This window comes from Salvelinus alpinus, chromosome 9 (genome assembly GCF_045679555.1).
Source record: "Salvelinus alpinus chromosome 9, SLU_Salpinus.1, whole genome shotgun sequence".
Classification (NCBI taxonomy): domain Eukaryota; kingdom Metazoa; phylum Chordata; class Actinopteri; order Salmoniformes; family Salmonidae; genus Salvelinus; species Salvelinus alpinus.
This window is the reverse complement of record NC_092094.1, coordinates 52,712,692-52,856,870: the sequence shown is the minus strand read 5'-3', so window position 1 is coordinate 52,856,870 and position 144,179 is coordinate 52,712,692. Positions and strand designations below refer to the sequence as shown.

Genomic DNA, 144,179 nt, shown 5'->3' with positions numbered 1-144,179 from the left:
GGGGGGGTCTGCCTTAATCGACATCCACGTCATCGGCGCCCAGGGAACAGTGGGTTAACTGCCTTGCTCAGGGGCAGAATGACAGATTTTTACCTTGTAAGCTCTGGGATTCGATCCAGCAACCTTCTGGTTACTGGCCCAACGCTCTAACCACTAACATGGAGTTACCAACAGTGTTTAAATCACATAATGTCCTCATAAATACCAGGTAAATACAAACTTGAAACAGGACAGTCAAATAAAATGCTATAATTTGAGCACAATGGAATAAGAGGTGGCTATGGAACTATTCTTGTTGCCATGAGACCAGCCTCATAGGGATAGCAGTAGAAATCTGTATCCATAACAGAGTTAATGTGTGTCCATCCATACAAGAGGATGGTACAGAGGAGGAAATTGCAAAGGGGTGGGAGGTAATGATTTAGATAATACCGTGGTATAGGAGGGATAGATTAGCCTTCAGGGCGTAAAAATGCTAAACAGGCAAATGGACCCAAAGATTCCTGCCCTTTAGATCCTCTCCTTTTGAAGTGAAAGTTAAATTAATTCAAGCCTAATGGATTCAGGTTACTGTCGGGTAAAAGATACAATCTGGGATTTGTTCAGGCCATATGAATGACCAAAAATGCCTGCAAATATCTCAGATTGCACCTTTAACCCAATGCAGGTGAAATGGAGACGGTGAAATTGAAACCAGGTTAGCTACTGCACAATATACAAGCTGTCATTTTAAATCCTTTATTGTTTGTGTCTTGAGAGTTAAGGGAATTATTTTAAGAAACACAGAAAACAAAAACTGATCAATACTAATAATATCGCATAAAAACACATCAATTGAATCTTTTTTTTATGAATCATATAAAACCAGGACCGTGTGGAAATGAAAGAACGGGAATAACTAGAGTCTGATGAACGAATCAGAAAAATTTACAGAGAAAATATAAATCAAAACGTCTATGTTGGATCTAAAAAATAAAAAAAAGTATAGTCAATACAATGCATGCAGACATCAGATAATATAACTATTTTGGAACAGTCTACAAAGATCATAAATATATTACAGTCTTTGACACCACAATCCATCCATAGCCTTGCAAATGCATCGTTATTCACATGCATTTAAAGAGGATATCTATCGCCAATGTTTTCCAGCTGTTCATATTAATATTCATTCAAATCAAAAACTATCTTATTGCACAAGCCCATAATTCATCATTCATGGGGGGAGCTTGACAATGCTAGCTATGACCTAGGAGCAATATGCAGATTGCCATGTCACGTCTTACGTTCAGTGCAACCGTAGAAATCATTTTTAAATTAGATTTTTCTTTTCCATCTTATCAGTGTGGCCACAGCCTTCGAATTCTCCGCATCATTTTGGTCCTCTTGTGATAAATGGATGGCATTTGATTGGTCTGATGCAAAACATTTACATATTACAACTTCAAGGAACACATTTTTACAAAAAGTATTTACATTAGGTAGGATAACCAGCTCAAAAAAAAAAAAAAATGGCAGAAATGTGTTTTTTTGGTTGCTATCGTCTGTCAAAAATCTAAAATTGCCCTTTGATAACTTATGGAAGCCATATAACTGCTCTCCTATGCAGTGACATGACAGATTCATAGTATTAAAACGCTTTGTTCTCAAACACTCAATCTTCAGGTAAGTGCCAAAATAAAGGAAACACCAACATAAAGTGTCTTAATAGGGCATTGGGCCACTACGAGCCACCAGAACAGCTTCAATGTGCCTTGGCATAGATTCTACAAGTGTATGGATCTCTAATAAAAATTAATAATGGAGCGAATTGAAGGGATGTGATACCATTCCTACACAAGAAATTCCATCATTTGGTGTTTTGTTGATGGTGGTGGAAAACACTGTCTCAGGTGCTACTCCAGAATCTCACATATGTTTTAATTTGGTTGAGATCTGGTGACTGACACACACACCCTTTAAACACCCTGTGCTCCTTTGAGACCCCTCTTTCAAAGTCACTGAGATCTCTTCTTCTAGCCATGGTAGCCAAAATAATTGGCATTATTAAGCAATTGGGCAGTTTTATACATGATCCTAAGCATGTTTGGATGTTCATAGCTTAACTCAGTAACCACACCTGTGTGGAAGCACCTGCTTTCAATATAATTTGTATCCCTCATTTACTCAAGTGTTTCCTTTATTTCGGCAGTTACCTGTATATGTCTGTCAACGTCTGTACTTTATTTCTTTAATGTAGAAAACTTTGAGTTTCCACATATTTACCTCAGCAAACAATAATACAGCTTTGACCCTGAAAGTGCCTTTTAAAAATGGGAAAACGAAATCATATTAAGTTGAGCTGTGTATCATAAGGGTTATAACAACATTAGTAGCACATACAATATGAAAATATGCCTGGTTCCAGATCTGTTGTGCCGTCTAGCCAACTGCTATGATCGTGTTTGTCAAGACAGCACAAACATCTCTGGGATCAGGCTAGAATTGATCTGCCTTAATCTGGCAGCATCATCAACTTGCTAACCCCCTATTTTCTATGTCACTTCATAATATTAGTCAATTAGTAATAAATGCATTACATTGACGTCACAACTCACAGTGCATTAATGAAAGGACAGACATCACAATCAGAGCAAATTGAGTTATAGAACACCACATACTGTAGGAGTATTACTGCACTTGTAGATACCCTTAGCAAAAAAATATAAACTAAAATTGCATTGAACTGTTTTGGGATTTGAATATCACTCAATGTCACAAGATTACAGAATAAGAGTCTCTCCCCAGCTTTTTATACATGCTTTCTATTTTTTTGTTAAGTCTGCTACTTATTTGGAAAAACTGCATTTAGTAAAAACATGGCTAATAAATCATAATGCATTCACAACTAGTCAACCAACACCATCAATTTGTCAACAAAGTGAAATTCATTTGGTATACCTTCCTTTTTCAAAAAATACAAGTCAATCTTATAAATCCTATAGTCACACGACGGGTCTTTCCCTGGTTAAGAAGCCCAACGAAATAAAACACAAACAAAAACTCCCGCAAAACACATCTCTTCCGGAGCACTGCAGAATCAAGAAAATGGCTAAGCGATAAGACTACACGAGGGTGTTCGATAATACTACTACGCACTTCAGTGTCTCTGGATGGTCAGGTGACAATTCTCAGTTGGAAAAACATCTCAGCCAAGTTAGCTACTACTGTATTGTACATCACTAGCGATGGGTCTCAGGTTCAGTCTTCTGTGCCCATATTCATAAAGCGTCTCACAGTAGCAGTGCTGATCTAGGATCAGTTTTGCCTTTAAATAATAATTATTAATAAGAGGGGGAACCGGATCCTAGATCAGCAATCCTAGTGTAAAACTCTGAATAAGGCCCTGATCTAGGAAGGACAGGTTCAGAGTCCATGTAGTTCCGGCTGACACAGCAGTAGTCTGTGCGCTCGACGTACAAATTGACCTTCAGCACCCAACCTAGGCTCAGATTACCCCTACCTAATCCTACCCGTAACCATTAGGTGGGCTAATCTGACCCTAGATCAGTGGTTAGGGTCCATTTTGTACCTTCTCCAGTCGGGGCAGGGTTGTGGTGGTGGCGTGGTGTTTTGCTGCCCTCTACGGGTGTGAGCAAGGCAGTGCAGGTGTGGCTCAGGAGGTTTTGGAAAGGAGGAGAAAGAGGAGGAGGGGCAGGGAAAGAGGAGGAGATTTGGGCGGGGACGGGGCTACTCATCGCAGCCCAACAGCTCCATTCGTAAGGTGATGCGCTCGTGCCACGCCCACGGCAGGATGCGGACCAATCGGGCATAGAAGGGAGGCTCGAACACATTCTTTTTGTGGACGTTGTTGTCGCTGTTACCCGGGAAGATCTGGAAGTTGGGGAGCCAAATCACAAGCACAGAACTGATGAGTGCTAGTTAGATGTTCAGTGTCTCTTGCCCTATCATACAATATAAAGGTCATCATTAAATCTATGACATCTTGACTTTGCGTTTCATCCGCTGAATCAATAACACCTATATTTAATATCAACAAAGTAATTCAACTTGGTCTATTATTCGTAGGCAGGCACACATTCATGCTTGGCTCCCTTTAAATGGATGTTCCACTCAAAATACATACGGTAGGGGAATCAACTCCACTTAAGGTTAGTATAAAAACCATGTTGTATTTTGGGTGGAAAACCCCTTTAAGAACACCCTAAGAGAACACACTACCTTGGAGGGACAGATTTGGCCACCTACCTTGTCTGTGCTGGCGACGTCGTCCTTGACTATGCTCCAGGACTGGCCGTCGTCGCTGTAGGCCACCTTGAAGGCAGAAACAAACTGGACTGCCCCAAAGTCCTTGGCCCCCTGGGTAATGATGCCTGTGATCCTCTTGGGGGACTCCAGGTCCACCTGTTACAGAAGGAGGAATTGTCAGAACAAGCAGGGTTCAGTGCCAGACTCTGGTCTAGTGGCAACGCTGCCGACTCCAGGCTACAAAGCCTCCTGGAGACGGGGGTTTGAGCCCTCTGTGTCTCTGCCACTTTCTCATCTGTGCCCTTATTTGTCTGTATCCCCCACTACATCTCCCCACCACACTGTTCTACCATGAAAAATAAGAATATTGTGTCATCGGAACATCTTAGGCTTACGCAGATAAACTGAGTTCAAAACAAATTGTCAGTAATTTGTCAGTAAAGTAAACTTTCAGTGAGAATCTTCCAGAACTTTCACCAGCACCAACTCTAACCTACAGTTGAAGTCGGAAGTTTACATACACCTTAGCCAAATGGTAGCATTGCCTTTAAAATGTTTAACTTCTATGGGACTGGGGGGCAGTATTGAGTAGCTTGGATAAAAAGGTGCCCAGAGTAAACTGCCTGCTACTCAGGCCTAAAAGCTAGAATATGCATATAATTAGTAGATTTGAATAGAAAACCCTGAAGTTTCTAAAACTGTTTGAATGATGTCTGAGTATAACAGAACTCATATGGCAGGCAAGAACCTGAGAAAAAATCCAACCAGGAAGTGGGAAATCTGAGGTTTGTAGTTTTTCAAGTCATTGCCTATCAAATATACAGTGTCTATGGGGTCATATTATACTTCCTAAGGCTTCCACTAGATGTCAACAGTCTTTAGTACCTTGTATGAGGGGGGAATGAGAGCTGTTTGAGTCAGGGGTCTGGCAGAGTGCCATGAGCTCAGTCTCGCGCGCTCTCGTGAGTTAGCTGCGTTCCATTGCATTTCTACAGACAAAGGAATTCTCCGGTTGAAACATTATTGAAGATTTATGATAAAACATCCTAAATATTGATTCTATACTTCGTTTGACATGTTTCTACGAACTGTAATATGACTTTGTCTGAACTTTCGCCTGGACTTGCCCGCGCCTCCTGAGTTTGGATTTGTGTACTAAACGCGCAAACAAAAAGGAGGTATTTGGACTTATTCGAACAAAACAAACATTTATTGTGGAACTGGGATTCCTGGGAGTGCATTCTGATGAAGATCATCAAAAGTAAGTGAATATTTATAATGCTATTTCTGACTTCTGTTGACTCCACAACATGGCGGGTATGGCTTGTTTTTGTGTCTGAGCGCCGTACTCAGATTATTGCATGGTGTGCTTTTTCCGTAAAGTTTTTTTGAAATCTGACATAGCGATTGCATTAAGGAGAAGTGGATCTAAAATTCCATGCATAACACTTGTATCATTTAGCAATGTTTATTATGAGTATTTCTGTAAATTGATGTGGCTCTCTGCAAAAATCACCGGATGTTTTGGAACTACTGAACATAACGCGCCAATGTAAACTGAGATTTTTGGACATAAATATGAACTGTATCGAACAAAACATACATATATTGTGTAACATGAAGTCATATGAGTGTCATCTGATGAAGATCAAAGGTTAGTGATTAATTTTATCTCTATTTCTGCTTTTTGTGACTCTTCTCTTTGGCTGGAAAAATGGCTGTGTTTCTGTGACTAGGTGCTGACCTAACATAATCGTTTGGTGTGCTTTCGTCGTAAAGCCTTTTTGAAATCGGAGACTGTGGCTGGATTTACAACAAGTTTATCTTTAAAATGGTGTAAAATACTTGTATGTTTGAGGAATTTTAATTATGTGATTTCTGTTGTTTTGAATTTGGCGGCCTGCAATTTCACTGGCTGTTGGCGAGGTGGGACGCTACCGTCCCGAATATCCCAGAGAGGTTAACTTGGGTCAAACGTTTTGGGTAGCCTTCCACAAGCTTCCCACAATAAGTTGGGTGAATTTTGGCCCATTCCTCCTGACAGAGCTGGTGTAACTGAGTCAGGTTTGTAGCCCTCCTTGCTCGCACACACTTTATCAGTTCTGCCCACCAATTTTCTATAGGATTGAGGTCAGGGCTTTGTGATGGCCACTCCAATACCTTGACTTTGTTGTCCTTAAGCCATTTTACCACAACTTTGGAAGTATGCTTGGGGTTATCGCCCATTTGGAAGACCCATTTGCGACCAAGCTTTAACTTCCTGACTGATGTCTTGAGATGTTGCTTCAATATATCCACATAATCTTCCTCTTCATGATGTCATCTATTTTGTGAAGTGCACCAGTCCCTCCTGCAGCAAAGCACCCCCACAACAGGATGCTGCCACGGTTGGTATGGTGGTCTTCGGCTTGCAAGCCTCCCCCTTTTTCCTCCAAACATAACGATGGTCATTATGGCCAAACATTTCTATTTTTGTTTCATCAGACCAGAGGAGATTTGTCCAAAAAAGTACGATCTTTGTCCCCATGTGTAGTTGTAAACTGTAGTCTGGCTTTTGTATGGCGGTTTTGGAGCAGTGGCTTCTTCCTTGCTGAGCGGCCTTTCAGGTTATGTCGGTATAGGACTCGTTTTACTGTGGATATAGATACTTTTGTACCTGTTTCCTCCAGCATTTTCACAAGGTCCTTTGCTGTTGTTCTGGGATTAATACTTTTCGCACCAAAGCACGTTCATCTCTAGGAGACAGAACGCATCTCCTTCCTGAGCGGTATGACGGCTGCGTGGTCCTATGGTGTTTATAATTGCGCACTATTGTTTGTACAGATGAGCGTGGTACCTTCAGGCGATTGGGAATTGCTCCCAAGGATGAACCAGACTTGTGGAGGTCTCCAATTTTCTTTCTGAGGTCTTGGCTGATTTCTTTTGATTTTCCCATGAGGTCAAGCAAAGAGGCACTGAGTTTGAAGGTAGGCCTTGAAATACATCCACAGGTACACCTCCAATTGACTCAAATGTTGTCAATTAGCCTATCAGAAGCTTCTAAAGCCATGACATCATTTTCTGGAATTTTCCAAGCTGTTTAACTTCTCTAGGGTAGGGGGCAGCATTCGGAATTTTGGATGAAATGCATGCCCAAATTAAACGGCCTGTTTCTCGGGCCCAGAAGATATGATATGCATTTCACTGGTAGATTTGGATAGAAAACACTCTAAAGTTTCCAAAACTGTTAAAATAGTGTCTGAGTTTAACAGAACTGATTCGGCAGGCGAAAACCTGAGAAAAATCCATTCAGGAAGTAGTTTTTTTGGGGGGGTGTTTGTAGTTTTCTATTCAATGCCATTACAGTATCCCTTGACTTAGGACTCGACTTGCAGTTTCTATGCCTTCCACTAGATGTCAACAGTCTTTAGAAAGTGTTTCAGTCTTGTATTCTGAAAAATGAGGAAGTAAGAGCAGTCTGAATGAGTGGACCCTAAAGTTTCACGGAGCTTTTTCTTGCGCACAACCGAGAGAGTGCGTTTCTTGTTTACATTTTATATTGACGACGTTATTGTCCGGTTGAAATAGTATCGAATATTTAGGCTAAAAACAACCTGAGGTTTGAATATAAACATCGTTTGACATGTTTCTATGAACTTTACAGATACAATTTGGATTTTTTTGTCTTCCTGTTTTGACTGCGTTTGAGCCTGTGGATTAATGAAGAAAACGCAGAGGTTTTTGGGTATAAAGAGACTTTATCGAACAAGAGGAACATTTATTGAGTAAATGAATGTCTGCTGAGTGCAACCATATGAATATCATCAAAGGTAAGGGATTAATTTTATCTCTATTTCTAAATTGTGTAACTGTTCTATCTGGCTGGCTACTGTTTGTAATGATTTGTCTTGTGGGCTATGTTCTCATAATCGTAATGTATGCTTTCGCCGTAAAGCATTTTTAAAATCTGACACCGTGGTTGGATTCACAAGAAGTTAATCTTTAAACCTATGTAAAATATGTTTTGTTTTCTGAATTTTTATAATGAGTATTTCTGTATTTGAATTTGGCGTCCAGCAGTTTCACTGGCTGTTGAAGAGGTGGGACGCTACCGTCTCACGTGCCCAAGAGAGGTTAAAAGGCACAGTCAACTTAGTGTATGTAAACTTCTGACCCACTGGAATTGTGATACAGTGAATTTTAAGTGAAATAATCTGTCTGTAAACAATTGCTGGAAAAATGACTTGTGTCATGTCATGCACAAAGTAGATGTCCTAACCGACTTGCCAGAACTACAGTTTGTTAAAACAAGAAATTTGTGGAGTGGTTGAAAAATGAGATTTAATGACTCCAACTTAAGTGTATGTAAACTTCCGACTTCAACTGTATCTCCCTCAGCTATAGTGACCAAGTGACCAACACCACATCACTTCCTACAGTTCCCTCAAACTCCTGCAGTTACCTGCAGCCACTCGGAGCGGTTGGTGGTGGCCGCCGTCCAGGCGTTGGTCTTGCCCTGCTTGTCCAGCCGGGCGTAGTGGGACTGCCAGGTGAACGCCTCAATTCCCCAGGTGCGGTGGACACTGGAGGCCGAGATCTGGCGGTCGGAGAGCAGGCGCGACTTCATGCCCATGGGCTCGGAGCAACCTGCCGTGTTTGAATACACTGAAGTGAGACGACCGGGAGGGAAAGAGAGAAAGAAGTATGATAGACAAGGGACAGACAGAGAAGCAAGGCCCAAGCCAGCCAGTCAGTGAGCAGCACAGTGAAAGCACATGGATGATAGCCATTGATGACCAGAGTTGTGGGTAGGTGGAGTGAGTAGTGACAGCCTGTAGTCATGCGGTACAGATCAGGGTTTCCGTTAGCCAGTAATAGCCGGCTAATTGTCCGGGAAAATGATCTCATTGCAAAATAAGGATTTTTATCCTATTCATTGATGAAAATACATTTGACCGGTCATGCTTATCGGTCTATAAGTTAATTTGCATAATTTTGTGGAATTAAATTGGCGCTTGTATATTCGTTATGCATCTTAGCATACAGAGAGCCTTTGCGCGGAAAATCTGTCAGATAGCACGAGAGCTGCTACAGCTCCTTAAAAAGCTCTTTCATTGCTGCTTGACGAAACATGGTGTGCTTTTATAAGCCCATCCATTGTACAACAATTCTAAATGCAATCCTGTGTTAAAAACAGTCGATGGCCACGGTTAAAAAAAGCTACTATTTTTATTTCCCAACTGGTAATTGATGCGCGCTACCCGTTTGCCATTCAAATGCATAGGCAACAGAAGACAGGCTTCATCAGCGTGTCACACACCACTTTGCTATGAGCTGGAGGCAGTATGCATTTTGAAAACATATTTAAATTGTTCGAAACCTGAACGTTTTACTAAATATTACGAGGCAGGTCTTACCTTGCTTCAAAGTAGCAAGCCAAAAACCGACCATATCAATGGAGGCAATTATTTTATAGACTTCCTTCCATATGCCATTGAAACCAGTAGCCTATTTCTCTTATGTCCTATTGGTTTTAAATAAATGTTTTCATTGTCCAGTAGCCAAAGGCACAATCCTAGTCATATTAGCATCTTTAGAGCTCCCCGCTTTCAACATTTCTAATAGATACTTTCATGTCACATGAAACTACTCGCATGTGCGATGCACTTTTGACAAATGGTGTTTTCCTGCTAATTGTATTATGGAACGAACATTCACGAGTAGCCTACTTTTTGACACATTTTTATTTAACCTTTATTTAACTAGGCAAGTCAGTTAAGAACAAATTCTTATCTACAATGACGGCCTACTTCCTTGTGCGCATTGCTGCTGCGCTTATAATGTGAATAAATAATATAGTTTATCATCAACATGTTAAGCTAAAAGTTCTGATCTGTTGCATCAGACTCATGCTTTAAAAATACAATGTATGTAGCCAGTCCCACAACTGTCTGAAAGTCTGTTTTGAATAGGATATTTCTTTCTTGACAAGCTGACCAATAAAACAGGTAACATTTTCTACTATGAGGGATAGTAAATTGACATAGGCTTGTGATTTTGCTGTTCGTTACTCGTCTTGTTGACTGAGGAAAAGTAAACCGGGACAGTTATTCTAACGTCTTCATAGTGTGCATCGGAATTCAGTAATGAAGCACTTTGTTGCATCCTAGAATTTGCATGTTCCGTTAAGATGAATTACCATAGTCGAAATGGGATTTCTGTCATTCTGAACACTGTGGGTAGAACCTCTAAATCAGGTTATACACCCAATACATATGGATCCGGTAAATTTCTCAAATGTCCGTTCAATGAAAACCCTGGTTCAGCTATACAGCCATAGGGAATAGAGTTCAGCCAACTTATCTTCCATGATGGCGCAAAATGCTCTGCGGAGATGACATAAAAACGTGTATTCCAAGTATGGAAACAGAGTGCAACTGCATGCAGAATGAGAACGCAATTGCCTTGGGGTTTTTGGTGGCAAGATGGCAGCCGTTTCAAATGATACATCTCAACTCAAACGGAGTTGGCCGAAGTACGTTCATCTACGGCTCTAACGATAACGGTGGAGAAAGAGCGAGAGCGATGGACGCCGCAGCATGCTTGTAGTTGGGCTGAGCGTCGTTGAGTAGTACTGTGTGTAGAACATGCGAGCCTACAGTAGTACTAGCATGCGTGTCAGGTGCCCAAGCGTGTCACTTGTGTGCCATGCAGTTTGTATTGCAGGATGCTTTGTGTAACATGCATGTGTCATGCAAAGGTCATGCAAAGGTGCCATGCAAAGACCATAACCAAGCACAAACTGGCATAGCATGCTCTGACAGAGTCACAGATGGACATTGTGGACCACTTTTAAAAACACACACACACACAGATCAGTTTCCCTTGATTAAATTAAACAAAGCCAGTGTGTTGGCGAGAACTCATGGCATCATTATAAAGCAAATAGAAAGTACAGAAACTTTGTACAGAAAGTTGTTACACCAGAGAAAACATTAAGGCACCACCAAAATATCCATATAGTTATGCTGGCATGGAAACAATGCTGTGATGATGAATGTGACTTGCATATTATTCTTTTGTTACAATCCCAACAAATTTGATTAATTTACATGATAGGTCTCATTGCCAATATTTACACTGCAAAAAATGTCCATATGGTTTTGAAAAGTAATTTTTCTATCGTTAGCCCCCCCCCGCCCCCCCTCAGTAACACTACTGAAACACTTTCAGTCAGACCTAAACCAAAAACCTTCTGGTAAAACCAAAAACATTCTGTATGATGTAACCATCTGACACACACTGAAAAGCAAACCCCATTCAGTTTGTTGACGTTGTTATCAGTGTGTGTGTGTGTGTGTGTGTGTGTGTGTGTGTGTGTGTGTGTGTGTGTGTGTGTGTGAGCGTGCGTGCAAGTAGACATGTGTTTGTGTGTATGTGCGTTTACCATTGAGCTCACAGCCCACCAGTTCCATGCGCAGGGTGCAGGCCTTGCGACAGACCACGGGGATGATGCGGAAGTACTGGCCGATGATGGGAGGGTCAAACAGGTTGGTCTTGGTGCTGTCGTTGTCCACGTTCCCCACAAACACCTGGAGAAATAGAAGAAATTAAGAAAAGAATAAAAAATGTTACGAAATAATGACTTGAGTGAGTGATGTCAAAATGCATTACTTGAATTTCACCGGAGCTTTACAAAACAGGCCCCATGTGAATCAAACAGTAAACAGTATACTTCACCACCCCCAACCAATCAATGTCTTTCATTCATTTCCATGGAAATGGCACACTATTCCCAAAATAGAACACAAAGAAAAGCACACTACACAGTGACGAGGGTGCAAATTCTACAACAGCCATCGTGATAGTATGTCTGTGTGTACATCTGAGAGGGTGTGTGTGCGTGTGTGTGTGTGTGTGCCTGTGCGTGTTCACTCACATTGTCCTTCTTCTGCCCATCCAGGCGGTACACGGTGTAGGTCCTCCCGTCCAAACTCGACGCCACTTTGAAGGCCTTGATGAACTCTGCTGACCCCATGCGGCTGGCGCCCTGTGTCACGATGCCTGTGAAACGCATCTTCCTCTGCATGTTTATCTGCACAAATGACAACACACATTGTTTCGAATTTATTGCCATATAATAGTGGACATTTAAAAAAAGATTGGTCCTGTAGTCATAGACCTTTCACTGCACATGGAGGGGAATGACAAAAAATGTGGTTACAAGGTCCATGCCAACAACACCAATCAAATGTATTTATAATGCCCTTCTTACATCAGCTGATTTCAAAGTGCTATACAGAAACCCAGCCTAAAACCCCAAACAGCAAGCAATGCAGGTTTAGAAGCACGGCATTGCATCCATGCAATGAGCAGAGTCTCCGAGAATCAAACATTTAAAATTGTGTCAGAATTAAAGCATCTACTTGTTGCCCGTCTTTCATCTGCAATGATATGAAATAACCAGACAGGGGAATGTTATTGCCTCGTAGGTAGCAACAATATATTGCTTTCACCTATCCCCATGATGATGTTTTCAGATCAGTGCAGATTAGGGAGTGGAAGCCACTTTACTATGGAGACGACCCTAATCTACTCTAGAAAGGCTGTGGTCATTAGGAACACCAGAATTATTTTGCTATACAAAAAAAAAAAAAAAGCCTCTTATTAGACAAGTCCATGTAGTCTCTCCTGGTTTCAGTCAGTTTTCTTCCATTTGGTGCCTAAGGAACACGAGCCAGACATTGGTGTTGGAGCCAGCCTGTCGTACTGTACTGACCTCTATCCAGGGGTTCCTATCATGGGAGGCAGAGGTCCAGGCGTTTACCAGGCCTTTATTGTGCAGACGGGCCAGCTCGGGCCCCCAGCGCTGCAGGCCCAGGATGCCGTAGTGCACCGACGAGGCCGAGATCTGAGACTCTGCAATGCCTCCGCCCTCCATGCCCAACAGAGAGATACAGCCTGAGGGACAGACAGACAGACAGACAGACAGACAGACAGAGGTCACAAAAACACAAACAAGGCAGACAGAGACAGACAGACACAGAACCTAGCGGTTGAGGGAATGAAGCAATGAAGAAGAATCTAGCAGGTCAAATCTGTGGTGAAGTTAGTCTGGTTTATTATTTCACATTAGTACACATACATGCCCCACAAATCTATGGACTTTTTTGACAACAGCCAACAGTTTGACATCAAAACATTATCATATATAGATAGATAGATAGATCTATGTAAAAAAATATATACATAAAAAGGAAAAGGAATTTTCATGCTGAAAACCTCATAATAAACACCAATGGTATTCACTAAATGTATGGTTTATATTTAGGATAATGTTTTACAGCTTTGTCATTGTAGTTTTTATTTTAAAATCATCTTAATTCATTATTTAATATATTTGAAAGGCCACACACAGGGCCAGAGATTATTACAGACACCTGTGATAATCTGAAGTACCCAAAAGGGTCACTAGTTGTTTTATGATAGATTACATAACATCCTTCAAAGTTACCAAATGATGTTAGTTTACTGGTAAACTTAGAAGTTTCCAGTAATATACCGTCCCATTGCATCCCTAGCTAGGACTGTCTGTGAGTGGTCTGAGGGGGGAGGGGAAAACTGAAGACTAGCTGTTATTGGCAGAGAGGTTTGGAACGATCTTTCTTATTGGTCTATTAACTAATTTACTGCCTGGTGATGTCACCAGGAAGGCTAAAACACCATCCCACCAAAACAGACTGAAATTTCAAACAGCTCTTATACTAAAAAGGACATTATCACAATTTTCACAATTCCACAGTATTAGTTTAACCTCATAGTGTAAATATATATATACAACACAGGAAATCACATTTTTGACTGCACTGGGCCTTTAACTTGGTTACATTATGTTTTTCTTTATCACATTCAGCCTAATGTATTTTATTGCACTTAACAATATCATGGGGGACTAAGGCTAATAGAGAGACAGTGTGTGTGAGTGTCTGTGTGTGCGTGTGTGTGTGTGCGTGTGTGTATGTGTGTGTGACTGGTGCTCACGCAGTTGGCAGTGCTTGCCCACGTAGGGGGACGGACAGCGGCAGTTGAAGTCTCCATTTAGGTCCCTGCAGGAGCCACCGTTCTTGCACGGCTGGCCGGCACAGTCATTCACATCTGTTGAGAGAAATGATGACCATTATCAGTCACTGGCATACAATCAACAGAACAGAACAATGATTAATAAGATGATATGGACAGGGGTGATCGGATCCTAAAAAAAAAATCAGCCCTCCTACTCTTGAGATGCTTTTTTGAGCACAGGCCCCAAACTGAATCGGAAATATGTACATATTTAAACTGGATGATTAACTGACGGTTTCACACGGTTTTCAGAGTAAGTCATTTTTTGACTTCCTCCTAAAGTTTTTCCCCCCCCTTCATCTACATTCAGCATTTGACTATGTGCAAATGAGCTCTGATAAAGCTATTAGTAAACAGCAGCAACGCAATGGCTCAGATGAGCTGCTGTGTGGCACAATTATCTGAAACTCTTTGACCTACCCCTAGATGGCGCACATTTCAATGGTGTACACTGGACATGCGTTGTTGTTTTTTTTAGAGAGGGTGCTTGGCAACTGGCAGCGCTTTCAGAGGACAGCAAGCATCAGAACAAACTTTTTAATCTTTTGCCCACAAGATTTGAAGGCATGACTAAACTTCCTTTGAACACTGCCCTAGATTGACTGTTTACTGTTTACCATATTTTTGTAGAATATGACCCAAATCTCACTTGTTGTCAGTGAAAAGTGTGATTAGTGTGATTCTGTGCTCAGGGCCAGGCAGGCAGTCAGTCGCCCACTAGGGAGGAACCAATGATGAATATAAACCCGGCACCCTCTTCCTAAAGCCCACAGGGCATCCTGCTCTGAGATTATGTTACTTCTCAAGAGACACACTCACAAAGTCACAAACACACAAAATACAGAATACTAGTACACACACAGTCTCATAACTAGGGCCTAGAGTTTTTCCAAGCCAGGAAGCATCAGGACAAACTCAAAGCCCTGGTCGTAACACACACACACACACACACACACTCAGCAGGAATGAGTCAAAAGCCAAAGCACCTTGGACTTAAGCTCAATCCGAGATTTGCACGACTATAGCTGCTGTTTCTAAAAAGCTGAAAGCTCCTTCAAGCCCTCTTACTGTCTCAAGGTATTTTCGTGTGGTGTAGGCCTATTCCTATACTGTTACGGAGGAGCATATGGCTTAGCAGTATTTAAGGGCGACACCATATTCTCTCTTGACAGACTTCACACCTTAGCAAGAGGACATGGAGACACCTGTAATTTTCATCATAGGTACACTTCAACTATGACAGACAAAATGAGAAGGAAAAAAATCCAGAAAATCACATTGTAGGATTTTTAATGAATTTATTTGCAAATTATGGTGGAAAATAAGTATTTGGTCAATAACAAAAGTTTCTCAATACTTTGTTATATACCCTTTGTTGGCAATGACAGAGGTCAAACGTTTTCTGTAAGTCTTCACAAGGTTTTCACACACTGTTGCTGGTATTTTGGCCCATTCCTCCATGCAGATCTCCTCTAGAGTAGTGATGTTTTGTGGGCAACACGGACTTTCAACTCCCTTCAATGATTTTCTATGGGGTTGAGATCTGGAGACTGGCTAGGCCACTCCAGGACCTTGAAATGCTTCTTACGAAGCCACTCCTTCGTTGCCCTTGCGGTGTGTTTGGGATCATTGTCATGCTGAAAGACCCAGCCACGTTTCATCTTCAATGCCCTTGCTGATGGAAGGAGGTTTTCACTCAAAATCTCACAATACATGGCCCCATTTATTCTTTCCTTTACACGGATCAGTCGTTCTGGTCCCTTTGCAGAAAAACAGCCCCAAAGCATGATGTCAGTCTTCCCAGCCTGGTGCAGGTCTACAATTTTGTTTCTGGTGTCCTTTGACAGCTCTTTGGTCTTGGCCATAGTGGAGTTTGGAGTGTGACTGTTTGAGGTTGTGGACAGGTGTCTTTTATACTGATAACAAGTTCAAACAGGTGCCATTAATACAGGTAACGAGTGGAGGACAGAGGAGCCTCTTAAAGAAGAAGTTACAGGTCTGTGAGAGCCAGAAATCCTGCTTGTTTGTAGGTGACCAAATACTTATTTTCCACCATAATTTGCAAATAAATTCATTAAAAATCCTACAATGTGATTTTCTGGATTTTTTTTCTTCTCATTTTGTCTGTCATAGTTGAAGTGTACCTATGATGAAAATTACAGGCCTCTCTCATCTTTTTAAGTGGGAGAACTTGCACAATTGGTGGCTGACTAAATACTGTTTTGCCCCACTATATATATATGTTAAAAAAATTAACACGCATGCATACACAAACCTACAGAAATTGACAGACACCCTATTTTTCTTTCTGCGTGACACCCTAGGTGACAGACGCTCTCTATTTGCGTCAGCTATGGCCTCTCTGCATCAAGAGGAATTGGCACATCGTAGACCAGTGGTATTCAAAGTCGGGGTTGCGACGAGGAACTGCAGTGGGGTTAAAAAAAAGATTATTGTATTGGACAACATACGCTGAGTGTACAAAACATTAGGAATACCTGCTCTTTCCATTACAGACTGACCAGGCGAAAGCTATGATCCGTTATTGATGTCACTTGTTAAAGCCACTTCAATCAGTGTCGATAAAGGGGAAGAGACAGGTTAAAGAAGGATTTTTAAGCCTGGAGACAATTGAGACATGGATTGTGTATGTGTGCCATTCAGAGCGTGAATGTGCAAGACAAAATATTTAACGGGGTATGGTAGTAGGTGCCAGGCGAACCGGTTTGAGTGTGTCAAGAACTGCAATGCTGCTGGGTTTTTCACGCTCAACAGTTTTCCATGTGTATCAAGAATGGCCCACCACCCAAAGGAGATCCAGCCAACTTGCCATCTTTGGGAAGCATTGAAGTCAACATGGGTCAGCATCCCTGTGGAATGCTTTCAACACCTTCTAGAGTCCATGCTCGATAAATTGTGGCTGTTGAGGGCAAAAGGGGGTCAACTCAATATTACGAAAGATAATTTGAAAAATACAATTTTATGAAGTAAATGCATTTATTGGAATTGAAAGTTATTGGTTGATGTAAAAATCGAAACGTAACAATTTTAAGGTTGTGTCATTCGATTTGGGGTGAGGCCGCGAGAAATTCTTGGCAAAGAAATGGGGTGCCCAGAAATAAATAAAAAGGTAATAATAATGGGTTCCCCACTGAAAAAGTTTGAATACCACTACCGTAGACCTTGCGGCTGGTTACCTCAAAAGCCATACAGACGCTGTAATCTGCCATACTTAGAGAGAGGGGGAGTGAGGTAGAAAAGGTGGCCTGAGGAGGAGGAAGGAGGGAGGACAATAGCCCTGGGACACTAACCATCCTGGGACATCTGGTGCTCCAGAATGACGTGGTGTGTGAAGGAGGTTGGAGGCCAAGGACCAACAGGTCACAGGAGGCCAAGGGCCAACGGGTCACAGGAGGCCAAGGGCCAACGGGTCACAGCAGGACACGGAGAGAGTTGTTTTTGTCTCAGTCATAAATGTAGTTCAAAATGATACACAGCAAAAATATATGGCAAGAACTTATTTTATCAATAAAACCCCATACTGTAACTCTCTCATATGTCCTGGTATGGATTTCAGCTAACAGTGTGCCAATTGTATAGATAGATGTTTGGCCCCAGTATAGACATATGAAAAGATTGAGGCTATCGAGTGGACGAGCGCACACAGGATCATCAATACTCAGGCTTTGTTTGTGCACGAAGCAAAAACCAATACAGATCTAATTGTCATTGTTTGTAACGTGACCCAGATAGATCAATGCAGAGCAATGTCATCTGGCAGCGTTGCATGTGACAGAGTACACAACACAGCCTGAGCATCTGAGCTAGTAGGCAGCGCTAGCGGCATGAGGTGTACACAGAGGCGTCATGCCCATAGGGGGCACGTGCCCCCTCAGATTTGTCCTGTTAAAAATAATAAGCATCATATTTTTTGGTTTCATTTTTTGCTGTAATAATACTAGCCACCTAGCAATTTTATGAAGTTGGCTTTAACTAGCCCAAACACACTAGGTTCCCAATCTCATAAATAGCTACCAAGAAGCCTATCAGGCTATCAGTCAAGTTAGAGTAGCTAGCTTGTCTAACTATCTTAGCTGGCATGCCTGCTGGCAAGGTTGGTAGACTAAGAAAAGCAAGCAATTACTAAATGTACTGAATAAGACTCACATTCCTTTCAATCTTTTACCCAGATTTAGGTAGAGAAGATTTGGTTTCTTTAACAAAATAGCCACCAGTCAGGAGGATATAGCAGAAAAACATTTATATATAATTAAATATAATAATTATGGCTATAGATTGCAGGAAAAACCTGTTTCAGGTGTTTGAAAAATGCCAATTCGCCAACTTTCCAACAGGGGCCTAGCCCCATTCTGGGCCACTCCCCAGTCATCCTTACGTACTTTATGCCCCCTCTGATGTTGGGATGCATGACACCCCTGAGTGTACCGTACGGCTTCCTCATACAGTATGTTTGCCTTCTGATCCATTGACGTGGATGTGATCCATTGCCTCGTGCCCACTGATGGTTAAACTAGCAGTGCCTCCATACCTCTTTAAAAAGGGGCAATCTTTGATTTTTTAAACTTTTAAATTCATGATAAAGCCATTGATTCTTGAAGAATGTAACTTAGAAAATGCCTCATGAGCTGAGTTCAAATGTGAGAGTGGTCACATTTCTCCAGCCCCACCCCTCAGCTGTTTACCGAAACAAATGACAGGGTGGTAGTTTTGTTATATTTCCAATCCCAGATTTCCCCTTTAAGGAATCCAGGTCAGAAAAGTCCCTGGCATGGGACACAGCGACAAACACCGGAAGAATTATAACTGAATCCTTGTAATGTTGTATCATGTAATATTTGTTCATGTGTAAATTAATCCCATAAGGGATTGGCTGCCAATCCTATAGATCTCCATTTTTATGGAACAGTCTGCCTACCCATGTGAGAGACGCAGACTCGGTCTCAACCTTTAAGTCTTTACTGAAGACTTATCTCTTCAGTAGGTCATATGATTGAGTGTAGTCTGGCCCAGGAGTGTGAAGGTGAACGGAAAGGCTCTGGAGCAACGAACCGCCCTTGCTGTCTCTGCCAGGCCGGTTCCCCTCTCTCCACTGGGATTCTCTGCCTCTAACCCTGTTACAGGGGCTGAGTCACTGGCTTGCTGGTGCTCTTTCATGCCGTCCCTAGGAGGGGTGCGTCACTTGAGTGGGTTGAGTTACTGACGTGATCTTCCTGTCTGGGTTGGCGCCCCCCCTTGGTTTGTGCTGTGGTGGAGACCTTTGTGGGTTATACTCGGCCTTGTCTCAGGATTGTAAGTTGGTGGTTGAGGATTTCCCTCTAGTGGTGCGGGGGCTGTGCTTTGGCAAAGTGGGTGGGGTTATATCCTTCCTGTTTGGCCCTGTCCGGGGGTTTCTTCGGATGGGGCCACAGTGTCTCCTGACCGCTCCTGTCTCAGCCTCCAGTATTTATGCTGCAGTAGTTTATGTGTCGGGGGGCTAGGGTCAGTTGGTTACCTGGAGTACTTCTCCTGTCTTATCCAGTGTCCTGTGTGAATTTAAGTATGCTCTCTCTAATTCTCTCGTTCTCTCTTTCTCTCTGAGAACCTGAGCCCTAGGACCATACGCCAGGACTACCGGGCATGATGACACCTTGCTGTCCCCAGTCCGCCTGGCCTTGCTGCTATTCCAGTTTCAACTGTTCTGCCTGCGGTTATGGAACCCCTACCTGTCCCAGACCTGCTGTTTTCAACTCTTAATGATCGGCTATGAAAAGCCAACTGAGATTTATTCCTGATTATTATTTGACCATGCTTGTCATTTATGAACATTTTGAAAATCTTGGCGCTCTCTAATTTTCTCCTTCTCTCTTTCTTTCTCTCGGAGGACCTGAGCCCTAGGACCATACGTCGGGACTACCGGCCGTGGTGACTCCTTGCTGTCCCCAGTCCGCCTGGCCTTGCTGCTATTCCAGTTTCAACTGTTCTGCCTGCGGTTATGGAACCCCTACCTGTCCCAGACCTGCTGTTTTCAACTCTTAATGATCGGCTATGAAAAGCCAACTGAGATTTATTCCTGATTATTATTTGACCATGCTTGTCATTTATGAACATTTTGAAAATCTTGGCTCTCTCTAATTTTCTCCTTCTCTCTTTCTTTCTCTCGGAGGACCTGGGCCCTAGGACCATGCGTCGGGACTGCCGCCCGTGGTGACTCCTTGCTGTCCCCAGTCCGCCTGGCCTTGCTGCTATTCCAGTTTCAGCTGTTCTGCCTGCGGTTATGGAACCGCCACCTGTCCCAGACCTGTTGTTTTTCAACTCTTGATGATCGGCTATGAAAAGCCAACTGAAAATTATTCATGATTATTATTTGACCATGCTTGTCACTTATGAACATTTTTGAACATCTTGGCATAGTTCTGTTATAATCTCCACCCGGCACAGCCAGAAGAGGACTGGCCACCCCTCATAGCCTGGTTCCTCTCTAGGTTTCTTCCTAGGTTTTGGCCTTTCTAGGGAGTTTTTCCTAGCCACCGTGCTTCTACACCTGCATTACTAGCTGTTTGGGGTTTTAGGCTGGGTGTCTGTACAGCACTTCAAGATATTAGCTGATGTACGAAGGGCTATATAAAATAAAATTGATTGATTAGCGATTTGACACCCCCAAAATTTACGAAATAATTTCATTTATTTCGGAAGGGTACAACTCGGGGTGCCCCCAACGGCAATATGGTGCCAGGTTTAGCCACAGAGCTGCTAAATTAAGTGTATGATAAAATTGTAATTTGCTCATTGAAAACCTTTTGGGGACTAGCAGCAGTCCATAGAGATCCTCTAAAATGTCCAAGGATATCCCTGGTTCCAGACTTTGCCAGACCTTGGTGTGGGACCATGTATTATGTGTTGGTTCTTAATGAATATGCTGAGATTTGACAGTAGAGTTTTGTAGTCACAGATTTCCTATAATTAAGGGTTCTATGCTTATTTTTATATGTAATTCTATGATTGTAGTATTGTAGGTGGTCTGGCTATAGACAATACTGTGCGACAGAACGCTACAAGATTATAGCAACAGAAACATAAATTGGGTTGATTAGCGCAACGGACCTGAGCTCATTACAGTCTGGTGTTCTATCACCAATTTAGTAAAAATGACCTCCCCTCCTCAAACGCTACCAGAAACTACTGTAAACAGAGCAGAGCGTGACCAGTTGAGTCACAAAAACAGTCACACAAAAGTGCACACACCCACGTAAACAGAAATGGATATACACACACACACTAATCCCCAGGGGGTGCAGAGCTCAATCTGGCCACTTTGGACTAGCCACATCCTGGGTGTGGTTGAAGCACCTCTTAAAACCAGAAATCTGCCTGCCTGCCACACACACGCTTACAAACACAGACACACACGTGCACTTACACACAACCCTAATTACAGACACACACACACACACACACTAATCTGTTGACAAACACCTCAAAATAACCAACACAGAATAAAACAGAGGTCATCACCAGTTTAACATTTAAGCTCTCAGAGGCCATTTCAGCAGTGCCATTTCAGTCGTCGGAGCCTATTTAGGAGCTGACACTAAAGTGAGTAAACAGCATTGGACATGGCTTTCAGCATTAGACACTGCCTTCCCATTGAGGCTTTCAGGCCAATTTCACACAGCTGGTAGAAGTGCTGGTGTCAGACGTGAGTGGAGGCTGTGACATTGTCGGGGCAGACTTAACTCACTTTTCCGCCTCTTCCCATTTTACCCCGGCAACAGGGAGTGGGAGTGCTGCGCTCGGGACCACTTTGTTGGCTGGATGAGCATGAGAGCCCGATTTGTGTGTGTGTGTGTTTGCCAAGTATGTGTGTGTGTGAGCTCGCCAATTGTATCTGTGTGTGTGTGTATGGTAGCTCGCCAAGTGTGTATGTGTGCCAGTGTGTTTTAGCGTGCAGGTGAGGACGCCAACCTAGCTTCAGCTACTACTGTACGCCTCCGCGTTGGCTGCTTTCTAAGAGTCACCTTGACTGAGCCTACTGTACTTCGCCCTGTTCCCACCACACACTTTGACCACAGTTTGCAGGAGCTTGCTGAGGATGCGCTTCGCTCACACACACACACCCTCCCTCTCCCCAATACACACACACACACACACACTAAATACAGAGCAATAAAAATGTTCCAACAGGCATCAGGAATTCTAAACGAATAGGTAAGTTGGGAGACAGAAAGAATAGGCCAAGTACATGAACAGCACTTAGGGACCTCATGTACTTCTGCTGTCAAATGAATAATCTTTACAGTCCTCCCCACGACATTATTTAATTAGCGTAAAAGCTAGCTGGCGCTTAAGCATTTATTTTCTGGGAAGTGGGTGATGTACTATGGAGTCAGTGCTTGGCCAAGCACACATAGATAAGCATGGCAGTGAACTTTTAAAGTCATGTTAAATGATTTATGGCATAATATATATATATATATATATATACAGTGGGGAGAACAAGTATTTGATACACTGCCGATTTTGCAGGTTTTCCTACTTACAAAGCATGTAGAGGTCTGTCATTTTTATCATAGGTACACTTCAACTGTGAGAGACGGAATCTAAAACAAAAATCCAGAAAATCACATTGTATGATTTTTAAGTAATTAATTTGCATTTTATTGCATGACATAAGTATTTGATCACCTACCAACCAGTAAGAATTCCGGCTCTCACAGACCTGTTAGTTTTTCTTTAAGAAGCCCTCCTGTTCTCCACTCATTACCTGTATTAACTGCACCTGTTTGAACTCGTTACCTGTATAAAAGACACCTGTCCACACACTCAATCAAACAGACTCCAACCTCTCCACAATGGCCAAGACCAGAGAGCTGTGTAAGGACATCAGGGAAAAATTGTAGACCTGTACAAGGCTGGGATGGGCTACAGGACAATAGCCAAGCAGCTTGGTGAGAAGGCAACAACTGTTGGCACAATTATTAGAAAATGGAAGAAGTTCAAGATGACGGTCAATCACCCTCGGTCTGGGGCTCCATGCAAGATCTCACCTCGTGGGGCATCAATGATCATGAGGAATGTGAGGGATCAGCCCAGAACTACACGGCAGGACCTGGTCAATGACCTGAAGAGAGCTGGGACCACAGTCTCAAAGAAAACCATTAGTAACACACTACGCCGTCATGGATTAAAATCCTGCAGCGCACGCAAGGTCCCCCTGCTCAAGCCAGCGCATGTCCAGGCCCGTCTGAAGTTTGCCAATGACCATCTGGATGATCCAGAGGAGGAATGGGAGAAGGTCATGTGGTCTGATGAGACAAAAATAGAGCTTTTTGCTCTAAACTCCACTCGCCGTGTTTGGAGGAATAGAAGGATGAGTACAACCCCAAGAACACCATCCCAACCGTGAAGCATGGAGGTGGAAACATCATTCTTTGGGGATGCTTTTCTGCAAAGGGGACAGGACGACTGCACCGTATTGAGGGGAGGATGGATGGGGCCATGTATCGCGAGATCTTGACCAACAACCTCCTTCCCTCAGTAAGAGCATTGAAGATGGGTCGTGGCTGGGTCTTTCAGCATGACAACGACCCGAAACACACAGCCAGGGCAACTAAGGAGTGGCTCCGTAAGAAGCATCTCAAGGTCCTGGAGTGGCCTAGCCAGTCTCCAGACCTGAACCCAATAGAAAATCTTTGGAGGGAGCCGAAAGTCCGTATTGCCCAGCGACAGCCCCGAAACCTGAAGGATCTGGAGAAGGTCTGTATGGAGGAGTGGGCCAAAATCCCTGCTGCAGTGTGTGCAAACCTGGTCAAGAACTACAGGAAACGTATGATCTCTGTAATTGCAAACTAAGGTTTCTGTACCAAATATTCAGTTCTGCTTTTCTGATGTATCAAATACTTATGTCATGCAATAAAATGCAAATTAATTACTTAAAAATCATACAATGTGATTTTCTGGATTTTTGTTTTAGATTCCGTCTCTCACAGTTGAAGTGTACCTATGATAAAAATTACAGACCTCTACATGCTTTGTAAGTAGGTAAACCTGCAAAATTGTCAGTGTATCAAATACTTGTTCTCCCCACTGTATATATACACACACACACATATACAGTTGAATTCGGGAGTTTACATACACCTTAGCCAATTACATTTAAACTTAGTTTCACAATTCCTGACATTTTATCCTAATTCCCTGTCATAGGTCAGTTAGGATCACCACTTTATTTTAAGAATGTGAAATGTCAGAATAATAGTAGACAGAATTATTTATTTCAGATTTGATCTCTTCATCACATTCCCAGTGGGTCAGAAGTTTACATACACTCAATTAGTATTTGGTAGCATTGCCTTTAAATTGTTTAACTTGGGTCAAACATTTTGGGTAGCCTTCCACAAGCTTCCCACAATAAGTTGGGTGAATTTTGGCCCATTCCTCCTGACAGAGCTGGTGTAACTGAGTCAGGTTTGTAGCCCCCCTTGCTCGCACACACTTTTTCAGTTCTGCCCACAAATTTTCTATAGGATTGAGGTCAGGGCTTTGTGATGGCCACTCGAATACCTTGACTTTGTTGTCCTTAAGCCATTTTGCCACAACTTTGGAAGTATGCTTGTGGTCATTGTCCATTTGGAAGACCCATTTGCGACCAAGCTTTAACTTCCTGACTGATGTCTTGAGATGTTTCTTCAATATATCCACATAATTTTCCTTCCTCATGATGCCATCTATATTGTGAAGTGCACCAGTCCCTCCTGCAGCAAAGCACCCCCACAACATGATGCTGCCACCCCCGTGCTTCACGGTTGGTATGGTGTTCATCGGCTTGCAAGCCTCTCCCTTTTTCCTCCAAACATAACAATGGTCATTATGGCCAAACAGTTCCATTTTTGTTTCATCAGACCAGAGGACATTTCTCCAAAAAGTATGATCTTTGCAGTTGTAAACCGTAGTCTAGCTTTTTTTAATGGCGGTTTTGGAGCAGTGGCTTCTTCCTTGCTAAGCGGCCTTTCAGGTTATGTCGATATAGGACTCGTTTTATTGTGGATATAGATACTTTTGTACCCGTTTCCTCCAGCATTTTCACAAGGTCCTTTGCTGTTGTTCTGGGATTGATACTTTTCGCACCAAAGCACGTTCATCTCTAGGATACAGAACGTGTCTCCTTCCTGAGCGGTATGACGGCTGCGTGGTCCCATGGTGTTTATACTTGCGTACTATTGTTTGTACAGATGAACGTGGTACCTTCAGGCGTTTGGGAATTGCTCCCAAGGATGAACCAGGCTTGTGGAGGTCAACTATTTTTTTTCTGAGGTCTTGGCTGATTTCTTTTGATGTTCCCATGATGTCAAGCAAAGAGGCACTGAGTTTGAAGGTAGGCCTTGAAATACATCCACAGGTACACCTCCAATTGACTCAAATGTTGTCAATTAGCCTATCAGAAGCTTCTAAAGCCATGACATCATTTTATGGAATTTTTCAAGCTGTTTAAAAGGCACAGTCAACTTAGTGTATGTAAACTTCTGACCAACTGGAATTGTGATACAGTGAATTATAAGTGAAATAATCTGTCTGTAAACAATTGTTGGAAAAATGACTTGTGTCATGCACAAAGTAGATGTCCTAACCGACTTGCCAAAACGAGTTTTAATGACTCCAACCTAAGTGCATGTAAACTTCTGACTTCAACTGTATATATATATATATATATACACACACACAGTTGAAGTCAGAAGTTTACATACACTTAGGTTGGAGTCATTAAAACTCGTTTTGGCAAGTCGGTTAGGACATCTACTTTGTGCATGACACAAGAAATTGTGTCACTTCCTTTCAAACTAAAATTAGATTTTTGCATATTTTCAGTTGCTCCATTTTTCTTATTCTGTTAGATAGCAGCACACGGTCACCATCTGTCTCTTATGTGCAGCGCTTTAGGCTGCTCGGGGCCAAGCACATTCTGCCAGTTGGGAGTTGAACCTTGCCATATCCGGAGAGACGCTCCTGTAAGGACAACAGCTGCGTGAGTTGAAAAACTCACTCACTGCCTCCTGGGCCTCTGTACCATGTCAGAATAACTGGTTTTATTGTATCAAATACTGCATTTACACAGGCAGCCCAATTCTGATCTTTTGTCAAATTAGTGGCAAAAGAGCTGATCTGATTGGTCAAAGACCAATTGGTGGAAAAAGATCAGAATTAAACACAGCCTTGTTTCTCTATGTCTAATCGATTACAACAACACCTCCAACCTCTGTACCTCATTGTTTCCATCACAGGGGCTCAGTTCTTGTGATTGCACCACAATGAGGTGGTCAAAGTGGGGGTCAGTTTGAGTGTGTTGAGATATCCGTTTGAATCCACTTTTTAAATCAAGTTTGATATGATTCAAATTGGATATGAATCCACAGTTCTGCCTAGATAACAATACAACATTTACATCTTCATGCAAAGTCAATAAATCCAAGCATATTACGTTAGCATTTTCAAATGAATATTGGCAGCTATGCGCTTCCATACTAAACAGCTTGTCTAATAGATTCTATGTGAATGTAAACTGGGCAGCTTGTAGATGTGGAGTGGCTCTCATAAATGAATATTGGCAGCCATATGCTTCCATACTAAAACAGCTTGTCTAATAGATTCTATGTGAATGTAAACTGGGCAACTTGTGGAGTGGCTCTTACTATTCTGGCAGTGGACTCCGTCAAAGCCATCTTGGCACTTGCAGATGTACTCGCTGAAGACGTCCCCTCGGCGTGACTGACCAGTCACCTCACAGATGGCATCGTTCTTGCAGGGGTTGGGGTTGCAGGGCCCTGGGAAGTAAATATAACTTATTATTAACCCTTATTGTACCAGGTAGGCTGACCGTGATCAAATTCTCTTTTTACAGCAATGACCTAGGGCAGAGTTGCAAGGGAGGGGGAGAGGGAATGATCGTATTAGGATTGGAAATACAGTGTAGTAAATCTTCCTCTAACACTGTCTATGTAAAATCTGTCGGTGTATAACACCTTGATGAAGCCTCTGAAAACACCCAATGAAGACTTCCTATAAGCATTCATAACAGCTTGGGATTTTATTAGGATTCCCATTAACTGACCTCATAACGAAAGCAAGTCTTCCTGGGATCCGACACATAACGAAAAAAATACATTACAGACAAAAATACTTTACAATTTACATAGAGAAATGATTAACATGTATGAATTACAGACAGTTGAAATACCTGAGAGGTAACATTTAATAATTATATTCAGGGATCAGTATTTGTCCAGTCATGTTTGATCTCATTAGATGTATATATTTTTTTTAAGTGTTTTCTTGAATGTGAATTTACTTTTTGCTTGGGAAATATGAGTTGGTATAACTGGCTTACATATAACTTTACAAATGAATGACTATCCTTGATACTCAATTCAAAGACCTATAATGCAGATATGAATACTGTTCTTTCTCCGTACCAGCCTCTGTGTCGTTGCAGGTGTCACCGGTGTATCCGTCGGGGCAGATACAGATGAAGGGGGCTCCGGCCCCGGTCACACAGATCCCTCCGTTACTGCAGACATTTACCTCACAGTAGTCACCTGGGGGAGAGAGGAACAGTGAGCATTATTGAAGTCAAAAGACCTCTTTCTCAAGGGAGAAAGGCGATTGTTTATTTAAACAATGTATACAGGTCGGCATTGACACAATGTTTTCCCATAGTGAACAATGTTTCTAGCCTTCCTACAAAGTTAATAAATTAACCTTAATTAGGTCAAAAGATCCTAACGTATTGGGAAAACAAATATAATACATACATTTGCCTGTTACACATTGTGACGATTTCACATTCATAAATGTTTTAGCGTAGCAATATGGCCAGTTGGCTTTCCCTGAGGGGGGAGAGAGAGAGAGAGAGGGAGGGTCTGATAGTTTGGCATTTCCTGTCTGTGGTGACACAGAGTGATTGAGATAACACACTGACACCACACCGTATACTCGCACTTATCCAGAGCGACTCACAGGAGCAACTAGGGTTAAGTGCCTTACTCAAGGGCACATCAGAATGTATCTAATCGGCTTGGGGATTTGAACCAGCGACCTTTCGGTTACTGGTCCAACGCTGTTAACGGATAGCCTACCTGCCACCCGTATTAGGCCAAGGGATGATACAGCACTGACTGTCATGAGTGGCTTGGCTGCGCTGGCCTAGCCTGCTGACACGGCAATACTAGACACAGACACTGGATGTTTCCAGTCACTAGTGTCTCTGGCTCCACTGTTGTCAGTTAGCCCACAGCATGTCAAGCTTTAGACATGATGCCCACAGGAGGGAATCAGACCCTGCATCCCAATAATCTTTACTTTCTCCTGAAGTGTGTTCTTGTACACTGCTCTCCCACAAGTGTAAAACCATTGGATTGGAGTAGAAATGGGCGACAGGGAGTTTCCACCATATTTCTCATTGAGGAAATACAGAGTACTAGGGTAAAAAGGAAGCAATGAGGGGAAATCTGTGTTTAAAACAAAATGTTGATTGTAGATTAGACAACAGGGAAAAGTGCAGTCTCCAATATAGACAGTGATAATTCAGAAGGAACTTTGACAGTAAGTGGGGAACACTAGATTGCTATGAACTATTGCTTAAGACACTGTAGACTTGGCTCTTTCCTAAATGGACACTAACCATTTGGATAATGTTCAAGGAAGTTGAGGTAAAACATAGACAATCTGTATATAGGCCATCCAATTGCTAATTATTGGTTCAACATAAAGTGAAAAAAAGCTCATGTTCACAATTATACAGTTAGTGCCCTAAACAGACTCTTCCAGACTGCTGCCTCATATTTAGTTCACAGACGCCCACCTCAAACATAGGTTGGAAAGTCGTAGTAGAAGAGTGTTTGGAAAACTACTGTAAACTCCTGGAGGCTGTCATTTTGCTGAGGTTATAGTTCTTCTCAGCGGTCCTAGAGAGCCTGGCCTCCCACAAGGCCATGGTGAAAATGGCACATTCATGAGAGACTCCAAACTTCCTGTGTCTCAGTCTTTCCCCCTTCTATATTTCTCTGGCATCAAAACACACCAGAACCTCTGTGCAAAGTTTATCCAAGTTGAACACGGCTCAAAGACGTGCCCGTGGAGCTCATGTCTTCATATCCTGTTTTGGGAACAGACTAAATGTGGTTTCAGTACAGTAGCTCCCCTTTAAGTGAAGAGACATTGGCCCTGTTCAAATACTTTAAAGTCCACACATCCTTCCTCATTCTCTAGAGGTCATCACAGATCATAAGTGTTTGATTTCGATAAGATAAAGAAAATCTGCCACCTAATTGCTTTCCCCAATCTAACAAATTCAGATGTGAGGAAAGGATGCATTTCAAAGTATTCAAAAAGAGGGTCATCGTCCAAGACCTTTTGGTCTTCCTCAGTCGGATCTTCATTTTTAGGTAGGGGAATTACAAATGCCATCCATCTTCTTCTTCACAATGTACTGTCTCTATTTGGCAAGAACCTCCTAATAGAAATAGATACTGGACAGATGTGAGTGCGTGATACATTTGCACCAACATCCTTTTTCGAAATGTAGCCTAAAGCCAAGTCATCAACATGCATTTCCCAGGGATATCAGTGTTACAGTGGTGTCATGGCCTTGATGGTGTTTTGACTCTCAGTCTCTGGAGAGTTGCAACATGGCAAAGCCTTGGCTGGCAGCACCCACACAACCTTATCTAAATGTTTCTGTCTGTTTATCTTCAGGAAGGAATAAAAGCCTCCCTCTTCCTACAAAAGCTCCTTCAGAAAAACCTTGATAGCTAAGCAAAATGTAGGCCTAGTCCATGTTGAAAGAATGACCTTCTGAACAATGACCTAACTGGGTCGTGTTGGTACACAAAATTTGTGCTGATAGTACCTTGCCGTTTCACAGAGTTTTCTTTTATATGGTGCCTACTGAGAACGGCCCTGGTTTTACAAGCTGATCTGTGGATCATGTGCTACTTACAGGGTTTGTGAGGAAATTCAATTAGGGACACAATTATTGTCAAATGGTTAAGGCTTAGAAATGGTGGTCTAACCACAATGACTCCCTAGAAATTCCCTTTACCTCATGTAGTAACCAAAAAAAGTGTTAAACAAATCAAAATATATTTTAAATTTGAGATTCTTCAAAGTAGCAATCCTTTTCCTTGATGACAGCTTCGCAAACTCTTGGCATTCTTTCAACCAGCTTCATGAGATAGTTACCTGGAATGCATTTCAGTTAACAGGTGTGCCTTGTTAAAAGTTAATTTGTGGAATTTCTTCCCTTCTTAATGCGTTTGAGCCAATCAGTTGTGTTGTGACAAGGTAGGGGTGGTATACAGAAGATAGCCCTAATTGGTAAAAACCCACGTCCATTTTATGGCTAGAACAGCTCAAATAAGCAAAAGAGAAACAGTCTTTCAATTTTCGCCTAAAATGACATACCCAAAGCTAATAGCTGCCTGTAGCTCAGGCCCTGAAGCAAGGATATGCATTTTATTGGTACCATTAGAAAGGAAACACTTTGAAGTTTGTGGAAATGTGAAAGGAATGTAGGAGAATATAACACATTAGATGTGGTATAAGATTTTTTTTTTGGCACCATCATCTTTGAAATGCAAGAGAAAGGCCATAATGTATTATTCCAGCCAAGGTGCAATTTAGATTTTGGCCACTAGAGATGGCAGCAGTGTATGTGCAATGTTTTAGTCTGATCCAATGAACCATTGCATTTCTGTTCAAAATGTTGTATCATGACTGCCCAAATGTGCCTAATTTGTTCATTAATAAATGTTCATGTTCAAAACTGTACACTCTCCTCAAACAATAGCACAGTATTATTTCCCTGTATTAGCTACTGTAAATTGGACAGTGCCGTTAGATTAACAAGATTTTAAGCTTTCTGCCAATATCTGTGACAATACAGAGGCGGATGCAAGATGCAAGCAACGATGGTTTAATGAATACAGTTTACAGCAGCAACAGGACAGACAGACTGTACTCAGACGGAATCCGACCCAGGGACTAGGGCGCATCTTCCGATGATAGCGTGCTGAGAAATCCAGGGGAGTGTGTCCGGATGGGTAGGAAGGAGCACAGAAGATAATCCACACAAGGGCGGCGAGAGAATGAGCACGGACACACGACACAACCTCAGGGAAGTAACAACAATCTGACAACAAGAAACACTGGTTACAGAACATATAAAGGGAAGATAAGTGATTCCAGCTGGCGCAGACAATCAGGCCGAGATTGGGAACCACGCCCACACAAACACGAGAGAGAGAGAGAGAGAGAGAGAGAGAGAGAGAGAGAGAGAGAGAAAAAGAGAAAGAGAGAGGGAGGCAGTGGATTCATGAACCGTGACAATATCAGATATGTCTATGTCCTGGGAAATGTTCTTGTTACTTACTAATTCTAACCACATTAGCCTATGTTAGCTTAACCGTCCCGCAGGGGACCCACCAATCCTGAAGAAGTTTTAAGACATAAAAGGTCAGTCAATCCGGAAAATCTCAAGAACTTTTAAAGTTTCTTCAAGGGCCGTTGCAAAAACCATCAAGCGCTATGATGAAACTGGCTCTCATGAGGACCACCACAGGAAAGGAAGACCCTGACTTACCTCTACTGCTGAGGATAAGTTCATTAGAGTTACCAGCCTCAGAAATTGCAGCCCAAATGAATGCTTCAAAGAGTTCTAGCAACAGACACATCTCAACATTGACTGTTCAGAGGAGACTACGTGAAATCAGGCCTCCATGGTCGAATTGCTGCAAAGAAACCACTACTAAAAAACACCAATAAGAAGAAGACACTTGCTTTGATCAAGAAACACCAGCAATGGACATTAGACCGGTGGAAATCTGATCTGTCCATTGGTCTGAGGAGTCCAAATCTGAGATTGTTAATTTTAGGACACCTTTTCGGTATATACATTTTTTGTTTTTAATTATTTGATAAAATATAGAATTTGGCCTTCAGTACTATAGTCCATAGAAATGCACTGAATTACACATTCATAAAATAAATCGTAAGTTATAAGATTAAGTGACTGTCCTATATCTAGGAGTTAAGAATGCTCAGGAAATATTTTTGATTTTTAAGGACACATATTTAACCCCTTATTTTTGTTGTCACAAAACTACCTCTATACTTCGATTCATTTGTACGGGTTACATTCAGACACGTTTTGTGGGGGTCGTGGAGCGAGCTGGAGAACACCATTGTGTTCGTGAGAGTCTCCCCTTTCCAAAAATAGGTGATATAAGTTTGTAGCCCAAACGGTTCGGACACTACAGACAGAAGTTGGCACATCAGTGTTACCGACATCAGACGAGTCCCGTGGGGCTTGTGGAGGTCGTAGAACAACAACAACAAAAAAACGGAGAAAGCACTGTGTTCGTGGGAGTCATCTTTCCATGAAGTGGTCATATTCTTTTTGTAGGCCAAACCGTTAGAACGCTACAGACGTTTTTGTGAGAAGACTGATTTTCAGGATGTCTCATGGTCAGACAAACACCACTGTAGCTCAGTCACCTTCAATCGCAGATGGGGAAGGACGACATTGGTGGATGTGGTGGATTGAGACACAGTCCATGCAAAAAAACATCTCTGTAACTTAAACTGACGGATTGTGATGGGGATTTTTTAAATGATCTTACATAGATTGACGCACGGATGCACCAATAGACTCTTAATTAATAAGCTCTGTAACTTTTCAAGAAGAAAATACATTTTTCCCATTAACATTATTAAAACGGCTACATTTTTCTTAACTTTTATTTTCTCCTCTAAGTAAGCAACTCTTCACAAACACAACTGATTCTGTATTGTGAAACAGCCCAAGACCAATTTCAAATGCATTACTTTGTTCAGCTAAAGTCACCCAACCAACATAAAATGATAATAGGGAAGTGGTTTATTAGTTTCTATAGGACTTGGGGTCAACAAATTTCCGTGATAACCTGTGGCTTTTCGTTATAGCTAAAGTTTCACTTTAATTTATTGAGAAATGACAGTTTCATTTTTCTGACTCATTGGCAGTAGGTTATGGAATTGGAATTTCAGTATACTTCCTGAATCGACTGAAATTAAATGGTATTGACCCCAACCCTTATAGTCAGTATTGAAAGAAGATGGAGACAGAGCATAGGGTGGAGTTTAGAAGGGCATTGCTGAATCCTTGGCAGCAGTGGGATTATTAACATGTTTGATCAGCTGAACTGTTTGATCAGCCTCTCTCAACAGCTGAAGTGTTGAGTTCGGGAAGGAAGGAAGTCTCTGAGGAGACTAAAGCTAAAGACCCTTTATCATACTCATTGATTACATTTCATCTCTGTGAGTGTAAAAAAAAAAATATATATATTTAGCACATGTATTGGCCAATGAGGAAAAGTTAATAGTAGTTGAATAAACATGCCCTGATAAAAGTGTCTGCAGTGGGGGTTTTAAAGGGATACTGTGAGATTTAAGTTGTTTTTCTACTTACCCAGAGTCAGACAAACTCATGGATACCATATTTATGTCATCTGAGTGAAGAAAAACACAGTATACCAAGATACTTTGTTGACATTTTTATAACAGCTTAGAAATTGGTGACCTCTCTCTGTTCACATAACACCAACAGGATCCCATGGCTGCCACCAAATGTGACACTATTATGAACCAACCAGAGAGTCATTCAGCTCAGTGTGGCTGCCAGGGTTGGCGCACAGGACATTGTGTTATAATGAACTCTGGTGAGTAACAGCCCAGGTCTTTCCCATGTACCAGGTCCCTGCTGGTCCAAATACCAGACAAAGGCTGTGGCGTCCCAAATGGCACCCTATTCCCAACATAGTGCACTCATTTCAACAAGAGCACTACGAACCATGTTAAAAGTGCACTATATAGAGAATAGGGTGCCATTTGGTACGAAACCAAAAAATACCCTGAGCCACAGCCACATGACTCTAATCAAGAAGTACACAGGTTGAGACAAAGAGAGTGGATTTGAGTTCACTGAGGGATCAGCAGCTCGGGATTTAAGGCAGGCAGAAACACTCCCGACTCACATTAACTCTATAATGAGGGGTGTGAGTTAGCAAGGCTAGGTATTTGGTGTTTTATTAGGATCCCCATTAGCTGTTGCAAAAGGAGCAGCTACTCCTTCCTAGGGTCCATACAAAATATGACATAATACAGAACATTAATAGACAACAACAGCTCAAGGATAGAACAAATTGAAAAATGCCACCCATAGCCTACATATCAATACTGTATATACAGTGGGGAGAACAAGTATTTGATACACTGCCGATTTTGCAGGTTTTCCTACTTACAAAGCATGTAGAGGTCTGTCATTTTTATCATAGGTACACTTCAACTGTGAGAGACGGAATCTAAAACAAAAATCCAGAAAATCACATTGTATGATTTTTAAGTAATTAATTTGCATTTTATTGCATGACATAAGTATTTGATCACCTACCAACCAGTAAGAATTCCGGCTCTCACAGACCTGTTAGTTTTTCTTTAAGAAGCCCTCCTGTTCTCCACTCATTACCTGTATTAACTGCACCTGTTTGAACTCGTTACCTGTATAAAAGACACCTGTCCACACACTCAATCAAACAGACTCCAACCTCTCCACAATGGCCAAGACCAGAGAGCTGTGTAAGGACATCAGGGATAAATTGTAGACCTGTACAAGGCTGGGATGGGCTACAGGACAATAGCCAAGCAGCTTGGTGAGAAGGCAACAACTGTTGGCACAATTATTAGAAAATGGAAGAAGTTCAAGATGACGGTCAATCACCCTCGGTCTGGGGCTCCATGCAAGATCTCACCTCGTGGGGCATCAATGATCATGAGGAATGTGAGGGATCAGCCCAGAACTACACGGCAGGACCTGGTCAATGACCTGAAGAGAGCTGGGACCACAGTCTCAAAGAAAACCATTAGTAACACACTACGCCGTCATGGATTAAAATCCTGCAGCGCACGCAAGGTCCCCCTGCTCAAGCCAGCGCATGTCCAGGCCCGTCTGAAGTTTGCCAATGATCATCTGGATGATCCAGAGGAGGAATGGGAGAAGGTCATGTGGTCTGATGAGACAAAAATAGAGCTTTTTGCTCTAAACTCCACTCGCCGTGTTTGGAGGAATAGAAGGATGAGTACAACCCCAAGAACACCATCCCAACCGTGAAGCATGGAGGTGGAAACATCATTCTTTGGGGATGCTTTTCTGCAAAGGGGACAGGACGACTGCACCGTATTGAAGGGAGGATGGATGGGGCCATGTATCGCGAGATCTTGACCAACAACCTCCTTCCCTCAGTAAGAGCATTGAAGATGGGTCGTGGCTGGGTCTTCCAGCATGACAACGACCCGAAACACACAGCCAGGGCAACTAAGGAGTGGCTCTGTAAGAAGCATTTCAAGGTCCTGGAGTGGCCTAGCCAGTCTCCAGACCTGAACCCAATAGAAAATCTTTGGAGGGAGCTGAAAGTCCGTATTGCCCAGCGACAGCCCCGAAACCTGAAGGATCTGGAGAAGGTCTGTATGGAGGAGTGGGCCAAAATCCCTGCTGCAGTGTGTGCAAACCTGGTCAAGAACTACAGGAAACGTATGATCTCTGTAATTGCAAACTAAGGTTTCTGTACCAAATATTCAGTTCTGCTTTTCTGATGTATCAAATACTTATGTCATGCAATAAAATGCAAATTAATTAATTAAAAATCATACAATGTGATTTTCTGGATTTTTGTTTTAGATTCCTTCTCTCACAGTTGAAGTGTACCTATGATAAAAATTACAGACCTCTACATGCTTTGTAAGTAGGAAAACCTGCAAAATTGTCAGTGTATCAAATACTTGTTCTCCCCACTGTACACACAAAATATTGAGGTCAAATAGGGGAAAGGTGCCGTGAGGTGTTGCTTTATGTTATTTTTAAACCAGGTTTGATGTTCATTTGAGCAATATGAGATGGAAGGGAGTTCCATGCAATAATGGCTCTGCATAATACTATACGCTTTCTTGAATTTGTTATGGATTTGGGGACTGTGAAAAGACCCCTGGTGGCATATCTGTGGCAGTAAGTGACTATGCAAACAATTTGGGATTTAACACAATGTTTCTTATGAAAATAAGAAGTGATGCAGTCAGTCTCTCTTCAACTCTTAGCTGAGAGAGACTGGCATGTTTAGTTTTTATATTATCCCTCTGATTACAATGAAGAGCAAGACGTGCTGCTCTGTTCTGAGCCAGCTGCAGCTTAACTAGGTCTTTTACTTTGCAGCACTTATCTTGATTATTGTCCAGTCATGTTTAAGACAAAACTAGAGCCTGCAGGACTTCGGAGTTTGGTGTCAAAAAAGCAAGACATCTATTATGGACAGACCTCTCTCCATGTTTTAACCATGACAGTTTACAATCTAAGGTAACACCAAGTAATTTAGTCTCCTCAACTTGTTCAACAGCCACACCACTCATTACCAGATTCAGCTGAAATCTAGAACTTAGGGAATGATTTGTACCATATACAGTGCGCTTAGATTTAGAGATGTTCAGGACCAGTTTATTACTGGCCACCCATTCCAAAAGGGACTGCAACTCCTTGTTAAAGGTTTCAGTGACTTCACTAGCTGTGGTTGAATCATCAGCATACAGTGCATTCAGAAAGTATTCAGACCCCTTGACTTTTTCCACATTTTGTTACGTTACAGCATTATTCTAAAATGGATTACATTTTTTTTTTCATCAATCAACACACAATACCTCATTATGACAAACCAAAAACAGGTTTTTAGAAATGTTTGCAAATGTATTAAAAATAAAAAAGCTGAAATATCATATTTACATAAGTATTCAGACCCTTTACTCAGTACTCCCACTTCTCCCCTCTGACGTTCGACGTCACCGGTTTACTAACCACCATTCCTGGCAACGATCATTACACGCACCTAGCTCCATCATGAGGCACACCTGGACTCCATTACCTCACTCATTACCTCCCCTTTATCTGGCACTCCCTTAGGTTCATTCCCCAGGCAATATTGACAATGTGTTTCATGTCCGTACGCATCTCTTGTATTGGTCCATGTTCCGTTTATTATTAAAAACTCACCACCTGCACTTGCTTCCCGACTCCCAGCGTCTCCGACACAGAATACTGCCTCAACAAATGGAAGCAGCAGGAAATCAGGACATCTCCCAGACGGTTGATGAACAGGGATACCTACTTCGTCAACACCATGACCAGCTGGTGCAACTGGGGAAGGCTATGGAAGAGGTTCTTCGAGGTCTTCAATGTCTCAAACATACCCGAGAGGCGTTGCCTTCAACTAGCGGAGAATACTCTGCCACCAGTCGACACAGCGAGCCAGAACACAAGTCCATTCAGCAGTCCACTCAGGTCAGCGATGCCCGTCTGTCCCTCCCGGATAAATATGATGGAACCCCATCTAAATGCTGTGGCTTCCTACTCCAGTGCTCCCTCTCTTTTGCGCACCAGATGGGAGCCCCACCACTGAAAAGGTCCAAGGTTGACACGGTTATTTCTCTGCTGACTGGGCGGGCATTGGAGTGGGCTACGGCTGTCTGAGAGAGAGTAGAGGAGGAGCTGGTTTAGTAAGAGAGGTTCATGGACTGTAGCAGCATCCAGCGGACTGAAGCAGGTTCTAACGGATGGAATGAGCCGGCGCTCCGTACGCTATTCAGAAGAGGACTGCGCGAGGAAGTCCAGACGGAACTGGCATGTCGAGATGACAACCTCTCCTTGGATGCACTCATCGCGATGGCCATCTGGATAACCTACTTCGGGAGCATCGGTACCCTCATCGCTTCTCTCCCTCCCTCAGTGACCACTCTGTATCAGAGCCTGAACCCATGGAGGTAGGGGTCACAAGACTCCCCGCGGCTGAACGACGTAGACGGAAACAGCTGGGGCTCCTTTCCTAAGGAGGGGTCCAGCAGTGTCCGGTACGTTCTACCTCGGAATCCACGAGAGCAGAGGGACGGTCACGTGATCTTCCACCTCCTGGAACAGGTGTATCTCATCTGCATAATTTTCTTCCAGACCCTTTTTTAGTGTTGATAACACTAGCTGGCTGTCCCTCATGTACTGTTTCTACAGCGCTAGTGGATTTCAGTGCTGCGGGGAACTTTATTGACCAGACTCTTGAATCCTCCCTCAACATCACCTCATACCCGCTCTCCTCTCAGTTTCTGGTTCAAGCCCTGGATAATCGACCACTAGGATCGGGAACCATTACACACACACACATCACCACTCATAAGGAAAACATTCCTTTCTTCTTAATTAGTGCTCCAGTTTGCAAGATCATCCTCTGCCTCCCATGGCTCCAACGCCATAACCCCACCATCTCATGGTCGAGGATGAAAATCATGGACTGGGCTCCCAAATGCCAGAGAACCTGCCTTCCCACAGTCGTATCCCCTGTGGACTGGGACGTACAGTGCCTTGCAAAAGTATTCACCCCCCTTGGTGTTTTTCCTATTTTGTTGCATTACAACCTGTAATTTAAATGGATATTTATTTGGATTTTATGTAATGGACATACACAAAATTGTCCAAATTGGTGAAGTGAAATGAAAAAATATATCTTGTTTAAAAAAAAGAAAGTTAAACGGAAAAGTGGTGTGTGCATATGTATTCACCCTTTGCTATAATGCCCCTAAATAAGATCTGGTGCAACCAATTACCTTCAGAAGTCACATAATTAGTTAAATAAAGTCACCTGTGTGCAATCTAAGTGTCACATGATCTCTTTTTTTTTTTTATCTCAGTATATATACACACCTGTTCTGAAAAGGCCCCAGAGTCTGCAACACCACTAAGCAAGGGGCACCACCAAGCAAGTGGCACCATGAAGACCAAGGAGCTCTCCAAACAGGTCAGGGACAAAGTTGTGGAGAAGTACAGATCAGGGTTGGGTTATAAAAAAATATCCCAAACGTTGAACATCCCACGGAGCACCATTAAATCCATTATTAAACAAATGGAAAGAATATGGCACCACAACAAACCTGCCAAGAGAGGGCCGCCCACTAAAACTCACGGACCAGGCAAGGAGGGCATTAATCAGAGAGGCAACAAAGAGACCAAAGATAACCCTGAAGGAGCTGCAAAGCTCCACAGCAGAGATTGGAGTATCTGTCCATAGGACCACTTTAAGCCGTGCACTCCACAGAGCTGGGCTTTATTGAAGAGTGGACAGAGAAAAAGCCATCTGTGGCATGACTTAAATATTGTTGTACACCAGCGGAACCCATCCAACTTGAAGGAACTGGAGCAGTTTTCCCTTGAAAAATGGGCAAAAATCCCAGTGGCTAGATGTGCCAAGCTTATAGATACATACCCCAAGAGACTTGCAGCTGTAATTTCTGCAAAGGGTGGCTCTACAAAGTATTGACTTTAGGGGGATGAATAGCTATGCACGCTCAACTTTTCAGTTGTCATTTCTTGTTTGTTTCACAAAAAAAAATATTTTGCATCTTCAAAGTGGTCGGCATGTTGTGTAAATCAAATGATACAAACCCCCAAAAATCCATTTTAATTCAAGGTTGTAAGGAAACAAAATAGGAAAAACGCCAAGGGGGTGAATACTTTCACAAGGCACTGTTTATTTGGACATTCGCCAGGCTCTGGAGAGGGAACCCGCACCCACTACCTGTCCACCTGAGCACATCTACATTCTCACGGGGATAAGGCTTTTGACCTGGGCATACACGGCTGTCGTCGCTGGACACCCTGGGATCACCTGTACTATTCAATCTCTCTCCGAGAAGTATTGGTGGCCCACCTAGGCACAGGACGTTATTCATTACGTCAACTCCTGTGTGCCCAAACTAAGTCCCACCAGCACGCTCCAGCAGGGAAGCTCTTTCCCCTTATCGTGCCTCAGCATCCCTGGGCTCGTCTGTCCATTGACTGTTACCGATCTCCCCTCTGACGGTTTCATCACCATTCTGGTGGTTGTGGACAGATTTTCAAAATCATGCCGGTTTATTCCGTTCTCTGGTCTCCCAACAACTCTCCAGGTGGCTGAGGCACTGTTCCAGCAGGTCTTCTGGTACTATGGCCTTCCGGAGGACAACGTCTACTGTCACATCTACTCCCTCTCCTCCGGCGTTCGAAGTCGCCGTTTTACTAACCACCGGTCCTGGCAACCATCACCACACGCACCTGCGCTTCATCATGAGGCACACCTGGACTCCATTACCTCTCTTTTATCTGGCACTCCCTTAGTCAATACTGTCCGTATGCTACTTGTATTGTTCCCTTTATTATTAAACTCACCACCTGCACTTGCTTCCCGACTCCCAGCTTCTCCGTTACACGCTACAAGCTTGTACACCTCTATTTGGGGAGGTTCTCCCATTCTTCTCTGCAGATCCTCTCAAGCTCTGTCAGGTTGGATGGGGAGTGTCGCTGCGCAGCTATTTTCAGGTCTCTCCAGAGATGTTCGATTGGGTTCAGGTCCGGGCTCTGGCTGGGCCACTCAAAGACATTCACAGACTTGTCTTGAAGCCACTCCTGCTTTCTCTTGGCTGTGTGCTTAGGGTCATTGTCCTGTTGAAAGGTAAACCTTCGTACCATTCTGAGGTCCTGAGTGCTCTGGAGCAGATTTGCATCAAGAATCTCTGTACTTTGCACCATTCATCTTTCCCTCGACCCTGACTAGTCTCCCAATCCCTGCCGCTGAAAAACATCCCCACAGCATGATGCTGCCATCACCATGCTCCACCATAGGGACGGTGCCAGGTTTCCTCCAGATGTGACACGTGGCATTCAGGCTAAAGAGTTCAATCTTGGTTTCATCAGACCAGAGAATCTTGTTTCTCATGGTCAGTGTCCTTTAGGTGACTTTTGGCAACTCCAAGCTGGCGGTTACAGTATGTGGCTTTTACTGAGGAGTGGCTTCCGTCTGGCCACTCTACCATAAAGGTCTGATTGGTGGAGTGCTGCAGAGATGGTTGTCCTTCTGGAAGGTTCTCCCATCTTTACAGAGGAACTCTGGAGCTCTGTCAGAATGACGATCGGATTCTTGATCACCTCCCTGACCAATGTCCTTCTCCCCCGATTGCTCAGTTTGGCCGGGCGGCCAGCTCTAGAAAGAGTCGGTGGTTCCAAACTTCTTCCATTTAAGAATGATGGAGGCCACTGTGTTCTTGGGGACCTTCAATGCTGCAGACATTTTTTGGTACCCTTCCCCAGATCTGTGCCTAGACACAATCCTGTCTCAGAGCTCTATGGACAATTACTTCAACCTCATGGCTTGGTTTTTGGTCTGACATGCACTGTCAACTGTGGGACCTTATATAGACAGGTGTGTCTTTCCAAATCATGTCCAATCAATTGAATTTACCACAGGTGGACTCCAATCAAGTTGTAGAAACATCTTAAGGATGACCAATGGAAACAGGATGCACCTGAGCTCAATTTCGAGTCTCATAGCAAAGTGTCTGAATACTTGTGTAATTAAGGCATGTTTTTTATTTTTTTATACATTTGCAAAAATGTCAAAAACTTTTCGCTTTGTCATTATGGGGTATTGTGTGTAGATTGATGAGAAACATTTTAAATGTAATCCATTTTAGAATACGGCTTTAACGTTACAATGTGGAAAATGTCAAAGGGTCTAAATACTTCCCGAATGCCCTGTATATAATGCTGTATAGACTGTCTGAGGTTTGTGTTCAAGAGTCACTCCAGATTAATCTGCTGCTGAGAGGATCACGCTCACATGCTAACTACACCAGTCACGCGTGTGCATCTGCCATCGCAAGCATTTTGATTTTCACCATCCATGCAAGATGAAATCATGACATGCAGGTTAAAATACCATATTTCACTGGTCATGCATAAGATCCTCTTTTTAGCTGGTTCTTTGAAGAATTTTGACCTGGACGAAATTGTGTGTTTATATACTCTGACGCTTAATCCACAGATAAAAAGGGAAACCTAGTTAGTCATCTTTAAATCAATCTCTCCTTGTTTTGTCTTTAAAACATCCACGTGGGTTTGTAGCTTCCTGATATCCAATAAGGAGGGGACTTGCAGCGCGTGGCACATTTCAAATAGAACTAAGTTATATTTTAGCGCTTGGCTACTCAGACGCTCATTCACATGCGCAAGAGGTGTAGGTGAAATGATTGAATATCATGTATATGTACATTTATTTTTCAATGCTCGTGCACACAACATGGCCAGTGAGGTTTGCATGTCAGGCTGCTTGGGCCAACAGACACTAACAGGGGTGATCGCATTAGAAAGGCAGGTGGAAAACAAAAACAGACTGACTGGAGACATTGGCGTCATTTCAAAAAGACCTGGGACTGTTTATGCGAGCCAGGTTCCCTACAAACTCCCCAGAGTGGTCCATTTGAGGACACTTAGAAGGCCGGGAGAGGAGGGCAGGAGAAGGTTGTGGTCACGCTGTTGCAATAGAATTACCAGGCTTAACTCGCTACGAACAGAATGCACCTAGACATAAGTGGGCAGTCTTCTAATCGAATTGATGCGCAAGAACATCCACTGCAGACAAAGTTTATTCTTGCTGTGCGTGTATGTTCAATGACAAAATGTGCAGTTAGTGCATTAGTAAGCACATCATGCTATGCAACCAAGGGCAAAATCATGTCTCCTATAAAAAGTCAGTCGAGAACACTCAAGTTATCATCAAGCATGACATGAAGCTAAATCAGGGGTATAAACAAAATTATAAACTGGCTGGTTCAAGCCCTGAATGCTGTTTGGCTGACAGCCGTGGTATATCAGACCGTATACCACGGGTATGACAAAATATTTATTTTTACTTATCTATATATTGGTAACCAATTTATAATAGCAATAAGGCACCTCAGGGGTTTGTGGTATATGGCCAATATACCACGGCTAAGGGCTGTATCCAGGCACTCCGTCGCGAGTAAGAACAGTCTTAGCCGTGGTATATTGACCCTATGGAAAAAGTCTGGTTTGTTTGAAAATGAGATTACAAAACCAAAAGTGCACTGATTTAAGAGCACACTATTCGTGTTGTATATCTTATGTGTACATACACTCCCTTCTGTGAAGGGAGTAGTACATAGCATTGTATGAGATCTTCAGTTTCTTGGCAATTTCTCGCATGGAATAGCCTTCATTTCTCAGAACAAGAATAGACTGACGAGTTTCAGAAGAAAGGTCTTTGTTTCTTTACAATTTGAGTCTGTAATTGAACCCACAAATGCTGATGCTCCAGATACTCAACTAGTCTAAAGAAAGCCAGTTTGATTGCTTCTTTAAATCAGCACAACAGTTTTCAGCTGTGCTAACATAATTGCAAAAGGGTTTTCTAATGACCAATTAGCCTTTTAAAATTACAAACTTGAATTAGCTAACACAACGTGCCATTGGACCACAGGAGTGATGGTTGCTGATAATGGGCCTCTGTATGCCTATGTAGATATTCCATAAAGAATCTGCCGTTTCCAGCTACAATAGTCATTTACAACACTAACAATGTCTACACTGTATTTCTGATCAATTTGATGTTACTTTAATGGCCCCAAAAATTTGCTTTTCTTTCAAAAACAAGGACATTTCTAAGTGAACCCAAACTTTTGAACAGTAGTGTACGTGTGTGTGTTTGCGTGTGTGAGTACATGACCTGCTGTCATACGGCAACAAATAGGAACCGGGGACACTTCAGGGTCGTAGTCATTAGGCGCCAAAGAAGAAGAAAACATTTTGAAACGGTGGGACTATACCTGAAAGAAACACTTATTTTTGTTGCTACATTGTGTCCTAATGAATACAACCCTGATGTGTGACAAGAGTCCAATTCATTCCTATGTGTGTGCGACATAGATTTCTTAGAGGCCTTGCCAGGCCTAACATGAGTATTACCGTAAGCCTAGGGATGCTACAGCTGCAGGTGAGATTTAAGTAATCTGCAGACACTTCTCTGAGCCATCTGCTATCCAAAAATAAACAACTTATATAAATACACATAAAAAGCTATTATCAGACATAGGCTAACTCACGTAGCCTAGAGTACTGTAGCTTCTATGAACTTCATGTTATTGGCATAGCCTTATCGCCAAGTCTGAATGACTACCATTTCTACTTGTTACACTTCAGATGGTGTATAAATCACTGTTCCGAAACTGCTCTAATCAAGTGAGTCGCTTTGCTGGCCATAAAAGGATGCTGCGAAGTTTGAATTGAGTTTGGCTGCATGTATCAGATCACAGGATGGCATTTAAAATATTTAACACAACAGATTGGAAAGTGGGACGAACGACACCGAGGCCCAAATTGGAATGTTCCATTTTGCAAAGAAAGATTGATTAGCCGGTCGCTATTAAAAATGGATACGAGGCCCTCGGAAAGAGTTGACATTAAACGTGAAGTCATCAGAACAAAAATGAGACGGGTCCCCAAAGGCAGGACCCTACTGGCACTGCAGATGGCAAAGGCTACGGCAGGCTGCAGCTTTTTGAATGGTTCATAGGACACACGTGTGCACACACACACTCATACACACACACACACACACACACACAAGTTGAGCATTTGGCCCTGCATCCAGCTATATTTAGCCCTGGTTCTCTCAGCTGCCCCGTGTGGTCTTGTTGTGAGAAAAAGTAAGCCTCAGCATGACACAAATCATGGCTTTGCACATCCCTTACCACAACACTGACCAGCGACTTGACCCAGCACAAAGCTTGACCCAGCTAACAATTCTAGGGAGAGAGAATGTTTTTTGTAATGTTACCCTGATGTTTGAGTGTCCAGTTTTTCGTTAGTTAGGGGAACATTTTGTGCATGTTAACAAAAATCTCCTGAGAACCTATTTAGCATGTTTAAGCGTTAGGAGAACATTCCCTTAATGTCGAACAGAACTTGAAAAATTTATTTAGGGAGATCACCGGAACAAGCTGGGAACTAGACAAAAACCTCCATGGGGCTATGCCAGAACGCCCTGCTTTAAACAGTTCCCATGAAACGTGTCTAGAACATTCATATCTAATTCATATCTAATATTCTGAGAACATGGCAGTTTCTGTTTAAATTTGGCATGATGTTGATGCAATATTCTTCTAACCCCCAGAAACTGGACTATTCTTGCAACGTTCCAATGAAACCATACAACTGACCCAAACCATACTGTGCGGGCTCGGATATTTTATTTTCACATTATCCTTTCTAGCAACTACTGTGGATGTACAGTATAACCAGGCCAGCCAAGTACAGTTCTGATAGTGTAAATCTGCATTAGTTACAGCATTGAATCTTACTCTGAGCCTTCCCAATCGAACCTACCCCTAACAAAACCTGCATTAGTTCCCAGAACCTTCAGCTCTTCCCTAGCTTTGTAAACATGTTGTGTGACACTGCTAGGGATGGATGCAGACCCAAACAGTGGCTCTTCCTTGCCTCCCTGTCTCTCTCACTGGTGCAGCAGGGCTGCTGGTGGTATAGTAACATGGAGAGGGTTAAGTGTGGAAAGTATAGGGACAATGCATGGCTGGAGCAAGTATTTCCCAGACTTCTTGGCTAAATTCTGTCTGTGGCATGCATGGCCTTCGCCGGCCACATCCAGAGAAGTGACTCAATACTTTTGTCCTATAGCCCAACCGACCGCAAGATGGCAGTATTATTAATTTTACGTTGTTTGTCATCTGACATTGCTCGTCCATATACTTATATATTCTTAATTCCATTCCTTTACATTAGATTGTGTGTATTGTTAGTGGCCATTAGCTGCCCAAAATAACAGTATTCCATTCATTTACGCAGTTCAGATTTATTTCGATTTTAGGTAGTAATCAATCGATATCCAATTGTAAACTTGTTGGAAGTGAGGCAGCTTTAGTCATCTTCCATCCTTTTTGAGCTGCATCCTATTTCTTGCTACGCCCTGCCACTTGTCTTCACACCCCTCAAAAATGTAAAATCATTGGATAGGTGTAGATGAAATGTCTACCAATACGGTTACACCAATCCATTGCTTTTAAATCTTTGTGGGGGTGTGAACGAGTGCACAGGCTAGAAGAGGTGAGAATTGGGATTGGGCTCCTGTCATCCTATAGTAGCCTAGCGCACACACAGTCTTCCCGCTGTCTCAGTCAACAATCTTTAACAGCTGACTCAGGTAAATAGCGATGTGGCTATTAGTTGTCATTACTAAGTAGTTGTCATTACTATGAGAAATGGTGCCAGTACGCTCTGAATTACCAGCAAATCAATGATTATTTTACGAGTGGTCCCAACGATGGTCAACAAAATGAGGAATCCAATCCAGTCACCTCATCATGAAGAGATCATCTTCAACTAGGAGCAAGCAAGGTAAGCAAGCTAGGTAGGTACACAGCTTCATTAGCTTAACCGCTAGGCTGCCTGCCCTTCAAGCAGAGCAAGAAGGCCCATTGCCCTAACACAGCGTGTACACATGTTGCTCCAGAGCCAGTGATGTTCTTCCTTCAGACAAACATCCATAAATAATGTGCTCATTTGCACAATATCTTTAGTTCACATTCGCTTGTTAATTTCCAAACTCACCAAGTAGCTACTACCTACACTCATAACTTTATGAGCTGGATTGCCTGTCTCTGCAATTAGTTTGTTGTTTGCGGTCATTAGCCTATTTAGCTAGCATCCTCTATGGAAATTCGCTAGTATTTGTGCTAATTTTGTTAGCATTCTGGTAATAGACACCAATGGGCTTTTTTAGCGGCCCCTTGTGTACTAAAACGGTAATAGGGAGAGGTTGAAAATGTCAGAAAGACACTTGCCAGCTGTTCAGCGCATGCTCTGCATACGTGTCCTGGTAATCCGTCTGTCCCTACGGCCTTGCGAATGTTAACCTGTTTAAAAAGGTCTTACTTACATCGGTTAAGGCGAGTGTGGTCACAGTCATCTGGAACAGCTGGTGCTCTCATGCATGGTTCAGTGTTGCTTGCGTCGAAGGAAGCACAGAAGGCATTTAGCTAGTCTGGTAGGATTGCGTCACTGGGCAGCTCGTGGCTGGCTTTCCCTTTGTAATCTGTGCCGGTTTGCAAGCCCTGCCACATCTGATGAGTGTCAGCGCTGGCATATTAGGATTCGATCTTAGTCCTGTATTGATAATATGCCTGTTTTATTGCTCGTCGGAGGTCGTAGTGTGATTTCTTGTAAACGGCCGGATTAGTATCCCACTCCTTGAAAGCAGCAGCTCTAGATTTTAGCTCAGTACGGATGTTGCCTGTAATTCACGGCTTCTGGTTGGGATATGTACAGTCAGTTGGGATATGTACGTACGGTCACTGATGTGGTAAACTTCTTAATGCCATCGGATGAATCCTGGAACATATTCCAGTCTGTGCTAGCGAAAATAGTCTTGTAGCTTACCATCTGCTTCATCAGACCACTTCTATATTGAGCACGTGCGTCACTGGTACTTCCTGTTTTGAGTTTTTGCTTGTAAGCAGGAATCAGGATAGAGTTATGATCAGAATTCCCAAATGGAGGGCAAGGGAGAGCTTTGTATGCATCTCTGTGTGTGGAGTAAAGGTGATCTAGAGTGTGTGTGTGTGTGTGTGTGAAACATTTGGGTCTTCATGACAATTTACTTTCTTGTGGACCCAAATAAATAAGACTGATAAAGCACGTGAAACATGTTGTTTTCTTCCCTTCGGGGTAAGTTGGTGAAGAGTAGGCTCATGGATCTGGTGACCAGTTTTGGAACCAAGGTGGTTTTCACCATGGAGCACTCAGCTAAAGTGTGTGTGTGAGTGTGTCATTGACAGTCTCTCCCTCAGACACACAAACACAGAGAGAAAGACAGGACATCTAATGATCACAATCAATTAGCTAAAATTATGGAGTTGTCAGTAAACTTTTATGAATGATGATCTAAGGAGTTTGCGTTAGAGATCACTTTGTGTTTGTCAGAGAGAGAGAGAGAGAGAGAGAGAGAGAGAGACACGGTCAAATTCATTCATATCAATTAAATCCTTCCTGCCCACTGCCATTGGGGTCTTTTGTACACTAGTACTGTCTATTTTACTACATATTTATGTTTTGTGTGATTGTCTTGTATTGTTGTGAGTATTTGTATTGTTTTTACTATTCTTGTATGACAAACTAATTTCATCTCATCTCTCAGCAGATGAGATTGTTCCACCTGGCCATGGAAATGTCAGCAACTCGTTCCAGTACCTTTTCCTGCAAGCTGAAGTTCAATTATTGTCATTATTTTGGTCCTTATTTCTGCGATCTTTCCTGCCATCCAGGGTTGTCTATTAGTGTTGTTTTTTAAGGATTTGTTGTTTACTGTTCATAATCACACTGAAATGTAAAATTATCCAATTTAAATGTATTTGTATATTATTGTTCAGTGTAATAATTAGTTATAGTAATGGTTATTTAATACAAACACCAGCAGTTGCAGTGAGTGTTGGTGTTTCGCTCATGCCTCTCAATGCAGTTAGAATGAAACGGAATAGAATCTTTGAATGTGGTTCTCACTTCTTACTTTTTGACTGAAGCACACTTTCAAAGCGCATAACTTGGGTTCTGGTAAAGATAGCTCAGTGATTTATACAGATCTGGATTGGGGACAGTGTGTAGTTTGAAGAAGAAACAAATGCCACCATGTAAATGGTTTTCCCATACGTCCTTTCTATTCATCCACGCATGTCCTGGATGCAAAGTACTTTCTATTCATCCTAGATGCAAAGAAAACAGAGTGCCAACGGCATAAAGATGGGACATGGGCAAACATAGTGGGGACTACTGTGAGGAGCACTTTGAACACAATGCCCTTAGGTGTTAGTTATTTCATGCAGAGGTTTTTATACCTACTTATGCCTAATCCGAAGAAATCCAAAGAAATGCTTATGTTATCTTTATACCTATATTGACAATTAGCCTAGTTGGTTGATATGGAAATGCTTTTTTAAGCACTGTTGCTACAGAGGGAGTGAATAAAATTAGATTAGCCACGTCAATCACACTTAACCAAGCACTAGATAACAACAACTGTGTTCAAAACTGTCCATTGCATAATGTTAAATTAAATACTAAACAACAAAAATGTACATACATACACACATATATATATATATATAAATAAATTCCATGCAGCAATGTATTCCCACTCAAGGACCCCTCCAAATTCCAAAAACAGGAATGGGGTGTTACTTTGGGAAACTGAATTGGTAGTGCCACTTATGCCAGCCTTGGAATGTCCCGCTTATACCCACACACTGTACAAAAAAAAAATATCAATTGCGTAGAGAAAAGGACACAGCGTTCCAATGTGTGTGTGTATATATATATATACTCGCATGACACCACTGCTCAATATCCACCTCGGACCGACACACGGTGTGCTCAGCGCATTATAAAGGCTTAAACTAGGTTAACTGTAAACAAAACAAAAACAACTTACCATTCACTGTGGAAATGGCACCAACCAGAAAACAAACTACAAAGAGTGGAATGGAGAACGCGAAACGAATTTGGGTCTTCATTGTGGCTTCTTTCACTCTCTCTTTGAACTCTTGGGACAAAAACACAGCTGCTCCGTGTGGTGTTGCTGCGTTGGTTGGTGAGATTGAAAGATAGGCGGTGTCAGAGTGAGAGCGCGTGTATCTCTGCTTCCATCCAATTAAATTCTGTTTTATAATTGTAAGCCCTCCCTGGGGGTGTGATTTGAAAAACGGTTTAAAGGAAATATAGCACCGTGAAAAGGGGTGGGGTGTAACTGTCAGAGTAGTGATGCGTTATAGATACATAATTATGTATCCTATAAAAACTGTTCAGTTTGGAAGTAAGGTATGATAAAAAAAAACTGTTCAGTTAGGAAGTAAGGTATGATCAACTGCCATTTTTCTTTTTTACCAGCCAGCGATTTGGTGGAATGATATGTCCCTTCACACATTATAATGGCATAGCATGGAACGGAACAGACAGTGGTGGAAAAAGTACTCAAATGTCATACTTGAGTAAAGGTAAAGGCTCCTTAATTGAAATGACTCACGTAAAAGTGAGTCACCCAGTAAAATACTACTTGAGTAAAAGTTTAAAACTAAGTATTTAAGTAAACTTAAGTATCAAAAGTAAATGTAATTGGTCAAATATACGTAAGCATCAAATGTAAAAGTATTTTAAAAAATCAAATTCATTATATTAAGCAAACCTGAGGGCACCATTGTCTTGCTTATTTCATTTGTTGCTAGCTAGGGGCACACTCCAAAAATTACAATGAAGCATTTGTGTTAATTTAGCCCACCAGATCAGAGGCAGCAGGGATAACCAGGGATGTTCTCTTGATAAGTGTGTGAATTGGACCCCTTTGCTGTCCTGCTAAACATTTGAAAAGTACTTTTGGGTGTCTCGGAAAACTTATGGAGTTAAAAGTACATCATTTTCTTTAGGAATGGAGTGAAGTAAAAGTAAATGTTGTCAACAAAATCAATAGTAAAGTAAAGTACAGATACCCCCAAAAAATACAAAGTAGTACTTCAAAGTAGATTTATTTAGTTACTTTACACCACTGGGAACAGAACATAATGAAATGGATGGAACAGAAGAGATCAGATCAAATCATAACAGGACAGAATAATATAGAAAGAAATAGAATAGAATAGAAATAGATACTTGATTGTCCATTTGGTTAGAACTGAATAAATCTTGAGTGCCAATCAATTAATTATGGAAAGGTGAAAACATTGTCATTATAAAAAATAAACAATGTTTATGTAATGCTCTTCGAATGTGTTTTGTATCTGATAAGCCAGGTGTGGTTGCAAACCAACTTTTGATTAAAATGTGGCTTATAGGCCTCCCGAGTGGGGCAGTGGTCTAAGGCACTAGCTGTGCCACTAGAGATTCTGGGTTTGAATCCAGGCTCTGTTGCAGCCGGCCCCAACCGGAAGGCCCATGGGGCGGCGCACAATTGGCCCAGCGTCGTCGGGGTTAGGGGAGGGTTTGGCCGGCAGGGATATCCTTGTCTCATCGCGCACTAGCGACTCCTGTGGCGGGATGGGCACAGTGCACGCTGACACGGTAGCCAAGTGTACGGTGTTTCCTCTGACACATTGGTGTGGCTGGCTTCCAGGTTGGATGGGCATTGTGTAAAGAAGCAGTGCAGCTTGGTTGGGTTGTGTTTCGGGGGACGCATGGCTCTCAACCTTTGTCTGTACGGGAGTTGCAGCGATGAGACAAGACTGTAACTACTACCAATTGGATACCATGAAATTGGGGAGAAAAAAGGGGTGAAAATACAAAACAACAAAAAAAGTGGCTTATAACATTGCCTCCATATAGACATGGACCATGGCATCATTCCTACACCACAATATTGTTGAAAGACCATGTTGTTTTCCAAGATTTAGTCTGACAGCTGCAACAGATGTTTATTTTGCAGAATCTGTGGATCATTTTTTAAATCTCTTGTGAGGGAGTGCTAGAGAAGTCAACTGCTGGGTATGCAGAAATTGTCATTTGGTGGTGGTGGGTCTAACTAACTACTCTACACACACACACACATACACATACACACTATAAGACTGAATGTGGGTGTTATTCGGGCTGAGATCCATCCCTGGTGTCAGAGGTGATTTGTGTGTTGATAGAGTAAGTGGGTGTAAGTAAACGGAACTCAATATGTTCTCTCTCTGTTCTCATTATTCTTTTGTGTGTGCACATTATTAACAGTAAATGTAACATTTTGAGATCCAATCTTTACTAGAAAACATGTTTGAGATACGTAACCCAGCCAGCACATAACGTTCTGAGACTTATATGTTTCTTAAAGCTTGGGATAGTGTGATTGTCCTATGGTTATTTTGCATACAACCTTCCCACAACGTTCTGGGAATTGTGCAAGCTACCCAGGTAGCACATAACACTCTGACAACCATATTCTTCTCAGGTTGGAATTTCAGTACTTCAGCATAACGTTTTCTGCAGGTTTCCTCATGGTTCTATTTAAAATCATTTTCTCAGAACATTCAGAGAACATAATTATTTTTTTTACCTTTATTTAACTAGGCAAGTCAGTTAAGAACAATTCTTTTTTTCATTGACGGCCTAGGAACAGTGGGTTAACTGCCTTGTTCAGGGGCAGAAAACAGATTTTTACTTTGTTAGCTCGGTGATTCAATCTTGCAACCTTTCGGTTACTAGTCCAACGCTCTAACCACTAGGCTACCTGTCACCCCAGGGGTAAGCAAATGGGTAATGATTAATGGGTAAGCAAATTAATTTCCTATCTGTGCTTGGAGTTCCATACAGTTAACCCAAACTAAGATAGCAGTGTTATTAAAAGTCTTATTAAAACATATTCTCAGAACGTTATTTAATTACCTTCAAATAACCTATCATTTTCATTCTCAGAACATTAATAAAACTTCCCAGGAAACATTCAGGGAACCATAGTAAAACGTTCTCAGAACCTCCATGCAACCTAAAAATGAACTTTCCAAGAACAGGCTAAATTTTCCCTTCTCAGAACATTTAAAAAACATTCTGTTTTACCGGTCAAGAAACTTATGGCTTTGTTCCCAGAACCAATGGGAAACCAAAAATGTACTTTCTCACAACTTCCAAGGAACTAAATGTCCATACCAGCTGTAGGACTCTCTGATATACTCATTCTAAAAAATAACCAATGGTAATAACCAATAACCCACCATTTCTATTAATAGAATTGCTAAGTACATTTTGATTGACTGACACATACATTACATTCCCTGACACCACATTGACTGACATCACCATTTACTGTAACCTAGTAACTGGTAGAGTTCTGATCTAAAAATAGATTTCTCAAAACATTACCATTGTGGAAGGGATTTGGTGCATTTTCCAGTACAGTGCTCTCCAGTAAAGCTCTTTGAAGACCTCTTATAATAACTTCAAACATGTATTCCTGATCTCTCCTATAGTAGGCCTATGATATGAACGCTCCATATGCTCCTCAATAGCATAAGATTAGCATTCGTTCAGGGAGAGGGTCAGCATGTTTACTGCATGGGGAATCTGTAATGACTCCTGTTTCTAACTGATACCGAGACACAACAGAGGTTTTCAGATGTAATTTTCAGATGAGAAACACATACATTTTTACATTTACATTTGACATTTTACAGATGTAAGATCTTAATTTGATCCCTCTTTTGTTGCTGAGAATTTTCCTGTAAAGCAAAAAATATCCATTCATTATAATTCACATAATAATTCACATTTCCTGTTGCTGCAGGATTATGTTCCTTCTGTAGCAAACATAATAATTCACATTTCCTGTTGCTGCAGGATTATGTTCCTTCTGTAGCAAACATAATAATTCACATTTCTTGTTGCTACAGGATTATGTTCCTTCTGTAGGAACCTCGGGAGGGCCAAGAGAACAGAGGTGTCTGGTTATATATCTGTCATAGCTTACTGGATATATTGTTATACTGAAGTTCACTACTGACACAATCTATTCTACTCTATTCTATTCTGATCTGTTCTATTATATTATATCTGAGCTGTAAAAGATAGGCTATCCGTTGTGTATCAGTAACAGTTAAATAGCCTATTTTTCCAGCCTATTATTCAGTGAGAGGGGTCCACAGTTTGAATGCATGAGAACCACACCAAGGTATTTCCTACCCTGTGAATAAGCCATGTGGCTTTGAAACCTTGTCAAAAGTCATTATCGTATGGACAGAACCATAGAAAGTGAACGGGTAGCGATTTCATGGCACATTGTTGTATAGTCGGCTTGGATAAGTCAATCAGTCAACTTCAAACAAATAGTCAGGTATGGTGTGAGTCATCACATACGTTTTCTATGATGTTCACCTCTTGTCTAAAGGGGCTTTTCCTCATGACTTACCTCTCCAGTATCAGGCCTCTCCAAGGGGCTTAATCAGAAACGGACTGGCCATAGGGCGGTTCTGGCAAATGCCAGATTGACTGGTTCATCTTTAGCCCAGAGGGCTGGTCTAAAGTTGGTAGTAATTTTAGTGCAGAATTGCCATTATTTAGCTAATAATGGTGGTCTCAAGGGAAGAGAATTGTGGGAGCCTTGAGGCCAAAATCAGGGTGGTGTGTTAGAAATTCCCAGGAGGATTTCTCTCCCCAGTCTGTCCCTGGGTTTAATTGGTTCATTTAAAAAAAAATCTATGATAATCACTGATTTCTTGGTCCAGATTATTATTGGTGGGTTAAATGAATGAGATGTGAATCTTTATTGTAATGTTTGAGTTAATAATCCTGAGTCAATATTGGAAATTTCGGATACATTTTTCATTTGATTTCAATGTACTCAAAAACAGTATAGTTATTGCTCATGTCAATAGGCTTTGTATTGTATTTCCTGTATTTCCTATATGGGTGAAACCTTTAGTCTTTTTCAGACCCCTGATGTGTGCAGAGAATGAATAATAATTTGTCTTGCAATATTTCACACATTTTGTATTCATTATACAAATATTTAAAAATTAAGATACAGCTTTTCTTAATATTAAGGCAATTTCTAACTTTATGTACTTTTATTTGGTGCAGCAAATTGCCCTCATTCTCATAAGCAGTGGTTGAATTATCACATTGAGTGAATAGTCTACTTTAGTAAATGCCAATGTCGCCTCCCAGTGGCCAAATTGTATTGATTAGAAACGATCAACTTCACTGATAACAACCTGATACTAAAATGAAAATAATCCATTCATCAAACCCTGAGATTCCCTGAGATTCAGTGCAAATAAATGTCACTAGAACACAGTTTAAACAAATTCAAATGCAGCTAATTTGCTGTTATTCTGGCTGCACTGTTTGACGTGACTGTAAATTAGCCGTAATTGGCTAGCTACAGTAGCAAGCAAGGGATAAGAACGTTGCCAGCCAGTATGGAAATGGAACATTTAGAACGAACGACTGGGAACAGAACAAAAAGACTTAAGGGACTGGGTCACGTCTCTGGCAACCGAACCGAAAGAACGAACGATCAGCCGGCTTGGGTAACAACCTTAGATTTGTGTCGGACTATACTGTACATTCAGAAAGTATTCAAACCCCTTGACTTTTTCCACATTTTGTTATGTTACAGCATTACTCTAAAATTGATTACACTACTTTTTTTCCGCATCAATCTACACACAGTACCCCATAATGACAAAGCGACAACAGGTTGTTAATTGTTTTTGCAAATGTATAAAATAAAAAAAAATGAAATACCTTATTTACATACAGTACCAGTCAATTGTTTGGACACACCTACTCATTCAAGTGTTTTAATTTATTTTGACTATTTTCTACATTGTAGAATAATAGTGAAGACATCAAAACTATGAAATAACACATATGGAATCATGCAGTAACCAAAAAAGTGTTAAACATATTTTAGATTCTTCAAAGTAGCCACCCTTTTCCTTGATGAGAGCTTTGCACACGCTTGATATTCTCTCAACCAGCTTCACCTGGAATACTTTTCCAACAGTCTTGAAGGAGTTCCCACATATGCTTAGCACCTTAGCACCCGCTTTTCCTTCACTCTGCAGCCCAACTCATCCCAAATCATCTCAATTGGGTTGAGGTGGGGTGATTGTGGAGGCCAGGTCATCTGATGCAGCACTCCATCACTCTCCTTTTTGGTCAAATAGCCCTTACACAGCCTGGATGTGGGTTGGGTCATTGTCCTGTTGAAAAACAAATGATAGTCCCACTAAGCGCAAACCAGATGGGATGGCATATCGCTGCAGAATGCTGTGGTAGCCATGCTGGTTTAGTGTGTCTTGAATTCTAAATAAATCACAGACAGGGTCAGCAGCACCCTCACACCATCACACTTGCTCCTCCATGCTTCACGTGGGAACCACACATGCGGAGATCATCCGTTCACCTACTCTGCATCTCACAAAGACTTGACGGTCGGAGCCAAAAAACTCCGATTTGGACTCATCAGACCAAAGGACATATTTCCACTGGTCTAATATCCATTGCTCGTGTTTCTTGGCCCAAGCAAGTCTCTTCTTATTATTGGTGTCCTTTAGTAGTGGTTTCTTTGCAACAATTCAACCATGGTGGCATGATTTATGCAGTCTCCTCTGAACAGTCAATGTTGAGATGTGTCTGTTACTTGAATTCTGTGAAGCATTTATTTGGGGTGAAATGTCTGAGGCTGGTAACTCTAATGAACTTGTCCTCTGCAGCAGAGGTAACTCTGGGTCTTCCTTTCATGTGGCGGTTCTCATGGGAGCCAGTTTCATCATAGCGATTGATGGTTTTTGCGACTGCACTTTAAGAAACTTTCAAAGTTCTTGAAATGTTCCATATTGAATGACCTTCATGTCTTAAAGTAATGATGGATGTTTATCTTTGCTTATTTGACATATTCTTGCCATAATATGGACTTGGTCTTTTACCAAATAGCGTTATCTTCTGTATACCACCCCTACCTTGTTACAACACAACTGATTGTGTTGTAAAAAATGCCACAAAGATATTTCTACAACTTGATTGGAGACCACCTGTGGTAAAATCAATTTTTGGACATGATTTGGAAAGGCACACACCTGTCTATATAAGATCCCACAGTTGACAGTGCATGTCAGAGCAAAAACCAAGCCCTGAGGTTGAAGTAATTGTCTGTAGAGCGCAGAGACAGGATTTTGTTAAGTTACAGATCTGGGGAAGGGCACCAAAACATTTCTGCAGCATTGAAGGTCCCCAAGAACACAGTGGCCTCCATTATTATTAAATGGAAGAAGTTTGGAACCACCAAGACTCTTTCTAGAGCTGGCTGCCCGGCCAAACTGAGCAATCGGGGGAGAAGGACCTTTGTCAGGGAGGTGACCAAGAACCCGATGGTCACTCTGACAGAGCTCCAGAGTTCCTCTGTTGCGATGGGAGAACCGTCCAGAAGGACAAACATCTCTGCAGCACTCCACCAATCAGGCCTTTATTGTAGAGTGGTCAGACGGAAGCCACTCCTCAGTAAAAGGCACATGACAGCCAGCTTGGAGTTTGCCAAAAGGCACATAAAAGATTCTGACCCTGAGAATCAAGGTTCTCTGATCTGACGAAACCAAGATTGAACTCTTTAGCCTGAATGCCAAGAGTCATGTCTGGAGGAAACATGGCACCATACCTACGGTGAAGCATGGTGGTGGCAGCATCATGCTGTGGGGATGTTTTTCAGCAGCAGGGACTGGGAAACTAGTCAGGATCGAGGGAAAGATGAACGGAGCAAAGTACAGAGAGATCCTTGATGAAAACCTGCTGCGGTGAAGGTTCACCTTCCAACAGGACAACGACTCTAAGCACACAGCAAAGACAATGCAGGAGTGGCTTTGGGACTTTTCTCTGAATGTCCTTGAGTGTCCAGCTAGAGCCCGGACTTGAACCTGATCGAACATCTCTGGAGAGACCCGAAAATAGCTGTACAGCGATGCTCCAAATCCAACCTGACGGAGGTGGAGAGGATCTGCAGAGAAGAATGGGAGAAACTCCCCAAATACAGGTGTGCCAAGCGTGTAGCGTCATACCCAAGAAGACTGTAATAGCTGCCAAAGGTGCTTCGAGAAAGTACTGAGTAAAGGGTCTGAATACTTATGTAAATATCAGTTGTTGTTTTTTTATACATTTGCAAAAATGTCCCACTTTTTTTTTTTGCTTTGTCATTATGGGGTATTGTGTGTAGATTGATGAGGGGAAATGTTTTTGTCCATTTTAGAATAATGTAACAAAATGTGGAAAAAGTCAAGGTCTGAATACTTTACGAATGCACTGTATCTCATGGAAGAATGAAATAGTATGAATACATTCATCAAAATAACCTTGTTTATGAAAATATGTCAATCATTATTTGAATATGTTGGTAACCCCTTGTATAAAAGTGATAATGCCCTTGAAGCCGGTATTTGGAGGACATATTGACACGGTTTGCCGGCCCTCTACAAAACAACAACCGTGCCAATATATCCTCCAAACACCGGCTTCTCTGGTGTTATCGCTTAAGTGGTATTTTTATTTAACCTATATTTAAGTCAGTTTAGAACATTCTTACAATGACAGCCTACCCCGACCAAACCCTAATGACGCTAGGTCAATTGTGCACCGCCCTATTGGACTCCCAATCACGGCCAGTTGTGATACAGCCTGGAATTGAACCAGGGTCTGTAGTGACACCTCTAGCACTTAGATGCAGTGCCTTAGACTGCTGCGTCACTCAGGAGCTTGTGACATTTTTTTGTGAAATTGTAAGTGCTGTATACAAGTAGCGCAACATGAAAGATTAAATGGTTATTATATATATCCATTGTAAAATCATGATTTACAACACTACAAATACTTCTCAGGAAGTACTGACAATATGGAAAACATTGAAGGGGACTACAGTAAAATATAATATGCATCTCAAATAATAATCCAACTGGGCGTAACAAAATACTTTTTATGTATACTTATCAATGACCACCTTTTTATAGATGGTGAATACCATAGGTATCATGTTATTAGCGAAAAATGTAGTTCTATAAGTGCACAGGGCATTAGCCCGTGACGTGAAAACGGTGAGTGCCCTTCTCAAATCGAACAGGAATATGCGCAGCTCGGTCATATTGTTAACAAGGCAGCATTGTGTATCGTTCAGAAGCATACAGCTCTTTTCCATAAAATACATGTTCAAACAAGTTTCATTGGCAAGGCAAATAAAGCGCTGTGCTAGTAAAACACAGAATACTACTCATTACTCCACGTGCTCAAGCCACTTTGCTTTTGTTTTGAGCCGACTTCGCCGTCGCCCAAAACTGGGCACCGAAATTACCCAACATGTGACGTAGCCGTAACTGAGCTCCAATAAAAATAGCTATATGTAAATCATCTCTTCTTCAGTAGGAAGTCAGGCTGCAGTTGCTAGGTGCTCGCGTATTTCAACTCTGTTCAGCTGTAGTAAACAGTCCGTGGCTACACCGAACAGCTGTTCAATGTGCACAGAGAGCAAAACAGCTTGTATACATTAATGTAAGGACACTGATTCGGACGATAGCTCGGAAATATCTTCGAGGTAAAAATGGTATGTTGTGCATGGTTGCTAACCAGCTGACTTGCTTGCTTTTTTACAAAAACATTTGCTACTGCGTGTGTGCTGAAATGAGGGAGTCGGCTGACAGAGGGCAGTCTACTTTTTCTGTATGTATCACTGTATCAAAAGTGGGTAACATTTATGTATCCTATTCTAGACTAGATTGTAAGCGTAGAATGAGTTGTCTCGCGCAAATTCAACTCTAACACAAACATTAACTGGCAGACTTCACTGCTAAATAATAACGTCTGAATGATTGGAATTCGTACAATGATACTGTTTTATAATGTAATTTGTATCTACAGAAAGTCAAACAGATGAGACTTTTGCATTCAACAATATGCTGACAGTTTTCTATTTGGGTGACTTTTTGTTCCTCTTTTCCAGCGCTGCCAGATTCTGAAATGCATATCCAGGGGGTGACTGAGTATCATTAGTTATTGAACAGAGGCAAGGTGGGCAAAAATGTTTGACACTGTCTGATCGACTTCGTTTCTTTCTGCTGTTTGTGGACTTCAAATCAGCCTTATTGTGGTCATATTTGATCTCATTATTCTTATCACGCTCTAATTTACATGATGTATCAATGCTATGACTGCATGTGACTCTTTATATGCCCTCTGCACCAGTGGCGGTTCTAGACCATTTCAACTGGGGGGGGGCCACGCTATGGCCAGTTGTACTGTTAGATGTGTTGCTGTTGTGATCATATGTTAATTGTGCCTAGACATAGGTCCTCTCTGTCAACCATGAGTGCACTCCTGGAGCCAGGTGATGTCCACACCATTGCCCCCGAGATGCCAGCCATGTTTGAGGGCATGAAGCTGGCTGCCGTAGCAACGGTGCTCTATTTCCTGGTGCGCTGTCTGAATCTGAAGAGTCCCACGGCCCCGCCTGACATCACCTATCGGGACACGCCCCTCAATCGCTATCTGCTCAAGTCCTGCCCCATCCTGACCAAAGAGTGAGTACTGATACCTACCCAGCAGATAGGATGCCATTTGGGACACAGCCACGATCACCTATAGAGAGCCCCGGTAAAAAGTAATAAACTGTATAGGAAATGGGGTGCCATTTGGGACGCAAACCGTGTCCACTGTTCCCATGCACCGGCGCACACATAGGCCTACTTGAGAGCAAGCACACACACTTGTAAGTGAAATAGCAGTGCTTCCTGGAACATGTTATGTTGTTGTGACTATGGTATCAATATCAAATTGCAGAGCAGACTGGTACATGCCACACACACAGTCACAAGCTCATACTCATAAACCCACATGTACAGTAGCTACAGGACATACTATCCCATTTTCATAAACATCCTTAATCTTTCCTTTCCCCCTGAGTCGTAATCACTTTCAACCCAGTCGCGATAGTGCCCTTCTCACAGTACCTCCCTGTTAGACCAGTCCTCAACACTCCCTGCATCAGTCAACGGCTGTCCAGCCAATCGAGATGCCCTGTGTGTGGGTATAGTAGGTGTCCTATTAACACTGTATTATTTTACAGCCACATCGCAATTACATAACAGCTACACTATGGACCACACTGCAGACTTAGCATGGCTAAATTACACTGTCTTTACTTGAATAAAATACATTTTTTTAAAGATAAACTCTCTAACTAAAGGATATAGGCAGCTGTTTTTCATTGAGGCATATTGGCTGTAAAATGTGAAAGGCTTCCATGAGACATGAAGATGTTAATGTCTTGCTACCAGTGATATATAATTGATCCTACAGGCCAAAGCCTGGTCACAGAGTGGGGAAAGGAGGTTACTTAAAACGGTTGTGTTTCTTTGCATGAGATGGAAAGACCATGCCAGAGGCACAGCTAGGATCCAGAGTTATTTGCAAATTAGATTACATTTTGTTGTTATACCTATTTTTCTTCCTAATTTCGTGGTATCCAATTGTCTCATCGCTGCAACTTCCGTACAGACTCGGGAGAGGCGAAGGTTCGAGAGCCGTGCGTCCTCCGAAACACAACCCAACCAAGCCGCACTGCTTCTTAACACAATGCCCACTTAACCCGGAAGACAGCCGCACCAATTTGTCGGAGGAAACGCCATACACCTGGCGACCGTGTCAGCGTGCACTGCGCCCGGCCCGCCACAGGAGTTGCTAGTGCTCGATGGGACAAGGACATCCCTGCCGGCATAACCCGGACGACTCTGGGCCAATTGTGTGCCGCCCCATGGGTCCCCCGGTCGCCACTGGGATTTCATACCATGCTCACAACACAAAATGTTCCACAAGGCACTGACATTACTGCTCTTACATCACTTTGGCTCTCACACATCCACTCTTGCCCGTTTGTGTATTCACACAGGTACGAACCGCCGCTGCTGTGGGGGAAGAGTGGACACCTCCAGACGGCCCTGTATGGGAAGCTGGGGCGTGTCAGCTCCCCAAACCCCTGTGGGGTGCGCAAGTACCTCCTCATGCAGGATGGGGCCACTGCCACCTTTGACCTCTTCGAGTCGCTGGGGGACCACCGCACTGGAGGTGAGATATTTGCTCCAGGGTTAATATTCCCCTAGGTGCAGAACTAGGCTCAGCTTCCCCTGCACCAATCCTAACCTTAACCTTTAGTGAGGAAATGCAAAAATGACCCAAGATCAGCATCTCGGCTGGGGCAGCTTCACCCTACTCCGAGATATTCAGTGTCATGTACTGTACCACGTCCTGTACAGACCTGGGTTCAAGTACTAAACTCGGCAAAAAAAGAAATGTCCACTTTTCAGGACTCTTGTCTTTCAAAGATAATTTGTAAAAATACAAATAACTTCACAGATCTTCATTGTAAAGGGTTTAGACACTGTTTCCCATGCTTGTTCAATGAACCATAAACAATTAATGAACATGCACCTGTGGAACGGTCATTAAGACACTAACAGCTTACAGACAGTAGGCAATTAAGGTCACAGTTATGAAAACTTAGGACACTAAAGTGGCCTTTCTACTGACTCTGAAAAACACAAAAAGAAAGATGCCCAGGGTCCCTGCTCATCTGTGTGAACGTGCCTTAGGCATGCTGCAAGGAGGCATGAGGACTGCAGATGTGGCCAGGGCAATAAATTGCAATGTCTGTACTGAGAGACGCTTAAGACAGTGCTACAGGGAGACAGGATGGCAGTGGCAGACCACGTGTAACAACACCTGCACAGGATCCGTACATCCGAACATCACACCTGTGGGACAGGTACAGGATGGCAACAACAACTGCCCGAGTTACACCAGGAACGCACATTCCCTCCATCAGTGCTCAGACTGTCCGCAATAGGCTGAGAGAGGCCGGACTGAGGACTTGTAGGCCTGTTGTAAGGCGTGTCCTCACCAGACATCACCGGCAACAAAGTCGCCTATGGGCACAAACCCACCGTCGCTGGACCAGACAGGACTGGCAAAAAGTGCTCTTCACTGACTAGTCGCGGTTTTGTCTCACCAGGGGTGATGGTCGGATTTGCGTTTATCGTCGAAGGAATGAGTGTTACACCGAGGCCTGTACTTTGGAGCGGGATCGATTTGGAGGTGGAGGGTCCGTCGTGGTCTGGGGTGGTGTGTCACAGCATCATCGGACTGAGCTTGTTGTCATTGCAGGCAATCTCAACGATGTGCGTTACAGGGAAGTTTGCTGAAAATAAACGCAGTTGACAGTGAGAGGACGTTTCTTTTTTTTTCCGAGTTTATTTGAAATCTTTCAAATACTTGTGGTGTTTGCTTGAATATGAATAACTTTATTTATAGAGCACTTTTCGATAACAGGTTAACAAAGTGCTTCGCATCAAGTGCATAAGTGCGTTTTCAGGGGGGATTTAAAGAGGCACTGAATCTGCAAGCCTGATCTCCTCTGGCAGACCATTCCAAAGACCATTCCATTTTAGGGAACCTAATGGCAAATGCCAGGTCTCCTTTGCTTTTCAACTTAGACTTTTGGAATGGTCAGCAGTGCTTTACCAGCGGATCTCGGGCTGCGTTTTGGCTCAAAGGGAGAGAAGTTCTTCAATGTAAGTTGCCTAGCCTTAAACATGATCCTATCTATTCTAAAGGTGACTTGTAGATGGGTGGGGTTTGCACTTTTGCAATTATTGTGTTGGTTCAATTATGCCAGACGAGCTCAATCAAGCCCAGCTAAAGTATTTTAAATTATTTCAAATAGTATTTCAACCCAGGTCTGGTCATGTACCACATGCCATATACTGTATCTGTGATCGGGCATGACTCAGCCTATTGGTTAGGGTTACAAAAACAGCTGTGCTGTGGTCAATACTGTCCGCATCCCTTCAAGTCCTCAGTGTAGTGGCACTTCAAAATGAGGTTTAATCCAACAGGTCTGCGACTAGTGTGCAATGAATGGAATTGGCTTTGGTTGGTGTCCACTGTTTCCTTATCTTGAATAATGTATGTCAAGGGAACACTTTTTTTTTTTAATTTTTTTTTTTAATCCTCTCGTAGTGTTTGCATTTTTGGGCACCTGCCCTGGGGTATCTAATTGGGTTTGAGACCATTAGCAAGATGGTGCCCCTGAGGAAAGAGTAGCACACACCCTTTATCTGTGCAGTGACTCCCTGGTAGGCTTGGACAGTATACTATGTATACCGGGGTATTTTGAAATATAGACGGTATGATTTTTATAGACGGTATGAGTAATAATCGCTTCAGCCATGCATTTGGTTTGTTAGCTAAGTGGCTAGCCTGCAAGATCAAGCTTCTTGGTTACTGCGGAGGCCATCAATCCCCTCGCGCATCAAGATTCTTGGGGCCTCATTTATAAACTGTTTGTAAGTACACGATATATTACCCCCCCCCCCCCCCCCCAAATATGTGCGCACCAATTTTCACGCAAAATTTGAACTTGATGAGAGAGTGTGCTCACCTCCTCGCAAACTTCAGGCCATGTGTACACACATCTCTGCTAGTGGTTGAAATATTGTATTGCAAGCTGGCAAGTATTTTGTGCAAATGCGGATATGGTGAAAAGCTTATTCGTAGAAAAAACAGAAACTCATATTAACGAGAATGCAGCCATTTGCCGTCAGTGAGGAGCGAAAATCTTTTTATAAAAAATATAGATATTTCATATTTTTCCTATTTTGTTTTCATAAGTTGCATAAACATTTCCTCACCATTTCTGGCCGTGATGGATTCATATTTACGAAGTAGCCATACAAAAAATTACCATGCGCAGCTCTCATTTAATTGAACCTAGTAGTCTAGTAAATAGACTCGCTAAATGTATTTCAAGTTTTGCAATCCCATAGGCAGCGCTATTTATAATATTCAGTCGAATTTAACAGGTGAACAGTCTATTTTACATTGAAGTAGGCTGTAGCATACATAAGCCTACCTTAATGTAAAATAGAAACTGTTCACCTGTTAAATTCGACTGTGTATATTATAAATGGCGCTGCCCATGGGATTATTGCACCCTCCCCCCCAGAAGAAAAAAAAGTTGCCTACCCTAGACAATGCTTCAGAATTGGCGGGCAGTCCATCATCTAGGTTGTGGGAAAAGTCGATGTAAAACATTGTTGTGCTGCCAGGTCCACAATAATTTGCCATTGTTTTCTCTTTCAGAAACTGACTCCTTTGCCAGATGCAGCATAAGTTAATGCTAAAGATTAAAGCATTCTGCCAACTCAGTAAATAGACTTGCAGCTTGTGTAAAATATTTGACAGTATGTGTAGGCTACAGTATTGGTGTGCGATAGGAGTGCGACATCATTGCCTATTTAATCTCAGGGCCTATACCAAGGCAGGACATAGAAACCCAATCTATTGATTAACTACATTTTGAATGGCAATAGTTCCAATTTATACAGCAAATAAAAGGGTGTCATTGTCACCGTAAGTTTAAAGGAGGGTGTTTGTCCAGGCAGAGTTTTAATGCTCGTTCACGCTTGCACAGTTTTACGACGGGTCTGATTTATAACTGGGGAAACATGCGTATGTATGGCGTGCGCCAAGTTAATAAATCTTAATATTGTTGTGCAGACTTTTCAGAAATTGCGCATGCGGGAATGTTGTGCAATTTTAAGCAGCTGTTAGAAGAGGCCCCTGCTGCCTAAACGTGTTGTGCGTTGAAAAATATATCATTTGGAAAGAAATGGCGCCCCTTTTGTGCACTGCGAGTAATACCCTATACCCCGGTATGGTAAAGAGCGGTTTGAAAGTCTGGATACCACCTAACCCTACTCCTTGGTCTTGTTCATTAGGCACCATACAGAAGAAAAGGACTGAAACGGGGAAGGACTACCAGGACTGGTCCAATGCAAATTTTAATTTCCTGTTGCAAAATGTTTTAAAGCACGTTCCGCTGTGTGCACTAATGAACATTGTGTGCACTAATGACCCCTGTTGCACATAGAATACCGTGCTTTTTGGCCTTTAATTTGCCCTAACACCACCTACCCACGGACTCTCCTTTATCACCTGTGTGTTTACTGTGTTTTTACTCCACAGATGACATCACCATGGTGATCTGCCCGGGGATTGGTAACCACAGCGAGAAGCACTACATCCGCACCTTTGTGAATCACTCCCAGAGGCAGGGGTACAGGTGTGCTGTTCTCAACCATCTGGGGTCCCTGCCCAACATCGAGCTCACCTCGCCGCGCATGTTCACCTACGGTAAGACCGACAGGGCCAGGGCTCTGTTAAGTACGCATATTGTTGTCCTTTTTAATAATATAACTGTCCATATGTAGCTTGTTTTTGGTCACAGGTTCAGGAATGGCTGAAGAATTCTAACAATTACCTGGAGCCAACTCTGCAGAAAGCACTACTGGGTGATTTTTGAAAAGTCATAGTCAATCGATCAAAAATATAATAATGGTTTATCTTTCATTTACAATCTGTAGGAATAATGAGAATAGAAAGGTTCAGAAGCTTTGTGAAGCCTCACAGCACAGTTGTAAAAATATATGTCAAATAGAAATCCAATATGGATGGTGTTAAGAGATAGATGGGTGGAGTTGAATGGAGCTGAAGGGTCAGACTAATAACAAGATAACGAATGTATAATATACTGTGTCTGTAAAATGTATATAGGTTCAGCACAGTTAGAAATATATGGCAAATAGAAATCAAACTGGATGGACATCAGAAATGGATAAGAGAGGTTGAGGGTAGAGGAAGAAAGTGTCTGTAAAAAGGTGTGTAGTGTGTGTATGAGCTGTAAGTAAAAGCCTAAGTGTTGTCCATTAGTTTACTCCAATTAGGGGAGGGGTGGTAGGGTTAGCTGAAAATAATAATTCTATATATTTTAAAAAGTCTGTATTTAGATATATAATATGTGTATACACTACTGTTTGAAAGTTTGGGGTCACTTAGACATTTCCTCAACAGGCAGCTTCATTAAATAGTACGTGCAAAACACTAGTCTCAACGTCAAAGGTGATGCTGGCCTTCTAGGCAGAGTTGCAAAGAAAAAGCCATATCTCAGACTGGCCAATAAAAATAAGATTATTATGGGCAAAAGAACACACACTGGACAGAGGAACTCTGCCTAGAAGGCCAGCATCCCGGAGTCGTCTCTTCACCGCGTCAAACTTTTGAATTCCATGTGTTATTTCATAGTTTTGATGTTGTCACTATTATTTTACAATGTAGAAAATAGTAAAAATAAAGAAACCCTGGAATGAGGTCTGTCCAAACTTTTGACTGTGTTTACAAAAAATAATATATGGGGGATTGGAAATGATGCGGACAACTACGTTGATGGAAGCTACAATCCATCTGCAATATTTGACATTTAGTTGAAGTTGACTTTGGTCTACTTCTAATTAGTCTGCGACAGCCGGACATGATTGGAAACACCTGTGACTGAATTAATGTTACGTGTGACCTGTGGAGTTTTCCAAGTAAAAGCTTGATGTGGAAAAGTTGGTTAATTAATAAATGTATTGCATTTACCTGTAACTTGCACCGTCTTAACTGCTACTAGGTGGCAGGTCAGCAATTGAAGGGTTGCCGGTTTGAATCCCTAGTACAGCTGGAAAATCTGGTGGGGAGTGAGCCGGTAACCGGAGAGTTGCTGGCATCTGTATCCTAGATGCCATCTTACATTTACATTTTACATTTTAGTCATTTAGCAGACGCTGTTATCCAGAGCGACTTACAGTAGAGTGCATACATTTTTATTACATTTTTTATTTTTTACATACCTAGACAAGGATATCCCTACCGGCCAAACCCTCCCTAACCCCGGACGACGCTATGCCAATTGTGCGTCGCCCCACGGATCTCCCGGTTGCGGCCGGCTGCGACAGAGCCTGGGCGCGAACCCAGCCCAGCCTGGGCGCGAACCCAGAGACTCTGGTGGCGCAGCTAGCACTGCGATGCAGTGCCCTAGACCACTGCGCCACCCGGGAGACTGCGCCACCCGTTATACCCTTGCGCAAGGCCCCTAACCCCTAAATCTATCCAAGGGCACTACACCGTGGCCAACCCTGGGTTTCAATCCCTTGGGATTTGTTTTCTACATCTCAGTGCATTTGGTTGAAAAGCAAAATACAAATTTCTGTGATTTCCTTTTCCAGGTTGTACATGGGAGTTTGCAGCCATGGTAGGTTCCATCAAGCGGGCCTTCCCCCAGACACTGCTCATCGTTGTGGGCTTCAGCCTAGGGGGGAACATTGTGTGTAAGTTTCTGGGGGAGAACAGGATCAACCAGGAGAGAGTGTTGTGCTGCGTCAGTGTCTGCCAGGGATACAGCGCACTCCGGTAAGTGGAATTTAAATAAAGCCTTATACAAACGGCAGCCACTACACTGTCAAGTAGAACGTTGTTGATACTGTGATTCGGCTACATGCGAACATGCGTGTGTCTAGATCCACGCCCGTGAGTATTTGTGGAAGAGGCAGGCAGCCAGTCTGGCCTCTCTTTGTTCGTACCCATAGTTAGGCCATGGCCACCACTTTACCCCATGTAGCTTTTGTTTGTCCGCATCTCTTTAATCCCACTCAGAGCACCACACAAACGCGCGTGTGACCACCTCAGTGACTGACTGCTATTGTTTCGCATAGACCCCAAACGCCTTGTTTCCCCATTCACTTTTAGACACCAACACTGTTCATGTGCACTGCAAATAGTCTAAAGTAAGTACACTCGGGCTATTAAAAACCTGCCATCACATATGCCCGTTACCTGTTTATACAAACCACACCCACGCATTAAGTGCTACCAAAGTGCTTACACCACTAATAAATACACTTTTCACATAGGATTTACTGTATGTTGCCTGTTAACAACATTTAAAAATATATATTTTTTTAAATAGGCCAATGTTAATATGACCTCTTTTCAAACAGGCCCGGCATAAGCCTTTTATACCTCCTGTGCACATGCCAGCACCGATTGCATGGTAGTAGGGCTGTGTAGATGTGGGTGGGAGCGTCTATTTGAATAAATCCATTGAATATACGCAATCACAAATACGTCTATTTCATTGACTAATAAAGTGTATTTTCAAAAGAATGGAATAGCAAGTATTTTGTAAATTATGCTACTGATCTATGAAGCCTAATTGGCTGCGTCATGCAAATCTAATCAATAGTTTATTTTGTTCATTAAACAGACAGGATGCACTTACATTCCCCTGCCCTGATCAGTCAACCCACATATACCCTACATGATAAAACGTATGTGGACACATACACATCAAATAACAGCCTCAACTCTTCTGGGAAGGCTTTCCACTAGATGTTGGAACATTGCTGCGGGGACTTGCTTCCATTCAGCCACAAGCATTAGTGAGGTCGGCCACTGATGTTGTGTGATTAGGCCTGGCTCGCAGTTGGCGTTCCAATTCATCCCAAAGGTGTTCGATGGGGTTGAGGGCAGGGCTCTGTGCAGGCCAGTCAAGTTATTCCACACTGATCTTGACAAAACTTTTCTATACAGACCTCGTTTTTTTGCACAGTATTGTCATGCTGAAACAGGAAAGGGCCTTCCCCAAACTGATGCTACAAAGTTGGAAGCACAGAATCGTCTAGAATGGCATTGTATGCCGTAGTGTTAAGATTTCACTGGAACTAAAGGGCCAAGCCCGAACCATGAAAGACAGCCTCAGACCATTATTCCTCCTCCACCAAACTTTACAGTTTTATACACCTGTCAGCAACGGGTGTGTCTGAAGTAGCCAAATCCACTATTTTGAAAGGGTGTCCACATGCTTTTGTGTGTTAATGTATAGGGGTAAGGTGACTAGGCATCAGGATATAAGATAAACAGAGTAGCAGCAGCTTGTGTGTGTAGTCAGTATAAATGTGTGTGTAGGGCCCTGTGAGTGTGCATACTGGCAGTGCAAAAATAAAAAGTTCAACGAGGATACTCAGGTTAACTAGTTATTTATCAGTATTATTCCTTGGGGATAGAAGCTGTTCAAGATCCTGTTGGTGCCAGACTTGATGCAGGCTGTAATACAACAAATGTGGAATAAGTCGAGGGGTATGAATACTTTTTGAAGGCACTGTAGAAATACATGCACAATAACAGAACCACTCATTGTGTGGTATTGACTTGGTGCCGTAATTGACTGGCTCTCTCGCTCACTCGCTCTCGTGTGTGTTAATCCAGGGCCCAGAAGACGTTCCTACAGTGGGACCAGTGTCGGAGGCTCTATAATTTTCTCATGGCAGACAACATGAAGAAGATAATCCTCTCCCACCGGTACATACAGCTGCTAAAACACACGTCTCAGTAGTTAGTACACATATCACTACTGTCATAGTCCCTATGCAATGTTCAGTCTTTAAAATAAGACCTAGACAGAAATCCTAAATAAATTGGCCTAATGGTTCATGTACGAGCTACATGCTTCAAGCCAGACTAATTTACGACAAAACGAACCCAGATAAGACGTCATAATAATTATAATAGTTCTCAAGCGGCCGCTGGGCCAGCCACCCTTCCATCAGTATCAGACAGCTGGTGTTCTTGTTCGCTTGTAGCCTATAACAAGCATGCAGGCTTCCCTACTGTATAAAAATGACAATTTACAAGTGGAGTCTGCAATGAACATTACAGCAGTAAAAGGTAATTCTAATTTACACTACCGGTCAAAAGTTTTAGAACAGCAACTCATTCGAGTCTTCACTATTAAACACACATTGTAGATTAATAGTGAAGACAATAAAACTATGAAATAATACATATGGAATCGTGTAGTAACCAAAAAGTGTTAAACAAATCAAAATATATGTTATATTTGAGATTCTTCAAATAGCCACTCTTTGCCTTGATGACAGCTTTGCACACTCTTGGCATTCTGTCAACCAGCTTCATGAGGTAGTCACCTGGAATGCATTTCAATTAACAGGTGTGCCTTGTTAAAAGTTAATTGGTGGAATTTCTTTCCTTAATGACTTTTAGCCAATCAGTTGTGTTGTGACAAGGTAGGGGTGGTATACCGAAGATAGCCCTGTTTGATAAAAGACCAAGTCCATATTATGGCAAGAACAGCTCAAATAAACAAAGAGAAATGACAGTCCATCATTACTTTTAATGACATGAAGGTCATTCAATATGAAACATTTCAAGAACTTTGGAAGTGCAGTCGCAAAAACCATCAAACGCTATGATGAAATTGGCTCATGAGGACCGCCACAGGAAAGGAAGACCCAGAGTTACCTCTGCTGCAGAGGATAAGTTCATTAGAGTTACCAGCCTCAGAAATTGCAGCCCAAATGAATGCTTCACAGAGTTCAAGTAACAGACACATCTCAACATCAACTGTTCAGAGGAGGCTGTGTGAATCAGGCCTTCATGGTTGAATTTCTGCAAAGAAAACACTACTAAAGAACACCAATAATAAGAAGAGACTTGTTTGGGCCAAGAAACACGAGCAATGGACATTAGAATGGTGGAAATTTGTCCTTTGGTCTGGAGTCCAAATTGGAGATGTTTTGTTTCAACCGCTGTGTCTTTGTGAGACGCGGTGTGGGTGAGCGGAGGATTTCCGCATCCACATATGTATTTCCCACCGTGAAGCATGGAGGAGGAGGTGTTCTGGTGTGGTGCTGGTGACACTGTGTTTTATTTAGAATTCAAGGCACACTTAACCAGCATGGCTACCACAGCATTCTGCAGCAATACACCATCCCATCTGGTTGCGGTTAGTGGGACTATCATTTGTTTTTCAACAGGACAATGACCCAACACACCTCCAAGTAAGGGCTATTTACCAAGAAGGAGAGTGATGGAGTGCTGCATCAGATGACCTGGCCTCCACAATCCCCCGACCTCAACCAAATTGAGACGTTTTGGGATGAGTCAGACAGCAGAGTGAAGGATAAGCAGCCAACAAGTGCTCAGCATATGTGGGAACTCCTTCAAGACTGTTGGAAAAGCATTCCAAGTGAAGCTGGTTGAGAGAATGCCAAGAGTGTGCAAAGCTGTCATCAAGGCAAAGGGTGGCTACTCTTGAAGAATCTCAAATCTAAAATATATTTTGATTTGTTTAACACTTTTTTTGTGGGGGGGGGTTACTACATGATTCCATGTGTGTTATTTCATAGTTTTGATGTCTTCACTATTTTTCTACAATATAGAAAATAGTAAAAAAAAAAAAAAAAAAAAAAAAATTGGGTAGGTGTGTCCACACTTTTGAGTGGTACTATATATACTGTTTCAAATATATATATATATATATATATATATATATATATCTAGCTTTATGCTACAAACAAGCTGTAAAAGGCCGGGGAAAGAAGTGACTCCGACGCATATGGGTTGGATATCTTTGGTTTGTCTCTGACATTCGGCGGCTGCACTACATCCTCCTATAGCCGAGGAGACAAAGTGTTTACTTTGCTTGAGAAGTGACGTGTGATTCTATCAACAGGCTACTCAACAACGTACTAACTCTAAATGAGTTGGCGGCAAGCCAGGTAGCCTATTAATTATTTAGGCTATATTTTATGATCTTTATTTCAAGGCTATAGCCAGCCATTTTAAGAAATCAATTGTGAAGCATTTGTGTGACGCTACAGACTGGCAGGAGTGCTTAGCAGTTCAACAACACTTCAACAACATGCCTATAAATTGCACATTTAGACTGTATAAAATGACATTTAAATAATGATGAAACGAAAGATCCCTTATTAGGCTATACAGTCATTCAACAGTGCCTTTTGAATTCATTTGGTCGGTTGTTCCATGTAGTGAATCTGTTATTCAATGTGTTTGTTTCGGCTAATAAGCGATAAGGCCCCAACATTTTTTTTTTTTTTCAACAAATAATGTTTCAATATTTTTTATATATATATTTAAAGGGGTATTTTTTTAAATGTTTAATTAAAAAGCTAAATGATCCTTAGTATGCCCTTTTTTTAAATATAAAAAAAACAAAAAAATAATTCCATATAGCTTAGTAGAACCCACCTTCCCCATACTTAGACTGTGTTTCTTTCGCGGTCTGCAAATAAGAGATTCATACAGTGCTCTTATTATAATGGCTGTCTTTTCACCTGTGCCCACTTCAGAAGTCTGATTTTCTCCAGGTGTCCCTCATTATAAATAACGTACTGTCCCTAAATTACATGTGTATTCTGTCACTCAACTCTTCATTTAATAATGAGTCTCATTTTGTATTGAGCGGGATATAGCTAGATGCTGTATGTGTTGATTTGCTGCTGTTGTGGATGGATCAGAGGAACCGATAGAATGTGCGCAAGGTAAATTATCAATAGACCTATGTGCCAAAATTACCTGGAGAAATCTGACCTGCAATTTGTAAATAAAGCTGCTGTACTTATAATTCGTAAAACCTTCATTTGTATCACTTTGAAGTGACCCAAATGGCAAATTAATCTTTCATCTATACATTTCGAGATATATTAAACCACAAAAAAATATATATATATTTGACACTTAGAGTCTGACTTTATTGGCATTGTCTGTTAACACCCATTCCAAAAAATATTGCCGTTTTGACGCTGCAGTAGAAGTGCAGTAACTGCAGTCGACTGGTATTTTGGACACCGTAATTGCAGAATAACTAAAGTTGAACTGCAGTATACTGCACTGGTACTGCAGTCGCACTGCAAAATTACTGCAGTAAAAAAACATTTGGACGCAGTATTTTCAGCATACTGCAATATTTTTTTCGTAAGTTATATTTCTGATACTGATGAGTTGGAGTGAATTTTTTGCAGGAATTTATTTTACGTCATACATTGTGTACCACCTGTACACTGTTTCTGATTGACAGGGGCAGTTTGTTTGGGATGAACTCGAGCAAGATGGAGGACGCAGACCTGAGCCGACTGTACACAGCTACCTCCCTCATGCAGATCGATGACAATATCATGAGGTGACAGCCAGCTTTCTCAGACTGTGGTGGCCATCTTGAAATAATCTTGTCTTTAGTAATTGTGGCCTTGTTGCTATAACCTGATGGGTTTTTTGTTCATACGTTTCACAGAAAGTTCCATGGTCACGACACGCTGAAAGAGTACTACGAGAAGGAAAGCTGCGTACACTACATTCACAATGTGAGTGAACACGGACCAGGCCTGAGTCTCCCAGAGCCTTCGTAGCTGAAGTAGTACATTATTGCTCTTGACGACCCAGACTCAAGTCTCCTATAGACACACAAAGTGCTTAATTGAACAAATTTTGCTCGAAGATTTGAAGTCAGATATTGATTTTATAATTGTTCCACTAATGTGGTTGTCGGTCTGGGTTGTGGAGATTTTTCTTTTGACTATTTTAGCTACTAAGGATTTGAGAAACCTAGCCCAGAGTGATTACAAAGTGATTTTCAAACTTAATGATGATGATGATGGTGAATGGGGGTGATGATGACAATCCTATTTCAGATCAATGTGCCTCTACTGCTGGTCAACTCCTCAGATGACCCTCTGGTCCATCGGTCACTTCTGACCATCCCACGCACACTCGCAGGTATTAGCTCCATTCAGTAAGAGTTGTAACTAATTGAGTACTCATCACATTTTATTGATTCATTAATACCAATTATTAATTCATAGTGAGTGATAGCAGTTTTAGTAGCCGGGAAAGGATGTCTTCCAAAAAAATTGATGGGCGTAAATGGGCCACGCTCACCAAGTTCACAATTTATGGCCAAATCACCTCCAATAAACGTGTACTGAGCATTCTTATTTGATTACATTTGGCTTAATGCAAAATCCTTTTACACTGGACATTGTGACGATGTGCAATGTCATTAGTAGTAGCGCAATTAATTATTCAATCAACACCAGGGTCACGTCAACTTAGCCGCTTCTTCCTTTCTCTGCTTAAGTGTTGACCGCTAAGTGTTGATAAATCCTTCTCTGCAGCGTCTCCCTGCCCAGACAGTCTTTTTGAATATTTCATGGCCATGCGATCCCCTGTGCTGTGGTATTATTTATAGGGTGTGTTTGTTTTTTGTTGCGTGCGCCATGTGTCGCCCACATTTTAAGAATTTGTCTGCCTCAGTGGGTGGGAGTCACTGGCCCGACCCCCATTTTAGTGTGTAAATCAACAGCCACAGGGCTTGTAGGAGAAAGGTGCTGGTATCTACTTCCCCTGAGACCAGGGCGCTCCAACCATGTTGCTGAAGGGCTACCGACCTGTAGGTTTTCACTCCAACCCGAATCTAGCACACCGGATTCTAATAATTAGCTAGTTGATAAGCTGAATCAGGCTATTTACATCTGGGGTTGAATTGAGAACCTACAGGAGGGCAGCACTCCAGGAACAGCATCGGAGAGCCCTGCCTTAGGCCCTGTAACTCTACGCCTGGCCTGCATGTTCCATAGAGGACTGTGTTGTGGGCGGTGTCCCATAAATGGTATACAGGCTATCCTCACCACCAAAGGCTACTAGAGTGCAAACAAACCTATTGTATTGGACAACTGCATAGACGCGGATATGGAAGTAGCCTCATGTACCATATGTAGTCGCACACAACCCGATTTTAAGGGTGAGTCATGCTCTCTAATAAAGGTAGATGGGTTCAGTCAGTGTTACTCCAGTTCATCGTCTCTCTGGCCTTAAAGGCCAGCACTTAATCCCATTAGCGCTGTCTGTCTGTATCTGGAGGTCAGTCGGGAAGCCAGCCAGCCTCAGTCTGCCTGGGCTCTTTCAGCAGCCAGCGCTGTGCTGCACGGCCGGCACCAGCTGCCTCTGCTGTGTGCCTCTCTGCTCCCTCTCAGCGCCGATGAGCTGCCTTTTTTAACTGGCCCGTGTGTTTGTGTGCGTGTGCTTCCTCCATATGGAGAGCTAATCGCAGGTCAGCTGCTACCACCTCACCACTAACCGTATGTACTTTACATAGAGACAGACGCTGATCTTGGATAATATCATAATGAAGTCATAATGAATAAGATGATATGGACAGGCCACAGATCAGCACTCCTACTCTGAGATGCTTTGTAAATACAGGCCCATGCCTGTTCAGGGCAGGCCTGTGGCCATGTTATTTACTGACGGTTGTTGTATTATTTACTCTGGTCACTAGTGTTTCTGTAACGGTGTCACCTGGGCCAGAGTGAAAGACTGGGTTGCGGCTTGAATAGAAAAGCAGTGTGCTGCACGTTTGATATAATCTATACTTCTGTCCCGTACACGTTTTTGATTTGTATCTGAGCCTCACTTGCGTTCAGTTTGCACTGACTAAAAGTTACGAGAGAGAAATAAAGACGGAGATAGTCAGGGCTGAGAGTGTTGGGTGGCAGAAATGGAAAGGAGATTAGGCGAAGGAGTCACACATCTGTGAGGAAACTCGAGGCTCTGCCAGAAAGGGCTACCTGCGAGCTTGCACAAAAATAAACCAATGAATCGTCAGTACATTGGCAATGTCTAATTCATTACCTCATCGACTTGCACTGTTACATCTACCATTCGAGGTGTTTTGCATCGTGTTTACTGTGTTCGAGTAAGAGTGCAATGACCTAATCTATACTGAACAAAAATATGAACACATTTTTTCATTTTACTGAGTTAGTTCATATAAGGAAATCAGTCAATTGAAATTCATTAGGCCCTAATCTATGGATTTCACATGACAGGGCAGGGGCGCAGCCACGGGTGGGCATAGGTTCACCCACTTGGGAGACAGGCCCACCCACGGGGGAGCCAGCCCCAGCCAATCAGAATGAGTTTTTTCCCCACAAAGGGGCTTTATTACGGACAGAAATACTCCTCTGCACCCCAATACCACTTTGGTGGCATCTTACCTAGTACCAGTAGTATCAGCATCCACCATAAGCCATTGTTTACGTAACGACACCACCACATGCTAACTGTTAGCATCACCGTCTCTTTCTCCACACCCGTCAGAAAAGAAGCAGAATGTGATCTTCGCCCTGACGCTCCACGGGGGTCACCTGGGCTTCTTCGAGGGGGCTGTGCTGTTTCCCCAGCCCCTCACCTGGATGGACAAGGTTATCGTGGGCTATGCCAACGCAATATGCCAGTGGGAAAGACACAGACCGCCCTGCCTGAGGACACGTCGTGGACCCTGTCCACAGGCCGACGGTAATGCTTACCGCACACATGCTCACGTATGTTGTATGGACACACACACTGCCAGGGATAAAACCGGGATGCCATGAGACTAAAGGAAAAGTTTCACACTCTACCTACATTTACAGGCGTACACACATACGTTATTGTTATTATTAATATACGCACGCCCAGTATTCCTCTGTCCTACTCCCCTAACATCCTGTCAATCAAGAGTCACTTTATCTGTTACTCACACTTTTTTTTTTTTTTAGGGACTCCTAGTTTATAAAGACACATACGCCTACGAGAGAAGGCCGAACCCTGTATTCTTCAAAAGGGGGACGGGGATGATCTATGGGCACAGTAGCTCGCCTGACTTTGTCGGACTATAGCTTTGCTTTGAGAAACACAGCATTCAGCTGCGAATGACATTCATTGAAAGCCTTACCCGTGGACTCCAGTCAGTCGAATGGATGGCACTCGCTCCTCTAAACGTGGATACACTGTGTAACCTGCACATGCTGGTGAACCGCTACAAGACCTCCACAGTGGCTTATTTATTGGTCAGTTCTGTGGAAAAGACTGGAGAGGAGATTTAGCTTCTGTGTGCAAAGTCCCAGCCAGCACCCCTTGGTTCTCACACTTGGGTTGCTACTTGGTCCCGACTCTCCCTAGCTGTTTGTTCCCGAGTGTGTACTGTTGTCGTGAGGGTGAATAGCACTCGGGGGGGGGGGGTTTTAAATGGGAGCTCTGGGAGGTTGAAACTCTGAAGGCTTTTGTTAAGCAGAGAAATAGAATTCCTAGAACAGACATTTTATTTCTATGTTAAGCTTCTTTAGCTCTTTTTAATAACTGGGTCAAAATCTGGTCTGGGCTCTAGTTCTAGGCTAATAGGCAATACTTTCCTGGCCCTAGTGATACTATATTTTGTCTTCACATTGTCAAAGTGCCTCAAACATAAAAAAATTAAGTTTAAAAAAATGATTTCAAACCAAGAAAGGATGGCAATGGTTTAAAGTACTTCATGACTATTTTCATTTCAATATGCATACATAGTGTTCAAGGACCACACTCTGTAAATATCTGACATTCTGAGTTCCCTTCTCCTGTACTCTATACTTGGTGGAACAGCCTCTGAAATTCTCCCATGGTTGGCTTGCACTACACAGCACTCTACTTCTGAGAACCAAATGCATAGATTTTTATATATTGTAACTTGAGTTGTGAGTATAGGACTGTTTCTGACCTTTTCTAAGTAGTTCATTCTTACAAGCCGAGTGCACTGACTAAAGTCCTTATTCACAGCCACTGTGCTATTTCAGTCATTCAGTTGGTTTGCCTGAGTAGCCCATGTTCAATGGTGCAATGTCAATGACACTTTATTCTGGCATGCACGTTTTGGAGATTTCACTGTAGGACCAATGGAATGGTCTAAAATGAGCAAACTCCGCCCACCTGGGGCAACGGGCGACACAAAACAAGCGCACCCACCATTGAGCATTGGTTATTTGAGTTGATTGATTTAACCCGATAGGGAACTGACTGTCAAGGTTTGCCATGAACATTGTGTGTCTACCTGAATCATTGAACTCACCCAACAGCTAAGATTAAAATTGAAGCCACGTTTAGGTTTGTTGCTGTTGTGAAATAATATATAGGTATGCGCTACAGATGTAGACCCCAGTTGTCCTCAATTGAAATACCAAAACACATGTGACTTGGTCTTCTTCCTTATATGGGCAAAGCCCCATGCTTAAAAAAAGAAAAAGAAAGAACATTAAGGTTGGGGTTACCTTGTGTAAATTTAGTCTGACAGCGTCTTTGTTTTTTGTTCTCATTTTCCCTTTTTCCAGGTAATATTTTCGCTGTTTTTAAGAGATATTTGTTGGGAACTGTTGTTTAAAAAATAAATTAAAAAAACATTGTTTCTGTAAAAAAAAAAAAAATGGTGTGGTTCCTGAGATGTAGAGAACAGACTAAGTTGTCTTAAATACTCTGGTCGAGAGTCAGTCAAAGGCGCATTGTAGACAAACGTACTTCACTTTTGAAGGTAATTTGCACTTGACCTGACTTCTGAATGTGATCTCTGCACGTGTCAGGGAATTTGGGGTTATGTTGATCAGTGCAGTGCGTTTGTCGACAATGCGCCTTTGATTGAATCCAGGGCTCTGTCTTTTTATTTGCGCTTGTCTGTATTCTATTCCATGTATAAAAATGAACCAAGTTACTGTGATATCATTGGGTAGATGAGAGAAGAGTTGCTGGACTTGGAGCCTTGCAGAGAGAACAAGGTCATGTCATAACTTCCACTATTTTTCTCTATGGAATTCATCCTTTGTTTGCCTTTTTATTTTGTTTACAACCCCTATAGATGTACAATGCTGTTCAGTCATTATAATGTAGAATCACAACTTGGCGTGATGTATAAAGTAATCGTGTGTGTTTTGGTTCCGATAGGGTGTGCAAAAACGCAATACATTTATGGGGGGGGGGACTTTGAACTTGTATCCTTGAAATATATTATTTTGTTGTAGATTTCTCTGCATTTATTGTGTATTCCTTGCTAACCTATGTTTTGTGTTTTCCAAAGATTCTACAAGCCAAGGTGAACAGTGTCATCTTTAATTATATACAGTTTATTGTACACATAGTGGTGACGTGCTCATGCCTCTGCAGCAATTCAGAGAATTAAACCGCTCGTTCTTCTCCAAGCACAAACATATGGAGACGGGGACTTCTATCACCGTGAGGTGCATAGAGCAAACTGGATCCTGCCAGGTTTAACTAGTACTAGCTGTCTGGGTCAGAGATTGGGTTAACACAAAGCACATCCCCCACAGCACAGAGAAAAGCTCGATGGTTAGGGCTGTTAAGTAACCCAACATAAGGCCTGAGCCAAGCATGTATAGTCTCTGTGCTGTTGGGAGTGCTTTTGTAAGGTGTATTAATACTTAAAAACCACTGGAAAACAAAATCACTGCAATACCACACCCCTTTTTTCACACAGTTTTCTAAAGCCACACTTTATGCTTTTTATTTCATATTTTTTTCTCCAGAGTCTGTTTGGCGGTGTGTGTGTGTCTAGATGGAGATGTTGCGGATGGGGAAGAGGGGGTGTTCAGTCGAACAGCTTGGCTGCTATGGCTTTGCCGTCGTACTTGGAGTTCTTGCCGTCGAACTCGGAGGGCAGGATGTCCGCGTCAAACTCCTTGTAGTAGTTGTCCAGCTCGTCTCCGTGGACAAACACCTGATTTGGTAGACAGACAAACCTATTAACTAAAATATTCTCACCATATACACTCAGTGGCTAGCTTATTAGGTACACCCATCTAGTACCGGGTCAGCCCCCCCCTTGCCTACAGGACAACTTGAATTCTTAGTGGCATGGAAACGTTGGTCAATTGGTATCAAGGGACTGAACTTGTGCCAGGAAAACATTCCCCACACCAGTACACCACCGCCACCAACCTGTACGATTTGACACCAGGCAGAATGGGTCCATGGACTCATGCTGCCTACGCCAAATCCGTACTCTGCCATCAACATGACTCAACAGGAACCAGGATTAGTCTGACCAGGAAATGTTTTTCCCACTTCAATTGTCCAGTGTTTGTGATCGCGTGCCCACTGGAGCCACTACTACTTGTTTTTAGCTGATCGGAGTGGAGCCCGGTGTGGTCTTCTGCTGCAATAGCCCATCCGTGACGAGGACCGACGAGTTGTGCGTTCCGTGACGCCGTTCTGCACACCACTGTTGTACTGTGCTGTTATTTACCTGTTTGTGGTCCACCTGTTAGCTTACATGATTCTTGCCATTCTCCTTCGATCTCTCATCGAGCTGTTTTCGCCCCCAGGACTGCCGCTGACTGGATGTGTTTTGTTTGTCGCACCATTCTCTGTCAACCCTAGGCACTGTCGTGAGTGAAAAGCCCACGAGGTCGCCCGTTTCTGAGATACTGGAACCGGTGCACCTGCCACTGATGATCGTATGCTCAAAGTCGCGGAGGTCACTCGTTTTGCCCAACATTCAATTGAACGGTAACTGAATGACTGGATGCCTGCTTTATATAGCAAACCACGTCCACGTGACTCAGTCTGTAGGAGCTAACAATTTTTGTGAACTGGGTGGTGTACCTAATAAACTGGCCACTGAGTTTTTCATTATTGTATTTACTGTTACCTGTATATTACATGTCGATTTAAGAACCCATTCACCTTCCTTACTTGTTGATTTTTATCATGTTACTTCAGACATTATCCCACATTTTTTCCCACTACTTTCCCACCAACCTCTCACTATAAAAAGGCTCAATTTTAAAATGCATTCTTCCGTGTTCTTTCACAGGGCCTGTTTCACTCACTCTCTCCAGCAGCTTGCCCTTCATGAGGGGCTTGACCACGTTGTAGGTGGTGGTGAAGTACCAGGGTTGGTGGATGAAGTGGACAGCCTTGAAACGGGCAGGGAAGGAGTCCTGATACACACAAGAGGAACAGCGGTTCAATTCGTTACAGATCTCACCACCACTATCACCATAAATAATCATCCACGTACGAGTAATGGAAAGGGAAACTATAATTGTTGCGCTACAACAAAGTTCAGGGCATTAGAGCCGGGACGATAACCGGAAAATATATATTTTGAAATCCATTATTTTGTATCATAATGTAATGTGCTGTTTACTATTCCTTTGGAATGTGTGTGAAAGTGACCTGCAACATGTCCACCATCTTCTTGAGCTCAGTGGGTTTGATGCCTGAGGCCTGCTGCATGGTGAAGCCCTTGAAGTTCTCAATGATGCAGAATCCGTTGATCTGAGTCTCCTCGTTCTCCAGCAGGCTCTCCAGGATTACACAGTAGGCACGCAAGATCTGATGAGCACACACATACACGCATAGTCACATGTGCGCAGACACACACACACGTTTGAAGCACACACCCGTTGACACTTCTGTTGTCAACATGACGAGGAATGGGAAAAAAGGGCCAGCACTCACTTGATTATGATTATCAATAGTAGGAGCTTTGTTTTTAATTCTCTTTCATAGCAACATGACTCAATAGACTGACCACACTGGCATACGTTACGGCCAGTGTGTGGTCTATTAAGTAATATTGCTATGAAAGTGAATTAAAACTAAGCTTCTATTATTGCAAATCGTAATCAAGTGAGTGCTGGCCCTTTTTTTTTGTATTTTTACATGATTTATTTTTGGTTCCAAGCAACCTTTTTACCTGTCTACACAGATTTGTAGTTTTTTTTTTTTTCAGATTTTGAGCACATTCTTTTCCCATGTTGAGTGTGACAGAAGCCCTTGATAACCACAGATCTCATGAGCCAATTCAAATTATTATTGTCATGGGATGATTTCAATGATCAATAACTCCCATTTGACAACCATTACTGTATATCTATGAAAATGTTGGTCCTGTCATGTTTTTAGTGCCGTGCGGGGACCACCAATGATTAAAAAAAAGTTTTTAACTAGGCAAGTCAGTTAAGAACAAATTGTTATTTACAATGACGGCCTACTGGCGACCAGTAGGTTAACTGCCTTGTTCAGGGGCAGAACGATAGATTGTTGCCTTGTCGGCTCGGGGATTCGATCCAGCAACTTTTCGGATACTGGCCCAACGCTCTAACCACTAAGCTACCTGCCGCCCCCAATGTATCTCAAATGTGTGCATTGTGGGGACCCAGGTCCCCGGTAGCCACCTCATCGAAGGTGATCTCTTCGTAATCCCAGTTCTCGATGTTGAAGAGCAGAACGATGCGGCCGTACTTGTCTCTGCTGGACAGGATGCCTGGGTAGCCGGCCTCGATGGTGCTGCGGACAGCCTCCGGGGTCAGGTTCTCGAACAACTCCGGGTAATCCCTCCTGAAGCGCACGTATCCTGAACGCAGACACAGGATCATCAAGATCAGATATAGTCTGGCCAAGTTAGGAGTTAAGCATAAAGGAACTTCAACAGATGCTTATGTTGTTTGGTTAGGGTTAATATTTTGTTCCAATGCCACTGTTTAGAATGATCATGTGCACAATAGCATGACTTCCTTAGCCTGGTCCCAAATCTATTCATGCTCTCTTGCCAACTCCAACAGTACTTAGCTATACAGCAACAGATTTGGGACCAGGCTATAGCTGCCTGTCATTTTAAGATAAAGCATTTATAACACATGACGTCAGCTTCAATGAAATAGACCGGAAACGTGCTCACTAAGCTTCACTGACACACAGTACAGTAGTTTGTGGGGACCCACCCTTCATTAGGTCGAAGGCTCGGGGCACGTCGTATTTCCTGGCGCGAATGAAGCGGACCAGCATACCGTCGGGCTTCTCTCCAAAGGTTTCCAGCACCCCTTTGGCCAGGTCGTCCTCAGCCTCTGCCTTCTCCTTGATGATTCCCCTCAGCTCCTTGACTGCCAACGCCCGCTTTTCGTCTGTCTCGTTCAGCTCGTCCTTGGCCTGTAGGGAACCATCAAAGCATCAGTCAGTCAACCTCAGATGAGGTCTACAACCTCAGAACTGAAGAGCAGCTATATATTTTTTCAGATGATTGTGCTATATGTGGCATCTACACAGTATGATGTCATGCTTGTTCTTGTAATTTGCCTTTGCAAAGAAATAGCTATTTTGGGGAAATTTAAGATACAATTAAGTGTTCTTGTTTTTGAGACCAGAGAGAGTTTGTACAGGTAGTCTGGACTCCAGTTGAACGAGACAGACGAAAAGTGGTTGCACTTGAGTTTAAGGTAGGGCTTATGATGTGAAGTGAATTTACAGTGTGAGGAAGTGACCGCAGACCTTCTGCACGGTGTGGTCAGGCAGCTTGGCGCAGGGTCCGAACACGGGGCCGTGGTCCTTGACCGTGAGGCGCTCCAGCTTGGCCCTGAGAGCCTGCTCTTCTTCCGACACCATGCGGAACGTTCCACTCTGGGGAGAAGAGGGGTGGATGATCTCACAACCATGACTTGCCAACAAAAACACCATTCGCTCGCAAGACTACCAAATAGCTACCTTACGAATGAGGTTTAATCCAGGGCGTACGCCAATCTACAATCCAAAAGGAGGCCTCTATCAATGGGCTTTAGTATTAGCATGAGTTAATCTCCCTCACATGAGCACAGTAAAGCCTGGTTAACCTGGGCTGAGATCTGCTTAGGGGTTAATGCTAGCAATTGACAGCATCCAGCGCTAATGTGCCTGAGAAATGTTGAGCTGACATTGTCCATGGCACAGGAAGTTATATGACGTTTGAGTCAACGTTCCCTGATGGGTGGACTGTCTGGCGGCCATATTGAGTGTCATTCTATTTCTGCTGTTTGAGTAACCCTACTGTGGGAAGTGACGGAAGAACATGATGACACAATAAGCCTATCTATTGTGGATTGCATCCTCCGAAGGAACACGATGATGCACTCCGTTTTCTGCTCATCACTGGATGAAAAATAACATTTCTCAGAACTGACTCTCAAGCTCAATGTCTCTACATTCGTCGTTCCCCAGACTTGTTACATTTGACCATTGATCTGCGATACAAACACCACTGAATGGCTTGAGTAATTACAGTGCAGCATCTAAGCCTGTTGCATAAAAAGAGAGGAGCTTAGAGGTACTTACGACAACAGCCATTTCTTTAGTTGTTTAGAGCAGCTTTGTACCCACTGGAAAATAAGAGGGATTTAATTATTCACAATTGGAGAATTGATTGGATTCCAGGAAAACATCAAAATAAACAATTCACGTATTGTGCTCCAGGTTTAAACTCCCTCCATCTTAACCCACCAGCATTTGTAACACTTCAGATTGTGCGCCTTATTTGTCCGTTATCTGAATTAACAAAATGTCTGATTCTGTGTATTCTTTTATATAGCAGGATGTATCAAATAAAAACACCAGACTCAATCACGATATCACTGACAGAATAAGCACAGTTGTATAGACAGGGTCAGGCGTGGGTCAGCCACTCAATTTGGAGAAACTGTACAACTGATCCCATAGTGCATTCAGATCATCGGAGCAACCATCAAAGCTTCCCTCAAACTTCTGTCTTGAGTCAGCTAGAGAGCTCTGCGAAAGCACTGGACTCCATTGCTAGTCAGAGCTATAGGCAGTGGGTTCTTAAGTCCTCCGCTAGGCACAAGAAGGAAGCTGAAACATTCCGCCTGTCCACATTTGAGATATGGTCTATGAACCACAAAGTATTCAAATCTCTCGTGTTTAGCAGATTTAACCCCGCAGCGTTCAACAACCAAACCAGCATACAAGGCAATGCTCTGCCTTGTAAAACATGGGAGTAATATGTCATGAAATACCAATAATTTTTCACTCCTTCCTCCTGAGCAAAGAAACTTCCTAATTTGGGCTCCAATCCAGCAACACTCCACTGGGTCCATCAGAACTGCCAAACCCCCAGCAGGATTTGGAATGCACCACCCCCTGGGTGTGAGGGAGATGGGTCACAGTGGGTACCCCACATCGGAGGCTTCCGGATCGGGGAGATCGAGCCTTACCTGGGGAGGGAGGAAGCTGGGCGCTGTCGAGAGTCTGTGGAGCAGGACGGCCAGGCCCTACCATTTGTAGCGTCAGGATTGGTGTCGTCACACTGGATTACGCCCATCAAATTTCTCTGATAATCAGCATAAAATGGAAAGGAGGGAAGGACAGAAGAGGGCAATGATGCTGAGCCAATCGAAGAAGAGAAGGTGGGGTTAGGGTGGGCTAGAGTGACGGTAGGGGTTGCTGTGAGGTGAGATGTAATGGTAGGGATACACTTTTAGGTTAGAGGTGGTTTGGGGGGGTGGGGGGTGAAAAGGGGGAGGCATTTAGTAGGGAAGGGAGTTGATTGCATTTCAACGCTTCTTGGAACAAGTGAAAAGTAGTGGTTGTTAATACTCTCTGTGGCCTGCAACATGAACAGAGCACTGGAGAAGGGGAGGTTCAGACCCGGTGTTGAAGGCACTCTGACCCTTCACGTGTATGACCATGCATATGAGTGGGAGGTCTGTCTTTGCTGTATAGGACCAGGTCCCCCCCTCTGCCACCCATTGTGCAGCCAGGTAAAGTGTATAAAGCAAGAGTTTTTATAATATTGTATCATTGACAATGAAGTTCAATGCGAGGACATGTCAATGGGGCTAGCCCAGATTGTCTAAACCTTTTTTTGATATATCATGATACCTTCTTCTCCACCACCCAATGACTACTGGACCCCACCCCCATGCATTAGAATGTGGAGTAAGGTCTATTCTTATCAGTAAACACAGAGCCCAAATTAGCCACGAGTTCTATTATCCAGGTGTTCTCAGGTTCGTTTTCAAATACATATGTTCTTATGTACTATAAAGGATTAAAATGCTGTGCCCGTGCTATATAACATAGTATAGTAGCATTGTGGTGCATGTGGCTACAAACAATGTTAACCCTATAGAATGGGGACGAGTTTAATGTAAGGTTTGTTACGTAGGTACATACAGGTACAAAAGTCCCCCATTTAATCAGAATAGAATGAGGGTTAGAAAAAGTGAAAGGGTGATTGAACTAAGGAGTAAGATTAATTGAGTGATTCAGCTATGCAGAGAGAGAAATATACAAATACTAGGTGTTAGGTGTGGTCTTTAGTTCGTAGCACGGGAAACATTTGAGGAACAATGAAATGAGTAAGTGTGGGAAGTAGGTGAGGAATATAACCAGTGATGGTGAAATAATGAGTGACGTAGGAAGAAACCAAGAGTTACATGTTGAGGTAGCCATGGGTGTTACAGTATAAAGCAGATGAAGGATATTCGGTAGTGAGCCCCTTTCCCCCAAAATGTCACTGATGCACGTTTCGCACTGATGCAATGGTGGAGCAGGAGTAATCTCTTAAACCAGGTCTGATCCGCTCAATGAGGGGGTCCGTGTGACTAAAGCGTCCCGAATAGCAGCACAATGCCAGGCTCTGTGTTCCCATAGTCAGCCCTGAGCCCAAGGGCTAAGTTAAAGCTTTAGTGTGTGTGTGTTAGAGAGGGAGTGTGTGAGTGAGTGAACCAGCAGCAGCACAGATAGTGGGACCATATAGGCTGCGTTTAGACAGGCAGCCCAAATCTGATATATTTTTTTTCCAATCACAGATCTTTTCACAGCAGCTCTTTTTCAGAGCTGATCTGCCTTTCCAAACAGGACTAGTTTTTGTTTCTGCTAATGCAAGTGTTGATCTAAGTGGCTAAAGCTGCAGGATTTCTCTGTGACGCCATACTGGCAGTTCTCTCAATCATCAGCATGACCCATGACCAAACAAAAAAAGGTGGAAGGAACGAACTTTGATGAACTGTTCAGCTTGGCAAAAGGAAGCTCTGATGTAATGGCAACCATTAAAGGTACATTCCCTAAGGCCGGGATTCATTCAACGACTTGTTTCAGCACTGCACTACTGCCAATGTGCCTTTTTTTAATAGCAATCTGAAATTGCCAATTTCCCCAACGTAGGCGGAGATCGCATTCGTGGTAAACACTGTGGACGTCGGCTCAAGCCTAAATGTACTTTTCAAAGTTAAGTGCAATGCACTTGTCAACAATGCGCCTTTCATTGAATCCCGGCCTTGGTTTGCCAGGGAACCGTGTCACCCCAAGGCTTTTTTAAGGACGTAGACTTGCGAAGAGCCTCTGCCTATCTTTTTTGCTTGTAAGTTTTAAACCTTACACGATTATGTCTGTTCTTCCAACCCTAATCACATCCGAACAGACGTAGTTAAAGTGGCAATATGTAACTTTTTGGGTGACCTGACCTCATAGAAATGTGAGTTACAGATCTGCAAGTCTAAGAAGCGGTAGACCTGTTCTATGTGCCACATTTCTATGCTTCCCGTTCTTAAGTTTCATTTTTGCATTTTTTACTTTCGGTTTTGTACACCAGCTTCTAACAGCTGAAATACACTATGTTTGGTTATGGAAAATATATTTCACAGTGGTTTAGATGGTTCAATGATTCTCTACACTATACTAGCTTAGTTTGTCACAAACTGAAATTAGGCAAACTATTAGAATTTTTGCAACCAGGAAATGGCAGAGCAATTTCTGCATAGTGCAAATATGGTAGTGAGAGGAATCACAGTAGCTGACAGTGAGAGGAGATGGAATTTGGCTGACATTCTTGTTCTCATCAATGAACCATTTGATCTCAATACAGGTTTCTGTTCCCAAAACTAGAATCTGTTATGAACAGAGTGGACTAAGTTTAGTAGACTTTACCACTTGCAAAAGTTTTTAAAAATCGCTTTGTTTATTAGGAGTGTAAAGGCAAATTGAGTTATTGCACACGCACACTTCACAGGGTAGGCGTTCCCTAACGGAAATATGCAGAAGGATGCTAGAACTGACCAATAGGATCTCGCTAGCTCGTGCTTGGCTCTTCCCACCTCCCTGCTTGTTCTGCCCTCTATGACTCATTTGTTCACATTGGAAATGACAAGCTGTGGTCTATCTTGGTTTAGTTATTTTATCATCTTTGGTGCAACTTATTTTAAAATCTATGTAAAATATGGAAGTAGATCACTGTTTAGTTTCAACAGGCTCTTCCTAAATGCACAGACAAGCTGTTCTTTAGAATAGGCAGTTCATATTTTTAAGTGTTTGTGTGTGTGTTACCACGTTTTTCTCCCCAATTTTGATCTTGTCTCATCGCTGCAACTCCCCAATGGGCTCGGGAGAGGCGAAAGTCGAGTCATGCATCCTCCGAAACATGACCAGCTAAACCACGCTTCTTAACACCAGCCCGCTTAACCCGAAAGCCAGCCGCACCAATGTGTCGGAGGAAACACTGTCTCAAGGAGTCGCTAGAGCGCGATGAGCCAAGTAATGCCCCGCCAGACAAACCCTCCCCTAACCCGGATGATGTCGGGCCAATTGTTTGCCACCCTATGGGACTCCCGGTCACAGCCGGTTGTGACACAGATTGGGATTGAACCCGGGTCTGTAGTGACGCATTGCAGTGCCTTAGACCGCTGCGCAACTCGGGAAGCCCTATTTGTATGTTTTTACCACATTTTAAGACCCACAGTAGACTGAAGTGGACTTACATAGAACCTCTGTAGAGCTTTAGTAAACCATTCGAAAGACTCAGTATTGACCAACCACTTCAAGTTAAGTAGTGGCATTGCATAACATTCATGGATATCTGTAGGCTACTTCAGAAATGTATAAGGGCATTTGTGGGGCAAACTAAAGGAGGAAAATAAACACAATTCCTTTTTTAAAGACGATATTTGTGTGCAGCATCATGAGCATAAAAAAGCTATATACATGCTCACACCTGTAACTGCCAGAGCAGGCGTCTCTGAGCCTCCTTTGATATAATATACAGTCATGACCAAAATGTATTGGCACCGTTGATAACGATTAGCAAAAAATGCTGTAAAATTATATACATTTTTACTAATGCAATTGCTCAGAGAAATATATTTTATTTAAACAAGTAACAGGTTTTCAGTGGTGTTCAAGTCCATAACATCGAAGATCCACCACCATATTACATGCCTACTGTAAAATATGGCCTATTTTGCTTCCACTGGTCCTGGGCCCTTCTTAAGGTCAACAGCATCATGAACTTTACCCAGTACTAAGACACTTTAGCCAACCTGGTTGCCTCTGCCAGGAGGCTGAAACTTGGCCGCAAGTGGATGTTCCAGCAGGGTAATAACCCCAAGCACACCAAATTTCACAAAGAAATGGTTAATTCGCCACAAAATCAAAATGTTGCAATGGCCATATGTCTCTGGACATGAACCCCATTGAAAACCTGTGGTTTGAATTGAAGAGGGCAGTCTATAAGCGCAGACCAAGGATGTCAAGGATCTGGAAAGATTATCCATGGAGGAATGGTCTAAGATCCCTCCCAGTGTGTTCTCCAATCTAATAAAACATTTTAGAAAAAGGCTCAGTGCTATTATCCTTGCAAGGGGAAGGTGCTGGAGTATTGAAAACGGGTCAAAATTATTGCCACACCTATCTTGATTACTTGTTAAAGAAAACCTCTTTCTCTGAGAAATTGTATTAAATTTTCCAATTTTGTTTATCACACAATTATAGCTCAGTATTAAAAAAATTAAAAAATGTAACAGTATTTTTTGCTAATCTTCATCAAGGGTTCCAATAATTTCGGTCATGACTGTAGGTCTGACGAAGCACGCTGCAGCATACAGCCAGAATGGTTACACTGTAGAACCTGCCTAAGACCAGTCTGCTCGTCAGTTTAAAATTGGCAGACGTTTGATTTCCCAGTGGCTACAGCTGCAACATTTACACATAAGTTTAAGGAGCTCTCTGGAGGGATTTTAAGGAGTTCTCTGGGGTGATGAATCATGCTTCACCTACTTGCAGTCCGACAGACAAATCTGAGTTTGGCGGATACCAGGAGAACGCTCCCTGCCCGAATGTATAGTGCCAACTGTAAAGTTTGGTGGAGGAGGAATAATGGTCTGTGGCTGTCTTTCATGGTTTGGGCAAGGCTCCTTATTTCCAGTGAAATCTTAAAGCTACAGCATAAAATGACACTCTAGGGCAGGGGTCGGGAACCTTTTTGACTAAGAGAGCCATGAAAGCAAAAAATTTGGAAATTTATTTCAGTGAGAGCCATATAATATATTTTAAAAGTGAATTCAACTAAATGTCAGTATAATAAGCCTCTGAATTTATTCTTAAATAATGTTGTTATAATATTCGCTTGCACCCTGCTCAGTAGCTCTTGGCACGCTTTCTTTCTGCTGTCTCCCGCAGGGTATTTTGATGCAAAGGTAGCATGGCGCGTGTCGAAGTGCCGCTTTACATTCGACCGTTTCATCGATGTAATTTTGTCATTGCAAATTAGACACACCGCAGAACCTGCTCTCTCCACAAAGGCGAATTCTTCGGTCCATTCGTCCTGAAATGTACGATACTCGTCATCTTTTTTTCTTTTTGCCATCTTCTTCGTCGAAGGGTTAGCTTTGAGCTAATGACCGAGCAGACTGATTCAAAAGGAGGCGTTTACCTGTTTTACCTAGCAACGGCCAACGTAGGCCAGTATCATTTAATTAAAATAATGGACAATTGCTCCTGCAGCCCTGAACAGGACATGAGCAGTGAAAAATCGATGGATGGATTAAAACAAGGAGTTGTAGCGATGAGACAAGATAGTAATTACTAGCGATTGGATACCACGAAAATTGGGGAGAAAAGGGGATAAAATTTATTTAAAAAAATAAATAAAAATAAAAAATAAAAAAAGTGAGAATATTTGGTTTTATCTGCGAGCCAGATGCAATCATCAAAAGAGCCACACCTGGCTCGGGAGCCATAGGTTCCCGACCCCTGCTCTAGGGGATTCTGTGCTTCGAACTTTGTGGCAAAAGTTTGGGGAAGACCCTTTCCTGTTCCAGCATGACAATGCCCCCATGCACAAAGAGATTGGTGTGGAAGAACTTGACTGGCCTGCACAGAGCCCTGACCGCATCCCCCATCTGGATGATTCTATGGAAATGGTAGCTTTCCTGTCCCTCGCATTAACCAGGGCAAAACACCCTAAAAATCTGATAATGACACAAAATATGTTTTTGTTGTAATTTAAGTGTTTAATTGTTAATAAACATGTAACAAGTAATATTGCGATTATATAATTATATTTTTTTACATTATTGTAGAACATGGTCAGCACCTTGAGCCAGGAAACATGGGTTAGTGACATATTTTGAGTCAAAATATTTAAATGTCATAATACAAAGTAAAGTATTATAGCTGTTAAGGAATTACATAAACATATCAACTAAATATTATAAATAATTTATAATACCTGTCCCTCAATTTCATGTCACTGATGTTACCCTTAATTTAAATTTAAAAAACTGTCACGAATATTACCGAGGGTGGCTCCCCTTCCCGTTCAGGTGGCGCTCGGCGGTCGTCGTCACCGACCTACTAGCTGCCATCGATCCTTTTTTTCCTTTTTTCGTTTGGTTTTGTCTAATTGTTTTCACCTGTTCATTGTTGGGTTGTTAGGGTGGTTATTTAAGTTCGTTTAGCCCGCTTATGTTTGTGCGGGCTTGTCTTCTGTATTGTGAGAGGTGTTCGTGTTTGTTGGGTTTTTCGCTGTCCGGATAATTTACCAGAGTGTACTTAAGTGGAGTTTATTTACGCCTATGTTTGGTGTTACCCTTTGTACCTTTTTTGGTTGGACATTAAAGCGTGTTTTTCCCCGTATCCTTTGCTCTCTGCGCCTGACTCCACACCCATTCACTCTTTGAGCGTTACAAAAACACCATGTTAGCAATTTGATGATTCATTTGGTAATTTAATGCAAAGCTTTTAAACCCGTCACTGGTGTTATACAGTTTATAGTATGGGGAAAGGAAATATGATTGAAATAATTGATCCAATCACATTATTAAGTGATTTATTTACAATTTAAAAAGTGTGGTTTGCACTACTGTGGCCCCCATTTTAGATATGCCATCTTGTCAGCAGATTCTTCACTGGTGTTATGTCTTGTGTTACTGTTCCTGCTGGTAACACCCGTGACATTCCAGTAACACCAGTGACAATAACACTGCTAACTTTTTATATCAACGTAAGGTTTTACAACGTTTCGATGTTGTAATTTGTAACATAATATGGCTTTCCTTTTGATAGATATGGCAATTAAAAAAGTATGTACTGCTGAAAAGCTAAGACTCTACAGACAGTGCAGGGATGCTGACCCGGACCACAGAGAAGCCTATCTTGAAAAAAACGACTTACTTATTTAAAGGATTTAGAGAGTCAAAAAAGGCGAATGATCTCACAGAAAGAAGAAAAAGACAGTAGCGAAAGCAATGTCGGGTCAGACAGGGACAAAAACACAGAGAAATGTTGAGAGCAGGAGAGACAGTGATGACCCCTTCTTCTGCAGAGAGAGACCCTTTTGGGTGGTGACACCGCAGGAGAGAGACTGAGAAACTTGCCAGTGTAAGACTCATGAGAAGTTGCAGTTTATGGCAGATAAAATGCACAAACTTGGTCTTTCACAGTCCAGCAACCTCGAGGAGATTGCAGATAGCACAGTTTGTAACAATTCAAAGGCATGCACCTATGGCGAATGCCAAGAATGTGAAGATGCCACTGCGCCACCGGCTAGACAGCAATCCAACGAAGAGGTGTTGCTCACCCAGTGGTGTCTGGAGAAGATGGAGCAAATGAAGAACAAGAGAAAAGTAGCTTAATCACTGTGAAGAAGGATACAGCCATAACCGAAGAAGAGCTGGTGATCCAGTTCCAGGATAGGCTCTTTAAATTTAGGAGCCATCTGTTCAACATCCGATGGCAGTACCACAGTTACCGGACCTTGAGAGAGAACCTGACCAATGACTGCTTGATACATATAGATTTTTGTGAAAACTTCACATGCAGGTATGCTTCAGAGTTCCAGTCATTGATGGAAAGACATCGTATCCATTATGTCTTTCCCGTGGTGGACCAAGAGGTCAGCTTACCTCTTTAGTGAACCCCCCACTCCGTCTGGAGCACCCAGGGAGGAGGTGAGGGCACTCGGAGTGTGGTGTCAGGAAAACAACCTCTCACCCAACGTCAATAAAACAAAGGAGATGATTGTGGACTTCAGGAAACAGCAGAGGGAGCATCCCCCATCCACATCGACGGGACAGCAGTGGCGAAGGTGGAAAGTTTTAAGTTCATCGGCGTACACATCACGGACAAACTGAAATGGTCCACCCACACAGACAGTGTGCTGAAGAAGGCGCAACAGTGCCTCTTCAACCTCAGGAGGCTGAAGAAATTTGTCTTGTCACCCAAAATTCTGACAAACTTTTACAGATGCACAATCGAGAGCATCCTGTCGGGCTGTATCACAGCCTGGTACAGCAACTGCACCGCCCTCAACCGCAAGGCTCTCTGGAGGGTGGTGCAGTCTGCACAACGCATCACCAGGGGCAAACTACCTGCCCTACATGACACCTACAACACCTGATGTCACAGGAAGGCCAAAAAGATAATCAAGGACAACAACCACCCGAGCCACTGCCTGTTCACACCGCTACCATCCAGAAGGCGAGGTCAGTACAGATGCATCAAAGCTGGGACCGAGAGACTGAAAAACAGCAATCACTAACTCAGAGAGGCTGCTGCCTACATTGAGACCCAATCACTGGCCACTTTAATAAATGGATCACTAGTCACTTTAAACAATGCCACTTTAAATAATGCCACTTTAATAATGTTTACATATCTTACACTACTCATATCGCATGTATATACTGTATTTTATGCCATCTATCGCACCTTGCCTATGCCGCTCGGCCATCGCTCATCCATATACTTATATATACATATTCTCATTCACCCTTTTAGATTTGTGTATCAGGTAGTTGTTGGGGAATTGTTAGATTACTTGTTAGATATTACTGCACTGTCAGAACTAGAAACACAAGCATTTCGCTACACTCGCATTAACATCTGCTAACCATGTGTATGTGATCAATAAGATTTTATTTGATTTAGTGCATTGTGAACTACGACGAACAACCATACTGGAGGTCGAAGAACAAAACGTCAAAAGTTAAGTGCATCCACAGGAATGGAGTCAACAAGTTCTTCTGGCCAAGCCCAAGATATGATATCAACTGGTATGGGGATGACCAGAGTGTGTGTCTGATGCCAAAGCCGCTGCCAAAAGATCAGCTCAGATTGACCACACGGTATCTGGAAGTACTTGGAGGAGCACCTGAATGTGTGAAAGTGGCAGATGTGAACTGATTACCAGAGGAGAAGCCATCAGTGGCTAGAAAGAAATGGAGAATGGCTCGGCGATGATAACATGGATGTGACCCAATAAGATGTCAAAGACAAACATATGGACATACTCTTCTAAAGACAAACAATTCTCAAGTGAAAGTTAGAATGGGAAATAATTAGTACAGGAAAATACAGAGGAAATAGGCCTATTCCATGAACATGTTTTACTGCATACTAAATGTTTCTCAGTGCGTTTGGGAAAACTTAGTCTTCGTCTACATTCATTGTTGTGTTTTCAATTGTTCTGTAGCTCTAATAGACACGTTTTATGTTTGTATGACAATGTTGTGTTAGGAAAGACATTTTAGTCAATAGGTTTCATCTTTTGGTCTTCATCTTTGACCAATAACCTTCCGTCACTGGTGTTACTGCATAGCATATTGGTGTTCTGACATCAGAGAAGCCAATTTTCATATGTTTATTTGTATCTACCCAAATGTTGCTGCATTCATTAGTAAGCATTTTAATCCAATTTTAATGACTCAACCTCAGTTATTTCTGTTATAACATCAAACATGTGGTAGAAATATCAAAATGTTGCACAATAGAACTTTACACATACCGGTAAAAAGTAAATTATTACTAATCAAAACGATGTCATATTAGCATTGACCTTTTACATTCAGGAAAGCCTAGTTCACAATGCACCAAATCAAATTCCTCCGATGGCATTGAGGAGTAGACCACATCAGTCATTGGCTTCATAAATAAGTACATCGATGATGTCGTCCCCACAGTGACCGTACGTACATACCCCAACCAGAAGCCATGGATTACAGGCAACATCCGCACTGAGCTAAAGGCTAGAGCTGCCGCTTTCAAGGAGCGGGACTCTAACCCGGAAGCTTATAAGAAATCCCGCTATGCCCTCCGACGAACCACCAAACAGGCAAAGCATCAATACAGGACTAAGATCGAATCGTACTACACCGGCTCTGACGCTCGTCGGATGTGGCAGGGCTTGCACACCATTACAGACTACAAAGGGAAGAACAGCCGAGAGCTGTCCAGTGACACGAGCCTACCAGACGAGCTAAACTACTTTTATGCTCACTTCGAGGCAAATAACACTGAAACATGCATGAGAGCACCAGCTGTTCCGGAAGACTGTGATCACGCTCTCTGCAGCTGATGTGAGTAAGACCTTTGAACAGGTCAACATTCACAAAGCCGCAGGGCAAGACGGATTACCAGGACGTGTACTGCGAGCATGCGCTGACCAACTGGCAAGTGTCTTCACTGACATTTTCAACCTCTCCCTGTCCGAGTCTGTAATACCAACATGTTTCAAGCAGACCACCATAGTGCCTGTGCCCAAGAACACTAAGGTAACCTGCCTAAATGACTGCCGACCCGTAGCACTCACGTCTGTATCCATGAAGTGCTTTGAAAGGCTGGTCATGGCTCACATCAACACCATCATCCCAGAAACCCTAGACCCACTCCAATTTGCATACCGCCCCAACAGATCCACAGATGATGCAATCTCTATTGCACTCCACACTGCCCTTTCTCACCTGGACAAAAGGAACACCTATGTGAGAATGCTAATCATTGACTACAGCTCAGCGTTTAACACCACAGTGCCCTCAAAGCTCATCACTAAGCTAAGGACCCTGGGACTAAACACCTCCCTCTGCAACTGGATCCTGGACTTCCTGACGGGCCACCCCCCAGGTGGTAAGGGTAGGTAACAACACATCCGCCACGCTGATCCTCAACACAGGGGCCCCCCGGGGATGCGTGCTCAGTCCCCTCATGTACTCCCTGTTCACTCATGACTGCACCAAGTTCCTTGGTGTCCACATCACCAACAAACTAACATGGTCCAAGCACAACAAGACAGTCGTGAAGAGGGCATGCCAAAACCTATTCCCCCTCAGGAGACTGAAAAGATTTGGCATGGGTCCTCAGATCCTCAAAAGGTTCTAAAGCTGCACCATCGATAGCATCCTGACTGGTTACATCACTGCCTGGTATGGCAACTGCTCGGCCTCCAACCGCAAGGCACTACAGAGGGTAGTGCAAACGGCTCAGTACATCAATGGGGCCAAGCTTCCTGCCATCCAGGACCTCTATACCAAGCGGTGTCAGAGGAAACCTCTAAAAATTGTCAAAGACTCCAGCCACCCTAGTCATAGACTGTTCTCTCTGCTACCGCACGGCAAGCGGTACCGGAGCGCCAAGTCTAGGTCCAAGAGGCTTCTAAACAGCTTCTACCCCCAAGCCATGAGACTCCTGAACACCTAATCAAATGGCTACCCAGACTATTTGCATTGCCCCCCCTCCCACACCGCTGCTACTCTCTGTTGTTATCATCTATACATAGTCACTTTAATAACTCTACCTACATAAACTCAGCAAAAAAAGATTACGTCCCTTTTTCAGGACCCTGTCTTTCAAAGATAATTCGTAAAAATCCAAATAACTTCACAGATCTTCATTGTAAAGGGTTTAAACACTTTCCCATGCTTGTTCAATGAACCATAAACAAATAATGAACATGCACCTGTGGAACGGTCATTAACTTCTTATGGCTGGGGGCAGTATTGAGTAGCTTGGATGAATAAGGTGCCCAGAATAGACTGCCTGCTACTCAGTCCCAGAAACTAAGATATGCATATTATTAGTATATTTGGATAGAAAACACTCTGAAGTTTCTAAAACTGTTTGAATGATGTCTGTGAGTATAACAGAACTCATATGGCAGGCAAAAACCTGAGAAATAATCCAACCAGGAAGTGGGAAATCTGAGGTTTGTCAATCCAATATACAGTGTCTTTGGGGTCATATTGCACTTCCTAAGGCTTCCACTAGATGTCAACAGTCTTTAGAACCTTGTTTGATGCTTCTACTGTGAAGAATGAGGGAAGGAGAGGTCTTTGAGAAAGGTGTCTGGCATGAGCTGACCACGCGCGCTCCCGTGTAAGCGACCTGCATTCCATCGCATTTATGAAGACAAAGGAATTCTCCGGTTGAAACATTATTGAAGATTTATGTTAAAAACATCCTAAAGATTGATTCTATACATCGTTTGACATGTTTCTACGAACTGTAATGGAATTTTTTGACTTTGTCTGACCTGCGCTTCATCAATTTGGATTTTGGAACTAAACGCGCGAACAAAAAGGAGGTATTTGGACATAAATTATGGACGTTATCGAACAAAACAAACATTTATGGTGGAACTGGGATTCCTGGGAGTGCATTCTGATGAATATCATCAAAGGTAAGTGAATATTTATAATACTATTTCTGACTTCTGTTGACTCCACAACATGGCGGATATCTGTATGGCTTGTTTGGGCTCTGAGCGCTGTACTCAGATTATAGCATGGTGTGCTTTTTCCGTAAAGTTTTTTTAAAATCTGACACAGCGGTTGCATTAAAGAGAAGTTTATCTAAAGTTCCATGTGTAATACTTGTATCTTTTATCAATGTTTATTATGAGTATTTCTGTAAATTGATGTGGCTCTCTGCAAAATCACCGGATGTTTTGGAGGCAAAACATTACTGAACATAACGCGCCAATGTAAACTAAGATTTTTGGATATAAATATGAACTTTATCGAACAAAACATACATGTATTGTGTAACATGAAGTCCTATGAGTGTCATCTGATGAAGATCATCAAAGGTTAGTGATTAATTTTATCTCTTTCTTATGTTCATACAAATATTTACACATGTTAAGTTTACTGAAAATAAACGCAGTTGACAGTGAGAGGACGTTTCTTTTTTTGCTTTGTTTATTACCTCAACTAACCGGTGCCCCCGCACATTGACTGTATACCGTTAACCTCCTGTATATAGTCTCGCTATTGTTATTTTACTGCTGCTCTTTAATTACTTGTTACTTTAATTTCTTATTCGTATCCATATTTTTTTAAACTGCATTGTTGGTTAGGGGCTCGTGTGTAAGCATTTCACTGTAAGGTGAACACCTGTGACTAATCAAATTCGATTTGTCATCTAAAATATAGGTAACACCAGTGACAAAAAGGTAGCACTTGCACTTTTTTATGTAATTTATCAAAAATATAAAAATTAAGGTGGCATGTTGATTTATAATGGTGAAGGGTTATCTATTATCTGACTAAGTTTTGGTTAAAAAAAAAAATTGAATTGTTGGCTCTTCAGGATCCACCACTTCCGTAGGATCACCCATTAACACATTTGGGATGAATTGGAACGCCGACTGCGAGCCAGGCCTATTCGGCCAACATCAGTGCCCGACCTCACTAATGCTCGTGGCTGATGCGGAGACTTGCTTCCATTCAATGTTCCAACATCTACTGGAAGGCTTGCCCAGAAGAGTTGAGGCTGTTATAGCAGCAAAGGAACCAAATCCACATTAATGCCCATGATTTTGAAATTAGATGTTTGACGAGCAGGTGTCCACATACACTACACGACCCAAAGTATCCTGTGGTATAAATCATGTTTAGAGGTTCCAGAGAAAAGCTGATTATATGGAAGACTAGAGGACTTGCTGTACATTTGACATCACAGACGACTCTGAAACGAGATCGAAAGCTAAACTGAGTTTGTTCCAAGATTGCACTCCCACCTAGTGGAGAAAACGAACTAGTTGCTCATATTCAAGGCAAAAAAAAGACGGATTCAGATCATATTTCATCTGTTTCATCTGAAACATTTAGAAAAAAAAGGTGAAATTCCATGTTCGTGCAATGCATTAGCACATCTATTTTGAAGTCCAGTTAAGACTAGAGGTCGACCGATTAATCGGAATGGCCGATTAATTAGGGCCGATTTCAAGTTTTCATAACAATCGGTAATCGGCATTTTGGACACCGATTGTGGACGATTTTTTAAAACACCTTTATTTAACTAGTTCACTTCTTATGGCTGGGATCCCGTTAACGGGGTCGATATGACAACAGCCAGTGAAAGTGCAGGGCGCCAAATTCAAAACAGAAATCTCATAATTAAAATTCCTCAGACATACAAGTATTTTACACCATTTTAAAGATAAACTTGTTGTTAATCCCACCAGTGTCTGATTTCAAAAAGGCTTTACGACAAAAGCACAACATATCATTATGTTAGGTCAGCACCTATTCACAAAAAGCATAAAGAGATAAAATGATTCACTCACCTTTGATGATCTTCATCAGATGACACTCATAGGACTTCATGTTACACAATACATGTATGTTTTGTTTGATAAAGTTCATATTTATATCCAAAAATCTCAGTTTCCATTGGCGCGTTATGTTAAGTAATGTTTTGCCTCCAAAACATCCGGTGATTTTGCAGAGAGCCACATCAATTTACAGAAATACTCATAATAAACATTGATAAAAGATACAAGTATTATACATGGAACTTTAGCTAAACCTCTCCTTAATGCAACCGCTGTGTCAGATTTCAAAAATACTTTGCGGAAAAAGCACACCATGCTATAATCTGAGTACAGCGCTCAAAGCCCAAAACAACCATAAAGATTTCCGCCATGTTGTGGAGTCAACAGATGTCAGAAAAGCATTATAAAGATTCACTTACCTTTGATGATCTTCATCAGAATGCACACCCAGGAATCCCAGTTCGACAATAAATGTTTGATTTGTTCCATAAAGTCCCTAATTTATGTCCAAATACCTCGTTTTTGTTTGCGCGTTCAGTACACAATCCAAACTCACGATGCGCGGGCAGGCCCAGGCAAAAGTTCAGACGAAAAGTCATATTACAGTTCGTAGAAACATGTCAAACGAAGTATAGAATCAATCTTTAGGATGTTTTTAACATAAACCTTCAATAATGTTCCAACCGGAGAATTCCTTTGTCTTCAGAAATGCAATGGAATGCAAGCTAACTCTCTCACGTGAACACGCATGGTCAGCTAATGGCACTCTGCCAGAACACTGACTCAAAGAGCCCTCATTCCCCCCTCCTTCACAGTAGAAGCATCAAACAAGGTTCTAAAGACTGTTGACATCTAGTGGAAGCCTTAGGAAGTGCAATATGACCAATATCCCACTGTATCTTCGATAGGCAAAGAGTTGAAAACCTACAAACCTCAGATTTCCCACTTCCTGGTTGGATTTTTTCAGATTTTTGCCTGCCATATGAGTTGTTATACTCACAGACATCATTCAAACAGTTTTAGAAACTTCAGAGTGTTTTCTATCCAAATCTACTAATGATATGCATATATTCGCAACTGGGCATGAGTAGCAGGCAGTTTACTCTGGGCACCTTATTCATCCAAGCTACTCAATACTGCCCCCAGCCATAAGAAGTTTAACAAGCGCACTCGCAAAAAAAACACTGTCGTTGCACAAATGTACCTAACCATAAATACACAAGTATATATATTTAAACCTGCATATTTAGTTAATATTGCCTGCTAACATGAATTTCTTTTAACTAGGGATATTGTGTCACTTCTCTTGCGTTCCGTGCAAGCAGTCAGGGTATATGCAGCAGTTTGGGCCGCCTGGCTCGTTGCGAACTGTGTGAAGACCATTTATTCCTAACAAATACCGAAAATAATTTGCCAGAATTGTACATAATTATGACATAACATTGAAGGTTGTACAATGTAACAGCAATATGTAGACTTAGGGATGCCACCCGTCAGATAAAATACGGAACAGTTCCGTATTTCACTGAAAGAATAAACGTTTTGTTTTAGAAATGATAGTTTCCGGATTTGACCATATTAATGACCTACGGCTCGTATTTCTGTGTGTTATGTTATAAATAAGTCTATGATTTGATATTTGATAGAGCATTCTGACTGAGCGGTGGTAGGCAGCAGCAGGCTCGCACACATTCATTCGAATAGCACTTTCGTGCGTTTGCCAGCAGCTCTTCAAGCATTGAGCTGTTTATGACTTCAAGCCTATCAACTCCCGAGATTAGGCTGATGTAACCAATGTGAAATGGCTAGCTAATAGCGTTTCAATCGGTGACATCACTCGCTCTGAGACCTTGAAGTAGTTGTTCCCCTTGCTCTGCAAGGGCCGCGGCTTTTGTGGAGCGATGGGTAACGATGCGTCGAGGGTGGCTGTCGTCAATGTGTTCCTGGGGCGAGGAGACGGACGGAAGCTATACTGTTACACCGGCAATACTAAAGTGCCTATAAGAACATCCAATAGTCAAAGGTATATGAAATACAAATGGTATAAAGATAGTCAACGAATCATAATTCCTATAATAACTACAACCCAAAACTTCTTAACTGGGAATATTGAAGACTCCTGTTAAAAGGAACCACCAGCTTTCGTATGTTCTCATGTTCTGAGCAAGGAACTTAAACCTACTTTTTTTACATGGCACATATTGCACTTTTACTTTCTTCTCCAACACTTTGTTTTTGCATTATTTAAACCAAATTGAACATGTTTCATTATTTGAGTCTAAATAGATTTTATTGATGTATTATATTAAGTTAATGAGTGTTCATTCAGTATTGTTGCAATTGTCATTACAAATAAATAAAAATTGTCCGATTAATCGGTATCGGCTTTTTTTTGGTCCTCCAATAATCGGTATCGGCATTGAAAAATCATAATCGGTCAACCTTTGGTTAAGACAGTACACATTTTCGTAAATTATTTTATTCCAATATATTGACACCCAATTTGGGCACAGGCACAGCAGGGTCCTCATAGAACAGCAGCATAAAACATCAAGTTGGCAGTATGGTTCACTATTAGGTGACTGAAGGGGCAAAGGACCACTCACCGGGAGATACTGGTGTAATTTCATGCAAGAAAGCTGAAATGGTGAGTCAAAGGGATACTTCAGGATTTTGCAGCAGAGGCCCGTTATCTACTTCCAGAGATCGATGAACTAATTGATAAAAATTGTGTCTGTGTCCAGTATGAAGGAAGTTAACATTGGTTTGCAAAACTACCTTAACTGGTGTTATCACAAGGGCTGCTAGCAGATACCCATAGACTTCCAGCCATTGTTCTAATTATCCAAGTAGTAAGTTAAGCATGTGTTTCGTATCCGATTTACCACTTTATCTACATGTTAAGTCAAACATGCTCTACATACACAAAGACATACGGCTGCAATGCATTCAAGTAAATCCCTTGTCATTGCATTTACCCCTCCTTTCCCAGTTCACTCCCTTTCTTGACGCCATTCTGGACATTGAGCGACTTGATGTGTTGCCATGACCTTATCCCCTGTGGAAACTGTGGCTCCCGGCATGGATGTGTGCAACGTCAGCTAATCAGATTCATTTAATATCACCTCTTTTCCCATGAACTTCATTTAATAGCCAGTCAGAAGAGCAACTTGATATTGACTAAACCATACTGCCACGCTTGCCAAACTTGGATCACTTGACTTAGAACCCCCTGGCCTACCTCTACCCCGTCAACCCTCCTATACAGGCTTCTCTCAATGGCCATCATCGGTCAAGTCCTCTGGCCAGTACTGGTCCTGCATGTAGTGGTTTGAGGTAGCGGGGTCTGGGAGAGTGCCTGTGTCTCGGTCCGTCATTCTCTCTCGCATGTCCTGTTCCCACTCCCCCTCCACGAGTTTATACAGGTCCAAGGAAGCCAGAGCATCCTCGACTGAACTGTGGCCCCTCCTTCCAACCTGTCAGGGACAAGACAAAGACCACTTGACATCAGACTCAAAATGACAAACATTAACGCCAATGACCAACCCAACACAGCCAAGACTATTAAGATACCCATCGATCTATTCAGATCCCTAACCTCAGACGCTTTTCACCAAACACACCTAGCCATCTCTGGTTAGAGACAGCAGAGAGGAGCGCTCACCTGTATTTTCCTGTTTAGGAGGCTGTTGGCCAGGATCTTGAGTGAGACGCAGCGCTTTGTGGGGAAGCCAGCCAGTCGCCTGAGCAGACGCATACCACTTGTGTCCCTGATCATGTGACCTGGGTGGTTGAAATCCAAGGCCTGGAAGTCGTTGTATAGAGCGTGGCCGATCACCACTTTCCCATCCAGTATTCCTAGTATCTGGACCAGGAAAGCAGACATAGTATTGGTGGCCATTATCAACAGGAACACACATACAAGACAAACAGGAATAATCAAAGTATTAAATAAATCATAAACAGCTTCAATTGCACATCTACTTTCCTTTGAGACCCTGGCTAGGTCCAGTTGGGCTTTTTCGCATATAGACTACTGTAATCTTTGGTCCAGAAGTCACAAAGGAAATAATACTATTAAAAAGGCCAAAGAGTAGCAGACAATCTTGTGATGATTAGGGGCTAGTTCTCTTCTTACCTCTGTCCTAGCCTTGGGGAAGGGCAGAGCGTTCTGTAAATGGTGCCTCTGGATGCCACTCCAACGGGTCCTGTAGTCAGTCACAGCCTGGCACGGACGGATGTACTTATCGTACAGGACATTGCCATGGTAATCTACCAAGCTGCAGCGTGCCAATTCACTAGTGCGCCCGGCCAGCCCTGTACCAACCATCTCGCAGTCCATTGCCACCACCGTGGTGGGGGACATGGTGAGGCAGGGAGAACTGCGTCCGCTAGCAGAAGGGCTGGCCTCAGACGAGAATCCACTGTCCACCTCCCATAGTTCACTCAGAGCGGCCCCAACCAGCTTTTTGCCTTCTGAAGTCTGCTGGTTGGCTACACGGTTGTCCCCAGAAGCAGCTATCGGTAAACCCTCTACTGTAGGAGGCAATGGCAGTCCAAATTTAGCAACATGAGTCCATGAGTCTGTGGTTATTAGAGCGCTATCAACTTCTAGACACGTGTGTCTCGCAGGTAATTTTATATTTTTTACCCTTTGGATCGTGTCCGGCGTTTTATTGTTTTCCTCTATCCTTTTTCTCTTACTGGAGATGTTATTCTTCTTTTGGTGCTTCTTCCGTGCTCTGGCGTTCTCCACTGCACTGAGGAACATGGCCTTCCGGGATAAATATCTGTAGTTGTTGATAAGTCCCCAATAATTGCGATGGGTTTTACTTCCAATTGAAGTCCATGCTTCAGACATCGCTCTTTCCATGTAGTATCACATCTGCAACACACCTTTTATTTAGTTCATTGGCAAAAACGAAGGAAAAGACAAAAGACTATATAAGTTTAGTTGTCACAATAGCTATATAAGTTTAGTTATGTCACAATAGCTATAACTAGCTACCTCAATTGAGAAAACAAATTCGTGACTAAAGAGTAGAAATGATGCCAAAGATAATGTGTCTAAATGTCACATCTGTCCGTGTTCCGGACCGCGTGTTACCAACGTGGCAAAATCAAATGAACAATCAAAATGTCGAAAAATAACATAATAAGGTAATTGCTTAGCTGTATGACATTGACTAACCAAAACATTATGCTAACGAATTAATACATAAATTACCTAAAGCATAGATAGCATACAGTACCTCTGCTGACACGTCCACCCGTCCCGAACACTCGACTGAACAAGCCCAGGCAAGGTTTACTAACTTGGCACTGATTGGCTCGTACGTAAGTAAGCCCCGCCTCTGGCATTCGTTCTCAACTTGATTGGACCATATAGTTAAACCAATCCTACCAATCAGAGAAAAATACCAACTCGTGGCCTGATGTGTCATTTTACAGAATAACTTCCAGGTTAACAAAATGTGCTGAAAAATCCCAAAAGATGTTGCCCTCTACTGGAGAGGAAGATCAGTTAATTCCAACATTCAAGTCTGATTCAAACAGATTGGAACTCAGAGACATAGCAGCAGGAAGTAGGGGTACTGAGGGTGCTACAACACCCCCCCCCCCCCCGAAAAAAGAAAAGAAATTAACACACTATATATATATATATATATTTTAGGGCAAAAATATTGTTTCACAATAATAGTGCACTGGGCCTTTACAAGTCCTGTATTTTTATTTACCAGGCAAGTCAGTTAAGAACAAATTCTTATTTACAATGACGGCCTAGTTTGCGCGAGTGGGTTAACTGCCTTGTTCAGATACAGAACGACAGATTTTTACCTTGTCAGCTTGGGGATTCAATTTAGCAACCTTTTGGTTACTGGCCCAACGCTTGAACCTCTAGGCTACCTGCCACCACAAACTGTATTAGCAGTTCGATATAGCTGTCTGTAGCCAGACCTTTGCCACCTAGGAAATGTGACAGGACCTTCTCAAATAGTACTCAAGTACCCCTGCTCTTAACCATTCAGGTGCTCAATCTATGAATCAGTGGTCACAGCAGAATTTCACACCTCTGCTCAAAGATCAATGACATTACACAGCAACATCTGCAAAGCACAAACTGTTTTCACAAGAGGAAAATAAACCATTACACTTGACTTTGTTACAAAAGACAGTGCACACTGGTGTCTCTGGAAATGGCCTCCCACAATCAAGGCGAGTTTCCTGAAAACAGAATAAGCCTATTCCTGGACTAAAACACCCTTTCAATAGAGTATCTCCATGGAACATGCTTTTAGGTCAAGGAGTAAACTATAAAAACACTCCCATTAAAAGTGCAACATTCTATAGAATGGTCCCCTGTGGTTTTGAAGAATATGTTTTCGATCCTAATTACCATAAAATTCCTCAAGGAACTATATATATTTTTTATATTCTACTACTTGGGTCATACACAGCTTGATAATGTTCTATACACCTGACTGAAAAGATACATTTCTCAAAAAATTCAAATAAAAACATGCCTTTTTGTTTTGTGGGCCTTTTATTCCCAATCCTTCCAAAATGTACAAAAACATGGTTCAAAATAAAATAACCATAACCACCCCGCTTTCAGAAAAAAAACTAAACAATTGATGACTGGAAATTGGTCTCAAACCAAAGTGCATCAGAGGTACAGACCAGGGGAAATAATCTCAATTTCAAAACTGTCCATCTTTCCATACATTTAAAATCAGGCAGGCCCTGGCCACCACCACCTTCCAGTGTTCCCAGAGCAGCAGGACCCAAGGGAGGGTTCAGAGCATTCTGTAGTTCACTAAAGATTGGAATATAATTGAGTTCTGTCAGTGTTTCCCGCCTCGGAATGTTGGCTCCAGTTGAGCTTCTATAGCTCGGTCTGCTTATTCTTGGACTTCTCTTCTTGAGCCACCAGAGGGTTGGTGGCCTCCTTCTTCAGGTAGGAGATAAAGTCGCTGACCTCGCGATCACCCTGAAAAAAAACCATCAAGCCAGGTAAGCAGCTGCATCAACGTGAGAAAATGAGGTCTAAGCGGGAGTACCCTTTGAGTCTTACATGAGCCAGATACTTTAACCCAAGCCGTATATGTTATGTATAATCGGGACGAACCTCATATTTCTTTGGGCTCATTTTCTGTCCAGCTGGAGCAAAGAAGATGGTGGGGAATCTGAAACAGTGGTGTGGGGGGGGGGGGGGACGACGACATGAAGATCAGGGTGTAACACAGACAGGACTTGTTTGACATGTAGGTCCTGTGTGTGTCAAGCACTTTCCAAATAGTTCTGACTTGAAGACTTATCACTCACCCCCTGACTTCGTATTGAGATGGCACGTCATTGGCTGTGGCGTCCATCTTTGCGATGACAATGTTGGGGTCACTGGACAGCTGTGAGGTAGGGGAGGGAAAGGGTTAGTCTCACGTGCCAATGTAGAATGGCCATGACATAGTCAAGAAGATTTAAAAATCAGTAGCCCTTACCTTCTCTCCCAGCTCTTTCCACTTGGGCTCCAGGCTCTTGCAGTGGCCGCACCACGGGGCGTAGAACTCAATCAGCACGTCCTTTTCCTCGTTGTTCACAATGGCGTCAAAGTTCTCAGCCACCACAGTCTGGAGAACAGAGGAAAAATAAAATAGGCCTTGGTGAGAATGGTTTACACAGACAAACCTTGAGAAAACCCATGCTTTTTTAAAATGGCGTAAACTCGGGGAATCTCTCAGACAGCACAACATACACCTAGGCCCTCCCACAACACACTGCTCTCACTGGTAATAATTTGAGTTGCTGTGTTTTTCCCCCCGGTTTGGGAGCACCCTTAAAACCACTTGCAATTTCAGTCTCAAGTGCTGACTCACCTTGACGGGGCCGTCATTGTTCTCAGGGATGGGCTCAGACTTGAGGTAACGCTTCAGCTTGCCGTCAAAGTAGTCCTGCAGGAAACGCTCCAGGGCCTTGCCGTCACGTCTGTGGAAGACCAAGACATTGGACTGAATGAGTAGGGAATAGCACGTGGGGAAATAAAACCCAGACACAGGACGTTTCTACTTCTACAGAGGTCATCAAGACCCATTAGTGCTTCTATATTGGGTGGAAAGTGTACATGATATCCTTTGCCGCAGAGTTTAAATGTCACAAATTTGGCTCCAAAAGCCCCAAGTGCTTTTTAACATTCTTCAAGGAAAGCTTGAAATTTTAATGGAATTCAATGGCAGGTTGTACTCACTGTTACGTGAAGGTGATGAGTGCGTGTGAATTCCCTAGGTAAATTACAGGTAGCACTTGTATGATCAATAAACTCATAACAACTAAATCATTAACCAGTTTGTCACCGTAGAGCTGGAACGATACACCGAAAATTACAGACACCCACATTGTCTTCCTCTTACCAAAGCATTTTGGCTTACATTGGTCATTTTGATACACAACGTTCCTGTAGATTGTTCTAGAACCATTATTTGGTCAACAGTAATAGCCTATGCATTATGTTGATTCCTGCTATGAAAGCATCTACCTGTCCCTGTCGGCTGCTGACGCTCACTCCCTCTCCCCACTGTGCGCAAAGACACATTTTGAGAACCACAAGCATACAGTGCCTTGAGAAAGTATTCACACCCCTGGACTTATTCCACATTTTGGTGTGTTACAGTGGAATTAAAATGGATTTAGTCATTTGTCAACAATCAACACAAAATACTCATGTCAAAGTGGAAGAAAAATTAAAATGGTTGTACATTTTTTATTTATTTATTGATTACAAATATTCAACCCCCTGAATCAATGCATGTTAGAATCATTTTTGGCAGTGATTACAGCAGTAAGTATTTCTGGGTAGGTCTCTAAGAGCTTTCCACACCTGGATTGTGAAACATTTGCCCATTATTATTTTCAAAATTCTTCAAACCCTGTCAAATTGGTTGTTGATCATTGCTAGACAACCATTTTTCAGGTCTTGCCATAGATTTGGACTTAAATCTGCTTGAAAATCTAACTCAGCTACTCAGGAACATTCATGGACCTCTTGGTAAGCAACTCCAGTGTAGTTTTGGACATGTGTTTTAGGTTATTATCCTGGTGAAAGGTGAATTCATCTCCCAGTGTCTGGTGGAAAGCAGAACGAACCAGGTTTTCCTCTAGGATTTTACCTGTGCCCAGTTCCATTTAGTTTATTTTTTATCCTGAAAAACTCCCCAGTCCTTAATGATTACAAGCACACCAACATGATGCAGCCACCACTATGCTGGGAAATATGGAGAGGTACTCAGTAATGTGCTGTAGCAGATGCTCCCCAAACATAACTCTGTATTCAGGACAAAAAGTAAATTGTTTGCCACATTTTTGCAGTATTACTTTAGTGCCGTATTCTGTAAAGGCTTCCTTCTTTTCGCTCTGTCATTTAGGTTAGTATTGTGGAGTAACTACAATGTATCCATCCTCAGTTCTCCCATCACAGCCATTAAACTCTGTAACTGTTTTAAAGTCACCATTACATGCTGACCAGACCGGACACGTCGTGTGCGCGCCCATCTCCTCATTGGTTATACCCACGTGGGTGATAGAAAGACGAAAACTGTTTTGCCGGTAGTCGTGGTAATACAATGAAAGTTTAGATGCGATCACCATATAATTTAAACGATGAAAAAGCCTGGAAGGAGGAGAGATGACTAGAAACGATTCGGTTGGCCGTTTTATATGTGGATTAATTGTCGGATTAGAGATCCTTGTCCATTTCAGGTAAAATAACAACTCAATGTTTATATCCCAGGACAAATTAGCTAGTAACAGCAAGCTAGCTAAACAGGACAAATTAACGTTAACTAGCTAAAATACCATACATGTTTAATGCTTTTCGACCCGTCCCCAAATTAATGTCATTGGTTCAGAGTTTGTTTTGATATTTTAACCTGCGTGTCGTGATCGCGTTTGGTGTGGGGGGGCAAAATAAATTTATGCACGATAGCGCACGCGCGCAGCCGGTTTGGGCAAGGTGTTAGCCTCATGGTGAAATCCCTGAGTGAAATCCTTCCGCTTCGGCAACTTAGGAAGGACACCTGTATCTTTGTAGTGACTGGGTGGGTGTATTGATACACCATCCAAAGTGTAATTATTAACTTTACCATGCTCAAAGGGATATTTAATGTCTGCTTTTCTTATTTTTTACCCATCTACCAACAGGTCCATTTCTTTGCGAGGCATTGGAAAGCCTCCCAGGTCTTTGTTGTTGAAATTCACTGGTCGACTGAGGGACCTTACAGATAATTGTATGTGCGGGGTACAGAGATGAGGTAGTCATTCAAAAATCATGTTAAACACTATTATTGCACACAGAATGAGTTCATTCAACTTAGTTGACTCAAGGAAATGTTTAGTCCTGAACTTATTCAGGCTTGCCATAAAGGGATTGAATACTTATTGACATTTCAGGTTATGTATTTTTTTAAATTAAAATTTAGAGAAGCATAATTCCACTTTGTGGGGCAAGTGACAAAATCCCAATTTAATCCATTTTAAATTCAGGCTGCAACAACAAAACGTGGAAAAAGTCAAGGGGGTGTGAATACTTTGAAGGCATTGTATGACCGTTGCTCAAAATGCTATTGCAGGAAAAAAAACAGAAAAACTACTGTCGTTCTAGTTACAGTGAGGAGTGTAACAGCTTTCCTGAGAGTACATCACACATGCCTCACCTCATAATACTGATTTCATGGCGCCACTTTACAACCGGAGTAGGCTGTAGTGTGGTATGGTTTTGATGTGCCGCGGAGCACACCGTACGCAGTGAATAGCCCTGCATCAAGTAGGCAAGGCCTAGCGCTGGACAATTGTTTTGTAGGACATTAGCCAACATTTACTGATAGTCATAAATTAAGCAGCAATACCATATTTTAGATTTAGCAATCTAGCTAAGTGTTTGGAGTTCCCACTTCCTCAGGTGGTCAATAATACGGCCTTTAGGCCAATGTGCACAAAGACGTCAGCAAATTCTCTGAGGAGCGAAAAATACATCTGATAATTCTGGATCCTATTTTGACAGGTTGCACATAAAAATATCAATGATGCATTTCCTAGATGAAAGAGTTTACTTTTTTTTTAATCATAGACCACCATCTCAGTTGTCTTGACACTGGGAAGAAAAAAATTATTCTAGAGCCCTGCCGCTTGTAATGTAAAGCAACTGTCAGTTCAATGTTTTTATGGTATTTGTTGTTATCGAGCAAAAGTTACATTTATCGCGATATAACTCTGTCCATATCTCCCAGTTCTAGCACTCCCCCCCCAAAAAATAATCGTAATTTATCACATTTGTGTCTATATCGCCCAGTTCTATGTCACCCTAACCTAAGGGATACCATGTCCGAAGTGCCATTTTGAGTTGCATGGTGAGTGACACTTACGAGAACTCCTCGGCCATGACGTATTTGTCTCCCTTGGCAGTGCGGATGCCGACCACGGGCAGCTCTCCGGAGCTGGCGTCCAGGCCCATCTCAGAGATGTCGTGGCTGAAGCTGTTCTTGCTGGCCACGGCAAAGTTCAGCGTTTTCCCCTGGTCCAGGAAGCTCTTGGCCACCTTCATTACCCTATAGACAGCGAGAGAGAGGGAGTTGGGTTCATACAACAATGCTTTAGAACATTTTGTCATGGATCCCAAAGAGTCCACTTGTATGTATGTCTGTTGCAAATCTCCATTGAACATGCTTTTCCCATCAGTGTCCAGGAAACCAGCATTCAGAGTACACAAAATGAGGTACAAGTTTAGTCTTGGGGACTGACAGCTAGAAAAAATACACTAACGCACACAAAGTGTTATTTACTAGGGACCCTACCGGTTCCTCCAGTAGTTGGAGCCTTTGGGGTTCTTCTCATAGTCCACATCATAGTAGGCCACCAGCAGGTCCTTGTCCTTCATTTGGTCCTTATTGTCATCAGTCATATGGGGGCACATTCCAAAGCTGATGGAGAGGGGAAAAAAAGAAAAAATCTGTGTAAGAGGTACAACTCGTTTCATTAATGTCAGCATCCAAAATGCATTGTAAAAGAGGTACAACTTGTTAAAAATATGTCACCATCTCGACTGTGGGATTGAGCAAAAAAATAAATAAAAAGGCTGCTCTTCACAGAGAAATTGGTCTTAACTGGCCCATGCATCTCCCAAGAATTAAATAAGCCAACAACAAAAATCCATTCAAACTGCCTATGCTTTTTTACTGCTGGCAACACGAGGGAGAACATTTTGTGGTAAAACTCACATGTTGTCCTGGATAAACTTCTTGATCATGGCGTTGGTGAACTTGTCCTCACTGAACTTGATACTGCTCTCTTCAAATTTGTTGCTGAGGCGTGCTGGACGGAACAGAATGATTCCCCTGCAATAAAACAGAACACAAGCGGTCAGATCGGGACACAACAAGTAAGGACACTCAAACATGGTTTATGAACTGATAACCAAAACGACGCCGGATTGAAAACTTGAGTTGTTCAATATAAATTATACAAAATTCTCACAACCAATGGAATTATAGTGAATCATCAGAGCTGATTAATATATAGCAAATCATTTGGATGGTATTCAGAGATAGGGGGGGTGGAGGGTAGCTGAAGGATGAGACCAAAAACAAACAAAATAACTAATGTTGGATTCTGAGAATTTGAAATATACTTATTCATGTCACTGAGGGAGAGAGGGTAATGTATAACGTTTACATGATATCAGATAACCTATTGAAATATTGAGTGCAGGGAAGCGATCACGTGGCAGGCATTGATAAGGGGAGAGCCATGGATTAGTGATGGGGGGGAGGGGGGGAGGGGTCGAGATCAGGTCAGGTCACTAAGGGAGAAAAAAAAAAAAGTGAATGGGCCGTACCACTTAGTGTCCTGCCTAGCAGTAAAGACAATGTTTGTACAGATGTGTAAGTGGACACTCAGCCTAGGAGGAAGGGTTAAATATCAGTGCTTGTGTGAAAAGGTTTGTGTCTAATGCAGCTATATCGATCATCTGGGAAGAATAAACTTGGTTGAGCTTTCATAGTATCCATTGAGTTTTTTACTCTGAGAATTAGAACCTAACAATGTAAAATATAGTGTTTGTAAAATGTATATAGTATGTATGAGCTGGAAGTAGAAGCCTAAGTGTTGTTGTTCATTAGTTTACTCCAACTAGGGGAGGGGTGGTAAAGTTAGGAAAATATAATAATAATAAACAAACATATGGGGGATTGAAAATGATATAGACAATTACATTGATAGAAGCCACAATCTATCTGCAATATTAAAGCTGGTCTACCCTCGAGGTAAGTGGAGAAAACACAATGTTAAGAGGTGCACTCACTCTCCCTCCACGCCATGTTTCTGGAGAAGCTCCCCAGAGTTGGTGTGTGCAAAGCGGAAGGACTCTTGGAGGGCACTGGCCGACTTAAGGAACTCTGCTTGGGCTGGGCTTCCACCGTCAGCAAAGAAACCTGGACAGGACAGACACAGGAAATACGCCATACAGTCAAATATGATTGACAACAAAGGCAAAAGTATAAAAACTTAGTTTTGGTTATTTATGCAGAGGTCAACTTCCAAAGGCTAAACCTACCCACAACACTTGCGTCACGGTCTCCGACATACTTCGTAAAATCTGCCTCGGTCTTGAGCTCTACGGAAGATGGGCCAGCCTGCTTCTTTAGATGGCTCACAATCCCATCTGACAGAGAGAGAGACCATTGAAATACCTGGTCAAAACATACAATAGGTGGATGACAGGCAGTTATTATGCTTTTGTATCTAAGCGCATCAGGTCAAGACACGGCATGTTAAGTCCAAATACCTGCAGTTCTGGGCCCATCGTAGGCACCGGCATCCTCTCCGTCTTTGAAGATCTTCAGTGTTGGATAACCGCTAACTCCGTACTTCTGGCACACATTGTTTTGGACCGTGCAGTCGACCTAAAGCATAATGACAGGTGGCCATTACTTAGTGAATGTGACAAAGAGCACAAACTAGGTGACTAACTCAGTTTATAAACCTTGTAGACATGGCTGTCTTTACAGGAGTATGGGGATTTCACACAACCGGTTGTAATCCAAAGGTAACATTTTAATGTACAAATGGTAGGTGCATTAAGTGACTAAAGTACCTTGGCCAATGCGACAATGCCTTTCAGACGTGTTGCTGCCACCTCAAACTCCGGAGCTAGTCGTTTACAATGGCCACACCTAAGGGACACACAAGTGAGGTAAACGGAGATCAGTAAAACAATAAAAAGCTTGACCCTTATGTTGCCGTTAATAATCCATTCAGACCTTAGTTTGAAATCTAGATGGGTGGGCTTTAAAAGCAGGCGGAATTTGATACCACCGTGATGGATTAAATGGATGGGTGTAAATTGACGTTTTAATAAATGCAGCTGCAATGTTGAGGAAAAAGGAAATCCACATTATTGCTGGAAAATACTAATCTGTGAATGAAGTTATCAAATCTTAACTATCTTGAAAAGGATAGATGGTTCTGATCAATCGATTAAGTCTTGTTCAAGTTTGACAGCATTGAACTGCCTACTAACTGTTCTGGGGACCAATCAGGAGTAGCCACCCAAACTTCACTGGCCAATCATAAGGTTACAAAAGTGGTATGCCAAGCCTCCAACTTACTAATGTAAGGTGATTTTAACCCCATTTTAGCTCGCTTATAGCCTCCAAGTTAAGTTTGAGAGGTAAACAAGTTACATTTGAGTAAACTCATGATCCACCTGAAACTCTACGAAATAAAATTATATTTTCTACTATTATATGAAACATTGTGGCTTGCCAGGCCACATCCAAAGTAGCCAACTTAGTTACATACTAACGTTAGCTATGTCCATTCTGAGACACCCAGCTAGCTAGTATAACATGATATTTGATAACGAGCAACTTTATGTAGCTAACAAAGTGCATGTAAGAAATAAGAAGCAGAAATGGGTCACTATGGCTAGTCTGTGGCCAATTTGACATTCCCTTCCTAACTTGCTAGCAAATGTTGTGAGCTAAACATTAAGTAGGTAACGTTAACGTTAGAAAAGTGTTTGTTTCCTCAACTAGCTAACGTTAATACATATAGTTAGCTAGTAGCTAGTTAACAGTTAGTTGACAGCCAGAAAGTCAACTATTCAATTCTATAGAGCATTAACTTTTTTTATGTAATCCTCTTGCGCGAGTAACTGGACAGTAGAACTAGCTAGCTAACAGTGTCTGTTCACTGGAGACAAAATTGTAACAATTTAGCCTCAGAATGTAGTTAGCTATGCGTTTCTGTAGACCTTACCATGGCGCAAAGAATTCCACTAGAATCATCCCGTGATCTCCAATTTTACTGTCGAAATCATCATCAGAGAATTCTATCACATCACTCGCCCGGGCAACCCCGGCGAGAACAATGAAGAAAAACAATTTCAACATTGCAAAACGTGCCAAAAGAGGAGCAAATTAAAATGTAAAGCCGGTTTTTGGAAACCCTCCTAATGTGATAATGTGCTAGGCCCAATGTTGGAGGCACTGTTCGAAAAAGAAAGAGAAAGGGCTATTAGTGGAGATGGTAAGGATGTGAATTACTGGGCTTCTAAACAAAGTGTGGCATCTCACCATTGGATTTTGAACAGCGTCATACTGTCTGAATTAGCCAATAAGAGTCAGGCACATGTGATTTCCTTGTTCACTACCAATCCCCATTCATCCCCTTTATTTTATTTAAATCGCAAAAATGATACTGATAATATTGATCACAGAGTTCAATTAATCTAAATACAGTACAACAAACGTTATTTGTTGTGGGAAAAATATAAAATCACAGATATTAAAATAGTATGCATTATAATGTTCATTGCTTATTCATTACTATTGATAAATTGTGTTTTTCTTTCCAAACAAAAATGTTCTGTGTCAGATGATACAATACTTTTACATGTATTAATCACTACAGTATTTTAAACTAAGAGCCTGACAGAGTTGATTGATTTATGGAGTACAGACAACATCAAACACGTTTTGATGAACGATGTAATAACAGGTGAGAGATTACGTTCTAGAACGATTATACTGTTGTGACGTCACACATAGTAAAATACCATTTCGATTTATGACAAATTTGTGTTCTGTTGAAGGGAACATTTCATGTGAAACTGCTTAGGTGAAATCATGTCAAACTGTTTTCGTTTTGCTTAGCTGAACGATATTCATATAGACAAATGGGGACACAGGTAAGTAATAATTTAACAAGACTATTTCATGTTGTGAATTTATGGCCATCCAAATTGTCATATGAATGGCATTCTTTAAAAACTTTACTGTAAATTCAGGGTCTAATCACTGACAACAATTGCCGTAATTTGCATGGTCATTTTCCAGGAGCCCCCCTCCATGGATCTTCCCTCCTACAACAGCCATAATGAGAGGGGCAAGTCAACCAATGAGAAGTTCCTTCCCAGAGCAGAGGTGGTCAGGTCCAAACTCATCCAGAGCTTCTATCTGCTGGACCAGTTACAGGAGGAGCAGAGAGGAAGCCCCAAATACTGCACCAATGATGTTTTAGGTAGCCCACAGTAATGCTTCCTATTTGGTCTGAATGAAACCGGCCTCAGTTGTTTTGAGATTAGAGGTGTTTGTCTGTGAAGAGATTTGTAGAAGTATGTTTACTTCAGATGATTACACATTTTGGTCCTGCTTGGCCTACACTTTAAAATACAGGAATACTGTGATTTTATCGTGTGTATTGTTTTTAAGAAGGCATTGCTAAATAACAAGGATGCTATCTCGTGTCTGTCTGTCTGTCTGTCTGTCTGTCTGTCTGTCTGTCTGTCTGTCTGTCTGTCTGTCTGTCTGTCTGTCTGTCTGTCTGTCTGTCTGTCTGTCTGTCTGTCTGTCTGTCTGTGTGTGTGTGTGTGTGTGTGTGTGTGTGTGTGTGTGTGTGTGTGTGTTTGACAGACGAGGAGAACTACACCAGTCTGATGGGGAAGGACACACACCAGCTGGTGCGTTTCGAGATCTCCCCCCAGAGGGGCAGCACCATCACCATGGACCGCCGTCGCCAGGGACGACTGGAGAACCTCCATGCCAACTATCCGCCCTTGAACATGTTTGCCCACTGGATTCTAGAGAGTATCCTTACACCCAGTCCTGAATGGAAAACCAAAGCCTAGGGTTTTAGTTGTACCTGTAAATGTAATGGAACTGCAATGACGTAAAGCAATTAACCCTATAGATACAAGCCATTAAAAAAAAAAAAAAAAAAACTACCTATATATATATATATTAAATAATATATATATATTAATTTTGGGGGGGGTTCTACTACAGTGATGTACTTGAGACTCTTGTATGTCTTTTTTGTTGTTGTTTGGGCTCAAGAGTTTTTCAATGCTTTTCATGATTATTCATAGGAACATTACAAGTGAACAAGTGTTGTCTCAGGAAATAGCTTTGCACATATCAAGTGTACTGTTTACTTGACAGAATTCTCAAGGTAAAATATTTATGAATATCATTGTCATCCTCATCATTCTGAACACCATTGTATTGGAGATACAAGCAGGTAAAAAATATCAAACTCTCTCATCATATCAATTCAATGTTAAATAATCATTAACACTTGTAATGCATTTTATCCCCATATTTCCACAGCCAGGTCAATGAGCATTGACTGGAATGTTCAATGTCATAAGCTGTTTCACTACATAGATTGAATGCCTACTATATTTCAAAGTGTACGGTCCGGGTCTGTTAGTGCTCCAGTCCCCCCTGTCATAGTTAGCAACGGTTGTGTGGTCAATGTAAGTAACCTAATTTATGTTCCTCTAACTCCCCTGAATACCACTGTCATTCCAGCGATAACTCTGTCAGCAGATAGGGGTTAGCTCGACCAGTGCAATTAGTTCTAATGTGAATTCCACAAATGGATACCCGCTCGGTTTTCAAATCAATTAGAGGGCTTGGGCTGTTGCACATGAACGTCATGTCAAAGATGGACCTTCTTGATTTCTGGGTGCATGACACATACCCTGATATTCTGTTTCTCACAAAGACCTGGCTCAGTGGTTTGATTATGAATAAGGACATTGGAATTGGGGATTACAACATCTTCAGGTGTGATATCCTGAAAAAAGAGTGAGGGGTGGCTATACATGTCAAATCAATGCATGTTCTCTAAGTGTCACTATCCACAAAAAGTGTGAGTGTTTGCTTATAGACGTGGCTTTATGCCAAAATACTAACTTGTTTGTAGCAGGGATTTACTGCCCTCCTGCTGCATTGACGGATGCTGTTGGTACTATTTCTGAGTATTTATAACATTTTATGTAATCTGAATTAGTTATGTTAGAAGATTTGAACCTGGATTGGCTTAACATGGCCTCTGATCATTTGAAGAATATTTGTCTGGACTATAACCTGACTCAACTAATCTCCAAACCTACACTGATTCATGTAAGAAACCCAGCAAAGTCCTCGCTGATTAACCTAATTAAGTAAGTGATGTTTTGCTAATGACATCGGCGATCATTGCACGTATTAGAGATACGAAACAAAACACTTTGATCTTCATATAATTATGAAGATGAATTTAAAAAACTTAACTCCCCAAGTATCTCTTCAAGATACTACTGTATGTTTTTCTCTGAGCTTCCCTCTATCGGCTGCATGCCTGACCCTAAACTGGCTCTATAACCTTTTTCATCAATTTTTATACTGTGTCTCTGGCAGACAAACTGACTCGGTAGCTGATTGGCAGTGTTTCAGGCAATTGAGAAATAGATACACTTCCTTAATTAAGAAAGCTAAATCAAGCTGCTTTCTAAGTTCTATCTCAGACTCTGCTGGTGAGCCGTAACATTTTGGGAAAACAGTTAATGCACTGAAACGTGGAAATTCCTCTCCTTCCTTGCCTAAGCAAATCGTGTCAGACTGGCATCATTACTGAGAAAAATCAGATGAGCGATGCTTTTAATCAGCATTTTATTTCAGCGGGCTTTTAATTTGAAAGAAATGGTGGTTTAACTGACGCTGGTCAGTTAGTCGACTGCTCTTCCCTCTCCCAACCTCCAGTTGGCTCAATGAAAGATCAGTCAACTTCTACTGAATCTTTGTTTTAATTTCAACAACTTTCTACTGAGATGTGCTTGACACCTTGCTTAAGATTAATGTTAAAAAAAAATCCACTGGGGCTGATTTGCTTAATCCTTTCTTGCGGCATCTTTCTGCTACCCTGATTGCGGAATCATTGAAATATTTTGTTATCTTGGGTGCTATTCCTAGGGTTTGGAAGGCTGCCCATGCACACCATCTCAAAGGTGGTAACCCCTCCGACATTAATAACTATCACCCAATCTCTAAACTATTTTGCCTGGCAATTAAAAAATAGTTTTTTTATCAACACAACAGCTTAGATCTTTCTTAGCTTCAAAATGTATTCTAAGGTTTGCAGATGATTTATCTTTGCTTTAGCCAACTCATTGACTGTTGTTGGCTGGACAAGAAGCAGACCTGGCAACCTGACTATTCTTTCTGCCCAAGAGGTGTTTGACAACATGGACCCCAAGCTGGAGATTGTGAAACTGGTTCTGGAAATGTTGGACTGGAGCATCCTGGTCATCTTCTTCCTGGAGATCCTATTGAAGTGGTTGGACAACTTCTGGAACTTCTGGAAAAGCACCTGGAATATCTTTGATTTTGCTGTTACCATGCTGGTAAGAGTCAAACCAGCAAAGAAATGAATAATGAGTTATCTCCATGTGAATGTACGGTAGATGTGATGTAGATAGATGCCTATATAACCTATATATATATATACATGTATATACACATACAGTGCCTTCAGAAAGTATTCAAACCCCTTGAAACTTTCCACATTTTGTTGTGTTACAACCTGAATTTAAAATAGATTAAATTGAGATTCTGTGCCTACACACAATACCCCATCATGTCAAAGTGGAATTATGTTTGAAGACATTTTACAAATACATAAAAAATGAAAAGCTGAAATGTCTTGAGTCAATAAGTATTCAATCCCTTTGTTATGGCACGCCTAAATAAGTTCAGGAGTAAAAATGTGCTTAACAAGTCACTCAATCAATCAAATGTATTTATTAATCCCTTTTTACATCAGCCGATGTCACAAAGTGCTATACAGAAACCCAGCCTAAAACCCCAAACAGCAAGCAATGCAGATGTAGAAGCACGGTGGCTTGGAAAAACTCCCTAGAAAGGCAGGAACCTAGGAAGAAACCTAGAGAGGAAGCATGCTCTGAGGGGAGGCCAGTCCTCTTATGGCTGTGCCGGGTGGAGATAACAGTACATGACAAAGATGTTCAAATGTTCATAGATGACCAGCAGGGTCAAATAATAATAATCACAGTGGTTGTAGAGGGTGTAACAGGTCAGCATCTCAGGAGTAAATGACAGTTGGCTTTTCATAGCCGATCATTCAGAGTTAGAGAGAGCAAGGTAGAGAGAGAGTCGAAAACAGCAGGTCCGGAACAAGGTAGCATGTCCGGTGAATAGGCCAGGGTTCCATAGCCGCAGGCAGAACAGTTGAGGCAGCAGCACAACCAGGTGGACTGGGGACAGCAAGGAGTCATCAGACCAGGTGGTCCTGAGGCATGGTCCTAGGGCTCTGGTCCTCCGAGAGAAGAGAAAGAGAGAGAGAATTAGAGGGAGCCTACTTAAATTCACACAGGACACCGGATAAGACAGGAGAAATACTCCAGAAATAACAGACTGACCCTAGCCCCCCGACACAAACTATTGCAGCATAATTACTGGAGGCTGAGACAGGACGGGTCAGGAGACACTGTGGCCCCGTCCGACTACACCCCCGGAGAGGGCCAACCAGGCAGGATATAACCCCACCCACTTTGCCAAAGCACAGCCCCCACACCACTAGAGAGAACTTCAACCACCAACTTACTACCCGGAGAGGTATAGCCCACGAAGATCTCCCCCACGGCACGAACCCAAGGGGGGTGCCAACCCGGACAGGAAGATCACGTCAGAGACTCAACCCACTCAAGTGACGCACCCCTCGTAGGGACGGCATGGAATTGCACCAGTAAGCTAGTGACTCAGCACCCGTAATAGGGTTAGAGGCAGAGAATCCCAGTGGAGAGAGGGGAATCAGCTAGGCAGACACAGCAAGGGTGGTTCTTCGCTCCAGTGCCTTTCCGTTTACCTTCACACCCCTGGGCCAGACTACACTCAATCATAGGACCTACTGAAGAGATTAGTTTTCAATAAAGACTTAAAGGTCGAGACAGAGTCTGCGTCTCTGCACCCTACCCTGCTGCCTGGCCTCACCCTACCCTGCTACCTGGCCTTTACCCTACCCTGCTGCCTGGCCTGCACCCTACCCTGATGCCTGGCCTGCACCCTACCCTGCTGCCTGGCCTACACCCTACCCTGCTGCCTGGCCTACACCCTACCCTGCTGCCTGGCCTACATCCTACCCTGTTGCCTGGCCTGCACCCTACCCTGTTGCCTGGCCTGCACCCTACCCTGTTGCCTGGCCTGCACCCTACCCTGCTGCCTGGCCTGCACCCTACCCTGCTGCCTGGCCTACACCCTACCCTGCTGCCTGGCCTACACCCTACCCTGCTGCCTGGCCTACACCCTATCTCATTGTGGAGCTAGAGGAGTTAGAAACCATACTAAGTTGCATGGACTCACTCTGTGTGTAATAGTGTTTAACATGATGTTGGAATGAACACCTCATCTCTGTACCCCACACATATAATTATCTGTAAGGTCCCTCAGTCGAGCAGTGAATTCTAAACACAGATTCAACCACAAACATCAGGGAGGTTTTTCAATGACGAATCAAAGATCAGGAAGGTTTTCCAATGCAGACGTTGAATATAGTTTTGAGCATGTTGAAGTTATGGTTTCTCAATACACCCAGTAAGTACAAAGATACAGGCGTCCTTCCTAACTTAGTTGCCAGAGATTAAGGAAACTGCTCTGGGATTTCACCATGAGACCAATGGTGACTTTAAAACAGTTACAGAGTATAATGGCTGTGATAGGAGAAAACTGAGGATGGATTAACAACATTTTAGTTAATCCACAATGCTAACCTAAATGACAGAGTGAAAAGAAGGAAGCCTGTACAGAATACAAATATTCAGAAACATCCTGTTTGCAACAAGATACTAAAGTAATACTGCAAAAATTGTGGCAAAGCAATTCACTTTTTGTCCTGAATACAAAGTGTTATGTTTGGGGCAAATCCAATATAACACATTACTGAGTACCACTCTCCATATTTTCAAGCATAGTTGTGGCTGCATCATGTTATGGGTACGCTTGTAATCGTTAAGGACTGGGGAGTTTTTCAGAATAAAAAACAAAGCTGGATGGAGCTAAGCACAGGCAAAATCTTAGAGGAACACCTGGTTCAGTCTGCTTTCCACCAGACACTGGGAGATTAATTCATATTTCACCAGGACAATTCAGCGGGACAACAACCTAAAACACAAGTCCAAATCTACACTGGAGTTGCAGTGAATGTTCCTGCGTGGCCAAGTTACAGTTTTGACTTAAAATCGTCTTGAAAATCTACGGCAAGACTTGAAAATGGCTGTCTAGCAATGATCAACATGATCAACAACCCACTTGTCTTAGTTTATATAATTTTATATTGTACAATCCAGGCGTGCAAAGCTCTTAGAGACTTACCCAGAAAGACTAATTGCTGCCAAAGGCGATTCTATGTATTGACTCAGGGGTGTGGATACTTATGTAAATGAGATATTTCTGTATTTCATTCGAGATAAATGTGCAGCAATTTCTAAAAACATGTTTTCACTTTGTCATTATGGGGTATTTTGTGTAGATGGGTGAGATTTTTTTGTTGTTGATATTTCATCCATTTTTAATTCAGGCTGTAACACAACAAAATGGAATCCGTGAACGGATGTGAATACTTTCTGGAGGCACTGTACATACAAGTCCAAATCCCAGTTACAGTACTCAGGTTACCTCTCTCCTCCCCCAGTCTGTTATACCAGAGATCGTGAAGGTCTTCAAAGGGGTGGACACTGACCACTTGGAGATTGTGGCACTCCTAAAGAAGTTCCGTATCCTCCGCTCCCTGAAAATTATCTCTAAATTCAGGCAGATCCGCCTTATCGTGTTGGCCATCTACAAAACTTTCAAGGTAGGGAACCAACCATAGAAATACAGTATAATTGTTTATTCTATGTCTATGGATCCAACAGTTTTACACTCCCACTGTATTGGTGTCAGCATTTATTGTGCACTTAGAGACTGAGTGATACAGACTTTGGGAGTGGGACAAACATGAATGACACATTTTTCAAAGGTGCGTGTGCACGAAAAGGACTCAACCTTGCGCGCCAGTTTTCTCGTAAAGGTTGGCATTTATCAATTTGAACTTGACAGGAAAGTGTGAGTATCTCCACGTACAGCTCAGCTCATGCATACGCTCAACTTCTAGTGGTTGATCAATTGTATTACAAGCAAATATTGTTATTTTGTGGGAAATGGAAGTGTGTGAGGCACGGGAAATATAAAAATAGTAGACGAATAAAAACATTAAAAGGTTGGCCTAATGATAAAACATGCATTTGCTGTAAGTATATCGCATAGCAGCAATTAGCCTAATATGTTTATTTTACTTGTGTTATATAGACCTAAATCATAATCGTATTGCAGGGCATCTCTCCTTTCTGACATGACTGGTTTATTTCCTCTACACAACAAATTAGGCTAACATTTATCCATCGCTCAATCAATAGCCCGAGTATGCTCGAAAGTAATTAGTAGCCTACTTAGAATAATTGTGTGATAAGAGAGCGACATCATGGCCTGTAATCTCAGAGTTTATCCCAAGGCAGGATATTATACCAAGGCTGTATAATTTATTTTGAAATTGTTCAAAATGGCAATCAATCCTCCAGAATGCACAGCCAGTATTTGGCACTCGCTATAGATGGCATGCATTTTTGGTTTGAAAAAGTCACTGCAAAGGATTTAAACACTCTGCTCATAGCCCAGTTCCAACATGTGTCAGAATTTGGCCAGGATTGTTTTGGTCACTAGATGCCCCCATTGCGCCTTTTTTGAACCTTTTGTTTTTCCCTTGGTCTAATTATTATTTGCACCTGTGCCTTATTTCTTTGTAGGTATTTAAACCCTTAGTGTTCCTCAGTTCTTTGCTCAGTGTTTGTATGTTAGCACCCAGCCATGCTGTGAACATATATTTCTCTTGTTGGATTTTCCAGAGGTGCTCTGGTTTTGTTCTTGTTTATTTTTGATTAGTCTTTTGAGGTTTGTTTTTCCTGCTGTTCTTACCACTTTGTGGATTTTCATTGTATTTTGGAGGATATCCATTTTTTCTCTTGGCTTTACTTTTGACGTTGTGGATTTATATTTTTTGCCTGAAGATCTTTTACTTTGATTAAACCACCGTCTCTAGTACTGCTGTGTCTGCCTCATCTTCTGGGTTCTGCCGACTATTAGTGACTGTTTCTCACACCGGGTCCTGACAACATGTCCAAATTATACAGCAAATGAGAGCGTTTTTGTCAACACAAAAGGTGAATGGATGACGTTTTTCAGGCGGGTATGTGTCTGATTTATCAATGAAAACATGCGTGTATGTTGTGTGTGACAGTTTGATGAATCCCAATAATTTGTTGTGCACTTAAATCCTAGAATCTCCACGTACGCCAGATTTTAGTGATACATTTACACAGGGTTGATAAATGAGGCCCCAGGCAGGTAACATGGTCAACTTCTAGCCATACTATTTTTACATTTACATTTACATTTAAGTCATTTAGCAGACGCTCTTATCCAGAGCGACTTACAAATTGGTGCATTCACCTTATGATATCCAGTGGAACAACCACTTTACAATAGTGCATCTAACTCTTTTAAGGGGGGGGGGTTAGAAGGATTACTTTATCCTATCCTAGGTATTCCTTAAAGAGGTGGGGTTTCAGGTGTCTCCGGAAGGTGGTGATTGACTCCGCTGACCTGGCGTCGTGAGGGAGTTTGTTCCACCATTGGGGTGCCAGAGCAGCGAACAGTTTTGACTGGGCTGAGCGGGAACTGTACTTCCTCAGAGGTAGGGAGGCGAGCAGGCCAGAGGTGGATGAACGCAGTGCCCTTGTTTGGGTGTAGGGCCTGATCAGAGCCTGAAGGTACGGAGGTGCCGTTCCCCTCACAGCTCCGTAGGCAAGCACCATGGTCTTGTAGCGGATGCGAGCTTCAACTGGAAGCCAGTGGAGAGAGCGGAGGAGCGGGGTGACGTGAGAGAACTTGGGAAAGTTGAACACCAGACGGGCTGCGGCGTTCTGGATGAGTTGTAGGGGTTTAATGGCACAGGCAGGGAGCCCAGCCAACAGCGAGTTGCAGTAATCCAGACGGGAGATGACAAGTGCCTGGATTAGGACCTGCGCCGCTTCCTGCGTGAGGCAGGGTCGTACTCTGCGAATGTTGTAGAGCATGAACCTACAGGAACGGGTCACCGCCTTGATGTTAGTTGAGAACGACAGGGTGTTGTCCAGGATCACGCCAAGGTTCTTAGCACTCTGGGAGGAGGACACAATGGAGTTGTCAACCGTGATGGCGAGATCATGGAACGGGCAGTCCTTCCCCGGGAGGAAGAGCAGCTCCGTCTTGCCGAGGTTCAGCTTGAGGTGGTGATCCGTCATCCACACTGATATGTCTGCCAGACATGCAGAGATGCGATTCACCACCTGGTTATCAGAGGGGGGAAAGGAGAAGATTAATTGTGTGTCGTCTGCATAGCAATGATAGGAGAGACCATGTGAGGATATGACAGAGCCAAGTGACTTGGTGTATAGCGAGAATAGGAGAGGGCCTAGAACAGAGCCCTGGGGGACACCAGTGGTAAGAGCACGTGGTGCGGAGACAGATTCTCGCCACGCCACCTGGTAGGAGCGACCTGTCAGGTAGGACGCAATCCAAGCGTGGGCCGCGCCGGAGATGCCCAGCTCGGAGAGGGTGGAGTACTATTATCACATATGACTGCCAAGCACTTCTGGACATCAGATTGACAGTTACTAAACCTCGATTTCAACTTAAAATACAACTTGAACTCAGACCCAGCTGTTCCACTGCTCATACTGGACCATATTTATTTTTATCCATGGTCTACCAAAACGCTGCGGGCGTAAACGCGGGAGACGAGGTGGAGTCCTGGTGAAATTGAGGCGAAGAGAAAAACTGAAAGGCGTTCCGGTCTGTTCTATTGGCAAATGTCTAGTCACTCGAGAATAAGATGGATGAGCTTCGTTCCAGAGTCTCCTATTATAGAGACTTTGAAAGCTGCAATATATCTCTATATCTATGTCTTACTGAAATATCACATTTACTTAAGTATTCAGACCCTTTATTCAGTACTTTGTTGAAGCACCTTTTGGCAGCGATTACAGTCTTCTTGGGTATGACGCTACAAGCGTGGCACTGTATTTGGGGAGTTTCTCCCATTCCTCTCTGCAGATCCTCTCAAGCTCTGTCAGGTTGGATGGGGAGCATCACTGCTCAGCTATTTTCAGGGATGTTCGATCTGGTTCAAGTCCGGGGCTAGCTGGGACACTCAAGGACTTTCAGAGAATTGTCCCAAAAGCCATTCCTGCGTTGTCTTGGCTGTGTGCTTAGGGTCATTGTCCTGTTGGAAGGTGAACCTTTGCCCCAGTCTGAGATCCTGAGCGCTCTGGAGCAGGTTTACATCAAGGATATCTCTGTACTTTGCCCTATTCAACTTTCCCTCAATCCTGACAAGTCTCCCAGTCCCTGCCACTAAAAAACAGCCCCACAGCACACCGTAGGGATGGTGCCAAGTTTCCTCCAGACCTGACGCTTGGCATTCAGGCCAAAGAGTTCAATCTTGGTTTCATCAGACCAGAGAATCTTGTTTCTCATGGTCTGAGAGTTCTTCAAGTGCCTTTTGGAAAACTCCAAGCAGGCTGTCATGTCCCTTTTACTGAGGAGTGGCTTCTGTCTGGCCATTCTACCATAAATGCCTGATTGGTGGAATGCTGCAGAGATGGTTGTCCTTCTGGAAGGTTCTCCCATCTCCACAGAGGAACTCTAGAGCTCTGTCAGAGTGACCATCTGGTTCTTGGTCACCTCCCTGACCAAGGCCCTTCTCCCCCGATTTCTCAGTTTGGCTAGCCGGCCAGCTCTAGGAAGAGTCTTGGTGGATCAAAATTTGTTTAATTGAAGAATGATGCAGGCCACTGTGCTCTTGGTGATCTTCAATGCTGCAGAAAAGTTTTGCTACCCTTCCCCAGAGATGTGCCTCGACCCAATCCCATGTCTTGGAGCTCTATGTACAATTCCTTCGACCTCATGGCTTGGTTTTTGCTCTGACATGCAACTGTAGGACCTTACATAGAAAGGTGTGTGCCTTTCCAAATTAATTGATGACAGGTGGACTCCAATCAAGTTGTAGAAACATCTCAAGGATGATCAATGGAAACAGGATGCACCTGAGCTCAATTGAGTTTCATAGCAAAGGGTCTAAATACTTATAAATACTAAATAAGGTACCTGTTTTTTTATTTGTAATACATTTGCAAAAAAAATCTTAAAACCTATTTTTGCTTTGTCATTATGGGGTATTGTGTGTAGATTGATGAGTAATAACATGAATTTAATCAATTTTAGAGGCTGTAACAAAATGTGGAAAAAGTCAAGGGGTTTGAATACTTTCCGAATGCACTGCACATACCATATACACACTCTATAACTAGTGCGCTGAGTGTCGGGAAGCAAGTTCATGAAGTGAGTGTTTCAATAAATAAACGCAACTAAATACAAAACAAGAAACACAAACAACACACCGACATGACACTGGAACAGAAACAATAACGCCTGGGGAAGGAACCCAACGAAGTGACATATATAGGGAAGGTAATCAGGGAAGTGATGGAGTCCAGGTGAGTCTGATGACGCACAGGTGCGCGTAACGATGGTGACAGGTGTGCGCCATAACGAGCAGCCTGGTGACCTAGAGGCCGGAGAGGGAGCACACACTACACTCCCACACATTCACTACACACGGATACCGACACAACACAAACACACACGCATACCCACACACTCTTTATTTTACTCATATTATTATCTATCCGAGTCGCTTTACCCTGCCTTTAGGTACCTACACTATATATACAAAATGTGGACACCCCTTGAAATTAGTGAATTTGGCTATTTGTCACACCAGTTGCTAACAGGAGTATAAAATCGAGCACACAACCATGCAATTTCCATAGACAAACATTGGCAGTAGAATGGCCTCACTGAAAAGCTCAGTGACTTAAACGTGGCACCATCATAGGATGCCACCTTTCCAACAAGTCAGTTCGTCAAATTTCTTCCCTGCTAGAGCTGTCCCGCTCAACTGTAAGTGCTGTTATTGTGAAGTGGAAACGTCTAGGAGCAACAACGGCTCAGCAGCGAAGTGGTAGGCCACACAAGCTCACAGAACAGAACCCCTGAGTGCTGAAACACGTAACGCGTAAAACCTGTCTGTCCTCGGTTGCAGCACTCACTACCAAGGTCCAAACTGCTTCTGGAAGCAATGTCAGCACAAGAACTGTTCGTCGGGAGCTTCATGAAATGGATTTCCATGGCCGAGTAGCCACACACAAGCCTAAGATCACCATGTTCAATACCAAGCGTCGGCTGGAGTGGTATAAAGCTTGCCGCCATTGGACTCTGGAGCAGTGGAAATGCATTCTGTGGAGTGATGAATCACGCCTCACCATCTGGCAGTCTGACGGACTAATCTGTGTTTGGCAGATGCCAGGAGAACGCTACCTGCCCCAATGCATAGTGCCAACTGTAAAGTTTGATGGAAGTGGAATAATGGTCTGGGGCTGTTTTTCATGGTTCGGGCTAGGCCCCTTAGTTCCAGTGAAGGGAAATCTTAACACTACAGCATACAATGACATTCTAGACAATTCTGTACTCCCAACTTTGTGGCAACAGTTTGGGGAAGGCTCTTTCCTGATTCAGCATGACAATGCCCTGTATACAGAGTGAGGTCCATACAGAAATAGTTTGTCGAGATCGGTGGGGAAGAACTTGACTGGCCTGCACAGAGCCCTGACCTCAACCCTATCGAACACTTTTGGGATGAATTAGAACACCGACTGCGAGCCAGACCTAATCGGCCAACATCAGTGCCCGACCTCACTAATGCTCTTGTGGCTGAATGCAAGCAAGTCCCCGCAGCAATGTTCCAACATCTAGTGAAAAGCCTTCCCAGAAGAGTGGAGGCTGTTATAGCAGAAAAGGGGTATTAACGCAATATTAATGCCCATGATTTTGGAATGAGATGTTTGACGAGCAGGTGTCCACATACTTTTGGTCATGTAGTGTATTTACCTCAAATACATCATACCTCTGCACATTAATCTGTTACTGGTACTCCCTGTATATAGTTCCATTCTTGTGTATTTTATTTTATTCCTCGTGTTAGTTACTACTTTATTTTGTATTATTATTTTTAAAGGTTCGCAAGCAAGCGTTTCACTGTAAAGTCTATACCAGTTGTATTCGGTGAATGTAATACATATGATTTGATTAGTCCTACCTGTATACATGTGTGGTCCTTTTGTGACCTCATGGAACATAGAAATGGTCCCACTGTTGTGAAGTGCCTCTATTCTATACTATTCTACTGAAGGATGACATAACATCACTGTGTGTTTACAGGCTATGACCTTCATCTTCTTACTGCTGCTGGTGTTTGCTTATATCTTCGCTGTGGTTGGAGTCATCCTGTTCGAGAGTTACACTCGCTCCAACGTCGAGGGCCTGGTCTACAATATGAACTTTAAGTGTGTGACATTTGCTCTTACTATGAAAGCTTGATTTCTTTGGAAGTATTTAACAGTAGTATTTCTCTCATTCTCAGTTATGATAAGATAATATGATATTAATGTGAACAGTGGTCATTGAGAAACATCACATTTTCCTAAATCTCACACATTTTAAGAGGGCTTCAAGAGTAGAATGCAAACACTTGATATTACGTTACAGATAAGGTTAGAGTCCAACCAGTCAGAATCCATTTCCGTTAAGGAACAAAACCTACAGCCATGTTACATCTTTGAAGATTTTTGGCACGTTTTCATGAACTTTCATCATCTCCCAGAGATATCTACAACTCCTTCATCACCCTCTTCATCCTCTTCACCATGGATCACTGGTACGCTCTGCTCGCCGACACCCGCAAAGTTCCAGAACTGGACAAAGGCATATGTGGCCTATACATCATCCTCTGGCTCCTCATAGGCTCCTTCGTATTCCGCAATATCTTCGTGGGTATTATGGGTAGGTACTTCCTCGTAATGCTTTGATAAAGAGCATCCATTTAGCTATTTCATTTTCTTTATTTTTTTGACTTTTTGACTCAGACTTGTCTATTTGTGGGTCTTTATCTTTTATCTAGATATTTCACATTAAAATGGAAATTTAAAAAAGATTTCTAACTGATATAAACGGCTTTATATCATACTGTTCCAATGTCCATACTCCTTGCATAAATACTACTGGGCATGCAGTCTAAGTGGTATGCTAATGTGATAATGCTCAGATTTTTTACCTAATTGTCTGTTTCCTTTTTGTCTGTCCAGTGAATAACTTCCAGGCCATCCGGAGTGACCTCTCTAAAGAGGTACAGCAGATTGAGATCCAGGCCAAAGCTGATCTCTTTAAAGCTGAGATCATAAAGAGGTGAGTGTGGAGATGTTCTATTGGATTCTTCAGACCGGCGTGATTGGCGAATAAGATGTAGCGTTACAAGTAAAGAAATGAAACAGTATTATCTTTTTCAAGATAGAATGTCTTTGATGTTGATGTTCACCATTACTTGCTGGGCCAATATGTGAGAAACTAACCAATATATTACCTTTTTTTCGATAAAGTATGTTGATGTCATTGAAATGTCTTTTGACAAATACCGTGAAAAATGTATGTTTTTGCTTTTCTTTTTGTAGGAGGATAAGTCATTCGAAATTTGCCGGGTAAGACAGTTTCTTATAACCTTTAATGTGTGTTCTCGTCCCTGTCATACCATAAAATGTATAAAACAATTTGATGTCGACACAATTTAATTAATTTCATTTAAATTCACAATTGAAAAAAGTTCAGGTTAGGTCTAATATATTCAAATATACATTTAGGCTGAGCAAAGTGGCAGAGGATGGTGAAGAGTCATTTTCCACTGAGGATCTACTAAAGTTTACAAGATGTAATATTCCAGAAAAAGGTGGGTTCTTTTCAAACCTAACCACCAATGGGACACCGTAATATACTCATCATACTTTGAATAGGGACCATTTCTTTGCGATCCTTGAATGAGACAAAAGAGCCATTTATTTTGTCACAGAACAAAGAACATTCTAAGAACCCTACGTTTTTTAGAGCTGAGAGGTTAGAGGTTGTCCTATGGTTATTTTGCATACAACCTTCCCACAGCGTTGTGAATGGTGCAGGATAGTTGCTTGGCTTTGGAACATTCTCAGCACATTTAAGGAACTTGACAAAAAAAACTTTCTTTCATTACTTTAACAGAACGATTCCTAAAAGTTCACACATGGTTACATTTAATTACATTTTGATAATATTCTGAGAACGTTCTCTAAATGGTTTGACATTGGGAATGTTCTCAAATTGTTTAATGTTAAGAAACAACGGTCTTCTGTGGGAATTTCAGTACGTCAGCATAACGTTTCTTACAGGTTTCCTCATGGTTCTATTTAAAGTCATGTTCTTAAATTGTTCAGAGAACTTTAAGAAACAACGATCTTTTGTGGGAATTTCAGTACAGAACATTCTGCACAAGTTCCCATGTGGTTCTATTTAATTTAATATTTTGACTACATTCTGGGAACATTCTCAAAAACGGTGTAACTTAAAGCAATGTTTTCAGAACTTTCGGAGAATGTATGGTTCTCTTTTATGTCCGTTCTTGGTAATATTCTGGGAATGTTGTAAAAAAAAATATATATTCTAAATGTTACCAAAAACATTACCATCAATAAGCTCTAAATTCTGTTCTCAGAACATGAAGAAAACTTTCCAGAAAAACCACAGAAACTTAAGTAACTTTCAGAGAACACTCTAAGAATGTTATTTACATATACATTCCATTCTCAGCGTCAACAAACCTCTCTAATCCTCCATCTTGTTAAGTGTGTGCAAGATCACACCTACTGTGATTGTAAGCAAACTTTCACTAATAACTAAACAAAACTTTCATAACATTTAGAGAATGTTCTCAGAATGTTATTTAATTACCTTCAAATAAACTATCATTTCCGTTCTCAGAGTTAATAAAACCTCCCAGACACTCAAGTGAAATGTTCTCAGAATCTCCCTGCAACCAAAAAAAGAAATGTTCCCATAACAGTCTGGAATGTTTGGTTTTGTTCTAAGAACGTTAAAAAAAAAAAGTTCAGTTTTACCCGTCAGGAAACTTAGGGCTCCGTTCCTGGGAACCAATCTGAAACCAAAAACACACGTTCCCACAACTTACAAGGAACCAAATGTGTGTCAAAATGTGGGTGATACCCAATAAATCATAGGGAGTACATTTGGAGTGTGTGATGATATTTGGTACAGTACATCAATTCTGTTAAGAATTACAATGAACATACCAACATACCCTGGACACTGAGATCTCATTACTACGATGCACTCTAAAAGAGTAGTCTGAGCCATCTGGGTCATCATAAAGGCACCAAACTTAAAACAAACTGAAACAGAGAGGGTATCCCTGGACTCGTTTTCTGTTGCAAACACTTTTACAGCATTTTTCTGTTTCATGCCCTATTCAACTGGTTTCCTCGTATTACCCCTCTCTGTTAGACTGGGAGTCGTACGTGGAGGAGAACATGAAGGTGATGCAGGAGCAAGAGGAGAACGAGAAGGTCACCTGGCCCCGGGATTCCCTTTTCAGGTACTTTGAGCTGCTGGAGATGCTCCAGCACAACCTGGATGAGCGGAAGAGGCTGCAGAACTTAGCAGGTAAGGAATCACACAGAGTAGTAGTAGTAGTCCCCTCCCGGACTGTATTTAGATGGGTGAAGAGACTAAAAGGTTTTGCTCGGGGGGTGGGGGCCCCCCAACCAAATCTCTCGTAGGGTCCCCCAAAAGGCTAGAGGTGGCACTGAGTGCAGATGAAGGAGATGAGATAAGGAGAGGAAACCATTTGAGACTATGCACTTTGCAATAGTCTTGATAGCCGAGACTAGTAGAAATGAGTCTGAACTATTGTAACAACAGCTCCCTTCTGAATAGGTTTCTTGTGTTTTTGTCAGATGCCTTGATCATGTAATAAGTATGCCTCATTTTAGAACCTCATTGTAAAGTACATAATAGACACAGTAGACCTACAGTATGTTTGCGTCTCTCTGTCTGTCACTCTCCCTACTCTCTGTCTTCTCTGACACAGTTCAGGCGTTGCTAAACCTGCACGACTCATAGGACCCCACATCGACATCTATTCAGAAGAGCCACCATATTTTGGAAGAAAATAAAACATGTTTTTTTCTTCCCAGTATTGTCAGTGTCCATGTTCAATTAGTCATCTAGTTTACCCTTGAGAACTAAAGCTGATGTGGAGGGCAGAGAGAGCCAACGATAGCCTGGTTAAACCATACTGAATGCTGCGCACACCGTTGTTTTACTTCACCTCAGTTTGGATGCCAGGCTAAGGCAATGAGGTCAAATATATTTATTCCTAGTAGTAGTCAACTTGAATGGTCTCACAGTTCCACCCAATATGTAATAGGGGGCACTCTTACAGTGTCACTGAGCCCCCTGGGAGGTCATACACCGTGTCCACCACAGTTCCCCTTAAGATTATTCCCTACAATCTTAGATTGACATGTGACATCTTAGACACATCGAGGTTACATTGGTACTGTCCTATGCAATAGCTGGTGGACAATAGCAATTGTTTTGTTTTTTAAAAGAAGGCTACATTAAGTTCTCAGCGCAGAGGCTACTCTCAAAGTAGTCAAGAAATGGCTGCCAGACCTTAGAAAACTTTTGAGAAGAGCCACGGGTGGAATATTTTACCTTCTCAAGTTTGAGATGGGCCATAACATCACTAACCCAGTTTAAGATGGGGCCATAACGTCCCTAACTCAGTGAGCATGCGATGGCGGGGTATCGGATTTCCACTTAAAAAGGAATAAGTGGGCGGGCCAGAAGGCTATGGCCTCTGCTTGGGTAATGCAGAAAGTAATCCCTTCCGGAGCGCCTCAATAATAGGGACAAAAGGGAGTTGGGGCAATTTTCTTATTGCATATATATGAGAAAGTCTCAAAGATAGAGGACCAGAATGGACCTGGTGTCGGGCATGACCAGTACATGTGATACAGAGTGGCGGTTGGCTGATGGCATCTAGAGTAGGTTGGGTCTATTTCTGTTTACAATCTGGCAGGTCTACTCCTGCAAACGTGTAGGCGATGAAATACTTGAAAACTGTAGTAACTCATGTCTAATGCAGATAGAGGATGAGTGTATCCTGTCAATTGCAGAATGCCAGGTGATATCGGAGATCTCGATTCCAAACTCTTCCTCCCATGAACGATTTACGTGGTCTGGCAGCCATTTCTCGACTACTTTGAGAGTAACCTCTGCTCTGAGGACTTAATGTAGCCTTGTTTTATAAAAACGTTCTATTGTCCACCAGCTATTGCATAGGATAGTACCAATGGAACCTTGATTGATGCATATGTCTATCTAAGATTGGGGCACGCAATATTCTGAATAATGTCATACAGCATAGAAATGTGTCCCTTTTATATAGGGATCCAGGTTCAAACCAGCTGGTGGGTGGGAGAGATGGGATGGGGGAACAGACTAAAGAGACTGGGATGATGTTTGACATGAGTGCTTTTCCATAAGTGGCCACACCAGTTGGTCCTTCCCCCTCTAAAAACGTAGAGACCCAAATGGTTATCTTGTGAATATTGACAGCCCGGTAGTAATGGAGGAAACTGGGTAGAGCAAGACCCCCTCTCCTTTATATCTCTCCAAAAACGCTTTACGCAACCATGGGATCGTTTTATTCCAAATGAAAGTACATATACACTGAGTGTTCAAAACATCAAGGACACCTGCTCTTTCCATGACATAGACTGACCAGGTGAATCCAGGTGAAAGCTATGATCCCATATTGATGTCACTTGTTAAATCCACTTCAATCAGTGTAGATGAAGGGGAGGAGACAGGATAAAGGGGATTTTTAAGCCTTGAGACATGGAGTGTGTATGTATGTCACTCAAAGGGTGAATGTGCAAGACAAAAGATTGAACGGGGTATGTTGTAGGTACCAGGCACACTGGTTTGAGTGTGTCAAAAACTGCAATGCTTCTAGGTTTTTCACGCTCAACAGTTTCCAGTGTGTATCAAGAATGGTCCATCATCAAAAAGACATCCAGCCAACTTGACACAACTGTGGGAAGCATTGGAGTCCATGTGGGCCAGCATCCCTGTGGAACGCTTTAGACATCTTGTGGAGTCTACGCCCCGACGCAAGGCGGTATTGAATGTCACTGTCTGTCCATGTGTCACATCAAATGTGTCTCTTGACCTGTGCGCACCTACGTTGTAAACTTTCATTCACAGGCTAGGTTGTAGCAACCTCATGATGGGTATAGGGGAAATTAAAGTGTCATGTAGTAGCCTAAACCTATTGATGTTACATTGAGCTGGGTGAATGGAATATGAATGACAGTCTTTCAATACGCTGTAATAGAAATAAGGCCATGCTCATGAAAAAAAAGTGTCCTCCTTCATGTGAAACGGCACTGAACGCAACTGCAGTGTATGTGATATGAGTGTCGACCAGCGATTGAGGTCCTGCTTAGATTTCTCCAAGGCTGGTTTGAAATTAAAATTGAACAGATCTTTGAATTTCCGAGTCACACAGACCCCTACATAGGTGAAAGTATTGGGGGCTACCGTGAAAGGAAATGAATCAAAAGATACACAGAGTATACAAAACAAAAACACATGCTCTTTCCATGACTTTAGCCTTATTCCGACGGGATACCTTTTACTGGGGGAGCTCGGGTAATGTAATTATGTGTACCAGCACAAATCACCACATCCGTAATTTTAGTCCCGTCCGATTCAGTAGGTTAAATTATTTACATGTCAGGAAGGTTATTATACCATCCCTAAAAGCCTACTGTTTTTCGGCAAACGCTTTCGACACGTTGTAGTAGTGTCCATGCCCCGACGAATTGAGGCTGATCATTCAATATTCTTTACTCAGCAAATTATTCCCCCACTCCAGAAGCCCCCTAAAGCCTGTCTGATCGGCGGGGTATTATTGTAGGCATAACCGCTTCTAGTCGGATAGCCAGAGCCTTAGTAAGTATATCTTACCGAGGTAAAGACAGTTTCAAGTTGGATATTCGCCTGTAGTTTTCCTTACGTCCACCAACAACAGTTAGGGACCGTCAACATAGTGACAAATAAAATAAAAAATCACATTTCAATAGCTCTTTAACCATTACTCCTAACACTTTCAAAACTGGTTGTAGCTAACCCGATAGCATAGACACACATTGCACACCCTTTAGTTAGTCCATTTTCATCTCATATAGTTTTACATTAATTTTTCAAATTTGCAATAGCTCCTTGGTCATGTCAATTACACACCTAAGAAGCGTGCAGTGGATATACACCCATATTGCATAACCTCTCGTCATGTATCTTCTATATTGTTGTACATTATTATTAGTTTGACAATTAGGGGGTTCAGTCCAGTGTTGTGTTAACCCTTTTCTTTAATATTTATCTACAATAATTGGTAGTTCTTAGTACTTATTTTCCCAGTTTTTTATTTTTCCACAGTATTTAACAGTGGTACACAATAGGAGAGAGACAGATAATGTCTCCGTTCGTCGTTAATATCAAACATAAAGGAAAAGGGCAAAGTACGAGAGTCATGCTATTAATTGTCCAAAGCAGGGATGGAGAGTGAGCTAGGCTGCAGTGGGTTTGCTGGTCAATACAAACACTGAACATGTAACCACAGTAATGGTGGCCAGTAAATCAATGAATAAAAATGTAATATTGACAAATTAAACAGAAATTGTAGACCTTTAATCTTTTCCAACATGTCAACAGACATTTAACTTCAATTAAGTACAAACCATTTCACAGTGTTAACTTTCTCTTTATCCCTGGTTGATGTTCATTTCAGAGCCTCTTCAGTGTGGATGGGGTATAGCATACATTTTCAACAACAAAGACTGCACTTCCAGTTTGTGTTCTTTACTCTGTTGAACTCTTTAGTCTTCATTCCTAGTTACAGCACATGGAACCACTGTTGGCATGCAAAACATTCAATCTAAAACAAAACAAAGCGTAACACGTTATAAATAATATCAAATATCAATGCAGTACGACGAATGACGAATTAGCCATCCATTGTGTTATATCATAAATTGTCTTAAATGCCGTCACTGTTGTCAAAAGATGTTCAATAAAGTTACTAACCCATGTTCAATAGAGTTACTAACCCAGTCAGTCTTTGGGCCACATCCAGGTTCTTTATCAGTGGCACACATGAAGCAGTTGTTGGCTTTGTTGAACTCTGAAATCATAGGCATGAACTGAACATATGGCTGTCCCACACAACTACATAACAATAAAGAATTTACATTTACTTTGAATTAAATGTCATTACATACCAGACATTTTTAGCATATCCTCAGCCATTTCTTTTTGCAGTTGCTCCATGTGTTTTTGAAGGTTGCATATCAATTTGGGATGGGACGTTGGGGAAGTTCTGTGCAACTTCCTTGGCCATCTACACCAAAAAATAAAATAGAGTGTTTGACCTAATTGTCACATAACAGCTAATCATTCATTATTGAAAATATAACTATCAAACCTGCTTTACAAAGACCCCACAGCTGAAGGTGTCCTGCTGCATGGTGTGAGTTATTTTCCCTCCTTTCCACTTTATGTCCGCCCAATCATCTTTTCCATGGCAGGATCTTCTCGTTTTGAATTATTCTCTTTTTTATGTAAGAATAATGGAATTATGATTAGTTATAGGCAAATGAATACACAAGCCAAATTTGTATGCTGTTTTCCTTATCACTATAATCTAGTAGTAATTTATTAGTAGAGGTAATTTACTTTATGCCCCATTCTACACACACAGCCTAAATTATAGGCACTGAACCATTTACAGGACAATAATACAAGTAGCATATAGGATCCAACCCTATCACAGAGTGAAGAAATGTAGAGCGTTTGTAGACTTTAAAAAAATAATAATTAAGTGACAGTTTCATCAGTACGTGCTTAAAGAAAGTCATATCACAAAGACCGCAGATGACAGTGCCCACCAAATCTCTGACAATAGAGAATGAATTGTAAGCACCAAAGTGTGTTTGTCAAAATAATATCTGAAAATGTCAGTTGTTGAACATAATACTTATATTTGCAATAGCAATTTGTGATATATGCAGTTGAGGAAAATTCCATGTACCAACAATACATGTAGGATGGACATAAGACATTCCCACATTCAGTATTTTTTTATTTTACCTTTATTCAACCAGGTAAGCCAGTTGAGAACAAGTTCTCATTTACAACTGCGACCTGGCCAAGATAAAGCAAAGCATTGTGACACAAACAACAACACAGAGTTACACATGGAATAAACAAACGTACAGTCAATAACACAAGATTAGGGAGGTAAGTCAATAAATAGGCCGTAGTGGCGAAAGAATTACAATTTCGCAAATAAACACTGGAGTGAGATGTGCAGAAGATGAATGTGCAAGTAGAGATACTGTGGTGCAAAGGAGCAATTTTTTTTTACAGATGGGCTATGTACAGGTGCAATGATCTGTAAGCTGCTCTGATAGCTGATGCTTAAAGATAGTGAGGGAGATATGAGTCTCCAGCTTTAGTGATGTTTGCAATTCGTTCCAGTCATTGGCAGCAGAGAACTGGAAGGAAAGGCGGCCAAAGGAGGAATTGGCTTTGGGGGTGACCAGTGAAATATACCTGCTGGAGCGCATGCTACGGGTGGGTGCTGCTATGGTGACCAGTGAGCTGAGATAAGCCAGTGGGTTTGGTGACGAATATGAAGCGTGGGCCAGCCAACGAGAGCATACAGGTCGCAGTGGTGGGTAGTATATGGGGCTTTGGTGATGAAACGGATGGCACTGTGATAGACTGCATTCAATTTGCTGAGTAGAGTGTTGGAGGCTATTTTGTAAATGACATCGCCAAAGTCAAGGATCGGTAGGATGGTCAGTTTTATGAGGGTATGTTTGGCAGCATGAGTGAGGGATGCTTTGTTGCGAAATAGGAAGCTGATTCTAGATTTCATTTTGGATTGGAGATACTTAATATGAGTCTGGAAGGAGAGTTTACAGTCTAACCAGACACCTAGGTATTTGTAGTTGTCCACATATTCTAAGTCAGAACCGTCCAGAGTAGTGATGCTAGGCGGGTGGGCAGATGCTCTTCAACCGATCGCTGCCCGCATGCATTTAGTTTTACTTGCATTTAAGAGCAGTTGGAGGCCACGGAAGGAGAGTTGTATGGCATTGAAGCTCGTCTGGAGGTTAGTTAACACAGTGTCCAAAGAAGGGCCAGAAGTATACAGAATGGTGTCATCTGCGTAGTGGTGGATCAGAGAATCACCAGCCGCAAGAGCGACATCAATGATGTATACAGAGAAAAGAGCCCGAGAACTGAAACCTGTGGCATCCCCATAGAGACTGGCAGAGGTCCGGACAACAGGCCCTCCCATTTGACACACTGAACTCTATCTGAGAAGTAGTTGGTGAACCAGGCGAGGCAGTCATTTGAGAAACCAAGGCTGTTGAGTCTGCCGATAAGAATGCGGTGATTGACAGAGTCGAAAGCCTTGGGCAGGTCGATGGATACGGCTGCACAGTATTGTCTTTTGTCGATGACGATTATGATATCGTTTAGGACCTTGAGCGTGGCTGAAGTGCACCCATGACCAGCTCGGAAACCAGATTGCATAGCACAGAAGCAAGTTTGTTAACTTGGCTTTCGAAGACCTTAGAAAGGCAGGGTAGGATAGATATAGGTCTGTAGCAGTTTGGGTCTAGTGTCTCCCCCTTTGAAGAGGGGGATGACCGCGGCAGCTTTCCAATCTTTGGGGATCTCAGACAATACGAAAGAGAGGTTGAACAGGCTAGTAATAGGGGTTGCAACAATTTTGGCGGATCATTTTAGAAAGAGAGGGTCCAGATTGTCTAGCCCAGCTGATTTGTAGTGGTCCAGATTTTGGATTTGGGTGAAGGAGAAATGGGGGAGCCTTGGGCAAGTTGCTGTGGGAGGTGCAGAGCTGTTGACCGGGGTAGGGGTAGGCCAGGTGGAAAGCAAGGCCAGCCGTGGAAAAATGCTTATTGAAATTCTCGATAATCGTAGATTTATCAGTGGTGACAGTGTTTCCTAGCCTCAGTGTAGTGGGCAGCTGGGAGGAGGTCCTCTTATTCTCCATGGACTTTAGAGTGTCCCAGAACTTTTTGGAGTTTGTGCTAAACAATGACATTTTCTGTTTGTAAAAGCTAGCCTTTGCTTTCCTAACTGCCTGTGTATATTGGTTCCTAACTTCCCTGAAAAGTTGCATATCGCGGGGGCTATTCGATGCTAATGCAGTACGCCACAGGATGTTTTTGTGCTGGTCAAGGGCAGTCAGGTCTGGAGTGAACCAGGGGCTATATCTGTTCCTGGTTCTACATTTTTTGAATGGGGCATGCTTATTAAAGATGGTGAGGAAAGCACTTTTAAAGAATAACCAGGCATCCTCTACTGACGGAATGAGGTCAATATCCTTCCAGGATACCCGGGCCAGGTTGATTAGAAAGGCCTGCTCGCTGAAGTGTTTTAGGGAGCGTTTGACTGTGATGAGGGGTGGTCGTTTGACCGTGGACCCATTACGAACGCAGGCAATGAGGCAGTGATCGCTGAGATCCTAGGTTGAAGACAGCAGAGGTGTATTTAGAGGACAGGTTGGTCAGGATGATATCTATGAGGGTGCCCGAGTTTATGGATTTGGGATTGTACCTGGTAGGTTCCATGATAATTTGGGTGAGATTGAGGGCATCTAGCTTAGATTGTAGCACGGCCGGGGTGTTAAGCATATCCCAGTTTAGGTCACCTAACAGTACAAACTCTGAAGATAAATGGGGGGCAATTAATTCACATATGGTGTCCAGGCGCAGCTGGGGGCTACGGGGGTCTATAACAAGCAGCAACAGTGAGAGACTTATTTCTGGAAAGGTGGATTTTTAAAAGTAGAAGCTCGAACTGTTTGGGCACAAACCTGGATAGCATGACAGAACTCTGCAGGCTATCTCTGCAGTAGATTGCAACTCCACCCCCTTTGATAGTTCTGTCTTGGCGGAAAATGTATACACATACATAGAGGCATTTTTCAGCTATGATTTTACCACTCAGAATCCAGAATGGATATGACAATGGGGCCAGCACAGGACGTAATACACCCTTACAACAATCTACTTTTTGTTCTTCTTGACTTCTTATCTGGTAAACTGCTACTATGTGTCAAGAAAAGAGCCCCAATTAGGGGTTAGTGTCCTCCAGTAAAAAAAGGGCTTGTTTAGATTAAACACTATTGCCCTGTGTCCCCGTTCATAGGGGCATAAGAGACTAGTCAGTAGTAGAATTGAGTTGGCACTTTATTGGCCCAAACACCCATAGACCCACAAGGTTGAGGTTACTCATGAACAGTAATTAGTAATATTTTGTTGTTGTTGCATTGATGCATTGTGTCTTCTAACTGTCCAAGAATAGAATCCAAAGTGTTAGGAAATATTTGTTCCCATAAATACAAAGGAGGATGTCTCTCCTCATACCTCTGGCACTTTAGTCAGACTGCCAGACTGTGCACCACAGAGGCAATCAGGAGAGAATACATACAGGTCAACGGTACCAATTGAAAGTCAAGGGGTGTGTCTGTGCCTTTTGGATTACTCTCTCTTTACAGAGAACCCCTGTGGTTCATGTCAAGAGCTTCCCTTCCCCTTTCAGTCTGCTCTGCGCATGTCTGAAAGTGACAGAGCCAGCAGCCAAGAGAGTTTTTCACAGTATGTCATAAAAAAAGTATTACACTTATGAATGTATGTAAAATGCTAATATGTATTAGATCCAGTACAATGGAATAACTAAGACCTGAATTTGAATGCAGCGTGTTCCGATTCCTCCTTCTCTTTCTGTCCAGCAGGGTCAACCAAAAACACTGGGCCTGATGGTTCATGCAGATACTGGGGAAGCAATATAGAAATGTATTGATCCCTTAAATCATTTTACTATTAAATGACCCATATCACAACCCTCATACCTCTTCACAAAAATGCACCTAAATCAATTTTGGAAAAAGGATTTTACTCACAAAAGACGTAGGAATGTATTTTCCCAGTTAGAAATAGTAGGCCATGCATCAAATAACTATTTATCAGAAAAACGAACCCTCAAATGCAATATTGCATTTTGTAAGTTGTCTGCAGGTGTCTTGTTGTGAATGCACTCAAATATCGTCATTATCAGGTTATGTAAACTGCGTTCTAATACTCAACGTAGAAGGAGTTGTCTTAATGTACAGTATATGAAAGTGATGCTATGAAAAGGATTGACTGACAAATCACTGCCTATTACTGTGATTAAAAAGAGCATATGAAACCGTGTTTTTCATGAGGCCTACCTGTGCGCCTTCCTTTAAGCACCTCTGTTTGAACACCTCTCCTGTCCTTGATCCATTCCACATACAGCCATTTGCAGATATTTTCAGTGTCCATGTGAAAGATAGTTATTGCGAGGATGGAACATTTGTTGACTTAAATTTTTTTTTTAAACACCCATGTAAAATTAAGGCCTGCAAAGCTTACATATTTAAGTCTAATAGCATGAGATGAAAGTAGACAAACATCAGAGTGTGCGATATGAAGGTATGACATTCTGTGGACATTCTGAACCTTGTTTGAGGTCAGTAGGTCACATGACCAAGGAGGTATTGAAATTCTACATTTTGAAAAATTATTTTAAATCCTGTGAGATGAAAATGGACAAACTAAGGGGTGTGCAATATAGAAGGGTAGTCAGTGGACATTCTGAACCTTGTTTGAATTCAAAAAAAGTTTGTACTTTGTTTACGCTCCCTAACTAATTCAACTTGGAATACAAAATGCTCCTCACATTTCCACATGTTTATTAGCTTTGGAAAGCGAAGTAATATCCAAATCGTGAAAATAAGACCTGTGCAATGTTGTGCGCAATTTTTCCAACATCATGACACTTATTTGGAGTCTGTGGCTCAAGTGGTTTGAAAGCTATTGAGGTTTGAATGCGCGAATATCCGTTGAATATCCAACTTGAAACTGTCTTTACCTCGGTGTATATCTTATAGTCACAGCAAAGCAGGCTAACAGGGTAGTAGAACTCACATTTCAGTGGGCATTTTTCAGACTGATATTATGGCCTGTGACATGGTTGGGGGGAGTGACCCCTGCTTAAGTTTTTTCTGCGTAGATGTCGCATAATACGGGTGTCAGTTTAGAAGGTCCTCGTCAAAATGTTTGCATTGATCATTAATTCACTTTTAGTCTGAGGTGGTCACACCTGCTGAGGTTGTGATTTCAGGTATTAGGCCAGACGCTGTTGATTGCCTCAGTTGATGGCAAAGAAGTTTACTGTCCAGTTCCTCATACTCATAGGGGTTTTGTCTGGATTTTAAGTGGAGGTCCTCTCTGTAATGTGATTCTCTCCTTATAGAGGTCTGCAGATGGCGTGGTTGAGTGCCTCTGATCAATGTCGTTTCTAAGGTTAGCAAGTTTTGTAAGATGCCCTGACCTCTTATTCATGCCGGCGTTATATGATACGATCTGGCCACGTAGGTATGCTTTCAGCGCTTCAGGGTGCACATTATTGTCTCTGAAAGCCGATTGAGCTCAAGGAAAAAATCCTTTTGGGCAGATAGATAGGTATGTGTTCAATTCTTCATCTGAGAAGAGACGTGGATTGAGTCGCCAAGTGCGTTGTGGGAGAACGTTATCAGGAAAACACAATACCATTACCACTGCACTGTGGTCCGAGATGACAATACCCTCATAATCAGAAGACTTTAGTATTGGGAGCAACTTGTTGTCTAGAAGGAAACTATCAATTCTGGAATACATCTGATGGACTGGGGAAAATAAAGAATATTGTTAAGATGTAGGATTTTTAAATCTCCAAGGGTCTGTTACACAATATTCTTGGTTAAAATAATTAATAAAACATGCTGATTTAGAAAGGGACCCTTATACTGTTTTAGAGCGATCTAATGTGGGGTACAGGA

General features: G+C 42.3%; 6 protein-coding genes and 1 long non-coding RNA gene across 16 annotated transcripts; 3 read left to right on the top strand and 4 right to left on the bottom strand.

The window, feature by feature from the left end:
• Window positions 1-722: 722 nt before the first annotated feature.
• On the bottom strand, window positions 723-49,976 carry mfge8b (milk fat globule EGF and factor V/VIII domain containing b). 2 transcript variants are annotated; one of them, XM_071326675.1, is made up of 10 exons: window positions 49,782-49,976; window positions 27,813-27,935; window positions 27,033-27,164; window positions 14,269-14,382; window positions 13,007-13,188; window positions 12,167-12,322; window positions 11,675-11,819; window positions 8,690-8,892; window positions 4,249-4,404; window positions 723-3,873 (listed from the first exon to the last, which is right to left on the bottom strand). In XM_071326675.1, the coding sequence occupies exons 1-10, from the start codon at window positions 49,861-49,863 to the stop codon at window positions 3,730-3,732; spliced, it is 1,437 nt and encodes a 478-aa protein (XP_071182776.1). In that variant the 5' UTR covers window positions 49,864-49,976; the 3' UTR covers window positions 723-3,729. The 2 variants fall into 2 exon arrangements, with proteins under 2 accessions (XP_071182776.1, XP_071182777.1); XM_071326676.1 differs by having other exon boundaries at window positions 8,690-8,874; window positions 49,782-49,973.
• Window positions 49,977-59,213: 9,237 nt separating this feature from the next.
• Window positions 59,214-79,399, top strand: abhd2b (abhydrolase domain containing 2, acylglycerol lipase b). Of its 7 annotated transcripts, none has more exons than XM_071326648.1 (12): window positions 59,214-59,387; window positions 59,793-59,860; window positions 60,139-60,369; window positions 61,737-61,912; window positions 65,870-66,037; window positions 67,948-68,131; window positions 69,986-70,078; window positions 73,620-73,721; window positions 73,833-73,902; window positions 74,230-74,314; window positions 76,697-76,894; window positions 77,137-79,399. In XM_071326648.1, the coding sequence occupies exons 3-12, from the start codon at window positions 60,155-60,157 to the stop codon at window positions 77,151-77,153; spliced, it is 1,308 nt and encodes a 435-aa protein (XP_071182749.1). In that variant the 5' UTR covers window positions 59,214-59,387; window positions 59,793-59,860; window positions 60,139-60,154; the 3' UTR covers window positions 77,154-79,399. The 7 variants fall into 7 exon arrangements, with proteins under 7 accessions (XP_071182749.1, XP_071182747.1, XP_071182746.1 ...); XM_071326646.1 differs by having other exon boundaries at window positions 60,133-60,369; XM_071326645.1 differs by having other exon boundaries at window positions 59,214-59,396.
• Window positions 79,400-79,465: 66 nt separating this feature from the next.
• Window positions 79,466-85,456, bottom strand: rlbp1b (retinaldehyde binding protein 1b). The gene is made up of 8 exons (XM_071326651.1): window positions 85,378-85,456; window positions 84,485-84,528; window positions 83,669-83,797; window positions 83,125-83,329; window positions 82,579-82,757; window positions 81,575-81,733; window positions 81,226-81,336; window positions 79,466-80,111 (listed from the first exon to the last, which is right to left on the bottom strand). Exons 2-8 carry the CDS (start codon window positions 84,494-84,496, stop codon window positions 79,983-79,985), a joined length of 924 nt encoding a protein of 307 aa, XP_071182752.1. The 5' UTR covers window positions 84,497-84,528; window positions 85,378-85,456; the 3' UTR covers window positions 79,466-79,982.
• Window positions 80,105-81,512, top strand: LOC139530345 (uncharacterized). The gene is made up of 2 exons (XR_011666010.1): window positions 80,105-80,902; window positions 81,210-81,512. It is a non-coding gene; the product is annotated as an uncharacterized lncRNA (long non-coding RNA).
• A 16,774-nt stretch (window positions 85,457-102,230) lies between the features above and the next one.
• On the bottom strand, window positions 102,231-105,112 carry isg20 (interferon stimulated exonuclease gene). 3 transcript variants are annotated; one of them, XM_071326641.1, is made up of 4 exons: window positions 105,020-105,112; window positions 103,906-104,652; window positions 103,432-103,632; window positions 102,231-103,243 (listed from the first exon to the last, which is right to left on the bottom strand). In XM_071326641.1, the coding sequence occupies exons 2-4, from the start codon at window positions 104,638-104,640 to the stop codon at window positions 103,043-103,045; spliced, it is 1,137 nt and encodes a 378-aa protein (XP_071182742.1). In that variant the 5' UTR covers window positions 104,641-104,652; window positions 105,020-105,112; the 3' UTR covers window positions 102,231-103,042. The 3 variants fall into 3 exon arrangements, with proteins under 3 accessions (XP_071182742.1, XP_071182744.1, XP_071182743.1); XM_071326643.1 differs by having other exon boundaries at window positions 104,995-105,095; XM_071326642.1 differs by having other exon boundaries at window positions 103,906-104,663; window positions 105,020-105,052.
• A 1,180-nt stretch (window positions 105,113-106,292) lies between these two features.
• On the bottom strand, window positions 106,293-115,383 carry pdia3 (protein disulfide isomerase family A, member 3). The gene is made up of 13 exons (XM_071326640.1): window positions 115,071-115,383; window positions 113,905-113,983; window positions 113,596-113,713; window positions 113,365-113,472; window positions 113,113-113,242; window positions 112,031-112,147; window positions 111,608-111,733; window positions 111,179-111,361; window positions 107,642-107,750; window positions 107,267-107,395; window positions 107,094-107,173; window positions 106,897-106,954; window positions 106,293-106,758 (listed from the first exon to the last, which is right to left on the bottom strand). Exons 1-13 carry the CDS (start codon window positions 115,202-115,204, stop codon window positions 106,654-106,656), a joined length of 1,476 nt encoding a protein of 491 aa, XP_071182741.1. The 5' UTR covers window positions 115,205-115,383; the 3' UTR covers window positions 106,293-106,653.
• Window positions 115,384-115,989: 606 nt separating this feature from the next.
• LOC139530965 (cation channel sperm-associated protein 2-like) lies at window positions 115,990-133,353 on the top strand. Its single transcript, XM_071327760.1, has 13 exons — window positions 115,990-116,001; window positions 116,150-116,333; window positions 116,726-116,899; window positions 117,264-117,332; window positions 119,309-119,481; window positions 122,784-122,945; window positions 129,506-129,630; window positions 129,948-130,126; window positions 130,429-130,528; window positions 130,792-130,818; window positions 130,978-131,063; window positions 132,665-132,823; window positions 133,251-133,353. Exons 1-13 carry the CDS (start codon window positions 115,990-115,992, stop codon window positions 133,280-133,282), a joined length of 1,482 nt encoding a protein of 493 aa, XP_071183861.1. The 3' UTR covers window positions 133,283-133,353.
• Window positions 133,354-144,179: the final 10,826 nt, after the last annotated feature.

Bases quoted from the DNA above. Each gene is read 5' to 3' on its own strand.
- LOC139530965 (XM_071327760.1), top strand. The intron at 116,900-117,263 runs GTATCCTTACAC...AGAATTCTCAAG, and splicing joins TGCCCACTGGATTCTAGAGA to GTAAAATATTTATGAATATC. The intron at 119,482-122,783 runs GTAAGAGTCAAA...CTCCTCCCCCAG, and splicing joins ATTTTGCTGTTACCATGCTG to TCTGTTATACCAGAGATCGT.
- isg20 (XM_071326641.1), bottom strand. From the start codon at position 104,640: ATGGAAAGAGCGATGTCTGAAGCATGGACTTCAATTGGAAGTAAAACC. The intron at 103,633-103,905 runs GTAAGAAGAGAA...TTCCTGGTCCAG, and splicing joins TCCCCAAGGCTAGGACAGAG to ATACTAGGAATACTGGATGG. The intron at 103,244-103,431 runs GTGAGCGCTCCT...TGTCCCTGACAG, and splicing joins TCCTAAACAGGAAAATACAG to GTTGGAAGGAGGGGCCACAG.
- mfge8b (XM_071326675.1), bottom strand. From the start codon at position 49,863: ATGAAGACCCAAATTCGTTTCGCGTTCTCCATTCCACTCTTTGTAGTT. The intron at 27,936-49,781 runs GTAAGTTGTTTT...TCTCTCCCCCAG, and splicing joins TGCCATTTCCACAGTGAATG to GTGACTACTGTGAGGTAAAT. The intron at 8,893-11,674 runs GTAAACGCACAT...GTCTCACTTCAG, and splicing joins GGTGGGCTGTGAGCTCAATG to TGTATTCAAACACGGCAGGT.
- abhd2b (XM_071326648.1), top strand. From the start codon at position 60,155: ATGAGTGCACTCCTGGAGCCAGGTGATGTCCACACCATTGCCCCCGAG. The intron at 66,038-67,947 runs GTAAGACCGACA...TTCCTTTTCCAG, and splicing joins GCCGCGCATGTTCACCTACG to GTTGTACATGGGAGTTTGCA. The intron at 68,132-69,985 runs GTAAGTGGAATT...GTGTTAATCCAG, and splicing joins CAGGGATACAGCGCACTCCG to GGCCCAGAAGACGTTCCTAC.
- rlbp1b (XM_071326651.1), bottom strand. The intron at 83,330-83,668 runs GTCTGCGGTCAC...GGTTCCCTACAG, and splicing joins CTGACCACACCGTGCAGAAG to GCCAAGGACGAGCTGAACGA. The intron at 80,112-81,225 runs GTGAGTGAAACA...CTACCAAATCAG, and splicing joins AGGGCAAGCTGCTGGAGAGA to GTGTTTGTCCACGGAGACGA.
- pdia3 (XM_071326640.1), bottom strand. From the start codon at position 115,204: ATGTTGAAATTGTTTTTCTTCATTGTTCTCGCCGGGGTTGCCCGGGCG. The intron at 113,473-113,595 runs GTATTTGGACTT...TCTCTCTGTCAG, and splicing joins CGATGGGCCCAGAACTGCAG to ATGGGATTGTGAGCCATCTA. The intron at 111,362-111,607 runs GTAGGGTCCCTA...CGCTGTCTATAG, and splicing joins TCCAACTACTGGAGGAACCG to GGTAATGAAGGTGGCCAAGA.